The 112597-nt window shown below is 43.9% G+C and overlaps 4 protein-coding genes and 2 long non-coding RNA genes across 8 annotated transcripts; 1 reads left to right on the forward strand and 5 right to left on the reverse strand.

Moving 5' to 3' along the window:
- Window positions 1-9549: 9549 nt before the first annotated feature.
- Window positions 9550-24006, reverse strand: LOC115538212 (NLR family CARD domain-containing protein 3). Its single transcript, XM_030349876.1, has 7 exons — window positions 23867-24006; window positions 21685-23512; window positions 21111-21284; window positions 14534-14707; window positions 12580-12753; window positions 12357-12403; window positions 9550-10831 (listed from the first exon to the last, which is right to left on the reverse strand). The coding sequence occupies exons 1-7, from the start codon at window positions 23907-23909 to the stop codon at window positions 10275-10277; spliced, it is 2997 nt and encodes a 998-aa protein (XP_030205736.1). The 5' UTR covers window positions 23910-24006; the 3' UTR covers window positions 9550-10274.
- A 2677-nt stretch (window positions 24007-26683) lies between these two features.
- On the reverse strand, window positions 26684-27824 carry LOC115538205 (uncharacterized). Its single transcript, XM_030349867.1, has 5 exons — window positions 27575-27824; window positions 27344-27460; window positions 27156-27269; window positions 26965-27078; window positions 26684-26852 (listed from the first exon to the last, which is right to left on the reverse strand). Exons 1-5 carry the CDS (start codon window positions 27691-27693, stop codon window positions 26684-26686), a joined length of 633 nt encoding a protein of 210 aa, XP_030205727.1. The 5' UTR covers window positions 27694-27824.
- Window positions 27825-36941: 9117 nt separating this feature from the next.
- On the forward strand, window positions 36942-62126 carry LOC115538207 (CD276 antigen). 3 transcript variants are annotated; one of them, XM_030349870.1, is made up of 9 exons: window positions 36943-37184; window positions 51358-51502; window positions 51996-52245; window positions 54572-54907; window positions 55023-55289; window positions 55619-55918; window positions 61069-61368; window positions 61650-61749; window positions 61931-62126. In XM_030349870.1, exons 3-8 carry the CDS (start codon window positions 52176-52178, stop codon window positions 61745-61747), a joined length of 1371 nt encoding a protein of 456 aa, XP_030205730.1. In that variant the 5' UTR covers window positions 36943-37184; window positions 51358-51502; window positions 51996-52175; the 3' UTR covers window positions 61748-61749; window positions 61931-62126. The 3 variants fall into 3 exon arrangements, with proteins under 3 accessions (XP_030205731.1, XP_030205730.1, XP_030205729.1); XM_030349869.1 differs by having other exon boundaries at window positions 52094-52245; XM_030349871.1 differs by lacking the exons at window positions 61069-61368; window positions 61650-61749; window positions 61931-62126 and adding an exon at window positions 56205-56530 and having other exon boundaries at window positions 36942-37184; window positions 52094-52245.
- A 7387-nt stretch (window positions 62127-69513) lies between these two features.
- On the reverse strand, window positions 69514-70792 carry LOC115538215 (uncharacterized). Its single transcript, XR_003975166.1, has 3 exons — window positions 70599-70792; window positions 69711-69757; window positions 69514-69568 (listed from the first exon to the last, which is right to left on the reverse strand). It is a non-coding gene; the product is annotated as an uncharacterized LOC115538215 (long non-coding RNA).
- An 11735-nt stretch (window positions 70793-82527) lies between these two features.
- LOC115538213 (NACHT, LRR and PYD domains-containing protein 12) lies at window positions 82528-103782 on the reverse strand (the record flags this gene model as incomplete). The annotated part of the gene is made up of 8 exons (XM_030349877.1): window positions 82528-83175; window positions 83673-83719; window positions 83848-84021; window positions 93332-93505; window positions 93876-94049; window positions 97502-97675; window positions 98078-99914; window positions 103599-103782. Coding segments are annotated over 8 exons (3318 nt in total), but the record flags the coding sequence as incomplete, so codon positions are not given.
- A 2085-nt stretch (window positions 103783-105867) lies between these two features.
- LOC115538216 (uncharacterized) lies at window positions 105868-107103 on the reverse strand. The gene is made up of 3 exons (XR_003975167.1): window positions 107062-107103; window positions 106686-106987; window positions 105868-106513 (listed from the first exon to the last, which is right to left on the reverse strand). It is a non-coding gene; the product is annotated as an uncharacterized LOC115538216 (long non-coding RNA).
- Between the last annotated feature and the right edge of the window lie 5494 nt (window positions 107104-112597).

A 112597-nucleotide genomic window follows, 5' to 3' on the forward strand; every position in this document is an offset into this window, starting at 1 on the left:
TTAAGGTGAGGAGGATGATCCATAGAGCGGTCGCTCTTCAATGATATGCTGGGTCCAGGGGAGTCCGCCCTCTCCTTCTGGAATCTTATAGAAAAACAAGAACCAGGATTAAAGATTGTCTGATAGATATAGTTGTATAATATCTGATTTATCCTCACCTCTTCTCAATAGACTGATTTCCATCTCTAAAGTTAAGAGGATCATCCATAGACCAGTCACTCTTCAAGGAGACACAGCTGGGTCCAGGGGAGTCTGCTCTCTCCCACTGCGCTGGGCTTCAACACAACACACACACAGCTTTTACTTAGACTGATGATGGAGTCATGAGATATCAGTGCTGAGCTCTGAGAAGACAGTGAGAGACAGTGAGATCTAGGGCTGGGTGATATACCGGTTTTAAAATTATACCGGTATATTTTTGAAAGCGATATGTAGTTGAGACAATATCGCCATACCGGTATATTATATATCATTTTTTATGTTGCCTTGCGAGCGCTATTTTATAAAGCTGACCGCTATTCTCTGAGCCTACAAACCATGTTCAGCTGCTCAATTCCGCCCCTTATATGTACGTAGCGCTCTCCCACCCACGGACGTTTCGCATCACAACAAAAGTGTGTGTGTGTGTGTGTGTGTGTGTGTGTGTGTGTGTGTGTGTGTGTGTGTGTGTGTGTGTGTGTGTGTGTGTGTGTGTGTGTGTGTGTGTGTGTGTGTGTGTGTGTGTGTGCGCGCAGTGGACGAGCGAGCGGTAGCGTGCATGTAAGTTTAGTGAAGTAATGATCGAGTCCGGTTGTGTGTAAAAGAATAAAGCCACCCGGCAAGAATCGGTGGCCGCTTCATTCCAACCATATTCCGACCTATAAGCAGACCCACTGCCGGTCAAAGTGAAGGGTGTGTTGCCCCTGAGAGATGATCGGCCCTGGAGGGAACGTGTCTGGGAGCCGACAGCAGAAAGTTGTAACACTAACCATCTCGTAGTCAGAGGCAGAGCGCAAGAAAGTAGTACGTGCTCCAATAGTGCAAGATAAAAATAAAGCTCATTAATTTGAATGATTTTAGCTTGTGTGTGATTTATCACGGGCACGCACAAGCTAAAATCATTCATATTATAGAAGAGGCTGTCAAGGAAAACAGGATTTTTTGTCGCCAATGACGTCTTTGGTATCACTCCGCAAATAGTCCGGTAACTTGTCAACTCCAGCGTCTTCGGTTGCTATGCGACGTCAACGTCTTTGATGGACTCTTTCTCTGCTGATTAACACTACGAATGCTGGTTACAAATAAATTGTGAAAAGACACACCATGAAGTAATTTTTTCGTTTAGAAAAGTAGCCGTGTAATAAGCGGGATAATGTATAGAACGTCGTCGCTCATTATTGAAAATAAGTCCCTTCAGGTCGGTGTCCTGTTCGCCCTGTCGGGCTTATTTTCCCGATAATGACCGGTGTTCTTTACATTATCCTTTACATATCTGTTGTTAAAGCACAGCTGTGCTTCGCTGAGCAAAAAAAAAAGAAAACACTAAATAAATGGTTGATAGTGGCGCGGAGTTAAAACTACACACTTTACCTGTTTTGTTCAAAATATCGTTATAATATCGTATATCGCCATTCGAACAGAAAATATCGAGGTTATGAGTTTTGGTCCATATGGCCCAGCCCTAGTGAGATCCTCTTCTTACGCTACGGCCACACCAAACGCGTTACTCGCGTTGGATAACGCGATTAACGCTCCTAACCTCATCTCATCTCATTTTCGTCCGCTTATCCGGGGTCGGGTCGCGGGGGGAGCAGCTCAAGCAGGGGGCTCCAGACTTCCCTTTCCCGGGCCACATTGACCAACTCTGACGGGGGGATCCCGAGGCGTTCCCAGGCCAGTGTTGAGATATAATCTCTCCACCTAGTCCTGGGTCTTCCCCGAGGTCTCCTCCCCACTGGACGTGCCTGAAACACCTCCCATGGAAGGCGCCCAGTGGGCATCCTTACCAGATGCCCGAACCACCTCAGCTGACTCCTTTCTAAGTAAAGGAGCAGCGGCTCTAATCCGAGTTCCTCACGGATGGCTGAGCTTCTCACCCTATCCCTAAGGGAGACGCCAGCCACCCTTCTGAGAAAACTCATCTCGGCCGCTTGTACCCGCGATCTCGTCCTTTCGGTCATCACCCAGCCCTCATGACCATAGGTGAGGATAGGAACGAAGATCAACCGGTAGACCGAGAGCTTTGCCTTGCGGCTCAGCTCTCTTTTCGTTACCGCCTCCGATGCTCCGATTCTCCGGCCTATCTCACGCTCCATAGTACCCTCACTCGCGAACAAGACCCCGAGGTACTTGAACTCCTTCACTTTGGCTAAGGACTCATTTCCTACCCGGAGTAAGCAATCCATCCTCCTAACCTGACGCTTGATAATTGTGTGATGGTTCAACGCTTCCAACGCGCCAACGCAGCTAGATGAGTCCATGTCCATGCAAATGAACGGAGCGTTCCCTCTTCGTCATAACTATCAAACCAAACATCCTTCACATTCATCGAGCAAACATTATGAAAGTTAAATGCACATTTCTCGCAAAAAATGTTTCCATAAACGCATTTAATGGCGTAACTATGTTACTATTTCCAACCAGAATAAAGAAAGATGTCGGCCGTATGCTTCTGAGCAAGCGTCACTACTCTCTGCCAGTGACGTCGGGTCAAGCTCCACGCTGATTGGCTATCGCGGCTAAAGGTGCGAACACACCAAGCGCGTTACTCGCGTACGACGCGTATAAAATTGGCAATTTTTCCATAGGGAACCATTGGTTTACGCGCGTATGAGACGCGTACACGCGTAAAGCAACATTTTACTCGCGTTAGGGGCGTATGAGGCGCGTATATATACGCGCGTACATATACGCGCGTACATATACGCGCGTACATATACGCGCGTACATATACGCGCGTACATATACGCGCGTACATATACGCGCGTACATATACGCGCGTACATATACGCGCGTACATATACGCGCGTACATATACGCGCGTACGCGAGGAGTTCAAAAAATTGAACTTTTTACGCTCATACGCGCCGCAATAGCCAATCAGCGTTGAGCTTGACCCGACGTCACTGGCAGAGAGTAGTGAGCTTGGACAGAAGCATACGGCCGACATCTTTCTTTATTCTGTGTGGAAATAGTAACATAGTTACGCCATTAAATGCTTTTATGGAAACATTTTTAGCGAGAAATGTGCATTTTACTTTCATAATGTTCGCTCGGTGAATGTGAAGGATGTTTGGTTTGATAGTTATGATGAAGAGTGAACGCTCCGTTCACTTGCATGGACAGAGTCTCTGATTGCTAAGCAACCTCAACGTCTTGGCGGACTATATATCTGCTGATCAACACTACGAATGCTGGAAACACACCAGACACACCATGTGAAGTTATTTAACCAGATTATTGTTATTTATATCCGAGATTATTTAATCTAATCCGATCTAAACTCTATCACCCAAACGCGACGGCGTTTGGGTTTCCTACCTCGGACTCCAGCGCAGCCATGTCCATGGCAGCCACGGCCGGCAACTTTCTTTATTCTGGGTGGAAATAGTAACATAGTTACGCCATTAAATGCGTTTATGGAAACATTTCTAGCGAGAAATGTGCATTTTACTTTCATAATGTTCGCTCGGTGAATGTGAAGGATGTTTGGTTTGATAGTTATGACGAAGAGTGAACGCTCCGTTCACTTGCATGGACAGAGTCTCTGATTGCTAAGCAACCTCAACGTCTTGGCGGACTATTTCTCTGCTGATCAACACTACGAATGCTGGAAACACACCAGACACACCATGTGAAGTTATTTAACCCGATTATTGTTATTTATATCCGAGATTATTTAATCTAACCCGATCCAAGCTCTATCATCTACCCAAACACAGCGGCGTTTGGGTTTCCTTCCTCGGACTCCTAAATCCAGCGCAGCCACAGGCTGGGGGGGGGGGGGGGGGGTTTGGGCGGTCTCATCTACGCGCGTATGCGTACGCGCGTATCTGACCATTTTTGACACAAAATGGTCAAGCAACATTTTAGGTGCGTTACGCGCGTACATGGTACGCGAGGTACGCGCTTGGTGTGTTCGCACCATAAGAGTCACGCGTTGGAGCGTTGAAAGATACATTTTTTGAACTCCGGGCGTTCGGCGCGTTACTGCGTTTACGTGCGTAATTATGTGCGTCTGCCGCGTCTAAAGGCTGGTTTATGCTCGGTTACGTAAGCGTAAGCGCAAGCGCAAGAGGCCCTTGCGCGCCCTTGCGCCCCCCTTGCGCGACTTCTCACGTCTTGCGTGCGTCGGGTGATTTTTCTAGACTTGCGTCATTTTTTACGTAAGCTTTTACGCGAGCAGCCCAGCCTGCAAGGCTGTGATTGGTTTGCTGGTCTGGTTACTACTTCCTGTCTGGAGTATCACCCGGCAGGCTCATATACAAAAGCATTAACCTGAAGTGAAGTTAACTTTGCTGCCAACACATTATGTCGTTTTAAAATGTAGAGAGATATGCACATTTATACAACCCCAATGATCAACAACTTCATCACCCCTGTTCCTCTGTCTGTTGCCATCATTCACTGTGTATGGGGAGAACACGATCTGGCACATAAACAAACCAACGACTCCCATAGACAAAGACGTCATTCTCGAGGTCGTCTTCAACGAAAAACTTTCCTCCACATATTACTCCACCTACTGTTCTGGCGGTAAATTGCTTGGCAACACGCGCAACACGCGCAACCTAAAAGGGAGCATGAATTGCTTTGAGTAAATTTTGCGCAACAACGTAACACCAACGCTGAAGCATGCAGCCGCCTTAACGCCCCTAACGCGAAGCTTCAACGCGTGTAACGCGTCTACGCGCCTATACCAATGGTTCCCTATGCAAAAATGCCGATTTTCGACGCCCCTAACGCGAGTAACGCAGTTGGTGTGGCCGTACCTTTACCTCTTAGCTTTGCTCTGGTGGCCATGTTCCCCAGACAGAGTGGTTTTAGAGGTAGGAGCCCCCTCCTCTCTCTCCTCATCCATAGTATACTGGAGCCCTGGACACAAACACAATTACATATTGTTTCTCTGGATTCTCTTTAAGTACCAAACATGAAATGACTTCAGTGAAGACTTCCTATCCACCTCCTGTCTGACACACACACACTATCTGTCCCTCAGTCTAGAACTACACACTCTATCTCAACCTATGTCTAGATCACAAACTCTATCACTCACTCTGTCAGCTACACTCTAAATCACTCTCTATGATCTTAGATCTCACACACACACACACACACACACACACACACACACACACACACACACACACACACACACACACACACACACACACACACACACACACACACACACACACACTCTCTCTATCACTATGCTTCTAACACGTTCATTTAATTATGGACAATTATTTATTTCCCTTTAGATCCGACAGTCCCCAACCATCAATTATTAACTAATGCTACCAATGAAACTCTGACCGAACTGACCTCCCTGCAGTACAAAAGTCCACAATACAAACAAACTGTTCTGTCCCGTTCCCGTACCAGAGGATCCATATATAATCGCCCTCAACACGGTGAAACTAGTTACTGATGTTCTGACACATACTCCTTCATTAAACCTCTTTTACACCACAAACATTAATACAATGAGCTTGGACTGGAAACAGATTCATTTAGTAAGAATACATTTATATTGTAAGAATACATCTGGTAAGAAAACAGGAATTCAGGAAACGGTACCTTATCTTTTCCGTGACGAATCGTGTGCTGCCCGTGTTGAATCGAAATATAGAATAACAAATGCAAGGAAAGGAGGGAATAAAGAGATTTAGGTGTTCACCAAATAACAGAGAAGTGTTTAGAAGCGAGACAGATCATTAACAAATGTTCTGAGAGTAAAGATTGCGCTGCTGGGGTCCTCAGGGCAGACAGATCAGAAAGAGGAAAACTTTGACCACAGGCAGTGACGGACTGGACGGTCTGGCATTTGGGCAGATGCCAGAGGGGCCGCAGCCTCTGGTGGGCCGTTTGGGCCGGCCAATCACGGGGCGGCATGCTTGTCGGGTTCACGCGGCCGCTTCGTCGCAACGCGGCCCCACATTATCTCTTGGCACACTATCAAGCTAGCCTGGTTCTACCAGACTCTCATACTTCACTTCATCTGTACAGAGACTGTACTGGGCTGGCCCCTGGACGAGCTGCAGGACGCCAGCGCCACCTCCAGCCAGCTGCACCGCCTGGTGAGGGAGGCGGGCCGCACCGACCTGGTGCTGACCTGTGACCTGCTCAACTACCACCACGACCTCCTGGACTAGACCTAACTACCACCACGACCTCCTGGACTAGACCTAACTACCACCACGACCTCCTGGACTAGACCTAACTACCACCACGACCTCCTGGACAAGACCTAACTACCACCACGACCTCCTGGACTAGACCTAACTACCACCACGACCTCCTGGACTAGACCTAACTACCACCACGACCTCCTGGACTAGACCTAACTACCACCACGACCTCCTGGACTAGACCTAACTACCACCACGACCTCCTGGACTAGACCTAACTACCACCACGACCTCCTGGACTGGACCTAACTACCACCACGACCTCCTGGACTAGACCTAACTACCACCACGACCTCCTGGACTAGACCTAACTACCACCACGACCTCCTGGACAAGACCTAACTACCACCACGACCTCCTGGACTAGACCTAACTACCACCACGACCTAAGAGTCCCGGTTGGGTCATCTGTAGTACTCCGGCTGTGATTGGTCCAGCAGGAAGTAGCGCCTGGAGGGGGGCGTGGCGTCCAGCTGACCAATGGGGCAGGAGAGGGGGAGGAGGTTGAGGCGCGGCAGAGGGAAACTGAGGACCCGGGGGAAGCCAGTGAGGGAGGGACGGTTGAGGAGGGGGGGGTCCTAGGAGTGTGTGGGAGGGAGAGTAATTAGAGTCATCAATATGATCAGTATTGTTCTGATATTTTTGTGGATCACTCTATTCCCCTATAGAGCGCACTCTATAGGAAGGTACTGATTTGTGTCAATCTGACAACGTTGCTAAATCAAGTATTGCTTGATCAAAGAGTCCCGATTCTCCCATGAATGGATTCCTATTCCCCCAGCCCCTGCTTGCTCTGCCCTGAGTCGAACCCCTGCATCCAGACATCGTGGCTCTGTTGCTTTTCTTGCATTTCATCGACATTTGGCCTCTGGATGGAGTCTTCAGATAGTCGGTCTGAAATGTTGGTAATCCGTCATCGTATGACGTATGACGTAAGACTAACCTGAGAACCATGTGTGTGTTTATCAGAGGGTCTGATGAGCCGGGTGTTGAACGCGGAGGGGGCAGACAACGGTCTGGATGTGGTGGTCAGCCTGTTGACCTTTGGGCTCCTACCCCAACGGGTGCTTCTACATGGAGAAGTGGGGGATCCTGACCCCGGAATGAGGCGACGCCCTCATCCACAAGACCTCCGTCGACTGTCCTTCAGCAGCCAGGACATGACCTTCCCCTCGCCCTGCTTCGACTTCGGGGAGAAGGTCAGCAGATATTTGCGTTCTCAAAATGACAAAATATCTGTATTGTACATTAAAAAAGCTCCGTCCATCTTTGTTTTTAAGTCTAGGCTCAAAACTCACCTTTTCACTCTATCCTTCCCATCTTCCTAACCCTCCGGCTGTTGCTCCATCTGTAACTCTGTATATGTCTCTTGTTGTCATTGCCGTCTCTGTTCCTGTTGTCATTGTTTCTGTTGATCTGTCTGCCTACTGTTGCTCGTCTCATATTGTAATTATTTGTTTACTTATTTTTATTTTATTTTATTTTATTTATATCACTATTATGTACAGCACTTTGGTCAGTGAAAGCTGTGTGAAATGTGCTTTATAAATAAATTTTACTTACTTACTGTATATCAACAGAAAAAAAAAGATCAAAATTGAAGAGATTGATAATCTGGGAAACTACAAAAATCACAGCACCTTATCCCAAAATGTATCAAGAAAAATATGAAAATGGTTTGATTTTGATTGACAAGGTGTGTGTGTGTGTGTGTGTGTGCGGTACTACCTGGAGGACTGCATCCAGCTGACCCACTTCGTCCCGCCGTCCAATGACAGCAAGGATAAGGAGGGAGGAGATGAGGACGTAAGGAAACCTTTGCACCATGTAACGTGAAATACCATCTAAGGGCCTGATGCTTAACCACAGGCCTGCTGTCTCTGAACCAATCAGAGACAGCAGAGTTCACCAGATAGGCTAGGCTCGCCAGAGCCTAGCTGGTTAGCTCGCAAGATAGGCTCGCCACCTTTTTACTTACTTTTTGTTTTTGTATATGCGTGTGTGGTTAAAAAAGTCAGACTCCGCTGTTGTGTGTGTGGTAATATCCTCCCTCCACAGTGATGAAGGGGTGAATGGACACTCCACTGTTGTGTTGGAGTTAACGTCTCCAGAAGACTTGGAGGATTTCAACTGAACTAACGGGAAGAATCGTCTGAACACACGAGTACGTTCATTTGACGCACTGAGTAGTTTATTAACATTATGATTTATGAACAATTACAAATCATAAGGCATCTTTAATGACAACATGTTGACTTGTTCCCAACAGAACACAAAGAAACGATCTTCCGTTGAAAGTAATTTACAACATCGTTACCCTTTCCCATAGAACCCTTATCATCATTCATGATTATGTTGTTAAATCTGCTTTAAATCACGTTCCATGTCAGGCATGGCAAAATATAAACTGATTTTGGATTCCTTTAAAACGATGTTGAAAATATATAAAATATTGTAGTAAAATAACAATCAACATTTTAAACACATTTTACATCAGAAAGTAAATCTTTGTTCAACCTGTTTAACCCAAAGGAAGATCTTCCTTTCATGGTTTATGCTGAACCTTCCAGAAGCCCAATAAAATGCAGCATTTGGAGTTCAGCTGAGTATTTAAATCAATCACAAAGTGTTGTACTTCCACTGAACGGGTTGACCCCTCAGAGCACCAACAGCTGCTGCTCAACAACCCGATGCACTACAGGTACGTCCATGGGTCCACAGGTATTCAAACGTCCCCCTAACAGCTGGTCCTCAACAACGTCAGGACTGTGAGGACCCCCCAGACCCAAGCGGCCCCCTCTAATCTGACGCTCAGCAGCCCAGCTGAACACAGAGAGGGCTGAGAGATGAACCACGAGAGACACTGATGTTACCTGCTGCTTACCACCGGCACACAGAACTGCTGTGGGTTTAGATCCATGCAGGATGTGTGTGTGTGAGTGCATGTCTGTGTAAATAAGTCTGTGTACGTGTGTGTGTGTGTGTGTGTGTGTGTGTGTGTGTGTGTGTGTGTGTGTGTGTGTGTGTGTGTGTGTGTGTGTGTGTGTGACGGCTCCAGGATGTTAGCTTGCTACGTCTAGGGGGGGAGTAGGGGAACCATAACACATGTTACCGTTAGGCTGACTGGGAGAACAACAAAACAGGGCACAACAGCAAACTGGGTACATAAGTGTGTTTATTTAGCTAGCGATCCGCCAAGGGGAATAGGGAACTATAAGCGGAGCCAAATCAAAGAAAACAAAATAAAGTGACAACTAACTAGTGCACACATACAACCTAGCTAATACATACAGAGGGTGGCCCCGCTTCTAACCTGATGTGATAACAGAGTAAATCTACGTGATGGTAGTGTAAACCCAAGGGTATCTTACCTATTCACCTAAACCCCCATGGCATCTTACAAACAAAAGGCAACAGCACGACACAGCCAACACACAGGCAGACAATGGCTTCCCCCACGGAGACAAACAGGTGCAAGTGATCAAGGCCTGATGACACTGATTGGCCAACAGACAGCTCCCAGATTGAACAGGGGGTTGGACGATGGTGGAGGAACAGCCAATGGTGTGAGACCTACAGAGAACGAGAGCGGAGACACAGGAAAACAACCACACACGTAACAGTGTGTGTGTGTGTGTGAGTGTGAGTGTGTGTGTGGGATGAAGTCTGTATACGTTTGTGTGTGTGTGTTTATAGAGTGCGATATGTTTGTTTGTGTGTATGTGTGTGTGTTTATAGAGTCATGAACGATGTGTTTGTTTGTGTGTGCGTGTTAATTTCTATGTACATATGTGTTTGTTGGTTTGGGTGTGTTTATGACTGTCTACATGTGTGTGCTTTTCCATGGGTCTTTGTGTGTGCCTGTGTGTCTACAATGGACACTCACAGAGACACTGAGGAACCACTCTTGCGTAACCCAACCCCAGGGAGGAGGACCTCCTGGGTGAAGGAGGCCTGGAAGGTGTGGATGTGTGTCAGTGTGTCTGAGGACCCTCCTCCTCCTGGGGACACTCTGTAGAAGGACAGAGAGCCAGCAGGCCGGTCCAGATACACTCCTACTCTGTTAGAGCGAGGGGGGGGGGGACATATGACTGTTCTACTACCGTTGTGAAAGGCACGGTAGGCAGTAGCGTCATCGTCGTCATTACATTCAAGACTCCAGGACTTGTTGTTCATTCCAAGCACGCCGTCACTACTCATTCCTCTCCTTGCTATTCCTCTGTATGCCACTCCTATATAAACCCGTCTTCCCCACTCTGCCTCCCAGTAACAGCGGCCAGGCAGACCCTCTCTACACAACACCTGATCCCAGTAGTCAAACCTCTCTGGGTGATCCGGATACGACTGGTCCTCTTCACCCCACGTCACCTTCCTGCTGTCCTCAGACAGAGAGAGTCGTCTGAAGGCTGTGTTTGGGTCCAGTGTGAGTTCACAGGCATCTGACGGGAGAAACACGATTAGGCTGCTAAACCAATATTATTAATTATAATCATCATCATCATCATCGTCATCAATATTAAATAAACAGCATCACCAGCTCTAATTTAAATCTAAGGTGAAACACATGCATCATTCAAAACATGTTAATATGATTATTATGTGCCATAGCTAATGTAATGACAGGAATTAAAACAATATTATAATTATTATAATAATGACAAGATGATAGTTTAATTTAATAGTTTTTGAAGATAAAATAGACATGTAATTATGATTAACAGTATCCTGATTATTATTGTGTTATGTCCAATGTTGTAAAATCTTCACTCCTGATATAATCACATCAATTATGTTAATGTTTATATATGTAAGATTAGGGATGGGAATTTATAAGAATTTCACGATTCCGATTCCGATTCTGCTTATCGATCCGATTCCTTATCGATTCTCTTATCGATTCTCATTGGGTGAGAAAATAAGTATAAATGTGTTTGTTTGTATTAAATCTCTTTAATATCTGATCAGAAGTGCTTCTAGTATTAGGAAATTGTACATTTTCAAATCAATTGGTCTAGACGAAAAAATATATAAAAATATATGCCATCATTATGTGCCATACAACTAAAAACACAGACTGAAAACAGCCAAGTAAGAGCTTGTGCCTTTTGGAATGCTAACAGTGCTCATTTGCATTCAACTTGCAACAAAATTCAACTGACATAAACAAAATGAAGCATTGATTAGACAGAGATTTATTAGATAGGCCTACCTATTAAACCGTTGGAACACACAAGACCGGAAACCATAGCAATGCCGGTAAACAAATCCCGAGAAGCCCAATCCCTATGAGAGCTCCCCGCGCTACGGCCATCCGGAGGCGACAGAGCTGTTGGCCGTGATATTATATATACAATTATAATTTATTATATACTATTATATATAGAGCTCCGGGAGTCGCAAACTGCAACAATCACTTTCTCCTCCATGCCGCAGTCACCCCGGACTGCACTGAGTTTGACGGCTGAACGCTGATTGGCTGTTACGTTACACATGTCACTCAGTTATCACGCTGTTGAACGCTGATTGGCTGTCATCACGACAAAAACTTGTCGCCGGTTTTCTCCCGCGAAAATTTCGCCCTTATACGCGTCTCTACGTTCACTTTGTATGGGATCTTGTCGCCCCGTCGCGTTTGTTGTGAACGCACAATGCGATTCTTCCTCGGCGGCGCCATGTTTGCTGCGTTCTGAACCAAAACAAAAGCAGCGTGTGTGTGACGTCATGACGCATTTGCCGCGACCGGAACCGATAAGCGGAATCGTTAAGCAGGCTTGCTAATGATTCCAAGGAATCGGTTGACTCGGAACCGGTTCTCGATTCCCATCCCTATGTAAGATACATGATGTCAGTCATCAGCTTCATTCCCAGAAAGATCTGAATGAACAGACGTCACCTCCTGCTGTGTGGATGGACTTTCCCTCTCAATAGTCAGTGTGCGTTGTGATGAATCAAACAGACACTTACACTTCTCTAGAGCTGGTTTCAGCCTCCACACTCCACCGTGCTCCACACTGGGGGGGAAACAAAGTGAGAGCAGCATGTTGAAACATTCACCATCATCATCTGCCGTCTATTCACTTTCTACACAACATAAGTTACAGCTGCCTTTTCAAACCACTTCATCTAGCAGAGGGTTGAATCCTTGTAGGAGACATTTTCTCTGAATGATGAGCTGTCCTCTCCATACCTGAGAGTGTCCAGTCTCCAGCATGGATCCTCCCGTTCAGCAGAGAGCAGCGCAGCTCCTGAGTCTCCTGGGTGATTGTAGCTCAGGTCCAGCTCTATCAGATGGGAGGGGTTGGAGCTCAGAGCGGAGGCCAGAGAAGCACAGCCTTCCTGTGTGACCAGGCAGCCAGACAACCTACACACACACACACACACACACACACACACACACACACACACACACACACACACACACACACACACACACACACACACACACACACACACCTTTATTTATTCTATCTGGAAGAGAATATTTCTTACTGAAGTAAACAGATTAATAAAGTATTAATTCCATATGATGGACAACTTAAAGCTTTATGATTTAATTCAGATCACAGCCCGTCTAGAGCCTCCATCACCGAGCCTCATGTCTACACTAATGGCAACTCCTCAGAGTTAAAAAAACATATAACACATAACATCCATAACATACAGACAGCAACCCCTAACCCTAACCCTCACATGAGCTGGTCTGAGTTACATCACATATAACATACATAACATGCTAGCAGTTAACAGTATAGCAACCCCTCACCCTCACATCAGCTGGCCGGTGTTCTGTCAGCTAGAATAACCTGTTAACTCATAACACACTAGCAGCTAACAAGACAGCAAAAATAAACAACCCTTAAAAAATAAAAATGATGTTCCTAGAATCCTCGTCCTCTAAAGTTCTGTTCCTCCTCTGGCCTCTTGGCCACCCTCCTCCCATCTGTGCTCCACTGACATGTTGACCCCAGCCTACAAATGAATAATGATGCTGAATCTGGTGGGGATCTTAAGCCCAGTTCAGACCAAAGATTCACCTCGCAACGAGGCTGTTTTGGAACGTCGCAGGGGAAGAGTTGCAGCAGCGTGACCCTAACCCCAACTTCAGGTCAACATTGGGGGATCGTAATTATTTCCTTCAAATGTGTTCAACCAAAAAGTGGCCATTTCAGTATTATTTATCTGTAATTTATTTGATTAAATCCAAATTTTGTTTGTGATGATGCATGAAATAACCCATTCCATCAATTGACGACTGCATTTTACAAGTGTGTTATGAGTGGCATGGCATGCACTCATTTAACATGCCCTGGGAATGTATAAATATTCTTGAAACTTAAAACTGGACCATATATTCATTAGAGTTGGATTTCAACTCAATGCAGGACCACTATTGGAGTGGATTTGACGAACATTGGAATAAAATTAATTGTTTGGAGTGCTGCGGCAGAACGAATCGAGGAATGGGCGCAGTATCGGCCCAAAAGCAACAGGCCTACAATGCGCTTTACAAAGTAGGAAGGCGAGAATATAGCCTAGTCCCCCCCCATTTGCACACAAATTCTCGAAGGGGATCAATAAAAATAAACCAACAGTTTTTGCAAATAGAAATCTCTCTACAAAGTTAGAACTGCTCATGATGATATCGCTGCGTTGTCTCTGTGGAGACAGCGCAGCAACACCTCTGCCCAACCCCCCGCCCCCCCCCGGAACCGCGGAGCCGTCGCATTTACATCAGAATGAAACCCAATATACCGCCAATGTGTGTGTAGGGTCCGGGAGGCTAAATTGGGGTGCAAGCTCAAGCAACCTAATCGCAAACCTAAGTTAGGCTACTTTTTAGCGTGATGCTGATGCTGTTGCGGCTCTCAGCTGTGCCAGAGCGTTCACAGTTGCTAGGGAAACCACCTGACGTCGCCGCCCGGTGCAGCAGTTTGAACTGCCCCATTTTTAGAACGTCGCAGCCCGTCTCGTCGCAAGGAGTTGGAAGGAGTTGAGAGTTGCAAGTCGTTGCGAGTCTAATCTTTGGTCTGAACTGGGCTTTAGACACGTGTCATCTGTTCTTTTAGATCACAGCCCACCTAGTCCTGGATCATCCCTTACTATTAAACAAACCCAAAGACACATTTAACCCTAACCCTGACCTGAGAGTTTCCAGTGTACAGTGTGGACTCCCCAGTCCAGCAGAGAGCAGCTTCACTCCTGAATCCTGCATATCGTTGGTACTCAGGTCCAGCTCTTTCAGACTAGAGGAGTTGGAGCTGAGAACTGAGGCCAGAGCTTCACAGCATCTCTCTGACAGATGACAGCCAGTCAGCCTTCACACACAAAATAAAAGACCATGTTACTGTGTTTATGTCTTTAACATTTTCCATAATTGAAAGAGAAGTTACGCCAATGTTAATTTTTTTTATGTTTAAATTCTAATAATAAGCTTTAAAAAAAAAAGCCTGACTACATGTGGATAGGTAGAATAATAATAATAAAAAATAGTAAACTGTACATTCTACATTCAATGTCTTTATTGACGTTTTTTTGTTATTTTTTTTTATAAAGACTCTTGTGCTGTAAAGGTTTGCACATTGAGTAAAACTGACCTGAGAGTTTCCAGTGTACAGTGTGGACTCCCCAGTCCAGCAGAGAGCAGCTTCACTCCTGAATCCTGCAGATCATTGTAACTCAGGTCCAGCCCTCTCAGACTAGAGGAGTTGGAGCTGAGAACTGAGGCCAGAGCTTCACAGCATAGCTCTGACAGATGACAGCCAATCAGCCTGCACACACAATAAACAGAACATGTTAGGAACCCTGATTTAATGTTTTAGACGACTTTTCTGATAGTTAGCTATCAGAAACTTTTATTTTCTGATAGTTATATAAAAATGATGATACATTATTCTTCTGTTAATTATATTGTGGTGATCACGGCCGTGGTCACCGTGTCCGGGTGCCGCAAAGGATCCTGGGAGGCTCGGGGGAAGCGGCACCGCCACCAAGGGAGTCGTGTGTGTGAGTATGAGTGCGTGTGCGTGTGCGTGTGTGTGTAAAAAAAAAAGGCAACTCTCTGGGTCTTGCATTGTGTAACTGCTTTAAACCCGGGCCCCGTTTCACGATAACGATGGATCCAAGCTCGTACGATCATTCTCAAGAAGGATCTTGCGAACCTTCGTAAATTTCTTTGGAGGGTTTCCTGAAACTCCTCTTAACATGAACGCGCGTGCTCTGCTCTAACGACGTTTGTAGGCTTGTATCGGTCCACTGACACGGTGCTGAAATGGGCTCTGTAGGATGGGGAGACGCAGGAATGTCCCAGGCAAATAGGGTTAAAAAGGGTTCAAATATGTCCCCATCAAGGCATACAGCAGAGTATCCTACGAAAAGAATAGACTACAATAATACGTACACTGAAGATATTAAAACCCATTTGATTAGGCCTGGGCTGACATATGCTTTGTTAGTCCTAATCTTGAATGCGCTGTGTGTATATTTTTTTGAGGCATTTTCCCCCCTGAAACAATTCCATCTTACAAAAATCTAAAACAGCTTGTGTGACAACTACATTTATCATAATGTGCTAATTTCTTAGCACATAAAGAGCAGACTTTATCTGATTCCTTAAAAGGTTTCATGGATTGGCGCGCACTCTCTAGTCTAGAATCTTTGGTGTAAACATAAAAAATGCAACGTTCCATACATTCATTATCATTCAAAGGCAGAGGCTGGGCATTGACACACGGCTATTGGACGCGTTTTAATAAAACACATCCAATACCACTGAATGTCCAGCAGGTGACTCCACTGAGGCTATAGTAACGATGCTCTTAGCACCCTACGAGCACCCCTGGAGCCCTCGTTAGCGTGAGAGTTGAGATTGATGCAAATAATGTGACTAAATTTGTTCAAAGGTCCCATGACATGCTATTTTATGTATTCTTTAATATAGGTATTAACGAGACTGTCGTGGGGGTTATCTGAGCCATGGTTGAGAAGGAATTGGGGGAAAGGAACTTTGGTTTGACTCGCTGAAGTACATGAACTGCGACATGCCGCCGGTTGCCGCGAGGCACCATCGCCCGGCAGCGGGCAGCCGGCAGCAGGCAGCGCGCGGTTCAGTCGACTTCAGGTTGATGTGAAAGTGGAAGAACCAGAGACGTCGCAGAACCCGACAGTCGTTTGTGATTCATAATATCGTCTGGAGGCGCACACAATATGTTATATGATATAGATATCTATGTATTATATGATATTATTTAGATATAGAGCTCCAGGACTGTAACGCAAGTGTTGTACACTTCCTTGTTATTTGGATAACCGTTCTGCTGTTGGTGTGATGGCGCATAACACGTCGGACTCTAGTCTCTGGTATTTCTACAACGAGACTCGTATTGGGGGTTATCTCAGCCAAGGTTGAGAATGAATTGGGGGGAAGGAACTTTGGCTTTGACTCCCTCAAGAACATGAACCACGACATGGAGGAGAAAGGGATTGTTGGCGGCGAATGTCTCCCGCTTGAACCCCGCTGAGGGACCACCGCCGGAGGCGGAGGTGCATATAAGCGCTGCCCGGCAAAGATCCCTTTCTCCTCCTTGTCGTGGTTCATGTTCTTGAGGGAGTCAAAGCCAAAGTTCCTTCCCCCCAATTCATTCTCAACCTTGGCTGAGATAACCCCCAATACGAGTCTCGTTGTAGAAATACCAGAGACGAGAGTCCGACGTGTTATGCGCCATCACACCAACAGCAGAACGGTTATCCAAATAACAAGGAAGTGTACAACACTTGCGTTACAGTCCTGGAGCTCTATATCTAAATAATATCATATAATACATAGATATCTATATCATATAACATATTGTGTGCGCCTCCAGACGATATTATGAATCACAAACGACTTTGTCGGGTTCTGCGACGTCTCTGGTTCTTCCACTTTCACATCAACCTGAAGTCGACTGAACCGCACGCTGCCTGCTGCCGGCTGCCCGCTGCCCGGCGATGGTGCCTCGCGGCAACCGGTGGCATGTCGCAGTTCATGTACTTCAGCGAGTCAAACCAAAGTTCCTTTCCCCCAATTCCTTCTCAACCATGGCTCAGATAACCCCCACGACAGTCTCGTTGTGGAAATACAAGACACGTCAAAGAACCGACAAGAAACACTTGCGTTACAGTGTGTGTATTCACACACACACATGTGGCGCTCGCACGGTCGAGTCTCATTGGCGGGCCAACGTCTCTGGGCGGGCCAGGCAGAGTAAGGGGAGGAGCTGAGATTCCTGATGACGTCATGAGTACAGACATTCCAAATCAGCGCGCTTGAGCCTCCGTTTTTTCAAAGGCGAGCAGAACAGCTAGTGCTAGTTTTACACCAAACGCAAGTTTTAGCCACTGGGGGACCATAGGCAGGCTAGGGGAACTCATATTTATGTTAGAAAACCTCACAAAGTGAGATTTTCATGTCATGGGACCTTTAAAGGGGACATATTACACCACCAGGTGTGAGTGTGATTAGCCATAACAAGCCATTTGAAACTGTGCAGCTTCTGACATCACAGGTGGGCGTGTCCACCTAGATGTATGACGGATAGATGGCATAATATGTCCCCTTTAAACAAATGAAGTCACAGTATTTGCATCAATCAAAGGTTATAGGTCTACGTAGACTAATTATAATGTGGCGAGCAGCACAGGAATGACCCGACGGGAGACCAGATTTAAAGCAGTTACACAATACACCGCAAGCACGCACGCACGCACGCACGCACGCACGCACGCACGCACGCACGCACGCACGCACGCACGCACGCGCGTGTGCTGCTCGCCAAAATATAATTAGTCTACGTAGACCTATTACCTTTGATTGATGCAAATACTGTGACTTCATTCGTTTAACTCGCACTCTCCCATTAACAGGAGATTGTGGGAGGGAACTATTATTATACTTTGCGAATATAATTGAAAAGATGCAATGGCAACTCTTGGATAACTTTTCAACTTTTCATTTTCCCACATGAACAACAAGGTGTAATATGTCCAATGGCACCACCCTGATAAACGTGGTCAGCAAAGGTACTGAGTTATTCGATTATATATTTAGACGGCATTTAGGATGATCCTCAAACCAGGGGCAAGTAGTCGTTTTATAATAATCTCCTGATATGGAACTGTTTACACGTTAAGTAAAACTGACCTGAGAGTTTCCAGTGTACAGTGTGGACTCCCCAGTCCAGCAGAGAGCAGCTCCACTCCTGAATCCTGCAGACGATTGGAACTCAGGTCCAGCTCTCTCAGACTAGAGGAGTTGGAGCGGAGAGCTGAGGCCAGAGCTTCACAGCATCCCTTTGACAGATCACAGAAATTTAGCCTGCACACACAATCAAAAGAACATGTTAGGAAGTGAGATTAAAAGTGCTTAAAGGATCCAACTAGCTCACAGGATAAACATGGTATAGCTAACGAACAGCACAGGGCCGCCATGGGGCCACACTGGAGGGGAGTACGTCCAGTGATGCTAGCGCCTCCGCTCTCCTCGCTGCTATCAGGGATCAGGGAAGTGAGCTCAAGGAGATGAATGTGGACATTCAAACTTCCTTCAGCAGTCCCCTGATGGCCGTAGGGATCCTGAACTCTGTGTGAACAGAGTCAGACCTAACGAAGCAGAGGGCTGCGGAGCAAAGGAGGGCCTTCATCAGTCCTAATGCTTACTTCTGTAAGACTATTGATTCATTAATTCAACCTTTTATTTTGATAAACCATCATAAATGTGCTTAAGCTCATTTACAAAAACCTAAAACACTAAGGGCACTTGCCCTCCCTGACTTCAGACACTTTTACCGGGCTCCAAAACAAGGACGACTATGAAACCCCTCTGGGGCTTTGCTTCTCTACATATTCAAACGTTTGATGTTATTCTGTATTCCTACATATTCAATAGATTCATATTGTTCTGTATTTCTACATATTCAATCGTTTTATGTTGCTCTGTAATTCTACATATTCAATCTTTTTATGTTCATGCATTCCTACATATTCAATCTTTTTATGTTTATGTTTTCCTACATATTCAATCGTTTTATGATGCTTTGTATATATACATTTTCAATTATGCTGTTCTGTATTTCTACATAGTCAATAGTTTTATGTTGCTTTGTATTCCTACATATTCAATCGTTTTATGTTCTGTATTTCAACATATTAATACATATTCAATTATGTTGCTTTGTATTTCTACATATTCAATCGTTTTATTTTGTTCTATTTTTACATATTCAATCCTATTATGTTGCTCTATATTTTTACACAATCAATAGTTTTATGTTGTTCTGTATTTATTCATATTCAATTGTTTTATGTTGCTCTGTATTTCTACATATATTGTTCTGTATTTCTACATCTTAAATTGTTTGACCTTGTTCGGTTTTTTATGTCTTCTATTGAAGTTCTGAAGATAAAATATATATAAAGCATATCTGTAGAAAAATTATGACATAACAAAGACCTTATAAAGTCATGGCAACAAAAAATAGAAATAGTTGAGTTTTTCCTATGGAAATTATACATTTCTGAACTTGAAATGAACTATACATTCATATAGCGCTTTTCAAGTCCCCTTCCATTGACTTCATATAGGGCTTTACAGTGAAGGGGGGACCTCACTAACCGCCACGAATGTGTGATGCACGGCAAACAATCGGCGCCAGAACGCTCACCACACATGAATCGTGAATGTGTGATTAGAATGTCATATTTTACTTTGTTGACCCCATTGTCATGTACATTATCTTTACCACACAAACTTACATACACCTATATGCTTGCACCACCAAGGGACCACAATGGAAATAAGCTCATGGGCTTTTATGTGTTATCCTTTTGACCTGTTCATTTGTATGCTTATGTTTGTGCATGTGTCAATAAAGAATTTCAATAATTTCAATCAATCAATTACACACCAGCTTGAGGTGGAGAGTGAGGGGATTAAAGAATCATCCATTTAAACAGGGGGATAAATAGGGGGCCAGATGAATGAGCCTGGTTGGTCAGCTTTAGCCGGGACCCGGGGAATCCCCTACTCTTTTTGAGATAAGCGTCCTGGGATCTTTAATAACCTCAGTGAGTCAGGACCTCGGTTTTACGTCTCCTCTGAAGGACGGCACCTTCCACAGCCCAGTGTCCCCGTCACTGCACCGGGGCATCAGGATTTATGCTTTGGCCAGAGGGAAGAGTGCCCCCTACTGGCCACCCACCGACACCACTTCCAGCAGCAGCTCAGTGTTCCCAGTTGGTCTCCCATCCAGTACTAACCAAGCCCACCTGCTTAGCTTCAGAGGTTCAGCTAAGGCAGGGTCTACATTGGTCTGGCTGCTGGTTTAAGTAGACCGATAAACTTTAATGGATGCAAATACTGTGACTTCATTTGTTTAACTACCACTGACCCGTTAACAGGGGATTGTGGGAACGCACTTTTATTATATTTTGTTTTTATAATTGAAAAGTTGCAATGGTAACATTGGGATTACTTTTTCATCTTTTCATTTTCGCATCCCACATAAACAACAAGGTGTAATATGTCCAATGGCACCACTCTGATACATGTGGTCATCAAAGGTACTGAGTTATTATCTGATATAGTTTGACGTCATTTAGGTGTGATTCTCAAACCAGGGGGCAGTAGTTAAAAGTCTTCTGAAACCGAACCTTGTGGTGTAACTGTTTGCACTTAGTAAAACTGACCTGAGAGTTTCCAGTGCACAGTGTGGACTCCCCAGTCCAGCAGAGAGCAGCTTCACTCCTGAATCCTGCAGACGATTGGTACTCAGGTCGAGCTCTCTCAGACTAGAGGAGTTGGAGCTGAGAGCTGAGGCCAGAGCTTTACAGCATCTCTCTGACAGTTTACAGCTGTTCAGCCTTCACACAAAAAAACAGAACATGTTGAGAACCGTGATTAAATGTTTGATAAGACTTTTCTGATAGTTTAACAAATGATTATACATTAGATCTTTGAATGGTAGTTACATATTAGGTGTACAATGTTGATACTAACAAAAATGCTATAACAGAAAACGGTATCATAATATTACTTTTATAGAATTATGTATATAGTGTGTATCGTAAAACACGTGATAAGAATGTATATATTGTATGTTATTGTAACTTTTGTATTCTAGTATTATATATATTGTATTGTGCGCATTGCAATACATGTTCTGAGTGCACCGTCAGAGATGTTTTTAAATTTACTATAACTTTTATATTGTAGTATTATGTATAGTGCTGTATTGTTGATACATGTTAAGAGTGAACCTACAGAGATGTTTTGGAGGCTTTGACCAATGGCAGCAGCCCCAGAAGACCCTCGTCAGAAGCAGAGTATTTCTTCAGGTAAAACACGTCCAGCTGCTCTTCTGATGTCAGTACGATGAAGACCAGAGCTGACCACTGAGCAGAGGTGAGAGATTCTGTGGAGATACTTCCTGATGACAGGTACTGTTGGATGTCCTCCACTAGAGAAGTGTCATTCAGCTCATTCAGACAGTGGAACAGATTGATGCTTCTCTCTTGAGAGAGATCTCCACCTATCTTCTCCTTGATGTAATGGACTATTTGGGTATTGATTTGTGACCTCCTTCCTGTCTGCTCCGATGGAACGTTTTTTGTTAGATTGTCCAGTAATTTACTTCCTCTTGGTCCCAGCAGACCTTGTAGGAGCATCTGATTGGTCTCTAGAGAGAGGCCCAGGAAGAAGCGGAGGAACAAGTCCAGGTGTCCGTTCTCACTCTGTAAGGCCTTGTCCACCGCACTCTGGTAGAGGAGGAGTTCAGCATCCCTGGAGGTTGGATGTTCTTCTGTGAGCAGGTTGACACCAGTGTTGATGTAGGACAGAAAGACATGCAGGGCAGCCAGAAACTCCTGGATGCTCAGATGGACGAAGCAGAACATCCTGTCCTGGTGCAGTCCACACTCCTCTTTAAAGATCTGGGTGAACACTCCTGAGTACACTGAGGCTGCTCTGATATCGATGTCACACTCTGCCAAGTCTGCCTCGTAGAAGATCAGCTGACCTTTCTCCAGCTGGTTAAAAGCCAGTTTCCCCAGAGAAACAATGATCTCCCTGCTCTCCGAACTCCAGTGTGGATCCGTTTCAGCTCTCTCACGATACTTCCTGTCCCCCTGTATGGACTGAACCCTCAGGAAGTGGCTGTACATCTGAGTCACGGTCTTGGGCACCTCTTCTCCTCTCTGGGATGTTTTGAAGAAGTCCACTAGAACTGTAGCAGTGATCCAACAGAAGACTGGGATGTGACACATGATGTGGAGGCTTCGAGATTTCTTGACGTGAGAGATGATTGTGGTGGCCATTGTCCCCTCTCTGAATCTCTTCCTGAAGTACTCCTCCTTCTGTGGGTCGGTGAACCCTCTCACCTCTGTCACCATGTCAACACACTCAGCAGGGATCTGATTGGCTGCGGCAGGGCGTGTGGTTATCCAGATGCGCGCAGAGGGAAGCAGGACTCCCCTGATGATGTTTGTCAGCAGCACGTCCACTGAGGTCGGTTCGGTGACATCAGTCCAGATCGGGTTGTTCTGGAAGTCCAGAGGAAGTCGACACTCATCCAGACCATCCAAGATGAAGACTACTTGGTCATTGTCGTATCTGTAGTTTCCTGATTCTTTGGTTTCAACAGAAAACTGATGAAGAAGTTCCAGTAAGCTAAACTCTTTCCCTTTCAGTAAATTCAGCTCTCTGAAAGTGAGGAGAAATGCGAAGTCTATGTCTTGGTTGGCTTTGCCTTCTGCCCAGTCCAGAGTGAACTTGTGTGTTAAGAGAGTTTTACCAATGCCGGCCACTCCGGTTGTCATTATTGTTCTGATTGGTTTATCTTGTCCAGGTTTAAAGATGTCTTCACATCTGATTGGTGTTTCCTCATTGGCTGTTTTCCTGGATGCCTTTTCAATCAGTCTGACCTCATGTTCCATGTTGACCTCTCCACTGCCTCTCTCTGTGATGAAGAGCTCTGTGTAGATCTCATTCAGAGGTCTCTGCTCTCCGGCTCTAGCGAGTCCCTCAAACACACAGTAGAACTTCTTCTTCAGATGAGCCTTGAGTTCATGTTGCCACTGGAACGCAACAGCTCCTAAATCCCAAACCAGAAGAAACATACCATTCATATTTCCAAGCAATATTACTGGTGTAAAGAAAAAAGTATTATACAATTCTACTTTAAATGGATCTTATAACTTTATTAGTAGTGCTGTCGTTGTTGAGTATCAGTGGTATCAGTGACTTGTTAACCTGACATAACAAGATAGTGGTGCATCTCTTCCACTGAGTTATTCTGCTGTTGATCTGCAGTTTAATGTTTAAAATTCTTTAAGCTTATACCCCCACAATAACCCTACATATCTGGATCAAACCATTCAACCTGATACCCCCACAATGACCCTACATATCTGGATCAAACCATTTAACCTATATATGAGTATCTTACCACTCCCCAGCTTGTCAGCCAGTTCCTCCTGGTTCATCTCCATCAGGCAGAGCTTTGTGATGTCTACCACTCCCTCTATGGCACGCCTCCTCTGCTCCTCGTTCTTACCATCCTCCTCCTCCTTCTCCCTCTGACTCTCTGAGCATTGTGGGTAATCTGAGAAGAGATCCCTCCAGAGCTTCTTCAGCTCCTTGTCTATAAAAGCGTGTGCGTTCTCCTCAGCCCTCTGGAACAGAACAAACATCAAGGAGAACTTTACTTTGAACTAACTGAGGACCTCAGAAGCATCTGTCCTAGATGAAGGTCTCCCTGGTCTAAAGAGGGAAAACTGGAGACTATTAGCTCCACAAGAGATGCTTTTATAGCCCATGTAGAGCCAGGGGTACTGCTAGAGATTGTGGGCCTTATCAAAGAATATATTGGGCCTCCAACCTAGACCACCCACCAGCCTAGAAAATCCATTTGACCACCCATAGATTGATAGACTGGTAGCTCTAGTGTAGCCTAGTGTTAATTACCCAATACTTGGGGCTGGGCGATATACCGGTAGTAACATTTATACTGGTATATTTTTTAAAGAGATATGCAGTTAGGACAATATCGCCATACCGGTATACTATTTTGATGTTGCCTTGCGAGCACTATTTTATAAGGCCGACCGCCGCTCTTTGAGCCTACAAGCCATGTTCAGCTGCTCAATCCCGCTCCTTACATGTACGTAGTGTTCTCCCACCCATATTTCGCATCACAACAAACTTTTAACAAAAACATGGCGGACACGGTGGTAGGGAGTATGGAACCCGTAAAGGGACATGGGGTGAAAACATTGTTTTTTATGTTTCTCGTGAGCACGAGAAAGTATCTGCTGCGCATATCACTGGCAGTGTGTGTGTGTGTGTGTGTGTGTGTGTGTGTGTGTGTGTGTGTGTGTGTGTGTGTGTGTGTGTGTGTGTGTGTGTGTGTGTGTGTGTGTGTGTGTGTGTGTGTGTGTGTGTGTGTGTGTGACGACAGCGTGTGAGTGGACAAGCGAGGAGACCGAGCGGCAGCGTGCATGTCGGTTTAGTGAAGTAATGATCGAGTCCGGTTGTGTGTATGAATAAAGTACCCGTCAAGAATCGGTGGCCGCTTCATTCCGACCATATTCCGACCTATAAGCAGACCCACTGCCGGTCAAAGTGAAGGGTGTTGACCCTGAGAGATCATCGGCCCTGGAGGGAACGTCTCCCCTGTGCTCCTCGGTCTGGGAGCCGACAGCAGGAAAGGTGTAACACTAACCATTTCGTAGTCAGATGCAAGAGAGTATACGTGCTTAGTGCAAGATAAAAATAAAGCACATTAATTTGAATGATTTTAGCTTTTGTGTGATTTATCACGGGCACACACAAGCTAAAATCATTCAAATTAAAGAAGAGGCTGTCAAGGAAAACAACGTTTTTTTTGTCTCTAATGATGTCTTTGGTAGTACTCCGTATGTAGTCCGGTAACATGTCAACCCAAGCGTCTTCGGTTGCTTAGCGACGTCAACGTCTTTGACTATTACTCTGCTGATCAAGACTACGAATGCTTGTTACCAATAAATTGTAAAAAGACAGACTATGAAGTTATTTTTTCATTTAGGCAAGTAGCCGTGTAATAAGCGGGATGATGTACAGATCGTCGCCGGTGATTATCGAAGATAAGCCCCTTCAGGGCGAAGCAAGACACCTCCGCTACGCGTCGGTGTCCTGTTCGCCCTGTCGGGGCTTATTTTCCCGATAATGATCGGCGTTCTATACATTATCCCTTACATATCTGTTGTTAAAGCACCGCTGTGCTTCGTTGAGCAAAAAAAAACAAAAACTAAATAAATGGTTGATGGTGAATACACGTGGCGTGGAGTTAAAACGACATACTTTTTCCATTTAGTTCAAAATATTGTTAGAATATCGTATATCGCCATTCAAACAAAAAATATTGAGATATGAGTTTATTTTATCAATTGACCATTGATGTATGAATGTCAGAGGTACATTAGTGACATCTCTCTTTACTGTTGCTGTTCTGGCAAAAGGCTTTCCTCTTGAGGAATTCATGAAATTCAGTGGTGTTTTACATTTTGGTCAATACGTTCCCAACGTTTGTCAGATGCCAGTAATGTTACACTGGCTCTAACCACCTTATTACAATGGGACAGAAAAGACACACACTGCCTTCATACTCTGCTATTACTTTTCGCCACTAGGGGTCAGTATTCACAGACCAACCCATAGTTGATAAGTAGAAGAAAATTAGTGAAGGCCTCAGTAAACAGACTTTCTGGTTCATCCACCTGTCTCCCTCATTTATTGATTAATATTCATGAATTTCATGTTTGATGAAGAACTATTTGATTGATATAAGATTCTATGATTCCCTAGGTAGCTCTGTGATAATGGGCACCACAGGAAGGGGAATAAATAAAAACCTTTCTTTTCATAAACTTCGTGACCAACTGTTGGCCCTTTTCCTCCCCCTCAGCTTTCTGTTTCGGATACCCTGACAGTCTGTTCTCCGTCTGTTCTGCTTGTAAGCGCTACGAGTGGAAGACTCTGTGCTGAAAACTGGATCCACGGAGGACTGAACCATGCATTAAAGAGAGAGAGGTGGAATATGTAGACTATACTACTAACACCCCCCCCCATTAGGTCACCCCTGTCTAGAGCTGAAGTTAAATGTAGTTTTTCATTCACATTTTAAAGAGAGAGGTGAAATATAAAGACTATACTGAACATTTAACCAAACATGGAGGAACAAACCCCTTGTTTTTTTTAAATTGCTACGTTTTAATAGATAACATTTTCACTCGAAATATATTAACTTGATTATGATGAATTCCCCCCCCCCTTTACGGCGCCCCTGTTTAGAGCTGAAGTCAAATGTCTGGTTTAATTTACACACCTTGATCAGCTCTGCTTGATTCTGCTGTACAGACTGAGCACTGGTAACCTTTGACCTCTCCTGTGGTCGCCTGTGGAGACAGCGTGCACGCACACACACACACACAGTATCTTTTTAATACAAATATTTCCTGAATTGTAAATATCAGTCAGTAAAACTACTAGTTTGTTGGAAACTCCTACCTCTCCTCTCTGGAGGGGCGTCCATCTTTAAGTCCAGGAGGATGACCCATAGACCAGTTGCTCTTCAAGGAGACACAGCTGGGTCCAGGGGAGTCCGCTCTCTCCTTCTGGACTCTTATAGAAAAACAAGAACCAGGATTTATGGGTGTTTGATAGATGCTGTAGTTTTATAATCTTTGACAAATCCTTACTCTTCCTCTCTGGAGGGTCGTCCATCTTTAAGTCTAGGAGGATGATCCATAGACCAGTCGCTCTTCAAGGAGACACAGCTGGGTCCAGGGGAGTCTGCTCTCCCCTTCTGGAATCTTATAGAAAAACAAGAACCAGGATTAAAGGATGTCTGATAGATATAGTTGTAGAATATCTGATAAATCCTAACCTCTTCTTAATAGACCGAATTCCATCTCTAAAGTCATGCGGATAATCCATAGACCAGTCACTCTTCATGGAGACACAGCTGGGTTCAGGGGAGTCTGCTCTCTCCCGCTGCTCTGGGCTTCAACACAACACACACACACAGCTTTTATTAAGACTGATGATGGAGTCATGAGATATCAGTGCTGAGCTCTGAGAAGGACAACAGTCAAAGACAGTGAGATCCTCTTCTTACCTCTTAGCTTTGCTCTGGCGGCCATGTTCCCCAGACAGAGTGGTTTTAGAGGTAGGAGCCCCCTCCTCTCTCTCCTCATCCATAGTAGACTGGAGACCTGGACACAAACACAATGCCATATTGTTTCTCTGGATTCTCTTTAAGTACCAAACATGAAATGACTTCAGTGAAGACTTCCTATCCTCCTCCTGTCTGACATACACACACTATCTGTCCCACAGTCTAGAACTACACACTATCTCAACCTATGTCTAGATCACAAACTCTATCACTCTCTCTGTCTAGAGCTACATTCTAATCATTCTCTATGTCTTCGCGCACACACACACACACACACACACACACACACACACACACACACACACACACACACACACACACACACACACAGACACACACACACACACTGCTTCTAACACGTTCATTTAATTATGGACTTATTTATTTACCTTTAGATCCGACACTTCCAAACCATCAATTCTTAACTGTTACCAATGAAACTGACCTCCCTACAGAATAAAGGTCCACAATACAAGGAAGGATCCGTATATAATCGCCCTCAACACGGTAAAACTAGTTACTGATGTCCTGGCGCATACTCCTTCATTAAACCTATTTTACACCACAAACATGGATACAATGAGCTTGGACTGGAAACAGATTAATTTAGTAAGAATAAATTAATATAGTTAGAATACATCTGGTAAGAAAACAGGAATTCAGGAAACGGTACCTTGTGACGAAACGTGTGCTGCCCGTGTTGAATGGAAATATAGAATAACAAATGCAAGGAAAGGAGGGAATAAAGAGGTTTAGGTGTTCACCAAATAACAGAGAAGTGTTTAGAAGCGAGACAGCACATTAACAAAGGTTCTGAAAGTAAAGATTGAGCTGCTTGGGTCCTTATGGCAGACAGATCAGAAAGAGGAAGAGCTTTGAATCACAGCTAACTGCGTCACATCGTTTATGTGAAATTCTAGTGAAACCAGAGAATGTCTAATATGAGACGGGCTCTGGCGAAACTAAAGTAATGGCGCGTTCACACCAAAAGCGAAGGGGCGGCGCAACTTCCATACAAAGTCAACGTATAGACGCGTTCCAGGCAACGGGCGCGTTCGACTCCATACAAAGTCAACGTATCGTATAGTAATGCTGTAGCCTACTTTATATCGTCTGTGGGGAAATCCTGGGACTCTCAGAGTATCAAACTACAACTGGAAAAAAAGAAAAGCTTAGGAAACACTTTTATTTTGAAAACTTCTGAGTTAAGGGACATAAAAGACAACAACCCCAAAAACACGCTGTCGGAAACACCTCGGATGAAACCAGGGACAGGACAGACCCGGAAGTAAGTTATTACCTCTGAGGCTAATTCAAGGCTGCTATTCAACTCGCATGTTGCATGGTAAGAACTTGGCTGGTAGTACCTGGGTTTTGAAAAATAGCGGGGGAGTTGTGCTGAGTGTGGCGCTGCGCCCCCAGGAGTAACAATACTCTGATTCCCTACATCTGCCTCACCATCCTGAACAGAGGTCAATCAGTCAGTCGGTTTGAAGCAGCCCCTCTGCTGTGAGGGAGGGCCCCCCAGGACTAAAGAGAAGGCTCAGCGTTTAGGAGCCCTCTGCTGTGAGGGAGAGCCCTCCAGGACTAAAGAGAAGGCCCAGCGTTTAGGAGCCCTCTGCTGTGAGGGAGAGCCCCCCAGGACTAAAGAGAAGGCTCAGCGTTTAGGACCCTCTGCTGTGAGGGAGAGCCCCCCAGGACTAAAGAGAAGGCCCAGCGTTTAGGACCCTCTCAGGGGGTGAGGATCAGGGGAGCGGTGAGAATGAGGGCGCGGCCCGCTGCTCTGGGCTATCGTCTATCTACTGGACATGACTGCAGTGTGGAGGTCCGGCCAGCAGGGGCAGCACTGAGGAGGCCTCAGTCCTTTGTTTGTTCTGGAAGAATGGCAGAACGTCTCACTGGTGTCTCACTGGTGTCTCACTGGTGTCTTACTGGTGTTGAATCAATCCTCACTGATGGTTCGCCCTCGCATAACTTGAACTACGAATGATGATTTCGATAAGTTAAACTCATGTGCTGAAACACGTTGGAGGGTTAGCGGTAGAAGCTTCTCACTAACTCTGATGACAGATATATTATCTATGTTTCATGAAGGAAGGAACTTCAGCGATTTCTAGATTAAATAAATAAACATAATTGTAACTCGCTAATGTGCGCATGTTTATGTGTTTATTCTTTTTTTTAACCTTTATTTTTCCAGAGAAAACATTAAGAACAGTTTCTTATTTACAATATTGATCTATTGTATGTGTGTATGTGAGTGTGTGTTTGTATATTTTTCCCCAGATTACTTATAGTTTTTTTGTATGTGTGTGTGGTTAAAAAAGTCGGACTTCACTGTTGTGTGTGTGGTTATATCCTTTCCAAACACTGATGAAGGGGTGAATGGAGATTGGAGACTCCATTGTTGTTTGTGGGGTAATATCCTCCCTCCCCACTGATGAAGGGGTGAATGGAGACTCCATTGTTGTTTGTGTGGTAATATCCTCCCTCCCCACTGATGAAGGGGTGAATGGAGACATACGAGAACGTTCAGTTGATACACTGAGTTGTTTATTAACATTATGCTAGGAGGGAAGACGTGCAGTAAAGGACCACGGGGAGGAATCGAACTGCGCAGATGTCTATTGTTGTCCCCATTAAGTCAATGGCGACCACATCACATTAAAGGGGTGATATAATGCCACCAGGTGTGAGTGTGATTAGCCATGACAAGCCCTTTGCCTCTTCCTGTTTTTTAGTGACATCAAAAGTGGGAGTGTTCACCCGTCCTAGATGTATGATGGATAGTTAACCAACATTTGCTACAGTCCGCTGGGTAGGCTGGTAGACTGATCTATCCAGCGTACATAGGTGGATACACCCACTTGGGATCATGTCACTAAAACACATGAAAAGGCAGATTTTCAAAAGGCTTGTAGTAGCTAATCACACTCACACCGGGTGGCGAAATATCACTGCTTTAAATAAATATATTTTGCTTGTAATCTCAAAGCTCACTGCAGTTTTTGTGTTATTTCCTTCTGAGCAAAAATCCCTTTCAATTAAATTAATTAAACTGTATCAATCTACAATAGAAAATTGCTGTGAAATATAAGATAACATTTTCCCTCATTGTTTGAATCCCAATTAAATTTATTGTACGCTTAAAATATCTCTGACCCCACAACCAATTGAAACATATCACCGAAATTATTTGTTTGAATGTAATATAACAAACCACTTACTGCTTTTACATGATCACTTTATTTTGATCAAATTGTATTTTTCATAAATATTGCCATTTAGTTATATACCTAACCTCATTTTAATAACTAAGAGATCCATAACTCGTATTCTTAATCCCAAGCCAATAAAAAGTCATAAATGTCAGCCAGGAGGTCTAATAAGTCCAGGTAAAGGTTGGTGTTTCCTGATCCTGTCAGCAGTCCAACAACAGGTACAGCTGAGAGAGGACGACACAGACAATGACAGCGCTGGGCAGTGTTGTGATTCAGACGGTCGTGTTACTGACCGGGCTGGTCGTCGTTCAGGGAGGTAAGCTGGACCGAATGTAAACCGTCTCTGGCAGACCTAATGTCCAGAGTTCGTCTGTTTTTGGTTTGTTATGCTTGATATTTGGACTAGCACCAGAACACAAACGGACTAATCTTTTTTGTTCAAATATAACCTTTAGGTTTCACTTATAATGATGAAAATAATAATATAAAATACAACTGCTTGATTCTGCTTGTAATATTTTTTACTTCATTTCGAGCTTTTCTCATACAGAAACCAAAGCTGTCTCTAAAGACGAACCCAGGTTCTCAGAATGGTCAGGTGATGTGAGAGAAGGTGAGAGACGAAAGCACACCGGGAAAGATAAAGACATTATGAAAAATGTGTGTTACTGAAGAAAAAATAAACTGAAAAAGGCTCAGACAACCTAAGTCTGTCGTCTGGATAAGTTTAGATTACTTAGCCCCTATTTTAACGGTCTGAAACGCAAGTGAGATGCGCCAAATGCAAGTAGCTTTGTAGGCGGTTTTATGGCGATGTTGCTATTTTACCGGCGCAAAAATGACTCTTGCGCCCGGCGCAAATCTCAAAAGGCTTGGTCTGAAGTAGCCTTATTACCCGTAGATGTGGTTTGGGCGTAACGTGCAATAAACCATTGAGAGTGCCACCTCCCATCCTCTTTAAGAGCCATGAGCGCATTTGAATCTGAAGGGTTGATGTTTTGAAAACGCGTTTGCTGTCTCCGATGACACACATGCATGACCACATGAATTTTAAACTTCAAATGGCTCAGTTTATGGCCAAATAGTATGGCCTAATTCACACATGGAATAGCGTTTTCTTCCACAGAAATACTGAGTCCTCAAATAAATTTCGGCCAAGAAAACATATGATATGCGGTAACTGGTTCTATTTAATGATATACGCAATACAATAACAAAGAAACCACGTACCAGTATTGTATGCATTATCGTTATCGACTTGTGTTCCTAATATGCATGTGTCCCCCCGTTAATATACAGTGCCATGGACTGCATTATGCGTTACGTGTTTAGTTTGCGTGTGTTTAAACGCGCCCGCATTCATTAATTATTTTACACATACACACATGCGCGCCCGCATTCATTCATTATTTTTTAAAACTCACTCGCGGTAAAACAATGTTTTCTCACGATCAAATACTCCTCAATCCTAAAAGTTATGGGCTTGTACACGATGTCTCTGTCAAGAAAATATGTTTGCTGTACGGTGTTTGCAGATGCATTGATTTAAAAGTACAACTTATTACCTGTATCATCTGTTCTTTCCCAAATAATATATCAAGAATGTGTGGCTAGTTGATGAGAGAGGCAAAGTGTATGCATGAGGTGCACAAGCAACATTATGCATGCGCCCTTAAAATAGCATCTGAACAACACGCCACTGACTTTAAACCAGGTATTTCCTGGTTTGTGGCGGAATTGTTTCCTGAAACTGCAAAATAGCACCGGGGAACGTTTGCGCCAGAACACGCACACGATCATTCCCTAATTTACCGATGTGTGGCGGTGGAGGGAAAAGAACGCTCTGCGCCAGTTGCAAACTAGCAGTGACACATGCGTCAGGGTAGAAAGTCAATTGCGCAAGATAGGGCCCTTAGTCTTCTTTCACTCTCTCAGATTGCAGAGGTCTAAAGGTCATATTTTACGAGCAATTCAAGATCATTTATAAACATTTGTAGTATTACTTATGGACATGCACCATTTGCAAGTACCAAGTACTGGTACTTTATAATTTACAAATTACACTTAACACTTTATAATTTATTAATTATATTGTTTATACCGTTTGTTCTTTTTGTCTTTACTTTAGCATTTACTTTAGCGTCTTTTTGTTCTCATTAGTACTTTGTATTTTTATTGTATTGTATCTTATCCTGTGTTTTCCACTGCTGCTGGGCTGTTGAAACAAAGGAATTTCCCCTCCGGGGGATTAATAAAGTTGTTATCTTGTTTTAATAAAGTTAATGAAGAGTATGCCTCCAACACCCCCCTGTTCTCTGATCTCCAGACACCCAGGTGGGCTGTGTGTTTGGGGGGAGCTGTGTGCTGCCTTGCCGCTTCCATCCAAACAGTGATACCATCCTCCACTGGAACAAGATAAGTGGGAAGGATGTTCAGGTCCACTCCTACTACTATGAACTGGACCAACTGGGACACCAGGACCCTCTCTACGAGGGAAGGACCTCCCTGTTCCATGATCAGATCTCAGGGGGCAACGCATCCCTTGGTCTGGCCAGGGTGAACCTCCAGGACCAGGGCAGGTACCTGTGTTACGCCAGCACTTGACTGAACAACCAGGAGACCTTCGTCAGCCTGACAGTGAGAGGTGAGCTCAAGTCCTAGGTTACCCTTAACCCTAACCCTAACCCCAACTCTGAATTTCTTGTTTTAATACGGTACAATATTATCTAGGTCATCGTTAATGTGAAGTTATTTGGTTCTGTCTTGCTGTCATTGTTATTATCCTCATTCTTATTAAAGAAAGAATAATCCACATTTTCTTTTTCTGTTTCAGCGGGATCATTTAGCACACCTTGGTTACAAATAGGATTCTATTTTTATGGTATACTTTTAATCATCATCAGCATCATCCTCATCTGTTTACGTATAAAGAGAAGGGTTTCTTTTGAATTTTTTGTATCATTTTCTTTAATATTTGTTCTTGTAAATTACTTCACATTATATTTTATTTCGTTCTTTGCTTCATTTTCTCTTTTATTTTTAATTAATTAATTGAAAACGTTTGTGTGGTTATTTCTGGGTCATTCATTAGTGATGTGATGGGTCGTTTTATCTGTATTATAATGTAATAATCAACCACTTTTATATATTTTAGTTTACTATATATTCATGTTAATGATGTATTTTGGTTTGTCTTTGTCTTCACTGCCACTGTGGGAGGTCTAAAATGAGCGTGCTTCACCTCAAACACACGATGCCTCTGGTGCTGCACAGATGTGTTATGTTGTACCCATTAAGTTAAAGGTGACCATGTCAAATTAAATAAATGAATATATTTTAATCATCTGTTGCTTGTCATTTCAAATCTCAGTTTTGTGTTATGATCTTCTGAGCAGAGACACTGTGGCGAGCAGCACGGGAAGAACCAGACGATCCCAGGTCAGAGAGTTAGCTACTCTCTTACAGATAGTTCCCTAAAATATGTAAAAGTGGCTGATTATCACATTATTAAACAATTAAAATCGACAATGATTATACATGATCATAGGAGCAACCTTTTACTTTAACACCATTAAATTGCAGCTCAAGTTGCTATTCCATCTGATCAACAGGCAGACTATAAAAGACCACGTAGGACATGTATAAAATAAACAGCGAGCAATGTCTGTTTGATGAAGCAGAACGACATCTGAGAACTCCTTCAACTCTGTTCATCCAGATACACGTGTCTGCACCCCTGGAAGGGTGCTCTTTGGACGTCCCTGCTGTGGGGCTGAAGCTGTATTGCTGAAGTTGCCTCCCTGTCAACTGTCCTCATCCCTGAAGCTGGTCAGCCCCTCTAACAAGGCTCCCCTAAATGACATGTGACCGTTGAATCCTGGCCTAAGAGTAAAAACAGAGTTATATTAATAATAGCGTCATGCTAATTATATTTACAAAACTCTAAAGTCTGACATAACTCATGAATTGTTTTACCTTGATATTCCTGCGCACAACGATGGCGACGATTAAACTAATGATTGAAACCATGACTACGGATCCGATCCAAGGTGGGCTATATGATCTCTCTGGGAACAGAAGAAATAAATGTTGATTATTCTTTCTATAATTAGAATGAGAATAATAAATAAAGCCGCAAGCGGTGATTAACGGGGTCAGAGCAAAATGAAAAGTCAAGAACACACTAACGGAAGTTATATAAATATTACATCTAATTATTAAAGGTTGGGTACGCGATTTGCGAAACGCCAGCAGATTTTGAAAATACACAACTCAAATGGTCCTACCCCCTCTCCTTCAACGCTGACTCTGACTCCACCCATTCCAAGTACCTGGACGCGCAATCATGCACGAGCGCGAACAGAGATGCGCGAGAGCGAGCCAGGCTAGCGTAGGTTTTCGTTAAACAACATGGCACTACATTCAGCTGTAAATTGCACCCAGTACCGCGGGAAGTAGGGGTTTTGGGGGTGCTGCAACACCCCCTGTCCGAGGCCCTGTCTTATCACAGAAAACGATCATTTCTAAAAACCAAAGTGGAGATTTCTGAAAACGCCGGTTATGTGTTGTCGTATCAACGGGGAGAAACGGGATTTTAGGTTCTGAAGCGTCACATTATGCACCGGGAAATGCTTAACGTCATGTGAGCGTCCGCTGTACCGTATTGGTCCGAATATAAACACAAACCCCATTGTAATACGACCTATATTTGGAAAAAAGATTTGAAGACCAGATCTTGATTTCATGAATAAATAAATTGTATTAATTGAAATAATATACGAAAATAAAAAGGCATAGAATTAAACACTGCATTGCCACTAAACAGTAGTGCAAATAGGCCGTACTGATGTGTACACCGAAGACTTCCTGACACTCCTCTGCCCCGCTGTGTTCGTTCTGGCTGTGGTCGCTCCGCACTGTTTCGGCCCGTGGCAAAGCGAGTCATCCTCGCTGCTGTCCAAGGCATGTTGAGACGCAGCATTTATTTAATGCTCATATGTCCTAGTGCTGAAAAAAGGTTATATGAAAAAGTGTGAGGGTAGCGGTGGTGCGCTAAACTTGTTCTGTGAGCAGCTGGATGTGAACCATGGTGTGAAGGAAGTGAACACAACGATCGATTTTCAACTGTGCGCGCATGCACTGGTGTAATTGAGCTGCGCTGCTATATATCTTTTTTTATCAATGTGACGAGTTGCGAGTCTAGTGCAGGCCGGGGTTTTTTTTCCAGCACCCCCTGCTGAGAATACGTTCTCGCGGCTATGGTTGCACCAGATGTTATAAACATTAAACGGTCACATAAATCAATACTATTTTTAGAAAATGTATGTTTGTTTCATATAATTGTATTGGAAGTCCTGGTTTTCACTAGGGTTGCCGCGGTGTGGACATTTTCACACCGAGTAATACACTCGTCTCAACACCGGTATTACCGAGTATAAACGGTATAAACTTTGAAACTAGGTCAACCGCCACACAAGCATCGGTTTTTAGACCCTTCTCGTCCTTCAGTTGCCGCCAACGTTCAAAAGCAGCGCCTAGGATTATTCTTGATTTCAGTTTTTCTCTTTCAGCGTTTTTATTATCAATTACTCTCTGAAAAAGAGTTTTCCTTCTCTTTGCTGGTGGTGGTGGTGGTGGTGGTGGTGGTGGGGATTGTGGCGTCTTGTCTGCCATGGAAATTGTCTTCTACTGCTAGGTCCAAATGTGGATTAACTAGTTCCAGTAGATACCGCAGGATAACAACAAACAGGAGCTTGCTCTGGGTCACGAGCTCTGGGTCACGAGTACTGCACGAAGGGGTCGCGCTAGTCTTTATCAGAAAATCCACGATTTCCAGCTGTGTTATGCCATGACTTGGTAATAATACAAATAATTGTAAAACCTTGACATAATCTGTCAGATGTATTCAAAGACAGTTGAGCACAAGGCGATTCTATCTATGCCTCTTCTTGAATTGCCTCATGTTTTAGTCGGCAGAGCCTTGTAATGCTGCGTAGCATGATAAGCATGATAAGGAGCAAGGAGCAGAAAAAGTTGACATGGGGGCTAATTTTCAGTTGAAAAAAAACGCTGGCATTAGTTTATCAGCTGAGGGCGTATTCATTGCCATAACAACGTGAGCTAATCAACAAGTACCACATGTTCTAATACTAGAGCATTAGAACATGTTAGACTCAGGCAAACGCCCTGAAATGTTCTGTCTCGCTTCTAAACACTTCTCTGTTATTTGGTGAACACCTAAATCTCTTTATTCCCTCCTTTCCTTGCATTTCTGCATCTATATTTCCATTCAACACGGGCAGCACACGATTCGTCACGGAAAAGATAAGGTACCGTTTCCTGAATTCCTGTTTTCTTACGAGATGTATTCTTACTATATTAATTTATTCTTACTAAATTAATCTGTTTCCAGTCCAAGCTCAGTGTTGCCATGTTTGTGGTGTAAAAGAGGTTTAATGAAGGAGTATGCGTCAGAACATCAGTAACTAGTTTCACCGTGTTGAGGGCGATTATATACGGATCCTCTGGTACGGGAACGGGACAGAACAGTTTGTTTGTATTGTGGGCTTTTATTCTGTAGGGAGGTCAGTTCGGTCAGAGTTTCATCGGTAACATTCGTTAATAAATGATGGTTTGGAACTGTCGGATCTATAGGGAAATAAATAATTGTCGATAATTAAATGAACGTGTTAGAAGCATAGTGTGTGTGTGTGTGTGTGTGTGTGTGTGTGTGTGTGTGTGTGTGTGTGTGTGTGTGTGTGTGCGTGTGCGTGTGCGTGTGTGCGTGGGTGTGTGATCTAGATACCGTGAACCACCTAGAGGCCGTTAGAGGAACTACATACTACTCCCTACAGCAAACCACCTAGAGGCCGTTAGAGGAACTACATGCTAGTCTCTAACATGAACCCCCTATTCTAGAAGACACTATGGCTGCATCCGAATACCTAGTACATACTATTTCTGTCTAGTGTCTACTACTTGACCATACTACACTTGACTGTGTAGTACGGTCTACAGACATGCGTAGAACGCCTCCGAACGCCGCCGAAACTCCACCGGATGTTTGGAGATGACGTATCTCCCCCCAGATGGCGGCAAAATTTACCTGTTTTCCGTCTTGTTATCGTTGCTATTAAATAAAAAAATGTCTCTTTCTACGCGAATGTCTCTTGAAATGGATATCTCTGCTAGAAGGCGTTGTCGTCGGTCATCTCGTAGAGCGACTTACAGGCAGGTTATGTTGTATATATGTGGAAATTTGGTAAGTCATTTTTTTGGAATAATAATAATACATTTACAGTTATTTGTTACTCCGTGAAAAAGACGATTGAAGTTAATTTTTCCTTTTTTATTGAACACACACACACACACGAATAAAAAGCCGCTGTTGGTGGTGTCGGGTCAGCCATCTCTTCTTCGTTTGTTACCAGACTCCGGTTGCATTGTGGGATAGCGTAGTGTGGTCCGTGGTTCACTTTGGCGGTAGTATGCATTCGGAAATGACTTCCGTACTACAGAATGCATACTACAGTATTCGGACGCGCTAGATTTTTCGCATACTACAAAATGCATACTATATAGTATGCAAGTACGAGTATTCGGATGCAGCCTATAGAGAATGATTAGAATGTAGCTCTAGACAGAGAGAGTGATAGAGTTTGTGATCTAGACATAAGTTGAGATTGACTGTGTAGTTCTAGACTGAGGGACAGATAGTGTGTGTGTGTCAGACAGGAGGTGGATAGGAAGTCTTCACTGAAGTAATTTCATGTTTGGTACTTAAAGGTTGGGTAGGTGATTAGCGAAACGCCAGCAGATTTTGAAAATACACAACTCAAATGGTCCTACCCCCTCTCCTTCAACGCTGACTGACTCCACCCATTCCAAGTACCTGGACGCGCAATCATGCACGAGCGCGAACAGAGATGCGCGAGAGCGAGCCAGGCTAGCGTAGGTTTTCGTTTAACAACATGGCACTACATTCAGCTGTAAGTTGCACCCAGTACCGCGGGAAGTAGGGGTGCTGGGGGTGCTGCCCCCAGGGGCAGTTGTCGTGTCAACGGGGAGAAACGGGATTTTAGGTTCTGAAGCGTCACATTATGCACCAGGAAATGCTTAACGTCATGTGAGCGCCCGCTGTACCGTATTGGTCCAAATATAAACCCAAACCCCATTGATAAGACGACCTATATTTGGGAAAAAGATTTGAAGACCAGATCCGGTTTTTATGAATAAATAAATTGTATTCATTGAAATAATATACGAAAATAAAAAGGCATCGAATAAAACACTGCATTGCCACTAAACAGTAGTGCAAATAGGCCGTACTGATGTGTACACCAAAGACTATTCCTGACACTCCTCTGCCCCGCTGTGTTCGCTCTGGCTGTGGTCGCTCCGAACTGTTTCGGCCCGTGGCAAAGCGAGTCATACTCGCTGCTGTTCAAGGCATTTTGAGACGCAGCATTTATTTAATGCTCATATGACCTAGTGCTGAAAAAAGGTTATATGAAAAAGTGTGAGGGTAGCGGTGGTGCGCTAAACTTGTTCTGTGAGCAGCTGGATGTGAACTATCGATTTTCAACTGTGCGCGCATGCACTGGTGTAATTGAGCTGCGCTGCTATATATCTTTTTTATCAATGTGACGAGTTGCGAGTCTAGTGCAGGCCGGGGTTTTTTTTCCAGCACCCCCTGCTGAGAATACGTTCTCGCGGCTATGGTTGCACCAGATGTTATAAACATTAAACGGTCACATAAATCATTACTATTTTTGGAAAATGTATGTTTGTTTCATATAATTGTATTGGAAGTCCTGGTTTTCACTAGGGTTGCCGCGGTGTGGACATTTTCACACCGAGTAATACACTCGTCTCAACACCGGTATTACCGAGTATAAACGGTATAAACTTTGAAACTAGGTCAACCGCCACACAAGCTTCGGTTTTTAGACCCTTCTCGTCCTTCAGTTGCCGCCAACGTTCAAAAGCAGCGCCTAGGATTATTCTTGATTTCAGTTTTTCTCTTTCAGCGTTTTTATTATCAATTACTCTCTGAAAAAGAGTTTTCCTTCTCTTTGCTGGTGGTGGTGGTGGTGGTGGGGGGGATTGTGGCGTCTTGTCTGCCATGGAAATGGTCTTCTACTGCTAGGTCCAAATGTGGATTAACTAGTTCCAGTAGATACCGCAGGATAACAACAAACAGGAGCTTGCTCTGGGTCACGAGCTCTGGGTCACGACGAGTACTGCACGAAGGGGTCGCGCGCGGGGCGCGGGGGAGGGGGAGTGCAGTACGACCGTTTGATTGACGTACTTACTGTCCAATGAAACTCGGTGGCAATGGAAATGATTGGCTGGAGTTTTTCGAGCCCTGCCCGTTCCACAGATGATTGACAAGTTTAATTTTCATGTCAGTACTTCTAACTCAGTGGCTGTAAGCGGGTTATGATAAGGATTTCAAGTAATTTTGCAAAAATGGCCAAAAAAGCGAATCACCTACGCAACCTTTAAGGAAAGATGTTGATGTTCCCCTTCATGCCATACTGTGCCTCGTCTTTCAGGTGACTGGGCTGCAATGCAATGGCCGAATGTCATGTTCAGCAGTATTGTCTAACCAGGATTCGAACTCTCAAACTAATGATCACCAGTCGAGGCATTATCCCATTGGGCCACTGACAAACCTGAAATGTATCCTCATTCACATGGTGAAAATATATATTGATAAGCACACAACATCCAGAAAATACCTGTAAAATCTTTGAAATTCTGGGGAAATTCAACATCTGTTGTCAAGAACACTGACGGTTAACGAAGAAGTTCCCCTTAATGCCATACTGTATCTTGGCAGTCCGATTCTTGGAAACTAATGAGCCAGAATGTTGATTGCATAATGAATTTCAGGTGCTGTTCAATGTTGTGTTTCTTAAATGAGTGGCAATGACAGAATGTCATGTTCAGCTTGTTCATAATGCTGTAATCGGGATTTGAACAGTCAACCTAAGGATCACCAGCACATGGAATTATCCCATTGAACCACTGACATTCCTGAACTGCATGAAGCCTCATTCGCAACCTGAAGATGTCTAATGATAAGGACACAACATCAAGAAAACTCCAAGCACACATTTCACAAGATAATTAAGGGCCTTCTTAAAAGAGTACAGATCTGAAAATGTGCACTGTATCCACCTTATGATAGCCGTATGGTAGTTATACAATAACAAAATGATCAGATAGGCAAAATGGGTTGAGACTGTGGACGTTTGGCTTTTCTATGAAATTGTGGGAAAGGTAAACATTTTAGAACAGAAGACCAGGGTGAAAAAGATGCATCTGATTCTAGAGATTGTTAGGTTGAAAGAATTTTGATTCAAGATCAATCTCGTAATGAGAATTAAGGCTAGTTCATAAGTTCGCCACCTTTGGGTGCAGAAAAACAATTTGGGTTTATTAGTAGTGGGGGGCATTGGTATCAACCTAATAATAGTCTTATGTTTTTTTTTATACAATAACAAAATGGTCATGTAAGAAAAATGGGCTAACTGCTCCAACTTTATTGGCCAATATTTCTCAAATGGAACTAAGTAAAACAAATTCTGTTCGATGATTTTTGTGAGGCTTAGTCTAAAGATTTGATGTGGCGATTTTTTGATCTTTTTATCATGTTTAGCTTTAATATGAAATTGTGGGAAAAGTATACACAGGGTTTTATCCAGTCCAGGTCAATCTGGTGAGGAGAAATAAGCCTAATTCATGATTTTTTAACAAAAGCGCCACCTTTGGGTGCAGTACCACAAATTTGGGTTTATGGGTAGAGGGGGTTATTGGTAACTATACCTGAACATTTCAAGAGCTGTCCACTTACGGTTTAGGCTGTAGTATGACTTTTACCGAATTTGAGGGGAAAAAAAGTTACAGAAACAATGATAGCAAGACGCATCCTAACACATTTACATTAAACAAGACCTAGATAACAATGTTTTAAACCCAATGCCTAAGGTGGCTTATCAGCTAAGTGTTGACAACACAATGTCGCTTTTTCACACCACGGATGTTTTAGCATCACACAGATCGCTTTTGTATTTTCACCAAGAGCCTACCTGCCATAAGGTCCTCCAGTATCTTCAGTTCAATGTGGGTTATGTCTTCTCCGTCTGCGTACCTGAGAGTACACCTGTACGTCCCTTCACTCTGGGCTGATGAGGTCACATACAGCAGGAGGCTGCCTGATTCAGACAGGTCTCTTACATGCTGCTGCCACTCTGTTTCCACCACCTCCTCTTGTCCTGCTTGTCTTCTGAGGATGGTCTGGTTGTGGTTGAAGGTCCAGGTGATGTCATCGAGCCCCGAGGCGTAACACGGGAGTAACACCTCACTCTTCGGAACACTTTGCATTAGAGCTGATGAAGATAGACACACAAGTGGACACACAGACAGACGGACAGACAATAGATTGTTATGAAATCTTAATTGGACCATGACGACATTTAGTAGATGTTGCAGACCAAAATATGTTTACAAGACACATTTGAAGCAGCACTCTCTTATGTTAGCAATAAGCGAGCGTGACATATCCCTTTAAGTTGCCACCATTGAACATTGAATTGCACCAGTTCTAATCTACGCTTTACTTCTGACTGTTGCCATTCTGATATTAAAAGACTTACGGTGTAACCTAATCGTGGCTTTCCTTGTACTGTGTTCATTGTGGACTGAGCAGCTGTAGGCCGAGACTGTCACTGTAAACAGTCCTTAAGGAGCCGCTGATGTCATAGAGTCCCCGGTCATCTTCATGGACCTCGGTTGTGTTCTGGAGGACAGTAGACGGGCGAGGACTGATGGACCAGGTGAGCTGTGGTCTTGGCTAGATTCCTCCAGACTTACAGGTGACAGTGTTGTTCACTAGCACAATGTCCACTTTAGTAACAGGAGCTGCAACAACATGGTACCGCGTTAAAACAAGAAACTCAAACAGCTAACGTTTGCTCAATATAACATATATATATTTATTTATAGGATGGAATCCTATACAAATATAAATTGAGCTCACCTCTCACTGTCAGGGTGACGCCGGTCATCCGGTCGTCCTCTGAAGTGCTGGCTAAACACAAGTACCTGCCCTGGTCCTGGAGGTTCACCCTGGCCAGACGAAGGGATGCGTCGCTCCCTGAGATCAGGGAGGTCCTTCCCTCGTAGAGAGGGTCCTGGTATACCAGTTGGTCCTGGTCCCGGTACCAGGAGTGGACCCGAACATCCTCCCCATCCCACTGCTTGACCCAGTGGAGGATCGTACCACTGTTTGGCTGGAAGCGGCAAGGCAGCACACAGCTGCCCCCAAACACACAGCCCACCTGGGTGTCTGGAGATTGAACAGCACCTGGTCAACACCTGTATAGTTTTCCATTGCTACATTGTTAAATGAATAATATGCAATTAATTCAAGCAACATAAGAATCGTAATTATTTTTTCCATTTTGGAACCAAGGACAATAATACAATCTATAAAACAAATTAAAATATTCCCATATATCTCATCCTCCGAATGGCCTACGGTCTGAGTAGTCTGACATGTAGCATTCTCCTTTCAGAGCCGCTGCCATAGCATATTGTCATACTGATAGATATTTAGAAGTTAAACCCTTAGTGTAAACCATGTGATGCATAGACCAAACGTCCACCGACAAGCAACCCTAACCCTAACCTCTTTTACTCCTATCTCACAACAGTACACACCTGTAGGTAAACCTTAATAAACCAATACTTAGAATGACTGACTGCAAGACACAGTATTCAGGCGTGTTTATCCTCAGGTGGAATTTTTCAACGGTGTCTCTATTATTTGTATCTAGTAGCAGGCCTACTATATTGTGATATGTTATAATCAGTGTCTGAGAAGATCACTCTCTGTGACACGGACATCAAAAAATCCACAGGATATTACGCGTGTTTTCTCTAAATTACAGAATTGTTTAATAAGCAATGGTGACAAAATGGCATAATTACAATGTCAACGATATTGTGAGACATATCCCCATGTGTAGATTTACCTTTACCTTTTCACCTTTAGATCTCCAAATAATCCCCAAAAAATTATAAATAAGGTAATGTCTCCATATTAGTCAAGCTTACCTCCCTGAACGAGGACCTCCACGATGAGGAACACGGCTGTTCGGACCAGAACACCGCTGAGTTCTGCCATCTTATTCTTCCTTCGTGCCTCTTGGGTCTCTCAGTCTGCAGCTTGACGACTCAACTTCACTTCATTGGAACAATAACATGATCTGGGGAGGAAGAAAGGTGTTGTGGTTCCTGTTGCAGGGCCACTCCTCCTCTCCTGTAGTTTTGTTTGGTTTGGTTTTTTCATTCACCCTTTTGGGTGTGCCATGTCAAACCGGATTTACTTTTTGGAAACTGAATGAGGTCGCAAAACCAACCTGAGTTTGCTTGCAAATAACTCATTTTTGGATCAGATTATAATGTAAAAATGTGTGTATTCCCTCTACATGTACTAAACAATCACAAGACCCTTTGCCCCAGGGACTATAAACAATCATTGTCATGATCTTTCTTTGTCCTTGTGTTGTTTTGGGTTTGTTCCCCCCTTGTCCACCAGATGTCACCAGACTGTTCACTCACCTCCCGTCTCCAGCCTGCATTCACGGCCTTCCCCTCACCTGTGTGTTCTTGTCCGTCTTCCCACCTGCAACTCATTCCCCGATCGCTCTCTCCCAAATTATACTGGTTCACCTCCTTTGTTAACTTCCTCGTGTTTTGTCATGTTCCTCGTGGTAGCGTAGTGTTATTTCTGCCTGTTCACAGAGCAGAGATAGTTAGTGGCTTTATTAGAGCCCTTTTTGTTTTATCCTGAGTCGTCTGTGTTTGGATCTATCTCTCTTTGTTCCTGCTGCCCCGCCAGCCCCCTACCCTGACAATCATCCTCCTTTTCTGAGTTCTCCGTAGATAACATTATAAAGAATTGACCACTAAAACAATAGAAGAATGAACGGGCTCCTTTCACGGGGCTGTCGAGAGGTATCCTGAGTGCCACATAGGTTCCTTCTGGTCCTTCACAGACTTTTTCCACACTTTTTTTATTCATATACCGTGTAGTCAAGATAACACCATTACATGCAAAAGAGGACATAGTCGTATCACAGTTTCAGATTGCAGAGGTCTAAAGGTCAGATTTTATGAGCAATTCAAGATAATTTATAAACGAGTGATAACTTTTTTTCAGTTATCACCATCAAAGTATTAATTATGGACATGCTAATAAAGTTAGTGAAGAGCATGCCTCCAACCAGTGGCGTTTTCTCCCGGAGGCCAAGGGAAGCCAGGCTTCCCTGTTTTTTTTTAGGCTGTACCCAGATAGCAAAATTCAGTTTAATCAATGTTTAAATATGGTTTGGCAGAAATGTTGAAACTACGTTGAAGCCTGACATTGAAACGATGTTGAAAGTGTCCCCTCTACTTTTCGTTGAATCAACATTGGATCTTCAACCATATTGATATTGAATCAATGGTGATTCAACCATCATCTAAATGAGAATCAACGTTTAAATTTCAGTGGATTTAATGTTGAAATAATGTCACTTAATCAATAGTGAATCAACCATCATCTAAATGAGAATCTAAATTAAAATTTCAGTTGATTTTATGTTGAAATAATGTTACTTAATCAATGGTGAATCAACCATCATCTAAATGAGAATCTACATTTCAATTTCAGTTGATTTTATGTTGAAATAATGTTACTGAATCAATATTGGTTCAACCATTATCTAAAATGTATACTAAATATTAATTTATATGAATGAATGAGTATAATACATATATGACTATTAAAATGAGTGATGGCCATTTTAGCTTGCAGAACAATCAACATCAACCTCCATTGAAATACACTCTATTTAGCAGTAAGACTATGCCGCCAACAATAGGACTAACTGTATAATAACAACAGACACATTTTGGATTCATTTAGATTTTAGTGATAAAAACATTTATTAGGAAAAACAAATTAAATAATCAAATTGTTGAAGGTACTGAAAGAATCTTTTGCTTGCCTTCACCACAAAAGATACCAACAAGAAAAGGCGAATTAGTGTAATCACATGTGTAATCACAGACCAACAAGGGCCATAGCCCATATGAAGAGGACACTGTGGGAGAGAAGCAGAGACAACATGTCAGCACTCATGATGAAAAGCTTTGCAGAGCAACTTATGCAACAGCTTTTTAGGAATTTTAGGAATATTAGGAATATCAAATTCACCTACATCTACTTTTTCTTGATGCCTCCTGCACGCCAAGGGGCGTAACGTAGCCAATGTTTCACAATGTCGCTGAAGGCCTGCTGTGTGAGTTTGCGGTCACACTGCCGAGAAGCAACTGAAAGACATGAATACAAAATGGTTGTTTAACGAATGAGTAGATACTCATTGCATAAGTTGGGTTTAAATAAGTTGTTGCCAGCTGAAAGATAATGTTCCATGCAGTAATGGCCCAATACCTTTTGCTCAGGTGGTGACTTTCTTTTGGCCGGGCAGTGTAAAAATAATAACCCAAAGTGCAATAGTGCTAATGCAGTTGAAATGTCAACAGTCCAGTTACACTTACGATGTGTAGAGAGACCGAAAATGCTTTTGTTTGGCCTTAAATGCAGATTACTGTTACTGTGTCAAAACAGCACAAGTAATATTTAGATAAACTCACCAAACATGCAGTCTTGCAGGGCTGTGTCTTTGAAGGGCTGCTTGGCATCCCTTTGTGTGCAGGTTTTTCCTGCCCAATTGAACTTGCAGGCCAGGCCGTTGGTCAAAACCGTTGCAAGCATCCTCCTTACCATACATGTGGAGCTAGTGCCTCCCACTAATGCCAAGCGGGCAATCTATTGAGATGAGAGGAAAAATGGATTTAAATACAATGCCAGTTTGCCTGTTGATGTGACTCAACTGGAACACCGGTGTTACATTTTTATCCATTTTATCCATGCGGAACATGGATAAAAAATTTTAACAGTGAAAATGTTGGGTTGCACTACATGTTTCATTGGAATACATTGGAAATGCATTGGAAATGCATTACAGGAACATGACTCTCCATGAGCTAGGGGCAGGTGTGACATCTGTCTTTGCATGTTTAATAACATCTAGACGACACAAGCTTTCAGAAAATGTATGGTTTGAGAGGTATATTGGCTTTCCCTAAATAGTAGAGACCAAAATGTAAAGTCTTTCTACTTGATTCACAAGGCAAATCCCGATAATGACTGGCGTTCTTTACATTATCCCTTACTTACCATTCTGATCAATGTTCAGCATGGTCAGACCTTTCAAAAAAAGTTGTTTTTGTTGGATTAAGGGGGGGGAGGTGGGGTGCGCGGTAAGGCCCAGTAAAGCCTGGTAAGGCCCCACCCAATATGCAGAATGTCTCATTATGCAGCTCAGTTTATCAAACAAATTACCATCTTTTGTCGGACTGGCTCAGTTCCCAACAACGTTTCGGCCTCATTGAAGTCATCTTCGTTGGTGATCGGCAGCTGGATGGGGAACATCTCTTGGCTTGTGGCTGGCCCTGGTCCACAAGATGGGGTCATTCTAGCCTCTGCCAATTCACCCTTGATGAACTGCCCATCCCTTGACAGTTCATTGACAACCACCAGCACTTCGGCAAGCATTTTTGTCATCTTTTGGAGGGCAAAAACAAATTGTCAAACAAATTGTCATGAGATAAAAACGTGCAAAATACTTCTGTGGTTACATAGCACAACATTTTCTAATAGACTTGCCTTTCAAAAGCTGCCCGTTGTCACCTTGCATGGTCACATCTATAAATACAAGTAATTTACAGTATGTTAATTTAATGCATTTCTGTACTATAAAGACCTACACAGAAATCCTTTCCGGTGGTATTACAACAAAACCAAATAACCATTGCCGTTTTGTGCATATTGTGGGGCACGAAATGGGGTGTGCACGGAACCATATGGTGATATACTGGTACCTGCAAAAACAAAGATATTAATTTATATATTTGGAAGCATTAAAAAAACTTTGAGAGGGGGAGGTCATAACAAAAAAATGAATTTTATGTCATGCTAATGTGTCAGTTTCATTGTGGAGTTCTGTGTCCACGGCTGTACTAAAAGTGTTGCTGGAAGTATGGCATCATACCCTCTCTCTGTGGGACCTGCAGCTGGTGGTATGGCCCAGCGCAGTGGCGGATGCTGCCATCGTTTCTGAATCACATAATAAGAAATGTAAAAGTCAGTGAATGAAATTATTTTACAAAAGACATACAGAGGCTTATGTGACTACTGACCATTATTTGAGAGCTTACCATGGTGAAATTGCTCACGTGCTGTTTGTTTTGCTGCACTGGCACCTGCAAACATATCTGCAAAAGGGGCATACAATTCATGTGACTTACCATTTCTTGCCAGTTGTGAGGACCATGCTGCTGGAACTCTCACATCAGGCGGGCGTGAAAGACGTGGTTTCTTCGGTTCACCAGATGGCTCATCAGAGTCCGAGTCCATATACAGTGGATTTTGCCTGAATAAAAATAAACAGTAAAAAAAATCAGTCCATTTTATATCAAGCCAAAGTCAAGATAAAATAATACTGCGGTGACCTCCTTATTATTAATTATAATAAATAATAATAGATAACTAGTTAAATTATGAGGGGACAGAAGTAACTTCACAAAAGTAAATAAAAGTAAAACCACACACGAGCGCGCAATTCAACCACTTGCTTCACACTCGCACTCTGGGGAAGAGCCTGCTAGTTTACGCACACCCCTTGCGCATTTGTTTTCTCCACCACACGTGAGCCCGTCCCCGACCCTTGCTGTCTGCTGGTGTAGCTGTCAATCAAAGTACACATGCCCCGTTTTGATAGTGATCGCCTCATTGGCTTGTAATGCTTGTAAACAAGGAAGTATTGGTCTTACAGACATGTGTGAGGGCTCTATGTCACCGTGAGACCCTGGCGAACATAGTGGATTCCATGAATCAGACGACAATAGCAGAATTCAAACCCTGAATCGCAGTTTTCTACAAAAAAACATTGCAGCGTTTCGGTTTTCTATTTTTCGGCTGCTTTGTATAAGATGGCTTGTGCATATACACAATGTAATTAGACTAAAATAATATTGATATTCGATTTCGGCGGACTCTTATGAACTTTCAAGACCCAACATGAAGTATCAACGCATTGCTAAGGATATCCACAACGACGATAAAGTTAGAATGCACCAAGGGAGGAGGAGGTTGAGGGGTGCTATTTTGACCAAAGACACTAGGATATTTTTGATCTATATTCGCTAAACATATTTATTCCACCTCATGGTTGACATTGGATGACATTCCGGAGATTCTAAGCTTTCAAACGGTGTATGACATGACTAGAACACTCAACTGTATGTTGCCGAAAATTGACCAAGCATGTTGGGGGGAAGGGCTGGTGTAACAAAAACTTGCCCGCCGGCGGGATTTCATGATGTGAATTGCGAATTTTGAAACGATACGGAACGTTCCCCTCCTCGCGAGTTTCACACTCTGCTGGCACTTTTGCAACAATATCGTTGACTTGTTGTCACTACAGCAACTGTTTAAATAGTAGCTAGCGTTAGCTGCTAACTAGCTATATTCACATAAACCAATCATGGTCATTCCATTACTGAGTGTTAACGTTTCCATTTAACGACAAAGTGCCCAAACAAACAGCATGTTTTTTTTTAATAATTCAATTAAAACTTACCTCGAGCAGGAGTTGGTATGAGGAAAGCATTCACTCAAAATGGCACTGGAGTTCTTCTGTAACGTAACGGTAACGGTAGCAGCTAGAAACTGATATGGACTGTTCCAGATATGTTTTTGGTTTCTTATTTTTATTTGTTCTCTTAAAGGTTACACACATAACCTAAGATACATGTTAAAAAAAACATCACAATCAATTTTCCACAGCATTGTGTTTAATAAAAAAATATATAATAATAAAGATATAATAATTTAAAATATATGAAACCCCTCATCTTAATGGTCTCACCTAGCAGTTCCCGCCACTCCTCCTGCGTCCCGCCTCATCGGTTTGACAACATTGATTAAACATTGATCTAATGTTTGCAATTCAACCATTAAATCCCACCATAATACAATGTTGATTCAATGACATTTTTTCAACTTTCAATTCTTCAGTGATTGATTTACCATCACATTTTCAACCATAACCATAAATCAACCATTTCAAAATTCCACGTTGAAATAACATCTTCTGCTATCTGGGTAGTTATCCATAAAAACATTTATATTAACAGTTTCGGTAATTATTTTGTGCTGTGTTGCTGTCATTTCTTCCCCATTTTTCTCCTCTCATTGACAATTTCACAATGCGCGATACTGCGCCCCTTTTATATACTGAAGGCGCGGGGAAACACGACACTGCACACTGCGAGGAAGCCAGCCCGAGCTGGCATCCCTTGGTAAAAAAAAAGAAAGAATTGACCAATCAGGTGAGGCTACCGTCATGACACTGCCCTCCTCTGATTGGTCGGGAGGGTGTCAGGAGGGTGCCAAGGGAAGCCACTCGGCCCTTGGCTTCACACCAATCAAATCAAAGCATCATTATCAACGTCACCGAAAAATCAACAAAACAAATAGTGCGAAATTAGCATGTTTGAATTGTTCTCATTTTTGAGTAGCCTACTTATCAAGTGCAGTTATGGAGGGTGGAGATTTAGATTATTTACTTAAAAATAATTTTACCAAACTACCACAACAGCAGCGAATCAAAATAAAATCCGATGGCAGGCCAACACCGAAGCTGAAACTGCGCGTGGAGAGAAGGCAAGGCTTCTTTCGGACGTTCAATGAAGAAAACTATACACGAACGGAGTGGCTAGCTTGCAGCAGCAAACCTCAGCGACTATTTTGCTGGCCGTGTCTTCTTTTTGACAAGGATTCGTGCTCCCTCAACAACCCCTGGGTCACTACAGGATTCGTGGACCTTGCCAATTTGTCCCGGGCAATCGCGAGGCACGGTAAATCAAAAAGCCACATGTTATTTATCATATCAAATACTGTGATTGTGTGAGTCGTGTTACACGTGAACATGAAACTTGAAATAGCCGACAGCCGCGCTGTCGATTCTTTGACTATTAGCGGCTTGTGCATTTCGGTCGGGGAGGGGTTGCATTTATAATAAAATGTATAATTGAATGAGATGTTTAGGAGTAGGCCTACTGTGTGTGTGTGTGTGTGTGTGTGTGTGTGTGTGTGTGTGTGTGTGTGTGTGTGTGTGTGTGTGTGTGTGTGTGTCAGATTACAGGCATGTGTAAATCCTGGTAAATGACCAGGCGCTCAAAAAGCTCTTATAGTTGCATTAAATACATCCAAGCTGCAACGTACTATTTTCTCTAAAGGTTGGCCTCACTTGGCTTCCTCAAAAAAAATCCCCACGCCACGCCACTGCCTCCAACACCACCCTGTTCTCTGATCTCCAGACCTCCCTGTTCAATGACCAGATCTCAGGGGGCAACACATCCCTTCGTCTGGCCAGGGTGAACCTCCAGGACCAGGGCAGGTACCTGTGTTACGCCAGCACTTTGAAGAACAACCAGGAGACCTTCGTCACCCTAACAGTGAGAGGTGAGCTCAAGTCCTGCTTTTACAGGACAAATCTGAGTTTCTTGTTTTAATGCGGTACAATATTATCTAGGTCATCTTTAATGTGAAGTCATTGTTGTCATTGTTATTGTTCTCATTCTTATTAAAGAAAGAGCTGTTTCAGAGGGATAATATAGCACACCTTGGTTCGAATTAGGATTATATTTTTATGTTATCCTTTTAATCATCTGTTTACGTATGAAGAGAAAGGTTTCTTTTGATTTTTTTGCATCATTTTCTATAATATGTGTTATTGTAAATTACTTCACATTGTATTATCTATAATTTTTTGTATAATTTTCTCTTTTGTTTTTAATTTGTAGAAAGCATTGGTGTGGTCATTTCTGGGTCATTTATTAGTGATGTGATTGGTAGTTTTATCTGTATTATAATATAGGTGATTGTTTGTAGGCCCCGGGGCTAGGGGCTACTTGCAGCGGTTTCCTTTCTCGACCTTTCCGAAATGTAAATACAGTTTGACAGGGCACACCCAAAAGGGCGAATGGAAAAACGTATGCCAAACTACAGGAGAGGAGGAGTGGCCCTGCAACAGGATCCTTTCTTCCTCCCCAGATCATGTTATCGTTCCAATGAAGTGAAGTTGAGTCGTCAAGCTGCAGACTGAGAGACCCAAGAGGCACGAAGGAAGAATAAGATGGCAGAACTCAGCGGTGTTCTGGTCCGAACAGCCGTGTTCCTCATGGTGGAGGTCCTCGTTCAGGGAGGTAAGCTTGACTAAAATGGAGACATTTCCTTATTTATTTATTTTTTTGTGATTATTTGGAGATCTAAAGGTCAAAAGGTAAAGGTAAATCTACACGTGGGGATATTTCTCACATGATCGTTGACATTGTTGACCTTGCGTGTCTTGAAAGGCGCCTCTAAATTAAATGTATTATTATTATTATTATTATTGTAATCTAGGCCATTTTGTCACCATTACTTACTAATAGAACATCCTGTTTTTCCGCTCTGTCACATTGTGAACGATCCTCTCTGCTCTGAATGTGTGGCGTTCTGTTCTGAGCAGCGGTTGATTCTGATGTCTGTGTCACAGAGAGGGTTCTTCTCAGACACTTAGTTATTATTATAACACTATTATAACTATTATATCGCTCATTATAACGCTCATGCACAACAACGGTAGACTACAAAGTGCTCCCTGACTCGTAACCATGGGGAGGACACGCCCCTCCTTTGCTTTGCAAATTAGTTAGCAGAGACACGCAAAAACAAACAAATAATTTCAATCCTGTTTTCTCTAAATTATGGTCTTAATTCAGTGGCAGTGACCAAATTGCATATATGACTATGTAATTATATAATATAAAACATGTTTAAAACCACATAAATAATGAAAGATGATGATTTTTGGTACCAATAACGCATATTAGGCATATAATATAATGTATTATATATGTTTGACACTATATATTAGGCCTACTAATAGATACTAGCGGGGTTAGGGTAGGACAATTGTTAATTTTTGAACTGTAGTCATACAGAAACCATTGGAAAATTCCACCTGAGGATAAACCTGCCTGAATACATTGGCTTTCAGTCAGTCAATCTAACTATTGGTTTATTAATGTTGACAGGTGTGCACTGTTGTGGGATAAAAGAGGTTAGGGTTAGTTGTCAGTGGACGTTTGGTCTATGCATCACATTGTTTACAGGGTTTGACTTCTAAATATCTATCACTATGACAATATGCTATGGCAACGGCCAGTGGCGCAAAAAGTGGGTATGCACTATATGCGGCGCATAGGGGCGCCGCACCAGAGGTGGCGCCAAAGCGATGGAAGTAAAAATATTTGAGTCGGGATTTTCTGTTTTTAACAGCGTTTGTGTACATGATATGATGATCAATAACAGAGAAACGTCACTGATAAGGCCCTCTTCCGCACACGGCGCTCCAGTGGGCGCCTCCTCGACCACGCCCTGGAGGCGAGCGCCAGAGTGTCTTCATTTGAACCGCATTGTCATCTGATGACACGTACCTCAATATGGAGGGGCAGAGAAGAAAGCCCTCGGGGTCACAACATAGAAAAAGAAAGATTGGGAAGGAGAAAGGGTGCGCAGGGATGAAAGAAAGCTTTTCAAAGTGGTTGAAAGTCGTTTTTATGTCAGTGTATGAAGAGGAGGCTTGTAAATATTCAGGTTAGCTAAATCTACTAGTAAAACAACAGGTTACTGTTGTCTTGCAACTGTGTACTGATCAGAATGGAGCCTACAATATAACGGATCATAACAAGAAAAATAAAGGAACTTGTTTGTGGTTATTTTGTTTTAGTTCAACCTCTATGCAACTCTTTGTTTTATGTCAATAGAACCAGTAAAAGCGGTTTGGTGAAGCTAGAGTTAATGACACTCGCCTTGTGGTGGGCTATAATAACTGGCAGTGTCTTTCAAAGATACTGAAGCACCATGAAACAAGTGGTTACCACATAAATGCTTATCTGATGTGGAAAGAATTGGCATCCCGCTTATGCCTAGGTAAAACTATTGATAGCGAATTGCAGAGACCCTGTTGACTCGAGTGATCGACTGCATACTCTTCCTTGCAGAAAGAAACCTGCCACTGAGGGGGACAAAATGCAATGTTAGGAAATCCTAGAAGTGGACATTTTCTGATCTCTTATAGCACGGTATGATGTTACTCTGGCAGAGCATCTTAGAAAGGCTGCCTCTAAAAAAAAACACTGGAAATCTTCCCTGGTGCACTCAAAATTAATTTTTTGATTCAATATCAGAGTCTGTTTTAGGTCAAATTTGTGCCCAGATAAAAGCGCCTGCTATGTGTCTGCATACCCCCCAGAAAGTAGGCAGTTGCGCCCCTGGCAACGGCTCTGAAAGGAGAATGCTACATGTCAGACACCTCAGACCGTAGGCCATTCGGAGGATGAGATAGATGGGAATACTTTCATTTGTTCTTTATATTGTATTTTTGTACTTGGTTCCCAAATGGAAAGCTGGGAGATTTCCCCACTTCAAACACGGTAGTTTATCCCTTAAAATGGATCAAATGTGTTTTAAAATGGTATTGGCCAGGTGCTGTTCAATCTCCGGACACCCAGGTGGGCTGTGTGTTTGGGGGGAGCTGCGTGCTGCCTTGCCGCTTCCAGCCAAACGGTGATACCATCCTCCACTGGGTCAAGAGGAATGGGAAGAACGTTCAGGTCCACTCCTACTACGATGACCAGGACCAACTGGGATACCAGGACCCTCTCTACAAGGGAAGGACCTCCCTGTTCCATGACCAGATCTCAGGGGGCAACGCATCCCTTGGTCTGGCCAGGGTGAACCTCCAGGACCAGGGCAGGTACCTGTGTTACACCAGCACTTCACAGAACAACCAGGAGGCCTTCGTCACCCTGACAGTGAGAGGTGAGCTCAATTTCTATTTGTATAGGATTCCATCCTATAAATAAATATAAACGCTGTATTGAGCAAACGTTAGCTCATTAGTTTTGTGTTTTAATGCGATACCATGTCGTTGCAGCTCCTGTTACTAAAGTGGACATTGTGCTAGGGAACAACAATGTCACCTGTCAGTCTGGAGGAATCTACCCAAGACCACAGCTCACCTGGTCCGTCAGTCCTCGCCCGTCTACTGTCCTCCAGAACACAACCGAGGTCCATGAAGATGACCGGGGACTCTATGACATCAGCGGCTCCTTAAGGACTGTTTACAATGACACAGAATCAACCTACAGCTGCTCAGTCCAAAATGAACACAGTGCAAAGAAAGCCATGATGAGGCCACTCCGTAAGTCTTTGAATATTAGAATGGCAACAGTCAGAAGTAAATTGTAGATTAGATAGTGCAATCCAATTTGTAATGGCCGCTAATTGGAAACATAGGAGAGTACTGCTTCGTACCTTGTTGTGAAAATATTTAAGTTTGCAACATCAAGTCCATTTCCGCATAAAAAATTTAGTTTGGGACCATTGATTTTTTTGTTTGGTCTGGGATTTGCGTTCTCCATTGGTCTGGAAAGGAAAAATGGTGACATTGGTCTAATTTCTCCACAGATTTCGTAAAAATACCTTGTATATCTCTGACTGTCCGTCCACTTGTCTGTCTATCTTCATCAGCTCCAATGCAAAGTGCTCCCAACAGTGAGGTGTTACTCCCTTGTGACGCCTCGGGGCTCGATGACATCACCTGGACCTTCAACCACAACCAGACCATCCTCAGAAGACAAGCAGGACAAGAGAAGGTGGTGGAAACAGAGTGGCAGCAGCATGTAAGAGACCTGTCTGAATCAGGCAGCCTCCTGCTGTATGTGACCTCATCAGCCCAGAGTGAAGGGACGTACAGGTGTACTCTCAGGTATGCAGACGAAGAAGACGTAACCCACATTGAACTGAAGATACTGGAGGACCCTGTTGCAGGTAGGCCCTTCGTGAAAATATAATATATATAAATATAAAAGCAATCTGTGAGATGCTAAACCACCCGTGGTGCAAAAAAGCAACATTGTTTCAAGGGGGCAAGGGTGTCCACTGTCCATTGTCTTCTTTAATGAACTATGTTCACTGGGCCAGGAACTGATAAGCCACCTGAGACATTGGGTTTAAAACATTGTTATCCAGTTCATGTTTCATTTGAAGGTATTAGGATGTTATTTGTTTTTTTTCTCATAGAAAGATTAATCAATATTTTCTTTTTCTGTTTCAGAGGGTTCTCATCTCACACTTCCGATGTTACAAATAATTGTTTTCCTTACAATCTCCGCTCTCATCCTCTGGTTATGTATGGTCAAGCAACCACGTTTACCTTTTTTTACAACTGGATATCTATTCCAATTTTTTTTTTTTGGTTTCATTTTTATTGTTTTTTTGTTATTTTGTTGTTGTAATGCACAACTTATTGCTTCTCTTATTTAGAGTAATTGGTTTAAGAACGTTGTGTGGTTATTTCTGGGTCATTTATGAGTGATGTCGGACTGTGTCGTTTTATAAATATGATTGGTATGAAGCTAATATTAAAGGTTGCATCAGCGATGTTGGGTGACGTCACTTTTGTTTGGATTTGAAGCGAGAACCCAAACAAACAGAGCCGTGTTTTGTGCGTCCAGTAAAAACTATCATGAACGCAGCGAAAAAAAAAACACAACACACACCCCTTGTCGATGATTGGTTGGAATACTATTTATTTGGGTTTTGAGTGGTCGGTAGTACCATTTTTGTTTTGTATACGATCTCGGAGCATATGGTGTGATCCATCCAGATGCCACCACCCTACCGAGTTGCACTTGTGACGTCCTTTCCGTGGGGTCTTCCACGAACTGAGCTTTAACAAACACTGTGAGCGTTAACACTGTTGACGCTGAACTCTAGGTTGGTTGACCCTGTGCCGACTAACCCAGAGTTTTCGGTTCCACAGCAGCGGTTATGCATTAGTTCAATCAACTCGGGGTTGGTTAACACAGGGTTGTGCGCGTCCACGCCAAACCTAAAAAGTAACCCGGAGAACCAAAGCCTGGCAGCGGATCGCTGACCGCGTAAATGCGTTAGTTACACGTCAAAAGCATGATCCTTAATATTTGAGCCATGAATCTATAAATATCCCAGATAAGCATTCTTAACGTTCCTACCACATAACCCTTTTCTTCTTAAAAAAATATGTAGCCTACTTCGATGGCTCCCAAGCGGTCAGCTGATCAAGTAAAAATAAAGCATAAAAACATAGGCCTACAAACTGGTAAGCTTTTCCCACCATCGTATTGGTATACATTTAAATAAGCCATTTTCTTTAAGCCAATCGTGAAAAGGCAGACTGGATCTGCCCCTCAAATTGTCTTGACCCCGGTGGAGGAGCTGTTAATAAACATAAATTCAGGGTGTCCTGGCATGGGGGTACCTGGAGGTACCTCCTCAGAGAGTCAGGGGCCATGTGAGGGTACCCCACTGGTTGAATGTAGGTTTTTGTGTTTTCTTGTATTTTAGCTTTTGTTTGCCTTCAAAGTAACACATGCAAACCGTGTGTGTGCCACAGCGCATATGTTCCAAATGTTGTTGTTTTTTGGTAATTGGGTAAACCTAAAAGTGACAATTCATCAACCAAACAGATCAAGATGGATCAGTGCTTGTAATGAAGCCGCCGGCTACGATCAAACATTCTCCAGTGGATGTAAGTCCGTTAGGACTATTTTATACTCTATGTTGTAAGCGCCTCTCGGCATAGTACTCAGCCAATATTGCTCTTTGTATGATAGGAGGCCGATAAAAATCTTGGATGGGTCATCTGAAAGGACTGAGATGTGCTCAGCATCTCCAACATTACAGATAAAACTAGGCTACCATTTGCAAAAAACGGAGGGCTATGCAAATAGTGAACTGAGGCCAGGTCCTCGATTGGTAGTGTTGGCTATGTAAGGCTGGAGAAGGCATCTAGAGAAATTCGGTGAGCTCAGCAGGTGCTGCTGGATGTACCTAGGTGCAGACAAAAAACAAAAGGCTACAGAGCCTTCGCTGTGGCCGCTCCTAATATTTGGAACAGTCTCCCCCTGAGTCTAAGATCTGCCCAGTCTATAGACCAGTTCAAAACGCAACTAAAGACTCACTTTTTTACATTGGCTTTTAATACAGATTAAGATTTTATTTTATGTTATTCATTGTTGTTGCTAATATGCAATTTTAAGCCTTCTTGTTCTTTGTTTTGTTTTTTATATTGTATTTGTGTACAGCACTTTGGTCAACTACTGTTGTTTTAAAATGTGCTATATAAATAAACTTGACTTGACTTATTAAAACTAAAGATTTGCGCAATAATCTATATCTCTCCAGCAAAAAGTCATCCGATATGCCAAGATGTCGAGCCGTGGTCTTATTAATCGCTCCTGGTGGATTGCACATATATTGCGCTCCGATATCAGCAGGCCTCTGATCAAAAGGGCATGCCATTGTGAACACATGAAATCTGCGGTGAACGCCGTTTTGAATACCCAAACCCGGGTTATGTTTCAAACTTAACCTGCGCAAAACCTGCTCTGACCAGGTTTGATTCAGAGCATATGTTTCTATAGTAACTAACATACCGTGTTCATTTTGGAACGGAAAACCTAGGGTTACCGCAAACCCTGGGTTAACTTACCCGGTTATGTGATAAAACCGGCTTTGTGGAATACCCCACTGGTCTCGAAGCACTTATAGCGTTCCCGTTTGTCTTTGTGATTGCGTCATGAAATTGGCTAGACGTTGTTTATTGTCAGCTACATTAGCCTCTTCAGCAAACCAGCTCGAAAACAAACAACACAACTTTACATTGTATTGAACGCACAGCAAGACCGTGCAATGCATAAATTGGTGACTGGAATAAAGTAGCAATGTCATACATTTTGTAAGAGCATTGAAAATCAACATTAAAATGACCAACGTGGTACAAATACAAAGAAAATAAATCTCTACACGGGCACAGCCATTTTTGTTGAGTGTCATAACTGCACTCGGGACCTGTACTACGAACCTCGATTAGAGGGTTAGCAAGGTATGTTGAGCTCAAAGCCTGGGTTAGCCAATATCATCCCACCGCAGACACAAATGGGCGTTCTCGTGTGGTGGGGGTTCCCGTTTATGCAGACTGGAACGCCCCCTTCTTATTCTTCGTCGCCTTTCTCGCTGAACTGTATTAAAATGTCGAAGTGTACTTCTCCGAAACTATGTAAATAGTGTTGTAAATAAACTTCAAAAGCTTTTCAAATCTTATTTGGAAAATAACTTCACATGGTGTGTCTTTTTACAATTTATTCGTTACCAGCATCGTAGTGTTGATCAGCAGTGAAATAGTCCGCCAAAGACGTTGACGTCGCTTAGCAACCCAAGACGCTGGGGTTGACAAGTTACCGGACTACTTCCCATGCAAGTGAACAGAGTATTCCACGACATTAAGAAGACCCATGTAATAAAGGCCTATACTATTTCTGTATATGGCATCGATTACTCCTCAGACTAGGCCTATAAAGCAATGATAACAAAAACCAAAAAAACACAAACGCTCGATCAAAGTCCCGGCCCTACCCGGCTCAAGGATAGTGATGGGAAATATCTGAGAACTCTGCTATAAACCGGCCTAACTTTCACCGTCAACACCGAACCCCTTCTTCTTCGCACGGCTGTCAACATCCAGAACATTCGCTAGTTAGATTTTCTCAAACAGAAGTTTCAAAATAAGATCTAGTAGTAAGTACTTGTAGCATAGAACTAACTGTTAAATGTAGTACTATTGTACGCCCTTACTCATCGTGTCCATTAGAGGGCAGTGTTGACTTTACCTCTGTGTTACCTGACACTTCCTGTTCCGGTGTCCGAGTTGTTACATGTGACGATGTCGAGGAGAGTTGCAGTTCAGTCGCGTTACTCTAAGTCAAGAGCAAGGTAACAGAAGTAAGAAGAACTGTTAGCCTTGAGAAGCTACTAGACGAGCCTGGATAAAGATGGCGCAGAGAGACCCCCGTGAAAATTGAGGACTCTACAAGCCACAGCCTGAGCAACGTCTTGGAGATTGCGAACTATAAAAAGAATAAAGGTGAAAATGGCCGGAGCAGGAACGCTACATCAGCAGATCGTCTTTGATGGAACAGAAGATAAGTACGGTCTATGGGAAACACGATTCCTTAGCCGTGTACACATTCTGAAGTTGAAAGACACCATTTTGAGAGAGCCCGCTGGCGAGGCTGCCGTAGCTGCAGATCCAGTGAAGAATGCAGATTGTTATGCTCAACTAGTGAATGCACTAGATGATAAGAGCCTATCATTGACATCAAGACATGACGCCGCCGATGATGGAAGGAAAGCCTTGAAATTATTAAGAGAACATTATTCTGGAAAAAGCAAGCCCAGGATTCTAAACCTGCAGGAAACCAAATGAGGCATGGTTACAATTAGTTTCTTGTTTTAATGTGGTGTCATGTCGTTGTAGCTCCTGTTACTAGAGTGGACATTGGGCTAGTGAACAACACCGTCACCTGTAAGTCTGGAGGAATCTACCCAAGAACAAAGCTCACCTGGTCCGTCAGTCCTCGCCCAGCTACTGTCCTCCAGAACACAACCGAGGTCCATGAAGATGACCAGGGACTCTATGACATCAGTGGCTCCTTAAGGACTGTTTACAATGACACAGAATCAATATACAGCTGCTTAGTCCAAAATGAACACAGTGCAAGGAAAGCCACGATGAGGTTGCACCGTAAGTCTTTGACTATCAGAGAAACAGTCAGTCAGTAGCAAAGCATTGATTAGAAATGTTGTGATCCAATTTCGAGTGGTTGCATTTTAAGGGGAAACCGTCACACTCAGGAATAGCTAACATAAGAGAGTACTGCTTCATATTTTTATCGTGAAAATATTTTGGTCTGCAACTTCTACTCCACTTCCGCTGAGAATTGGCAGAAGGTTGGACCATTGACATCATTGGTCTGGGATTTCGGTTCTCCTTTGGTCAAAATAGGGTAAATGGTGTCATGGTTCAAAATCTCTGCAGATTTCATAACAATATCTTATATGTCTTATTGATTATCCACTCGTGTGTCCATCTAATTCAGCTCCAATGGAAAATCTTTCCAAGAGTGAGGTGTTACTTCCTTGTAATGCCTCGGGGTTCGATGACATCACCTGGACCTTCAACCACAACCAGACCATCCTCAGAAGAAAAGCAGGACAAGAGAAGGTGGTGGAAACAGAGTGGCAGCAGCATGTAAGAGACCTGTCTGAATCAGGCAGCCTCCTACTGTATGTGACCTCATCAGCCCAGAGTGAAGGGGCGTACAGGTGTACTCTCAGGTACGCAGACGAAGAAGACATAACCCACATTGAACTGAAGATACTGGAGGACCCTATTGAAGGTAGGCTCTTGGTGTAAATACAAAAGCAATCTGTGTGATGCTAAAACACCTGTGGTGGGAAAAAGCGACATTCTGTTTACAACACATGGGGGGGTAAGGCAAAGGTCTCCATTGTCTTCTTTACTGAGCCAGGTTAACTGGACCAGTAACTGATACGCCACCTTAGACAATGTGATTGAAACATGTTTAATGTGAACGTATTAGGATGTGTATTGCAGTCATTGTTATGAGTGTTATTATTATTATTGAAAGAATAAGCAACATTCTCTTTTTCTGTTCAGAGGGATCTTCTAGCACAGTTGGGATCATTTTAGGAGTCGTGGATCCCGTTATCATTTTAATCATCGCCATCAACAGTTTATATATCATAAACCGATAAAGGTAAAACCACTACTTTCAGCATTCATTAATAACATGTTTACTACACATTTTTATTTTTATAGAATTCCTTGAGAAAGGTGGGGAGGTTACTTCTGGGTTATTTATGAGTGATGTGGGACTGTGTAGTTTTACAAATAGGATTATGAAGCTATTATTAATATAACATTTTTGTTACTCTTAGGCCAAAGAAGGACGAGGAAGGAGCTCAAACAACCAAAGTACTGAACCCTCTCCTCAGGAAGTCGTTCCTCTGTGAGATAACGGGTTCAACCTCCTGACCTTATTACCGCACCATCAGACACAGCAGGGTAAGACCGTGGTCGCAGGAGCCAGGATCCTTGTTTACGTTGTAATTTAGGGGTGTAACAATAGAATGGGGGGGGGGGGGGGGGGTGCTTTGTAGGAGGGACTGACCAGCTTGAGGAGTGAGGCGGAGATGTGTAAAAGGTGAGTAGGTGTGGTCTGTAGGGGCTGATTCTGACCTCTGAGTCCTCTGCTGGGATTAGAGTCTGCCGCTATGTTGCCCGGTGTCTTCATCCGAGATGGACTGGGAGGATATTTTTATTCTGCAACAGAGAAAGACTTTGAAAAGGTCAAACAGACAATGTGATGGGTACAACCGAGGCAACTTCAGCACCACAACAACAACATGGACGACCTTGGTGACCCACCACAGAGCACACGTCCAAGAGCAAAGAAACATGTATCTGGATTAATGTGAATGAAACGTTTGACTAAACACACGATTTCTGTTTGGTCTCTTGAAAAGCGTTGACATTTCTGTCATCCTTATGATCCCGCTATTTTCTTTTACGAAACTTAAATTCATCTTTAAGGCAATGAATGGATGAGTTGTAACATGCGTCCATTATCTTACTGTACCGTCAGTGGAATTGTCTTCTACACAGATTTAAAAGAAAACCATCTCCAACGGATTACACCAATTGTTATGGATTAATATTGATCATTTTATTTGTATTAGGCCTATAAAGTTGTAATCATCCATTTTCAAAGACTTTTTGAAAAACGATGTACTGTATATTCTGGCAACCCGCCTTCTCCAGTGAACCGCCTCCTCCCCAAACCGGACACAACTTTACTGGGCAAAAAGGCCTGTTTAATCCAAAAAGTCTCATACTGAAAATAACACGAGAAACCTGGGAGGAATTCACGGTCCTATCCCACGAGAACCTGTCTCTCCTTGCCTGAGCCACATGGCTGAGAGCGCCCTGATTGAGTGGAGAAGCAGGCTATTCAAGCCCTGCTTCTCCACCTGTTCCTCAGGTGCTCTGCATTTAGTTAATTGGCCCCCGCTCCAACGCCCTCAATGGCGCCATCTGGGGGTAGACTGCTTCCAGGGGTGCTGGGCCGGATCCGGGTTGCCACACTCCTCTACCCTTTGATGAAGCTTCGGGGCCTCGTGTTGGAGCGGCGGTCCTGCCTGAAGCGGAGCTGCTCCCGCTGCCGGCGTCGCCCGCTGCGTCGTCTCCGGCTGCCTCGTCTCCGGCTGTGTCGAGGCTGCTTTGGAGGCTGGCGTTCACTCAAAAAAATGGTCCGTAGCTTGGTCGAGTCCTCGGTCGATTCTCCACTATATGTGGCGACCCGGCCCCAGGAATGTCTCTACCACTCAGGGAATCAACATTTGCGTTGTAGTAGCAGAGAATGGCCTGCGGGGCAGTATGTACATTGTTAAATACATTAATAGGCTTGGATTTAGTAGTAATATGGAGGTTTCATATTTTTACAAAATGGATTATGTGAACATTGCTGAATAACAATCATGTATATTAAATGTATTGCAGGAGTTTAGCTTGACACTAACCAAGTGAAAGGACAATTAAATGAACCGCACCAAACATGTAGAAGTCAATGTGGGATTTTAATATATAAACAAAAACACTTGACAGAAATGTAATACAATTTTATAAAGGAAAGCAGAGGAAAACATTTTCCAAATTCATCTTTTCGAAATGTCACCACCATTCCGAAAGCAAGTGAAGAGGTTTGTGTAAAAGCAGTCCTCCCTGACCAGCTCTGTCCCTGACTCTAAACCCTGACTCTCAACCCTAACGCTAAACCCTCTGAGGGCAGGAAGATGCGCCTTCAGTGTAAAGATTTGAACCAGAGAGAAGGAAGAAAAGAGGAAGCAGTAGAGAGTAGTGAAGTAGTGAGGTTAGTGACAGACGTGAGGGAAAGGCGTGTGGAAGCACACGGTTACATGTGGGGTCAAGAAGATCACTCCCACTGGAGGTTATTGATCCATCAGCCTCAGACTGCTGAGCTGAGCAGGTCTTCTGGAGGACAAGGCTCTGATGAACTGAGGAGACGGGACCAGCACGATGTCAGGATCAGGGCGGGTTTAGCTCAGGTGTGTCTGCCTGGACCAAACAAGGACATTGATTAGGTTCAATATTCAAAAGATGCAACATTATCTGAACCAAAGATAGGTCATTAAGGAGCAGGCAGGCTTTAGGGCGCCTTGCTCAAGGACACATCACTGTATTCTGAGGACTTGAACCCAGCACCATTGGTTTGAGAGTTGAACCCCCAACCCCCTACCTAGTCCACTATGTCCAGATAATGCAAACTTACGAGGAATCCTTGATGGTAGAGTCCTGGTGATCCTCAGGATTTGCTTTCCAGATGTACGGCTTCTCCATCAGTCCTCCAGATTCCTGGTCTGGTTACAAACTTCATTGGTCTCTAATGTAATGTAACAAACACAGCAGAAGTTGGGCTCTAATGTAATGTAACAAACACAGGAGTAGTTGGGCTCTAATATCAGGTAACAAACACAGTAGTAGTTGGGCTCTAATTCAAGGTAACAAACACAGTAGTAGTTTGTCTCTAATGTAAGGTAACAAACACAGGAGTAGTTGGGCTCTAATATCAGGTAACAAACACCGTAGTAGTTTGTCTCTAATGTAAGGTCACAAACACAGGAGTAGTTGGGCTCTAATGGCGCGTAACAAAGTAGCAGCTGTAGTTTGTCTGGTAAACAACAACAATAGTATGCCGTAACTTGTACTGGACAAACTAATCCTGCATTACAACAAGTCTACTGTTATTTTAGGCAAATTTACGAGGATCCTGGTTGGTGGAGCGATGTCGTCCTCCAGAGTCTTGGCTCCTCCATCAGCTCTCCTCAGCCAGAGTCGTGGTCTGGAACAAACAGAGCGAGACTGGCCCCAAAGTCTGGTAACGAACATGTAGTTGGTCTTATTTTTAAGCCCTTTATTCCCGGTTTGTTTGGTTAATACAAACTTACAATCCTTGTTGGTAGAGTGATGTTCATCCTCCAGATTCACGGCTCCCCTACCAGCTCGCCTCCGCTCCAGGAACACGTTCTAGTAAGAAAACACAGCGGTAGTTGGTTAACGCATAACAGCTGTATTTTGCCCTTTAAGTCAACCATGTAACTAAAAACAAACTTACGAGGAATCCTTGTTGGTCGATTCCTAGTCGTCCTCCAGCGTCTCAGCTCCTCCAGCAGCTCTCCTCAGACAGAGTCCTAGTCTGGAAAAAACAGCGGAAGTCTTGCTTCAACATGTGGTAAAACAGATGTAGTCATCTGGTATATATGGTACAAACGCCGGTAGTTTGTGGTAGCAGTGAGTGTGATGATCACTTCCGAGTCAAGCTCCATCTACCCCATGACAGACGTCCTTCACCAGGCAGGTCCTTCACCAGGCAGGGCCTCCACAAGGCAGGGCCTTCAGCACGACTCCTCCAACAGCTCCATCAGCTCGGCTCCTCCATCAGCTCCTTCAGCACGGCTCCTCCAGACATGGATTCCTGGTCTGGTTACAAACCCAGTTCATCTCAGCAGTACATCACCTGGGGACGCAACACACCCCACCTCCTGCATCTGAGGTTCACTTGTAAAATGGAATACAAATTTAAACACTTAAATTAGACAATGTCTGCAGATTGTCGCATTCAGCAATTCATCCACTACGGTCGTAGGAGCACTAGTAACATTAATGGCTCATATGACTACTACATAACCCCTGTATGAATTAACTAAAATCACAGCTTGGCACAGATTTAAAGTCATAAGATGATCAAAACCAGACCTAAACTACCGTGGATTTTAGTGTTTCAGATGAGCTTGGTGATGGTTACCCTCTGGTCCGGTGCTGTGGGCCCCTGGTCTCCAGCCTCAGTCTCCGGTCCACCCTGGCACCACAAGCCTCTGGTCCCCAGCCTCTCAGCCTCGCCGTTCAGCTACAGCAGCAGGTTTATGTCAGCATTTGCCCAACAATAAACTTAATTGACTCATCCGAAACAGTGTTGCACAATTAATTGAACTATTATTTTATAACTCAAGGCTAGAAAAGACTTTACACCAGACATGAGCATCCCGTTTTTGGGAATGAAGACAGAGCTGTCCACAAGTTTAAAGAAGTGGTTCAGGCCATGCATTGAAACTGACCCGAGAAGACTACTCACACAGAGCACTGACTTGTTCTGGAGGACTTCTGACTGGAGGTGGAGGTCTGGCTCTGGGTGAGGAGGTGGAGGTCTTGCTCTGGGTGAGAAGGCAGACACCTTGGGACAAACTACATGTTACCTTTTTAACCTTGTACAGTTCTAGAGTATCTTCTATTGTAACATGTGGGAATGACTGCCATTATTTTAGCTTTGATATTATGAAGTTGGTAACTCTGAACCAAAGTCGTTGTTTAACGTCATTCCATTGGGTAGGGTTTAACTTCTGTGGCAATTAATGACAGCAGATATTTAGAACGTACAAAAGCTGAAGTAACAAAGAACTCGAAGCAGTATCGATATTAAATCAAATATACTCAGCCATATTCAGGTGCTGGGTTCCGTTGAAGAAACGTCAAATTATCTTCCACCTTGAAATGATTTTCGGCCTTCCCTGATGTCAAAAAATTGGCCCGCAAGTAGAACGCCGTTTTGTACGCATTGAGAGTCCCGTCACGTCATCGTGGTTAAAAGTACGTCGCAACCATCGGAATTTATCAACATATTGTACGACGTACGTGTCAGTATGTATTTAACATCAGACTTAAGTTGTTTAAGATAGAGGCAACAATTCCCAATCGAAACCGACTGAAATAGAATAGGAAACGGCTCGAGGTTACGCAAATACAATCCAGAACGTTCCGCCAGATTCCCTCAGGGGACTCCAGTCCAACAATCTGCCAGGTGGTTTCTTATGGTTGTCAAGACTACAACGTTCTATGCTAACCATTGAGACTAAATCAAGTGACCGCACTCAGAACCTTCCACGGCGGGAAGCACAAACCGTCCGACTGGAATCCGAACATTCCGGCCGGAACCAACCAAAGAAAAAACAGAACCAGCGCCTCACCTTGAGCTGAACGGAGGAAGATCCTGAAGTCCAGCGATGGTCTTCATTAAAACACAGCCAACAGACTTACCTTGAGGAGATCTGTTTGTTGCTGTTGGTTATTACTATTCAGTGTACCTTTACATTATTATGCACCCAGTGTGTACAAGTTATATCACTCAAAACCATACAAAGAACCAAACTACCATGTACGTCCCACAACAACTTTAAAAACTAAAATCATTCAATACAAAACCGTGTATACATTTTACAATTATCTAGATTATTCCGGGTATAAACCATACAGAGCAAATCTAAACGTTGAGCAGAGAGCCGACCATAGCCCTGCAACGTCACCCTGACCGCCTCATCACCAACAGCAAATCATGGGCATCATCGTGGGCATCTGAGTGAAAGGACTGCCCATGATAAAAAGAAGCCCAATTCCTGAACTATCCAACCATCTTCATGGTTTAAAGATTTACAGACTGGACATTCCATTGTGTTCTAATCACCTTAGTCTGCTCCCTCGTTACTTATAAAACTCTACATCTCCATCACTAGAGTGTTGCATCCTACTCATGGGGGTGTGGTCTGAGTGAGCAGAGATACATGCTAGGATACAGTGCTGTCTGAAGTCTTCAGTTCTATAGACACGCCCCTCAGGAGAAACCAAGTGTTTAAGAAACTGTCGTGACATCAGTTACATGAGCTGGAATATCCTTCAAGATGGCACCAGGATTCTCAGAGGAGAACGGTCAAGAGAAAGATGTGTGGGTTCTTCCCCTCAGCCAGCGGAACACAACAACGGTCTTCATCAGAGTACCATGGAAACATTCTCCTCTTTATACCTTGAAGCCCCAGTGAAGGTTTCCACAGGGCTCTCCATCAATCCAGCCAGGTAGGAAGAGCCGTCTCATTACAGGTCTGAAGGTCATCTTGAAAATCAATTTAGGTCCCTTTCCAACGTCAGACTCTCCTTGTGGAATTCCTTTTGGTGTCAATCCTCCATTGATCCTGATTGGTGTAGTCCTAATTTGAAGTCACTGATCTGAACACGCCGCTTGCATCCTTTTACACTTGAGTTGGATACTCTCCTTCCTGCCCAGCGTGTTGGATCCCACTCCGGAGCGTCGCTCAGGGCTCTTCATGCCTACTGGAGGCCCTTAAGTTAACGTGTGGTCATCCATCAGGTATGATTTAGTTGACCATTCCAATATCCCAAGCCAATCACACAGACCCCCGTATGAACATTATCACGGTCAAAGCAAGCCGGACACACACATAGAACCCAGGACAGGCACGTAGAACCCCATGCCAGGTGTGAGTGGGAGACACACACACAGTAGAACCCTCAAAAAACTTCCATCTCAACACACACACACACACACACACACACACACACACACACACACACACACACACACACACACACCTGAGCCATAAAAGGCCAAACAATCATGCAGGGTAAAAACCTCATGCCAAATAACATTCCATCATTCCCCCCCCCCTCCCCAGGCCTCCTGCCAGGGCACCCATAACAGAACAACCAATTTCTCCAGAGATGTAAATTATGCACAACATTCTTCAGTGGCGTCGGATTGGTGATGGATTATGCTTTGCGCCTCCAAAATATGTCCCAGGTTGATTCAACGTCTCTGAAGTCATGTCTTTGTAGTCAAGTGGTTTCCTGAATGAGGGGCCTTCACAGACGCAAACGGTGCAGCTTTAGTCAGCCTGAGGACAGGATGGAGGTCATCTGTTCAGAAGACCACCCAGTGGAGGGGGGTGGCTCTTGAGGAGCAGGATCCATATGGGGATGGCCCCAAATAAGACCTTGGAAATGAAACCTTCCTGAGGAGTCATGATGCCTGGAGGGGACTGTTGAATGTGTTCCATGGTTCTCTGTGTCAGACTGAAGTTGTGTTTTAGCCGTTGAGATGAGGAGCCCCCTCATCTCCCCCTGGTGTTTCTCCTTCTGAATCCCTGTCTCCATCTTTAAGAACATTCCAGTCCATGTAACTGACGTCACGACAGATTCTCAAACACTCTGTTTCCCCTGAGGGGGCGTGTCTACAGACCTGTAGACTTCAGACAGCTCTGTATCCCAGTATGCACCTCTGCTCACTCAGACCTCACCCTCATCAGTAAAGCAACACTCATGTGATGAAGATGCAGAGCTCAGGAGAGTAGAATGAAAGAGGACTGCAGATGTCAGAACCCAACCCATTGCTCCAGCTTACAACAATAACTTGGAGCCTGTAACCATTTTAACAAATCATTAAAACCAACATAAACCAAACACCTAAGTAACCCATGAACCAATGAAACATCTTTACTACGCAGGTCATCCTTCAGGTAACAGGTTAACTCACCAGGAAGCCAAAATACATCAATGTGCCCAAGAGTAATGAGATATTAATGACTTACAGTTTGCAGTTCATCTTCATGGTCAAGTTGGGATACTCACAGAACTGCAGTTAAATATCCATGATAGACCTTTGAAGGAAGGAACAGTTTACTCATGGTCCAAATGAGAGTTAAACCACCACAATCCCCGATTCCCCTTCACACATTATCAGTGATTTATATTCAACATACAAGTCACGTCAGTTGTGCTTTGCAACACAATTCTACTCACATCAGGTTCAGATGAGATGCTCCTCTTTACCTCAAAAAGTCTCTAACCTGTGAAACAGGAAGAGATGTTAAATAAGTCACAACAGACCTCAACAAAACAGTAGGCTACACACACACACACACACACGTTCTGGTTTCTGTGAACACAACAACATACGTTTGGGAGACGCTACACTGCCAAACAGTGGAAGACACCACTGTACTGTCCGGTTCCCTCTTAAGTGAAACACACCAGATGCAACCAATTAACTAATTAAGAAAACCACTTAGCAGGCGAGCTGCAGCAGCTAATTAGTAAAACTCAATGCAGGTTCCGTGCCCTGTGGTCTTTTTGGTAACAGTGAGAGGCTATTTCAGCTCTGTGTTTGATCTTAAATGACCTCCCTCATTTTAATTAAAGGGATGAGTCGGATTTAGATTCATGTTTCAAAACGGAAAAAAATCTTCATTCAATTCACCTTACTGTGCGACACACACACACACACACACACACACACACACACACACACACACACACACGTGAAGGTAATGTAACCTTCATACACCGGACTTTCAAACCCAAAGGATGGCATGGCACACAGTTGCAAATAGGTTTTTAACAACATTCATTCCCCCAGTGTCAGATAAGTGCCAAGTATACAGAGGAGGCCATCCCCCAAATATCTGAAAATAGTAAAATAAAAACATTCAAAACCAATTCCAAAAACAAATAATTCAATCAAAATCAATTATTAAATATTCTCTATAACAAATATAGCATATTCAAAATCAAAAACCGGTACTTCAAATAATGTCAATAAATCACATAATCCATTAGCAAAATAAATTCAAATTAAACTCAATCACTGAGTATATTTAACCATAATTTACAACATAATGGAATAATCACCTCAGTAGATATTTAGCATCTCGTGGAGAGCTGAGCACCCTGCTCAACACAGACAACCTCTTCTGGCAACAGCATACAGCAGACTGTCAGAAGGACAGCAGCTCACCCATTTTATACCCCATGGCCCCTCCCACTAGACAGGCTCAATCAACAGGGGGATTATAATACTGTGGCGTATTGCAGGTCAACCATGAATAAACTCATCAAATATACAGCATGCATGTTAAAGTTCATTTCAACTCTTAGATCAGTGATTTTCACTAGTGCATTTAGGCTTGTCGCTCATTAATGTCCAATGTCAATGTTCAGTGTCCTCCTTTGACACAAGGAAAAATGGTTTGGCCCAAATTGGGCCAATCAGTGGCAGCAGGTGTTTCCTGACACCATATTTAAACACCTCAGCCCCACCCCGACTCTTTTAGTCTGCAGTACGGAGCCATGGTGAGAGGGAGATTGTTTGTGGCTTGAATAAAGAGCTTGTATGTATATTGTATGCTTGAAGGTTTGCTGTTCATGCACTATCCATCAATGCGCGCTATTGATGGGCAGTTAACCAGACAGTGGTCAAACTGTCACACACGCACACACCACAGATACACACATATAGATTCACACACAATATTGATACACACAACATATAGATACAAACCATATGCACACACAAACGACAGATACAAACCATAGGTATACACCACAGAGATACACACACACACACCATAGTTACACACCATATAGATACACACCAAATAGACACTCACCAAAGATGAACTTAATATAGATACAAACTATATAGATACCCCCCAGACACACACACACACACACATACATTCTGGTCACTATATACTACTTCTCTCTTCTCCTTCTCCCCTCTAATCTTTTTCTCCTCTCCTTCCGTCTCTCTTCCACGCATATCGCATTTTTATTGCCTCTACTCAAGAGAATAGATTTGGGTGGAGATTTCTAGGATTCATAAACATCCGGGGCTAAGCCCAGAGTGAAAATGAAAATGCTGCGCGCCAATAATGCTTTTTCATAATGCTTTATCTAAATAAACGAAATACGCGGTTTATTATAGCTTTAAAGAGCTACCTGACTGCTATGCTGCTTATCCCCAAATGTCTAAAGTTCCATTCAAGTTAGTTAAGCAAATTAATACAAGTGAGGCAGACACACACACACACACACACACACACACACACACACACACACACACACACACACACACACACACACACACACACACACACACAGATCTGACTGGGGATAGGATAGGTTAATACACTTGAGGTGGTAAACAGGTTGTTGTTTATTCTCTTGCCAGAAGGACTATGTCTATCTAGACTAGGCTACTTATAAATGTTTATGAATATTTGTATTTTATCTTTTTAATTTTTTTCCCAAAGATCATATTCGGGGCTAATTAAATAACATCCGAGGCTTTAGCCCCAAATAAAACAGCATAGGGACGCCACTGCCTTAAGCTAACCTATTTATCCACGATAGCAGACACTTAAATAATAGTTATAATTGCATGCAACTTATTTATCTCAACGAAATTTCAAATAGTATACTAGATACATACAAATATATATAAAGGACAATATACGAAAATGAAATGGCTAAAGTTAATGCAAAATTATGATGTAGTCGAGTACAAACAGTCTACTCTCATTGCAGTCTCTGGAAGTTAATTCTGACTGATATACTGTTATCTTCCACAGCATGACGTAACACATCTCAGGAAGTGGTGGTGCTCCACTTTGTTGGAGAATCTCCATACTGAAGGGTATAGTTCTTCTGAAGCAGATGTGCTGTGAATTCCAATATTAACACAACCGTAACAATGACCTACAACAACTATTTGTGTGTGTGTGTGTGTGTGTGTGTGTGTGTGTGTGTGTGTGTGTGTGTGTGTGTGTGTGTGTGTGTGTGTGTGTGTGTGTGTGTGTGTGTGTGTGTGTGTGTGTGTGTGTGTGTAGTCATTGCTGACGGTTTGCTCATTTCACGGAGGAGGGCAGAGACATGGCAAGAGGAACTCTACCACCTATCTTTGGTATCCCGAGGAAGCACTAAGTGTCCGAAATGGAGGAGACATAATATTTGTCTTTTCTTTGTTTCTTTATTTTTTTATTGGTTTGTTTGAAGAGAAGAGCAGAAAATAAAATTGATAATAATGGATACCAATTCCAAGAAAAACATTATTTGAAACGAAATGAAATCATATATTGATGGTTATTAAGCACACAATATACACTGCAAGAAAAAAAAAATGCAGACGTTTTTTGCAAAGCAAACAATTTCTGTTCCCTCTTTCTTCATTTGTCACGTGAAGTTGTTCCCCATTTTGTTATACTTTTCCATCATTGCCAGTACGTTTTTTTTTTTTTATTAGATCAATATTAATTTAAACAAAAATAAATAAATATAAAGAGAAAAGTCGACTCTCTCTAACTTTCAATTCAATCTAAGTATTACAAAAAACATTTTAATGACTCGTATTTTAAATGACCAAAGTCAATCAAACATCCGTGGTGTAAAATGCAACATTGTGTTTTTACACTTGGGGGAGTAAGGAAAGGGTGTCCGTTGTCTTCTTTACTAAACCATGTTCATTGGGCCAGTAACTGATAAGCCATCTTCAAAAAAATGTAGGTCATGTTTATTGTGAAGGAATTAGGATGTCCTGTTTGTGATATACATGGACAGGATATCGAGGCGTAGTCGTGGTGGGGAGGGGTTGCAGTTCGGTGGTCTGAGGATCTCGTCACTGCTTTTTGCAGATGATGTGGTCCTCATTGGATCATCGGCCTGTGACCTTCAGCACTCACTGGATCGGCTGGCGGCCGAGTGTGAAGCGGCTGGGATGAGGATCAGCACCGCTAAATCTGAGGCCATGACTCTTAGCAGGAAACCGGTGGATTGCTTACTCCGGGTAGGAAATGAGTCCTTAGCCCAAGTGAAGGAGTTCAAGTACCTCGGGGTCTTGTTCGCGAGTGAGGGTACTATGGAGCGTGAGATTGGCCGGAGAATCGGAGCAGCGGGGGCGGTATTGCGTTCGCTTTACCGCACCGTTGTAACGAAAAGAGAGCTGAGCCGCAAGGCAAAGCTCTCGATCTACCGGTCGATCTTCGTTCCTATCCTCACCTATGGTCATGAGGGCTGGGTGATGACCGAAAGGACGAGATCGCGGGTACAAGCGGCCGAGATGAGTTTTCTCAGAAGGGTGGCTGGCGTCTCCCTTAGGGATAGGGTGAGAAGCTCAGCCATCCGTGAGGAACTCGGATTAGAGCCGCTGCTCCTTTACTTAGAAAGGAGTCAGCTGAGGTGGTTCGGGCATCTGGTAAGGATGCCCACTGGGCGCCTTCCTTGGGAGGTGTTTCAGGCACGTCCAGTGGGGAGGAGACCTCGGGGAAGACCCAGGACTAGGTGGAGAGATTATATCTCAACACTGGCCTGGGAACGCCTCGGGATCCCCCCGTCAGAGCTGCTCAATGTGGCCCGGGAAAGGGAAGTCTGGGGCCCCCTGCTTGAGCTGCTCCCCCCGCGACCCGACCCCGGATAAGCGGATGACGATGAGGATGATGATGAGGATGAATTAGGATGTGTCTTGCTGTCATTGTTATTATTCTCATCCTTATTAGAGAAAGAATAATAATTATTTTCTCTTTCTGTTCCAGAGAGATTATCTTCTAGCCCACTTTGGAGCGTTTGGAGTCCTAGGGGTTCTAATTATCATTTTAATCATCACCATGTTACTTTTTTAAACCTCCTGACTGTATGACCGGTACCATCAGACACAGCAGGGTCAGACTGGGTCGTCGGGGCCAGGATTCAACGTTCACGTGTCATTCATGTTTCTTTATTAGGCCGGGCTATTTCCTCTATTATCTCTTTGTTAAATCATTAATCTTGTTGGGTTGGATTCTTCTCTTGTTTTTTCCTTCCTCATACTGTTTCACCTTTTACCGGAAGGTGTTCAGAAAGGTACCAAAGCAAGGTGGTGCACACCCACACCCACACCCACACACACACTTTGTGTCTCCTTCGCGTTATTCTTGTTGGCCAGAAGGTGAACTACATCGAGGTGGATTCACTGCCCCCTAGTGGCTCCACATGCAATAAGTAACAACACATGGCTTGATTAACAGACAGATGCGCATTATTTCAACACCACTTATAGTGAATACTGATATGAGATCAAGGAGCAGGTAAGGGATAGACAGTGAGTACTGATATATGTGATTAAGGAGCAGGTAGGGGATAGACAGTGAGTACTGATATAAGGAGCAGGTAGGGGATAGACAGTGAGTACTGATATATGTGATTAAGGAGCAGGTAGGGGATAGACAGTGAGTACTGATATAAGGAGCAGGTAAGGGATAGACAGTGAGTACTGATATAAGGAGCAGGTAGGGGATAGACAGTGAGTACTGATATATGTGATTAAGGAGCAGGTAGGGGATAGACAGTGAGTACTGATATAAGGAGCAGGTAGGGGATAGACAGTGAGTACTGATATATGTGATTAAGGAGCAGGTAGGGGATAGACAGTGAGTACTGATATAAGGAGCAGGTAAGGGATAGACAGTGAGTACTGATATAAGGAGCAGGTAGGGGATAGACAGTGAGTACTGATATATGTGATTAAGGAGCAGGTAGGGGATAGACAGTGAGTACTGATATATGTGATTAAGGAGCAGGTAGGGGATAGACAGTGAGTACTGATATATGTGATTAAGGAGCAGGTAGGGGATAGACAGTGAGTACTGATATAAGGAGCAGGTAGGGGATAGACAGTGAGTACTGATATAAGGAGCAGGTAGGGGATAGACATTGAATACTGATATATGTGATTAAGGAGCAGGTAGGGGATAGACAGTGAGTACTGATGTGATTAAGGAGCAGGTAGGGGATAGACAGTGAATACTGACATATGCGATCTGTATACATGTGATACAGAAAAATTTGGATCCATCGAGATGGATTGTAACTTTATGGTTTATTAACAAATACAAATCATAAACAGGTGCACATATCTTTAATAACTTGACGCAGAGATGAGCAACGTTTGCTACAGTCCACTGGGTAGGCTGGTAGACTGATCTATCCAGCACACATCTAGGTGGACACGCCCACCTGTGATGTCATAAGGGGCCGATTTCCAAAACGGCTTGTAACGGCTAATCACACCACACCTGGTGGCATGTCATGGGACCTTTAACTCTCCGCGTTGTCCTCGCCCCAGGATCACCAACCCCGTAGCTGCCTGCCATCCACCCTGTGTGCTCCTCTGCCTGCCCAGCTGCCTGGAATCCACCCTTGCCTGTCCATCTCCTGTTGTTGTTCCCTGACTCCTGCAGGTCGTCCTGTCCACCAACATCGCAGAGACCAGCATCACCCTCAACGACGCGTGTACGTCATCCACTCCTGCAAGTAAGAAACCCGGTCATGATGTTTCCCTAATGTGTCTTTGTATTGACGGTGTATAATCTGAACACAGGCCACCTATATAAGGTGGCCTGTGTTCTATTATATGCCTTTGGTTGCACCATGTACAGCACTTTGGCCAATGAAAACAGTTTTTAAATGTGCCTTATGAATTGATTTTACTTACTTACTTACTGTGGGGATTGTTGATGTTTCCTTGGGGTTGGTCGACCAGGGGCCGTATTCACAAAGGATTTTAGGGCTAAAAGTAGGTCCTAACTGGCGAATTTAGGAGTAACTCCTAAAAATAATGGGCGTGTCACTCTTAAATTTAGGACTCCTAACTTTTTTCACTAAGAGCAATTCACAAAGTATTGTAGGCCTAAAAGTAGCACCTAAGTCTAGGAGAGCTTAAAAGTCCTCAAGAGGACTCCTAACTCACTAAGACCTATTCACAAAGAATCGTAAATGCCTGCGAGACGAAATGTTCGGGTATTAAACTTGTTGTGGAGTTAATCGCAATGCAATAACATCCCCGACTAACAGGAATAATCCGATTAGTCCCGAAATAAAATGTTTGACCACACTACGTTATTTAGCAACAGGGGAAATGCAACTTTATTGGCTATATATATCGCAACCATCAGTCAGCCGTGCCATAAACTTTCCTTTGGACATTCAACAATTACACAGGATCAAAGCCAACTTCATGGCAATTGCAGGTATGCCCGGTGTGGTCGGTGCTATTGACGGGACGCACATAAAAATAATTGCGCCATCAAAAGACGAGGACGTGTTCGTCAATAGGAAGAAAGTGCATTCCATCAACATGCAGGTTGTTTTTGATGCAAATTTTAACATAGCCTCCTGGATGTTGTTGCAAAGTGGCCTGGATCTTCTGCTACCCATGATTCGCGCATTTTAATGGAGAGCGGTCTGAGGCAGCTTTTTGAGATGTACCAGTTGGTTGTCACTTGCTGGGAGACAGTGACTATCCATGCAAGACGTGGCTCTAGACACCCTACCTCAATCCACAACCGGGAGCACAGTTAAAGTATAACATGTAAGTGATTACGCATATTACGCTTAGTCCTACGTGTAAAACACATCGTATTGGCTCTTTGACGCCTTTTATTTGTTGAATCCATATTTATTATTGTTTACTGATTTCTTCCATATATGCTCGAGCACACAAACATACACGAAATGTTGTGGAGAGAGGAATTGGGCAGATGAAACGTCGGTTCATGCACAGTCGTTACTGTATGTGCCATTCTACACAACCTCCGCAAGCGGAGGAACATTCCACAGCCAGACGATGATGATGATGATGATGATGATGGCGATCAACATGACAATGAATTTGGCCGTGTGGAACCGAGTGGACTGGCATTTAGGGATCACTTTAAAAACACATTTTAGGTGAACACCTTGGCACAAATCAGTCAACACTTGAGTAGTTCATAACATTTATTTTACGTATTTTCATTGTTTGCTTTCTCTCTCTCTTGAACGTGCAGGCTACAACGTCATTATCGTGGTCTGCACAAAATTGTCGTCATGCGTGTATTCTGCTAACTGCACTATAACTACTTAATAGGAATTAATTTCTAGCCTAGGCTATTTCCTTGTTTTTCGGTGATTCAGTGGGCTCGTCTGAACAACCAATCACCGAACTGACTGCTTCTAAACTCGTGCACGAGAATTGACGTAATCCAGAGCAACGGCGCGTCACTCTTAGTTCACTCTTTGTGATTTATCCTTAGTAAGAGTAGGTCTCAGCGGCTTTGTGAATAACTTTTAAGAAAAAACTCCTACGTAAAATGTTTTAGCGCGAGTTAGGAGCACTCCTAGCGGTAAGATAAAATGCTTTGTGAATACGGCCCCAGAAGTGGACGCTGTGGACGCCCCGTGGCCCACCGTGGAGCCCCGCCTGGGCGAGATGATGGTCATGGGAGGGATCTTCAAGGGAGCGTCCTGCTCCCACCATAACCGCTCGTTTACATATCATAGAGGAGGGGGAGGGGAAGAGGAGGAGGGGGACAAGGAGGTGAAGAAGGAGGAGGAGGCGGTGGAGGTGGTGGTGGAGGAGGAAGAGGGGGAGGAGGGAGGGGATGATGATCATGGGAGGCCTCTTCAAGTGAGCGTCCTGTTCCCCACCACCAACGCTCATTCCCGTCTATTCTGTATCTATGTTTGAACACTGCGTCCAGAAGCCAAACCCATTTGAGTTACTAGTGCTTATATTGAAGTTACTCGTCGCTTTTCCAACAGTTACTATTTTAATTAGTGACTTTATATTGTTGATCCTTGCTTCGTTAGATGAGCCTTGTCCCATTCCTCTCCCCTTAACGAGAACACTTCCCTCCACAGTAAAGAGTGAAGTGATAGTGAAGATCGTTCCCTATGAAATGTGACACCACTATAATTAATATTATGCAAATTAGCGTAGTGATCGTGCTCCCCTACGTCACGCGCAGCACCGACGTGTCCACACTACAGGAAGGAGCCTACTACTATTTTCGTTTGAAAATGTCACCCTTGTGTCGAAAATAAGACAACCTACACATTCAGATCGTACAGTTAAATCCAGTCTACGGATAAATAATTTAACATAATGTATAACTGTTTGAGAAACATGGAAAACCAGCCGCTTGCTGAGTTCTCAACGTGACCTGGGTCATACGTGATACTCCCTTGGCTGTAAGTGAGGTACCGAGCTGGCGAGCTGCCAAGGGACTTTAAGGGGAAATAGGCCCTCTCTCTTGCTCCCTAAGTATTGGATCACCCTACCCCTCCGAGGGAAGGCACAACTTCTAGGGCTAGGGCTCAAATCTAGGGCTAGGGGGAATAATAGGATGGGGCCCTAGTTACTATTGCAGCCCTTCGAGGCGCTATAAATGTTATACAATGTGGTTTGAATTAAACAACACATGAACCAGCAGTTTTAGAAATCAACTCCATTCTAGTCTTCACTTCTGGTGTGTGTGTGCGTGTGTGCGTGTGTGCGTGCGTGCGTGCGTGCGTGCGTGCGTGCGTGCGTGCGTGCGTGCGTGCGTGCGTGCGTGCGTGCGTGCGTGCGTGCGTGCGTGCGTGCGTGCGTGCGTGCGTGCGTGCGTGCGTGCGTGCGTGCGTGCGTGCGTGCGTGTAACGGTAAGGAACTTCTGTGAGCAGAAGCGCCTCAACACGTCCACCCTGAGGATGACCCTGGAGGCCAGGGTCCAGCTGGAGGACATCCGCACCATCTCTGGCTTGAAGGTGATTGGTTCACATCCCCCCTTGCCCCGCCCACCGCAGTCTCTTCTAGGGTCTGGAATCAGCCGGGACGATGCGATATGAAAAGCCGTCGTGTGAATACTGAGATTCTGTAAATATTGTGGTACGGTATTTCGATCTTTTTGGAAGGTTTACGTTGTGGTTTCTGTTTTACAGGTCCTCAATGTAAATGGACGATTGTCGAGTACGCATAACATTAAGCGATACTCTATTGAGCAATGTTGTCAGAGAGACACAAATCAGTACTTTCCTATAGAGCGCACTCTATAGGAAAGTATTGATTTGTGTCAATCTGACAACGTTGCTGATTCAAGTATCGCTTAATCAAAGAGTCCCGATTCTCCCATGAATGGATTCCTATTCCCCCAGCCCCTGCTTGCTCTGCCCTGAGTCAAACCCCTGCATCCACAGACATCATGGCTCTGTTGCTTTTCTTGCATTTCATCGACATTTGGCCTGCGGATGGAGTTTTAGTCTTCAGGTAGTCGGTCTGAAATGTTGGTAATCGGTCATCGTATGACGTGTGTCTAACCTGAGAACCATGAGTGTGTTTATCAGAGGGTCTATTGAGCCGGGTGTTGAACGCGGAGGGGGCAGACAACGGTCTGGATGTGGTGGTCAGCCTGTTGACCTTTGGGCTCCTACCCCAACGGGTGCTTCCACATGGAGAAGCGGAGGATCCTGACCCCGGAATGATGCCACGCCCTCATCCACAAGACCTCCGTCGACTGTCCTTCAGCAGCCAGGACATGACCTTCCCCTCGCCCTGCTTCGACTTCGGGGAGAAGGTCAGCAGATATATGCGTTCTCAAAATGACAAAATATATGTATTGTATATGAACAGAAAAAAAATTATCAAAATTGAAGAGATTGATAATCTGGGAAAAAAATCACAGCACCTTATCGGTCCCAAAATGTATCAATAAAAATATGAAAATGGTTTGATTTTGATTGACAAGGTGTGTGTGTGTGTGTGGTACTACCTGGAGGACTGCATCCAGCTGACCCACTTCGTCCCACCGTCAGCAAGGATGACAGCAAGGATAAGGAGGGAGGAGATGAGGACGTAAGGAAACCTCTGTACCATGTAACGTGAACTACCATCTAAGGGCCTGATGCTTAACCACAGGCCTGCTGTCTCTGAACCAATCAGAGGGGAGCGTGTCTATGTTCCCCGGGTCCTATGTTCCCCGAGCGGGGAACATAGGGATGACCCCAATCAGAGACAGCAGAGATCGCCAGATAGGCTAGGCTCTGCCTAGCTGGGTAGCTCGCCAGATAGGCTCGCCACCTTTTTACTTACTTTTTGTTTTTGTATACGAGTGTGTGGTGAAAAAAGTCAGACTCCACTGTTGTGTGTGTGGTAATATCCTCCCTATAGACACTGATGAAAGGGTGAATGGAGACTCCACTGTTGTGTGTGTGGTAATATCCTCCCTCCACACTGATGAAGGGGTGAATGGAGACCCCACTGCTGTGTTGGAGGTAACGTCTCCAGAAGACTTGGAGGATTTCAACTGAACTAACGGGAAGAATCCTCTGAACACACGAGAACATTCAGTTGATCGAATGAGTTGTTTATTAACATTATGCTTTATGAACAATTACAAATCCTAAACAGGTATCTTTAATCATTGAACATGTTGACTTGTTGTTCCCAACAGAACACAAAGAAACTATCTTCCGTTTAAAGTAATATACAACATCGTTACCCTTTCCCATGGAACCCTTATCATCATTCATGATTATGTTGTTAAATATGCTTTAAATCACGTTCCATGTCAGTCACACTTCAAAAACGAGCCATAAGAATAATCAATAAAGCTGGATATTATGATCACACCAACCTCCTGTTTTTACATTCCCGTATCATAAAGTTCAATGACCTGGTTGAATATCAAGTTGCACAAATCATGTTCAAAGCTAGAAATAAACTGCTACCAGGTAACATTCAAAAACTTTTTTTTGACAGAGAGGGGGGTTACAATTTGAGGGAACAGTTAAACTTTAAAACACTGGCTGTACGCATGACTTTAAAATGTCATTGCATCTCAATTGGGGGTGTGAAACTGTGGAATGGGATGAACAAGGAGCTAAAGCAATGTCCAAACATGATCCAGTTTAAAAAAAGGTTCAAAGCAATGATTTTCAAAAGGTACAGGGATGAGGGACAGAAGTAAAGAAAATATAAAAAAATAAATACTAATAATAATATTAATATATATGAAATAATATATCAAATATAGTATAAAGAGAGATTATGAGGAATACAGGAAGTATATATTAAATACATATTAATTATTGAACTGTGGAAAAGGGGTAGGATTAAATAAGTGTTACACTTCTTCCTACTCCTTTTCAGACATATCAATTGAATGTATGTAATTTTTTCTTTTGTGAAATAATTGGCACATCGCTTTTGTTTATTGTAGTGTCATGCTTTTTATTTTGTTTGGTGTTATTTGCGATGTTTGATTTGTATTTTGATACGTCTGAAATAAATGAAATCAATCAATCAATCAGGCATGGCAAAATATAAACTGATTTTGTATTCCTTTAAAACAATGTTGAAAATACATAAAATATTGAAGTAAAATAAAGTACCATCAATCAACAATTAAAACACATTTCACATCAGAAAGTAAATCTTTGTACAACCTGCTTAACCCAAAGGAAGATCTTCCTTTCATGGTTTATGCTGAACCTTTCAGAAGCCCAATAAAATGCAGCATTTGGAGTTCAGTGGAGTATTTAAATCAAACACAAAGTGTTGTCCTTCCACTGAACGGGTTGACCCCTCAGAGCACCAACAGCTGCTGCTCAACAACCCGATGCACTACAGGTACAGGTGGGTGGTCCTCTCCAACGTCAGGACTGTGAGGACCCCCCAGACCCAAGCGGCCCCCTCTAATCTGACGCTCAGCAGCCCAGCTGAACAGAGAGAGGGCTGAGAGATGAACCACGAGAGACACTGATGTTACCTGCTGCTTACCACCGGCACACAGACCTGATGTGGGTTTAGATCCATGAAGGATGTGTTTGTGTGAGTGCATGTCCGTGTAAATAAGTCTGTGTACGTGTGTGTGTGTGTGTGTGTGTGTGTGTGTGTGTGTGTGTGTGTGTGTGTGTGTGTGTGTGTGTGTGTGAATAAGTCTGTATACGTTTGTGTGTGTGTGTTTATAGAGTGCGATGTGTTTGTTTGTGTGCGTGTGTGTTCATTTCTATGTACTTTTGTGTTGGTTTGGGTGTGTTTATGACTGTCTAAATGTGTGTGCTTTTCCATGGGTCTTTGTGTGTGTTTGTGTATCTACAATGGACACTCACAGAGACACTGAGGAACCACTCCTATGTAACCCAACCCCAGGGAGGAGGACCTCCTGGCTGAAGGAGGCCTGGAAGGTGTGGATGTGTGTCAGTGTGTCTGAGGACCTCCCTCCACCTGGGGACACTCTGTAGAAGGACAGAGAGCCAGCAGGCTGGTCCAGATACACTCCTACTCTGTTAGAGCGAGGGGGGGGGAGATGTATGGCTGTCATACTACCGTTGTGATCGGCAGTGTAGACATCATCATTGTCGACATCACAAATAAGACTCCAGGACTTGTTGTTCCATCCAAGCTGGCTGTCATTAGCCACTCCTCTCCTTGTCATTCCTCTGTATGCCACTCCTATATCAACCCATCCTCCATACTCTACCTCCCAGTAGCAGCGGCCAGTCAGACCCTCTCTACACAACACCTGCCCCCAGGCGTTAAACCTCTCTGGGTGATCCGGATACGACTGGTCCTTTCCAACCCGCGTCACCTTCCTGCTGTCCTCAGACAGAGAGAGTCGTCCGTTGGCTGTGTTGGGGTCCAGTGTGAGTTCACAGGCATCTGACGGGAGGAACATGATTAGGCTGCTAAACCAATATTATTAATTATAATTATCATCATCATCTTCATCATTATTAAATAAACAGCATCACCAGCTCTAATTGAAATCTAAGATGAAACACATGCATCATTCAAAACATGTTAACATGATTATTATGTGGTATAGCTAATTTAATGAACGGAATTAAAACAAAATGATAATTATTATAATAGTGACAAGATGATAGTATAATTTAATAGTTTTTGAATATAAAATAGACATGTAATTATGATTTACAGTATCCTGATTATTATGGTGTTATGTCTAATGTTGTAAAATCATCACTCATGATATAATCACAGCAATTATGTTAATGTTTATATATGTAAGATACATGATGTCAGTCATCAGCTTCATTCCCAGATTTCTGAATGAACAGACGTCACCTCCTGCTGTGTGGATGGACTTTCCCTCTCAATCGTTAGTGTGCATTGTGATGAATCAAACAGACACTTACACTTCTTTAGAGCTGGTTTCAGTCTCCACACTCCACTGTGCTCCACACTGGGGGGGAAACAAAGTGAGAGCAGCATGAAACATTCACCTTCATCATCTGCTGTCTCATCACTTTTCAGAGGGTTGAATCCTTGTAGGAGACATTGTCTCTGAATGGTGAGCTGTCCTCTCCATACCTGAGAGTGTCCAGTCTCCAGGGTGGATCCTCCAGTCCAGCAGAGAGCAGGGCAGCACCTGAGTCTCCTGGGTGATTGTAGCTCAGGTCAAGCTCTCTCAGATGGGAGGGGTTGGAGCTCAGAGCTGAAGCCAGAGAAGCAAAGCCTTCCTGTGTGACCAGGCAGCCAGACAACCTACACACACACACACACACACACACACACACACACACACACACACACACACACACACACACACACACACACACACACACACACACACACACACACACACACACACACACACACACACACCATGCTAGCAGTTAACAGGACAGCAACCCCTCACCCTCACATCAGCTGGCCAGTGTTCTGTCAGCTACAATAACCTGTTAACTCATAACACACTAGCAGCTAAAAAAGACAGCAAAGATAAACAACCCTTCAAACTAACATATATTTTTTTATGTTCCTGAAATCCTCGTCCTCTAAAGTTCTGTTCCTCCTCTGGCCTCTCATTCTCCCATCTGTGGTCCACTGGCATGTTGAACCCAGCCTACAAATGAATAATGATGCTCAATCTGTCGGGGATCTTTAGCCCAGCTCAGACCAAAGATTCGCCTCGCAACGACTTGTAACAAGGCTGTTTTGGAACTTAATGATTATATTCTATGGTAAACCATGAATAATATTAGGCCTATATATCTAATGGTAGAAAACATTTAAAGCCTCTCTGGATTCTGATCCAGGGCCTGACACGGTGCCACAGAGTCTGGGGTCAGGGCGCATGTTGGAAGGAACCCACCAGAGGAGCAGGAAGCAACGGGGTTAATGCGTGCTGACCGCAGCCTGGTGTCCTAAATTATTTTGTTGACAATTTGGTTCGACGAATTTATGATTGATTGCGGGCGGAAACCTCAAACAAAGAAACTGTTTTGTGTGTGTGAATAAAGAGGAAGCCGCGATCCGTTGACCGCCAGTGCTTTGCAAACCATAAGCCTTTGTTGATGCTTATTTGTGGGTAGCAATAAAGTCTCTGTCAATACTTGCTCCGGACCACTCGATTTATTAGTCGAGTGGCCAGCGGTCGAAATTAGTCTTAAGTGTTTTGTGTCAAATCGCCAGGTCAAGTTTTAGAACACAACGACGTACCGATTTCTCTTCAGCCAATAAGGACACACCACAGAACAACTTGTACATCACGGCCTTACTCTGTCCCGGTCCCGTACTGTCCACAGTACATGTTAGCTATAAACGTTGTTATGGTTACATGCGGCCATTCCCACATGCCCCCATTCAGACACCTTTTAGTAGGCCTACTGCCATTCCGACATTCTACCAATCAGTGGTGTCACGACCCGGCTCATGGTCGGACAAATAAAAGGAACTGCGTAGGTAAAAGTAACAAAAGGATAATTTATTTCCCTAACACAAGGGACCAAAATGACGGCAAAGCAAACAAAGAGAACACAATAGAAAACGAGGGGCTGCGGCGGAGCGGCACACCGCTCTCCCTCCGGAGCCAGGCGATGTCAGGAAGAGACTGAGGCAGGAGGAAGGACCAGCTTAACACAGGTTTGGGAATTGGCCACACCCACCAGCTCATCACCTGCAGCTTGACAAAGCAGAGGCCACCATACACGCATACACACATCCACAGGCAGGAGGCCGTCACACCCCCCTCCCTGAAAAACGGGGCCCAACCCCGAACTCGACAATGGTTCCCTCATTATTAAACCTCATTATTTTTTTATTTTTTTTTTTTTTATTTTTTTGCCAATATATAGGCTACACATTCTACCTACTATAAAGTTTGTTTTCTTCACAAATATATACATTCTACTTACTTTAAAGATTTTTTTTTTTTTTTTACACGTATAGAGTTTACGATGTTTAAGGCACACACACAAGGGCACACACATCCGAGGACAGGAACACCAGCTGCTGTTGAGAACCACACAGCTCACTACGCGCATCTTCCACACCCCCACCTCAGCAACCTGGTACCAGTGGGAAGCAATTTAAGAGGGAAGGATGACAGAAGAGGGAACAGGAGCGCAACAGGACAACATCGTAACAGCAATAAAGTCTTAGCTCAAACCTCAATCTTGAGGAACGCGAGACAGTGCGTCGGCTACGACGTTTTCCGCACCCTTTATGTGTCTAATATCAAGCCAATGTGACTGTAGAAATAACGACCAACGTATCAGACGCTGGTTAGGACATTGCAGCGAGTTCAAAAACAGAAGTGGGTTGTGGTCAGTGTACACCACTACGGGTACCGCTCCAGAGCCCAAGTACACTTCAAAGTTTCTCAGAGCCCAAACTAAGGCCAGTGCCTCCTTTTCAATCGTTGAATAGTTCAATTGATATGAGTTAAATTTCTTGGAAAAGAAACAGACTGGTTTTTCCAAACCCAACTCATTGGCTTGCAACAAAACGCCACCTACTCCGATGTGACTAGCGTCGACTTGAAGCACAAAAGGTCGGTCAAACCTCGGAGCGGCCAGGACCGGTGCTTCACACAGCAGAGACTTTATCCTCTCAAACGCCTGCTGACAGAGAGGAGACCACACAAATGGGACACGCATTTTAAGTAGATCAGTTAATGGTGCAACGACTTCTGAGAAATTACGGCCAAACCCCCTGTAATACCCCACCAAACCCAGGAACCTCATCAGTTCCTTCTTAGTAGTGGGCAGAGGATAGAACTGGACAGCTCTTATTTTCTCTGCAACGGGACGGACTTTACCCTGACCCACAACCCGGCCCAGGTACGTCACCGTGGCCCGTGCAAATTCGCACTTGGCGAGGTTGATGGTCAGGCGCGCCTCAGCCAAGCGCAGGAACAACGCACGGACACGCTCCACATGAGACGGCCACGAGTCTGAAACCACCACCACGTCGTCCAAATACACAGTGCACCCCTCCAAGTCCCCCAAGACTCTGGTCATGAGCCTCTGGAACGTGGCAGGAGCGTTTCTTAAACCAAAAGGCATAACATTATACGAGAAGAGACCATTTGGTGTAATAAATGCAGACAGGTCACGTGCACGCTCGGACAGCGGAACCTGCCAATATCCTTTCAACAGGTCAAATTTACTCACAAATGCGGCGTGGCCCACTTGGTCAACGCAATCCTCCATACGAGGCAGCGGGAAAGAATCTGGTTTCGTTACAGCATTTAGCTTGCGAAAATCAGTGCAGAACCTGAATGTTTTGTCTGGCTTCGGCACTAAAATGCAGGGAGATGCCCAACTGGAAAAGGAGGGAACAGCAATACAATTATCCAACATATACTTCACTTCCGCATCAAGGGACACACGTTTTTCAGGACTAACGCGGTAAAACCTTTGGCGAATTGGGAGTGCATCACCTACATCTATATCATGTTCAATTACATTTGTTTGAGTAGGAGTGTCACCAAACAGAGATGGGAAGGAACTTATCACTTCAACTAGGTCGGCTTGTTGTGACTCAGACAGATGGCCCAACAGAAGATGTAATTTGTTCAAGGACTCAGAGTTTTTTAAACGACCTTGCTGCACCCCAGCATCAGCGTCGGGCAGACCATCCTCCACCCCGGCAGGCACCGACTGTGGAGGGTAAACCACAGACACTCTACTCACAGAACACACAGGCCGCGCAGGCAGAGAGGAGGCGGAGACAGCTTCACCTGGAGGGACACGTTCATAGTAAGGTTTCAATAAGTTGACATGACACATCTGGACACTCCGTCTACGATCAGGCGTAGCAATGATGTAGTTATGTTCAGACGTTTTTTTCTTTATTTCATAGGGACCTCCATACTTCGCCTGAAATGGAGAAGTAATGATGGGAAGTAACGCCAAGACCCGGTCCCCCTCACTGAACACACGCTTCTCAGCCCTCCGGTCATACAGTGTCTTCATCTTACTCTGTGCAGTACCCAAGTTTTTCTTTGCCAATACCCCTGCAGCATACAACCTATGACGGAACCCATTTACATAATCAAGTACATTTTCTGGTGGAGCAGCATCCTTCCATTGCTCGCACAAAAGATCCAGAGGGCCGCGCACATTGTGCCCAAACACCAAATCGTTGGGACTGAACCCTGTGCTCTCTTGGGACACCTCCCTCGCCGCTAACAGTAACCAGGGCAACCCCTCCTCCCAGTCTCCGTCCAGTTTCACACAATATGTACGTAACAACGACTTCAGAGACTGGTGAAAACGCTCCAGGGCCCCCTGACTCTGAGCGTGATATGCCGATGCTTTATTGTGTTTAACCCCCAACTGTTTCAAAACTTGTGAAAACAGGTGAGAGGTGAAGTTTGATCCGCGGTCAGTTTGAATCACCTTCGGGATACCGAATATAGCAATGAACTGTGTCAGGGCGCGCACCACAGAACGCGCTGTGATCGTGCGTAAAGGATACGCTGCCGGATAACGGGTGGTTTGACACATGACAGTAAGCAAATAAACAGCACCCGACTTGGAACGTGGCAACGGACCCACACAGTCTATAATAAGGTGTTCAAATGGCTGACCCACAGCCGGAATCGGAAACAGAGGAGCTGGTTTAATCACCTGATTTGGCTTCCCCGCAAGTTGACAGGTATGACAGGTTTTCACATACTCAGACACATCCCTCTTTAATTTAGGCCAAAAAAAATGTTTCAGCACTCGGTTGTATGTTTTTCTCACCCCCCAGTGACCCGAGTCATCATGGGCCCGGCGAAGCACCGTCTCCCGGAGCTTCGAAGGCAGGACAATCTGGAGGACGGGATCCCCTACAAAATCGTCCCCGTGAGGCACCCATTTTCTCATGAGCAATCCCTTCAACAGAAAGTAACAGTGAGAGTCGTTCTTTACCTCCGACGCAGGCAACACCATGTCAAACAGTCCCTTCAGGGACGCGTCGGCTCGCTGCTCACTCTCCAACTCTTCCTGCGTAACTGAAAGGGAAGCATCAGACAGGGAGAAACACAACCCATCTACTGCCTCACCATCACCCACGCCACACTCAGGCGGCTCTGGTGGAGAATGTTGGGACATAGACCGCGTCACCGCACACGCTGTGAACACTTCGGGGAAACTTATTTCATCCTCATCAGGCTGCTTCCTCACCAGGGGAACTGAGGAAACCACTGGAGACGGGGCCACATCACCCCACACACGCTCACCTGCAGCACCGTTACCTAGGATCAGAGTGACCCCCTCAACAGGCAGCGCCGGCCTCACACCCACAGCTATCTCGCCTTGGAAGAGATCAGAGTGTAATGTGATTTTGTGCAGAGGGACTTGCAAAACATTCATTTCCATACCTACAACAGGCACCCAACAACCTGTGTGAGTCTCAGCGGAAAAAGGCAACACAGAAGCCTGAATGAAGGAATCAAAGGCCGCTGTGTCGCGCAGTATATTAACTGGCACCTTCAACCTGCCCCCCACCAGAGAAACATGGCCACCAGAAATGAACGGCAGAAAAGATGCCAACCCCACAGACACGGATTCACCCCGAGCTGGCACACCCACCTCACTCACCGCTGGTGCGCGAGGCAACGAGACAGCGCAGCAAGCACCTTTTGGCTGCGCCATGGGACCCCCCTGGGGAACCCTGGGTTTAAGTGCGTAACAATCAGCTCTGAAATGACCTCTTTTAAGACAATAACTGCAGGTTTTTTCAAAACCCCTCGAGTTACGTTCCGTGGCGTCGGATTTACCTGAATGACCAACATAACTCCCCAGAGCTGCCTCAGCACGCTCTGCAAACGGTCCACCACGGCTGCCACTATGCGCGCGCCACTCACCAAAAGAGCGTTTATGCGTCAACACATAGTCATCTGCCACTGAAGCAGCTTCAGACACACGTCTTACCTTGAGATCGTTAATGTGTTGTGCAATGTTCTCAGGTATGGAATTTTTGAACTGCTCCAACACAATTAACTCGGACAAATCCTCAAACGTCTCCACTTTTAACGCGGCACACCAACGCGAAAAATGACCCGTCAGGTCACGAGCAAACTCGAGGTGCGTCTGCTTCTCCACTCTCTTCCATGAACGAAAGCGCTGACGATAAGCCTCCGGCACGAGCTCGTACACTTTCAATACGGCAGACTTTACACACTCATAATCTTGGCCATCAGCCACCGACAGAGCAGAATACGCCTCCTGCGCACGGCCAGTCAGTGCACACTGGAGCATCACCGTGCGGGCTGACTCAGGCCACTTCCGTGACTCAGCCACACGTTCAAACAAAGAAAAAAACGACTCTGGATCCCGCTCATTAAACTTCGGAAGTAACCGCAGATTGCCAAGCACATCAAAACACTCACCTCCGCCCCCGGGACGAACGGAGGAACTCTCCTGCGCTCCCGAGGCGGCTCCACCCGAAAATCCAGCCCTCAGCAACTCCAGCCGAGACTGCTCTACCGACAGCTTCGCTTGCTCCGTCTGGTAGCGGAGTCTTTCCACTGCAATCTGCTTCTCTATTTCAACTGACTTCAACGTCTTAGCATGCTCCAACTGCAACAACAGTAACTCTTTCTGCTGCTCAAACGTGAGGTCACTCGCGCTCGCAGCCAGTGGAGCCAAACTCTCCACCCTGGCCTGAGGAGGACGCGCAGCACCCGACAATATACCCAACTCGCATAATGCAGCAAACAAAACATTCTGAATTGTCGCGTCTTTCACTCTTCTATCTGGGATATCGATACGATAATGCTCCGCTATTTTAAACAATTGTTCCCGCGTGCACTTATCCAGCAACTCCTCCGACGGAGCCTGAACAAAAAACGCCACATCCGCCATACTCTACACACAGTAATACAAAACTCCAGGACACTTACTTTTGCTGCTACTTACCAGGTAACTCCCAAACAAGGAGCTACGAAAAAACACAAGCCGAGACACCCCAACCCCTAACTACCTACCACAATACTTACAAAACCTCACCTAGTCTTCGTCGGCTTGCCGAGCTCGAAGTGACACCAACCGCAGGAAATTACATCTGACCGAGACTGGCCAGCTGCAACAACCCAAAGCCAGCGCACTCCCTCCTCAGGGTTACCGACAAAAACAAAAAAGGCAAAATAATAAAGTGGCGAGATCTGCTCACCCGGCGGCTAACTGATCAGGATGCCCGGACAAAACAATTATCTTCAAGCAGCAACAAAAGCCAAGTGACCCAGAGAAACAACACAACCATGGCCCAAAATTTACCTTCGCAGTTCACAGCTAAACCGTGGCGTACAAACCACACACACAAGCCCTTGCGACTTCCGGGTTCCCACGCCACTCAATAGTAACGCCGCCAAAACGGTTCCATTCACAAACTCCCGCGAGTTCATTCACAACTCTGGCTTACTAGCGCACACGGACAACGAGACGAGCCCCCACATTTGTCACGACCCGGCTCATGGTCGGACAAATAAAAGGAACTGCGTAGGTAAAAGTAACAAAAGGATAATTTATTTCCCTAACACAAGGGACCAAAATGACGGCAAAGCAAACAAAGAGAACACAATAGAAAACGAGGGGCTGCGGCGGAGCGGCACACCGCTCTCCCTCCGGAGCCAGGCGATGTCAGGAAGAGACTGAGGCAGGAGGAAGGACCAGCTTAACACAGGTTTGGGAATTGGCCACACCCACCAGCTCATCACCTGCAGCTTGACAAAGCAGAGGCCACCATACACGCATACACACATCCACAGGCAGGAGGCCGTCACAGTGGCGCCATCTTCAGGTCAATATTGGGGGATCGTAATTATTTAGTTCAAATGTGTTCAACCAAAAAGTGGCCATTTCAGTATTATTTATCTGTAATTTATTTGATTAATTACAAATTTTGTTCGTGATGATGTATGAAATAACCCATTCCATCAATTGACGACTGCATTTTACAAGTGTGTTATGAGTGGCATGGCATGCACTCATTTAACATGCCCTGGGAATGTATAAATATTCTTGAAATTTAAAACTGGACCATATATTCATCAGAGTTGGATTAAACTCAATGCAGGACAACTATTGGAGTAGATTGGACGAACATTGGAACGAAATTAATTGTTTGGAGTGCTGCGGCAGAACGAATCAAGGAATGGGCGCAGTATCGGCCCAAAAGCAACAGGCCTGCAATGCCCTTTACAAAGTAGGAAGGCGAGAATATAGCCTAGTCCCCCCCCCCCTTAAAACACAAATTCTCGAAGGGGATCAATAAAAATAAACCAACAGTTTTTGCAAATAGAAATCTCGTTACAAAGAATGGTGTAGGCACCCTGTTTATGCTGCTGAATAGGCCTGAAGTAGGCCTGATTAGGCTTCAAATTCTCGGCTTTCTAACTCGCCGTCCTCTCCTTATCAGGCTTTTTTACACTAACAAGCCGGTACGGTCACAGCTTGGTACACCCGGCGATTTCACCGTCTTATCTCAAGTTTCCCGTGTAAAACCGATGGGGTCAAATCCCCCTACCATGGGTCACTGGAGAAGGCGGGATGGGATGTGCACGGGGTCTAGACCTCTTAAGAATCATTTGCATACTCCTGAATGTTTTGATTTTTTTATGAAGGAAGACACCCGCATGCAAGAATGAGTTCACGTAGAGTGTAGGCTGCAAACGCGATTAACTATTTAGTGCAAAAACACCAACATATTTCCCGACAAAAGTCTCCAAGGACAGTTCCTCTGCGTCTCTCTTGTAGAACGAACCATCTTTCAACTTCTTTGTTCAATGCGCTTACGTGATCAGCAGCTCGCGGTGTCACTTATTCTCCAGTTAGAACTGCTCATGATGATATCGCTGGGTTGTCTCTGTGGAGACAGCGCAGCAACACCTCTACCCAAGCCCCCCACCCCGGAACCGCTGACCCGTCGCATTTACATCAGAATGAAACCCAATAAACCTCCCGGACCCTAAATGTGTGTGCAGGGTCCAGCAGGGTAAATTGGGGTGCTAGCTCAAGTAGACCCCGAAGCCGCCGCCAGGCGCGTCCATTTGCGCCTCCATTTGCGCCATTTGGAATTTCAGCCGCCGCCATACAATAATTGTATAAGCCAAAATAAGCCGCCATCTGATAAACTTTGGCTGAGCCAGCTAGAATTATTTGCATCAAGTAATAATTCTATCACATAGTAAGGCTTTGACTCTGAATGTGAATGAAGTATTGATCAGACAGCGATTTATTACAAACCTTATAAACCGTTGGCCACAGCCACAAACGAACTTCGAATTTGATTTTTTGAAAAAAGAATTCAGCCATTTGTAGCCATGAAAAAATTGGCGGCTGCAGCAGCCATTTCGATTTTTTGCAGCAGTTTGAACTGTCCCACTTTTAGAACGTCGCAGCCCGTCTCGTCGCAAGGAGTTGGAAGGAGTTGCGAGTTGCAAGTCGTTGCGAGGCTAATCTTTGGTCTGAACTGGGCTTTAGACACGTGTCGTCTGTTCTTTTAGATCACAGCCCACCTAGTCCTGGATCATCCCTTACTATTAAACAAACCCAAAGACACATTTAACCCTAACCCTGACCTGAGAGTTTCCAGTGTACAGTGTGGACTCCCCAGTCCAGCAGAGAGCAGCTTCACTCCTGAATCCTGCAGATCGTTGGTACTCAGGTCCAGCTCTTTCAGACTAGAGGAGTTGGAGCTGAGAACTGAGGCCAGAGCTTCACAGCATCTCTCTGACAGATGACAGACATTCAGCCTTCACACACAAAATAAAAAGATCACGTTACCGTGTTTATGTCTTTAACATTTTCCGTAATTGAAAGACAAGTTATGCCAATTTTTTTAGATTTAAACGCTAATAATAGGCTTAAAAAAAAAGCCTGACTACATGTGAATGGCAGAATAAGAATAATAAAAAAAAGTCAACTGTACTTATATAACACACAACTTATACTGTCATGGCAACAACGATATAAATATGTTGAGTTATTCTTGTAATTATTTAGGGTTGTGAATTTTTACTTTATGGCCTTAAATCTGTACATTAAATGTCTTTATTGTAGTTTTTTTTGTACTCTAATATAGATCCTTGTGCTTTGAAGGTTTGAACATTGAGTAAAACTGACCTGAGAGTTTCCAGTGTACAGTGTGGACTCCCCAGTCCAGCAGAGAGCCCCTTCACTCCTGAATCCTGCAGATCATTGTTACTCAGGTCCAGCACTCTCAGACGAGAAGAGTTGGAGTTGAGAACTGAGGCCAGAGCTTCACAGCATCTCTCTGACAGATCACAGCCAATCAGCCTGCACACACAATAAACAGAACATGTTAGGAACCCTGATTTAATGTTTTAGACGACTTTTCTGATAGTTAGCTATCAGAAACTTTTCTTTTCTGATAGTCATATAAAAATGATGATACATTATTCTTCTGTAAATTATACTGTTGTGATCACGGCCTTGGTCACCGTGTCCGGGTGCCGCAAAGGATCCTGGGAGGCTCGGGGGGAAGCGACACTGTCACGTTAAAATTGTAACAGGGGCGAAAATTGTACCGACCTACGTCATCAGTTGTTTACATCTTGACAACCTGCCTGGCAACAGACGACGCGATCGTCTGTTGCCAGGCAGGTTGCAAAAAGCATTTGTTTTCAAAGAAGCCGGCGAATGCGTGGAGCCATGTCCGAAGTAGATGTTCATAAAGTGTAGGCAAGGTTATACATTTTTAAAAGGGTGCATTTGTATTGCAATAAACATAAATCCATCCTTTTTTATAGTTGACGGGGAGAATTCATATCCTAGATTATAATTGTTTTATTTTAGGTTGAACAGAACAATCAGTGTAAGAGGTTTGGCCAACATAATAATCTAAATAAACAAGAACCTGGATTCGGGGATTCACTCTGTATCTGGGGGACGAGACAGACGAACAGCAAAACACCCATGGAAACAAAGGTGTTTATATGGTTGCAACCAAGCAAGCTAGAAACATACAGGGCTCACAACAAAACGGTCGAGAAAACAATTTTTACAGGGCTCACAACTAAATGGTTGAGCAAACACATTTGTATAGAGACTATCAACATCAAGAATACCACGAAGACAAAGGCAAACCAAGGGTACTTTCAATTTCAAAAGCAACACGATCGAGTCGGCGTCTGATTTGTAAACAACGTTTACTCGTGTCTGGCCTCTCTGCCGGTCAGTCTCCCTTTTCTCTTCTTCTGTTCCTCCGACATTGGGTTTCTCTCTCTCTTTTTAGTCGGCTGATCTATGATGAATATAACAATCCCTAGTGACTTGTGTTTATATCGAGCCGGTTCCGTGTATTGGGGTTTGTGCAGTAAAGCAATTCGTTACTTCGCGAGACCCGAGACTCCTGCGAGAGTGGGCGGCGGGTCGCCGGCAGAAACATATTCCTTTTCTCCGCCAAGATGCGCAAGGATGAGTCGAAACAACGAACAATCGAACAAAAATGTATAATAGAACCATCGCAATGACTCTTAGCCTGTTATATTAAGGTAAATCAAGCCAAAAAAGTTGCATAGTTCCCCTTTCCCTCGTGTCTGATCTCTTTTCTGGTTCATTCTTCTGTTGTTCCACCGACGGTCGCCTCTTGGGTCCCTTATCAGTCGATTGATCCATGATGAATGCAACAATTGCCTCGCAACTGGCTGTTTATATCTAGCCGGTTTAATGTTTGGGTGTGTGTCTGTGCCGTAAAGCATTTTCGAAACTACAATCTGACTACATTTTCGAGGATACTTCCGCTGCGTCACATCCGGAATGTCCCGGTCCGAGCAGAACAAGTTGCATATGCGCTTTTTCACTGGAGAGGCGACATGGGTAAATGACACACCCACCAATCGACGCAGAAATGGATGCAGAATCATCAGCATAACTCTCAATCTGCATACTTAATGTAATTTTGGCTAAAAAAGTTGCATAGTGGGCCTTTAACATGGACGCGCGTGTTATGCTCTAACAACGTTTGTAGGCTTGAAACTGTCCACTGACACGGTGCTGAAATGGGCTCTATCGGATGGGGAGACGCAGGAATTTCACAGGAAATTAGGTTCAAATATGACTCCAACAAGGCTAACAACAGAGTATCCTACGAAAAGAATAGACTGCAATAATATGAATGCCGAAGATATTGCAACACAATTGATTAGGCCTGGGCTGACATATGCTTTGTCAGTCCTAATCTTGAATGCACTGTGCGTATATTTTTTCGAGGCATTTTCCCCCCTGAAACAATTCCATGTTACAAAAATCTAAAACAGCTTGTGTGACAACTACATTTATCTTAATGTGCTGATTTCTGAAACATGCTTTGCTCAGCAAAGAGAGCAGACTTTATCTGATTCCTTATTAGGTTTCATTGATTGGCGGGCACTCTCTAGTCTAGAATCTTTGGAGTAAACATTAAAAATGCAACGTTCCATACATTCATTATCAGTCAAAGGCAGAGGCTGGGCATTGACACACGGCTATTGCTGACCCGATTAGAACAGCTTGGTCTAGATCCTGCCCATATTGTTGGGCAGGATGATGTATAGGCCTTTTTACGCTGCCAAGCCGGTTCAGTCGCAGCTTGGCATGCCCGGCGACTTCAGCGTCTTACCTCAAGTTTCCTGTGTAAAACCGAGGGGGTCAAATCCCCCGTCCGTCACAGCTTTCTTTGTTCACTGGAGAAGGCGGGGCTGCGCACAGAGTTTAGACCTCTTTAGAATAATTTGCATACTCCCGAATGTTTTATTTTTTTTATGAATGAAGTCACCCGCATGCAAAAATGAGTTCACGTCAGTGTAGGCTGCAAACGCGATTAGCTATTTACAAGTGCAAAAACGCCAACATATTCTTTATTTTGCTGACGAAATTAACTCAATTGGGGTGCTAGCTCAAGCAGGCAATTTACCTTGGGTAGTGTTAACGCGTGGATCGTGCCGTGAAAAAGGCGTGCATAAGATGGCATATTTGGCAGTGTAAAAACGCCTTATGATGGTGCTGGTAATGTAAGCGGGAAAGCACGCAGGGTTCAGGCACACATCACAGCAGTATCCCGCAGCAGTCTACGTTCACTGCAGAAACCACACTCTCCATTGTGCACTCCACTAAGGTCAGGGATGTTCGTTACTGTCTAGACACGGTCCAATTAATAATGAACTTCATCACAGCCTCACCGAAGCGCCTACAGTGCTTTATGGCAAACAATCGCAATAAAAAACGCATGCAGAAATTCTCCGACACCCGCTTGTCTCAGCATGATTCGTTTACAGTATGTCTTCTGTCATTAATCAATACGAGGACCAACCACGATTGTTCAATTAAAATCAGAGGGAGATATTAAGTGCTGCTCGAAAGCGACCTCCCACACAAGACCAATGGAATAATTTGATTTAATTATATGCCTTGTGAGAGGGTTGCCTTGGGACGTGTCATTTGATCGGTACATTTCGGCTGCACATTTATTTTTGGAATTTTAAATTGCTGCCATAAATTATGTTGTTGTTGACTCTGTCAACTCTCTGGCAACTCTTGGATAACTTTTCAACTTTCATTTCCCCACATAAACAACAAGGTGTAATATGTCCAATGGCACCACTCTAATACATGTGGTCATCAAAGGTACTGAGTTATTATCTGATATAGTTTGACGTCATTTAGGTGTGATTCTCAAACCAGGGGGCAGTAGTTAAAAGTCTTCTGAAACTGAACCTTGTGGTGTAACTGTTGCATTTAGTAAAATTGACCTGAGAGTTTCCAGTGTACAGTGTGGACTCCCCAGTCCAGCAGAGAGCAGCTTCACTCCTGAATCCAGCAGACGATTGGAACTCAGGTCCAGCTCACTCAGAGTAGAGGAGTTGGAGCTGAGAACTGAGGCCAAAGCTTTGCAGCATCTCTCTGACAGCTTACAGCTGTTCAGCCTTCACACAAAAAAACAGAACATGTTGAAAACCGTGATTAAAAGTTTTATAAGACTTTTCTGATAGTTGAACAAATGATTATACATTAGATCTTTAAATGGTAGTTACATATTAGGTGTACAATGTTGGTACTAACAAAAATGCTATAACAGAAAACTATCATAATATTACTTTTATAGAATTATGTATATAGTGTGTATCGTAAAACATGTTATAAGTATGCCTACAGATATATGTTGCATGTTATTATAACTTTTGTATTCTAGTATTATGTATATTCTATTGCATTGCAATACATCTGCTTAGTGCACCGTCAGAGATGTTTTTAAATTTACTACAACTTTTATATTCTAGTATTATGTATAGTGCTGTATTGTTAATGCATCTTATGAGTGAACCTACAGAGATGTTTTGGAGGCTTTGATCAGTGGCAGCAGCCCCAGAAGACCCTCGTCAGAAGCCGAGTATTTCTTCAGGTAAAACACGTCCAGCTGCTCTTCTGATGTCAGTACGATGAAGACCAGAGCTGACCACTGAGCAGAGGAGAGAGATACTGTGGAGAGTCTTCCTGATGACAGGTACTGTTGGATCTCCTCCACTAGAGAACTGTCATTCAGCTCATTCAGACAGTGGAACAAATTGATGCTTCTCTCTTGAGAGAGATCTCCACCTATCTTCTCCTTGATGTAATGGACTATTTGGGTATTGATTTGTGACCTCCTTCCTGTCTGCCCCGGTGAAACATATTTTGTTAGATTGCTCAGTAATTTACTTCCTCTTGGTCCCAGCAGACCTTGTAGGAGCATCTGATTGGTCTCTAGAGAGAGGCCCAGGAGGAAGCGGAGGAACAAGTCCAGGTGTCCGTTTTCACTCTGCAAGGCCTTGTCCACCGCACTCTGGTAGAGGAGGAGGAGTTCAGCTTCCCCGGAGGTTGGATGTTCTTCTAAGAGCAGGTTGACACCAGTGTTGATGTAGGACAGAAAGACATAAAGGGCAGCCAGAAACTCCTGGATGCTCAGATGGACGAAGCAGAACATCCTGTCCTGGTACAGCACATACTCCTTTTTAAAGATCTGGGTGAATACTCCTGAGTACACTGAGGCTGCTCTGATATCGATGTCACACTCTGCCAAGTCTGCCTCGTAGAAGATCAGCTGGCCTTTCTCCAGCTGGTTAAAAGCCAGTTTCCCCAGAGAAACAATGATCTCCCTGCTCTCTGAACTCCAGTGTGGATCTGTTTCAGCTCCCCCATGATACTTCCTGTCCCCCTGTATAGACTGAACCCTCAGGAAGTGGCTGTACATCTGAGTCACGGTCTTGGGCACCTCTTCTCCTCTCTGGGATGTTTTGAAGAAGTCCTCTAGAACTGTAGCAGTGATCCAACAGAAGACTGGGATGTGACACATGATGTGGAGGCTTCGAGATTTCTTGACGTGAGAGATGATTGTGCTGGCCAGTGTCCCCTCTCTGAATCTCTTTCTGAAGTACTCCTCCTTCTGTGGGTCGGTGAACCCTCTCACCTCGGTCACCATGTCAACACACTGAGCAGGGATCTGATTGGCTGCGGCAGGGCGTGTGGTTATCCAGATGCGGGCAGAGGGAAGCAGGACTCCCCTGATGATGTTTGTCAGCAGCACGTCCACTGAGGTCGGCTCGGTGACATCCGTCCAGATCGGGTTGTTCTGGAAGTCCAGAGGAAGTCGACACTCATCCAGACCATCCAAGATGAAGACTACTTGGTCAAGGTCGTATCTGTAGATTCCTGATTCTTTGGTTACAACAGAAAACTGATGAAGAAGTTCCAGTAAGCTAAACTCTTTACCTTTCAGTAAATTCAGCTCTCTGAAAGTGAGGAGAAATGCGAAGTCTATGTCTTGGTTGGCTTTGCCTTCTGCCCAGTCCAGGGTGAACTTGTGTGTTAAGACAGTTTTACCAATGCCGGCCACTCCGGTTGTCATTATTGTTCTGATTGGTTTATCTTGTCCAGGTAAAGGTTTAAAGATGTCTTCACATCTGATTGGTACTTCCTCATTGGCTGTTTTCCTGGATGCCTTTTCAATCAGTCTGACCTCATGTTCCTTGTTGACCTCACCACTGCCTCTCTCTGTGATGAATAGCTCTGTGTAGATCTCATTCAGAGGTCTCTGCTCTCCTGCTCTACCGATTCCCTCAAACACACAGTGGAACTTCTTCTTCAGATGAGCCTTGAGTTCATGTTTCCACTGGACCGCAACAGCTCCTAAATCCCAAACCAGAAGAAACATACCATTCATATTTCCAAGCAATATTACTGGTGTGAAGAATAAAGTATTATGCAACTCTACTTTATATGGATCTTATAACTTCATTGGTGGTGCTGTTGTTGTTGAGTATCAGTGGTATCAGTGACTTGCTAACCTGATATGACAAGATAGTGGTGCAACTCTTCCACTGAGTTATTCTGCTGTTCATCTGCAGTATAATGTTTAAAATTCTTCAAGCTGATACCCCAACAATAACCCTACATATTTGGATCAAACCATTCAACCTGATACCCCAACAATGACCCTACATATCTGGATCAAACCATTTAACCTAAAACCCCCACAATAACACTAGCCTGGCTCCGCCCGCCTAAGTACTTCCGCTCAATTTCAATTTCCCTTCAGTAATACGTCTGCGGTATGTTAGTGGGTTTTCTCCGTCCAAGTTTTGTGCGTCCAATCAGCGAACAGAGGGAGTGGCTGAGAACAATGACGTGAAAGTCAGCTCTCGTTGACGGACATCTTCACGCACAGTGTTGTTGGGTTGTTTACAGCCTGCGCGCAACGTAATTCCCGGCCAAACGTTAGCGATTGGTTATGGCAAATCCAGAGTGGCACTTGGCAGATCCAATAGTTTTAAACTTCAACAGACACCCGCCTTCAAGTGAGTTAACGTTTGTCAATTGAGTAGGTCCAGACTCTCAGTGCAAATGAAATGAAGTACAGTGTTTCCCCTAGGATGGAGTTGCAGCAGCGGAGGTGAAATGTTATGTTTTTCGCGCGCAATTTTTTTTGTGTGCTCGCAAAGCGCACCCTGCCGGGAGGTTTCTATGTGTCTACTGGCAACATACATACAGTACATTTGTGCACATTAATGAGCAGGGGAAATAAGGAGAGATTGAACATATTACAAGTAAAACATTATTTACATTTATTTAACAAAAAAAAATCAACAACCACCCTATACTTTAAAATCCCATAACCCAAATACTACAACAATCGAAAAGATCTGTGCCTCAAACCAATGCATCTTCCCAATCCCTCCCCTCTCCCCATCACAAAGGTTGTAGTAGGAGCGTAAATAGGCCATGCCTCTATTGAACAAGTTTTTGGGCTCTGGAGTCAATACTGGCGACGCTACTGAAAATGTTGCTAAAAACAATGTATATTGACATTTTTGCTAAAAAGAAATTTCTTAGAAATAAGTAGAGATATATTTTTCAAAACATACGGTTGCAGTAAGACCATAAAGAGCCCATGCATATGGAAAACGTTTTAGGGATCTAGAGTCAATAATGGCAACCAGGGGCGAGTCTAGGTTCTGACTTTTGGGGGGGCTCAACCCCAAGCAGCCACAGGGGTTAGATTTTTTTTTTTTCCCACAACCTTTATTTTCTTAGTTACAATGCTGTTGTATGTATAAGCCGATAGCTGGCAGTGTCAGCTAAATAATGCAGTTCTGAACCACTTAAGTGATGAAATGAAAAAATACTGTTTGGATGAAGGAATAATCAATGGTTCTGAACTCGATTAACAAAATTGAGGTATATTTAATTTCTTTTGTGTAAGTTTCACTCAAGAATGACCATATTTTCCTGTATATGTTACTGAAACAACATGATGTCGCCTCACTTTCATGGACCCATACAATTTATAAATTGTATCAACATACATTTTTATAAAACTTTTTTTATAAAAATCGACAAGTGCAACATGTACTAGTCGAATACTATGAGAAACAGACCACTATTTCGGGAGCACTAAACTATGTTGTCTCACCTTCAGGGACCCATACATATTTATAAAACTTCTGATGCCAAAAAATCTTGTTGTTCTGAAGAAAAAAAAAGGGTGCTAATTTTCAGTTTAAAAATAACTGCTGGCATTATTTTATCAGCTGAGAGCGTTTTCATTGCCATAACAACGTGAGCTAATCAACAAGTACAACATGTTCTAGACCAGTGGTTCTCAATCATTTTTCTTTCATTCCCCCCCTAGGAAACAGACATTTTATCACGCCCTCCCTGAATTTAAATAGCCTACTATTGAGAACCTGCTAATATTTATTTATTTAGATTAATAAAATTAACGGAGATAACATCTGCAACAACTTAAAACTATTTCCAACTTCAGTTTATTAACTCAAATTGTAACATTTAAACAAGACTGCTAAGTCTGTGTGAATCTCAAAACAGAGAAACAAGAGCAAATGATTCACTGGGGTTTGCATTTAATTATAATATTTTTAAAAAGTAAACATTGGTCACTGGTCAGCTTCATCAGCTTATTCCCTTTCAAAAAAAAAAAAATATGTTCATCTTTCAAGCATGAATAAAGACACCAAGTCCCTCTGTCATGACTTTGTGAGATCAAAATTCTTGTAAAACTTCTGACCCTTGGTCTTATGTTTATTTAAAATAAAATAAGTAACCTATTAAAATAAATAAATAAATACATAAGACACCAAGTCCCCTCTGCCGCTCACGCCCCCCCCTGACACTTTTAATCAGCTGAGGGCGTTTGCCTGAGTCTCATAGTATTAGAACATGTGGTACTTGTTGATAAACTCACGTTGTTATGGCAATGAATACGCCCTCAGCTGATAAACTAATGCCAGCATTTATTTTCAACAGAAAATTAGCACCCATATCAACATATATTTGATATTTCTCTGCTCCTTGCACCTAATCATGCTTATCATGCTACGCAGCATTACAAGGCTCTGCCGACTAAAACATAAAGCAATTCAAGAAGAAGCATAGATAGAATCGTCTTGTGGTCAACTGTCACATAATCTAACAGATTATGTCAAGGTTTTAAAATTATAGTATTATTATTACCAGGTCATGTTATAACACAGCTGGAAATCGTGGATTTTCTGATAAAGACTAGCTAAACTCTTTGACGGTCAAAACAGCAGAAACTATGTTAGGTGCGCTCGTGCTGCATTTTTGGTTTTGTCAAACAGGAGACGCCCACCCACTAATCCGAGGTTAGAGATTCCTGAAGGATGGTTGCGCTCGATTTCACTAGCACATTTGAGCCGGTTCATTAGTGTACAGCATCCATCCTCTCATTGCTTGTGTAAAAAAAAACGGTAGAATATTAGATTTGAGGACGAAACGATAGGGTGGGCTAAGGCAAGTTTTTTTTCAAAAAGGTCTAGCTTCGCCACTGATGGCAACGCTATTGAAATTGTTCCTAAATAAAAAATCTTAAAAAATAAGAGATATATTTTTCAAAAATTAAAGGTTGTAGTAGGACCATGAAGAGGCCATGCCTCTATGGAACAAGTTTTGGGGCTCTAGAGTCAATAATGGCGACGCTATTGAAATTTTACCATTGTGGTCGTTTTCAGTTTTGCACTTTTGCACTTTGCAGACGGTCCCTATGCTCGCGGATGAAAGCCGACTGCTCGTAGAAGACAATGCAATTCAGTTTTGCACTTTGCAGACGGTCCCTAAGCTCGCGGCTGAAAGCCAACTGCTCGTAGAAGCCAATGCAATTCACCGTTCGCTAAAGACGGCTCGTTTGGATCAAACGAGCACCTAGCAGCGGCGAACCGCCGCTGCTAGGTGCATATAGGGGAAACACTGAAGTACGAGAGTCTGGTAGGACCAGGCTAACAAAAACCCTACATATCTGGATGAAACCATTTAACCTATATATGAGTATCTTACCACTCCCCAGCTTATCGGCCAGTTCCTCCTGGTTCATCTCCATCAGGCAGAGCTTTGTGATGTCTACCACTCCCGCTATGGCGCGCCTCCTCCGCTCCTCGTTCTTACCATCCTCCTCCTCCTTCTCCCTCTGACTCTCTGAGCATTGTGGGTAATCTGAGAAGAGATCCCTCCAGAGCTTCTTCAGCTCCTTGTCTAGAAAAGCGTGTGCGTTCTCCTCAGCCCTCTGAAACAGAACTAACATCAAGGAGAACTTTACTTTAACTAACTGAGGACATCAGAATCATCTGTCCTAGATTAACGTCTCCCTGGTCTAAAGAGGGAAAACTGGAGACTATAAGCTCCACAAGAGATGCTTTTATTTCCCATGTAGAGCCAGGGGCACCACTAGAGATTGTGGGCCTTTTCAAATAATAGATTGGGCCTCCAACCTAGACCACCCACAATCCTAGAAAATCCATTTGACCACCCAAGATTGATATACTTAGGGTGCACTCACACAAGGCCATCTGGCCGTGGCCGTTGGCCGTTTTCACACCTAACCATGCTCAAATGGCCCCATTGTTCTCTGGCCTGCACTCACACTAGGCCATCTGGCCGTGGCCGTTGGCCGTCGCAACTGTGGCCTGGCCACGGTAGGCTCTTGTAAATACGTCATCACGTCGTAAGTAACACGTCATCACCAAGCGTCCGCTGCATGGACCATAATAAAGTCTGCCGTCAGTCAGACTTTAGTTCTAACAACAATGGACAACAACACAGAGAACACAGTTCGCACTTTGCTGAGTCTGTTGCTTATTTGGATATATGTTTACCGATTAATGGGAAAGAAGGCTCGTCGCCTTTATTATGTCCGTGGTCGTCGCATGGACTATACGTCATCCAGCTCAGGTTGCGTAGCCGTGCGTGTGCGCGTGTCGGCTCATTAGCATCTGTACCGTAGCGGCCCGTACCGTAGCAGCACACCTCTTCCAAGTGGCCAAATTGGCCTGGCCTGGCCAGACTGGCCACACTCACACTGGCAGATTTGAGCATGGTTAGGTGTGAAAACGGCCACGGCCACGGCCAGATGGCCTAGTGTGAGTGCACCCTAATTCTAGTGTAGCCTATAGCTAATTACCCAATACTTAGCCTGCTGTCATTGACCATTGATGCATGAATGTCAGAGGTACATGAGTGGCATCGCTCATTACTGTTGCTGTTCTGGCAAAAGGCTTTCCTCATGAGAAATTCATGAAATTCAGTGGTGTTTTACATTTTGGTCAATTTGTTCCCAAAGCCAGTAATGTCAGAACAGGACAGAAAAGACACAGAGTGTCTTCAAACTCTGCTATTACTTTTCACCACTAGGGGTCAGTATTCACTAGGGCTGTAACGATACACAAACTCACGATTCGGTTCGTATCACAATTTTTGACCCACGGTTCGATACATCCCATGATTTTTTGAAATTTAAAAAGCATTTTATTTAAACAACACTTATATACCAATTAACTTAATGTAAAATTTAATAACAAATAATTTGGAACACTGAACAGATTTGAACAGAAAGAATACTATTAAAGTATAGCTAAATTAATAAATAAATAACCAAAGATTGCAGTTGGAGGATGCTTTTTGCTGGTAGGCAAAAACCCTCAACTGTTTGGTTGGTTTAGTCAAATATCCTTATTAGCGCTTCTTATTAGGCTATGTAGCTTAAATAATGACATAATCAGGTTTGATAGCCTATCTTTCAATAGATGGGGAAAAACATGAACGTCTAACATGAACGACGCAAAACGAGGCATAGTGTTACGAGTAGCGTACGTGTGTGCGCGAGAATGGCAGTGTGCGTATGCGTGTGTGAGTGACGTCAGCGAGTGAGTGGACGAGCGAGGAGAGCGAGCGGTAGCGCGTCTGTCTAGTGAAGAAGCGAACGAGTCCGGTAGAATAAAGTACCCATCCTGTCAATAATCGGTGGTCGCTTCATTCCGACCTATAAGCAGACAAACTGCCGGTCAAATCACATAAAACAATAGAGAAAGGGATCACACAGACAATTTTTTTCGCGCTTGGCCCACTCTGGATAAATGTCGTTCATATCGCATATGAGGACTTCGACGGCTGTGGAGAAATGCAATCCTCCGTAGCCACGGAGAGCTGTCATCACAGAGAGGGCATCTCATCGCATACTTACGGCATCGATAGGAGGGGGCGCTGTCAGCAGACTATTATTTAGACAAATTATTAGCAAATTTCAATCTGACAATTTGACCGGAGAGTTAGAAAGGGCATATCGCGCTTCTGCCTTCTCACACCGCGAGACAGGTTCGTGGCTTTGAGTGTCGCGATTTCGGTTTCGATAAGCGTATCGTTACAGCCCTAGCATTCACAAACATACCCTGGCTGTATAGTTGATAAGTAGAAGAAATTTTGTGTAGACCCGGTTCATCCACCTGTCTACCTCTTTCATTGATTCATATTCATGAATTTCATGTTTGATGAAGAACAATTTGATTAATATAAGATTCTATGATTCACTAGGTAGCTCAGTGATAATGGGCACCACAGGAAGGTGAATAAATAAAAACCTTTATTTGTACAAACTGGGTGACCTTTTCCTCCCCCTCAGGTTTCTGTTTCTGATACCCGACTTCTACCTCAACGACGACGTGTCAAACTACTGACAGTCTGTTCTGCTTGTAAGCGCAACGAGTGGAAGACTCTGTGCTGAAAACTGGATCCACGCAAGACTGAACCATGCAATAAAGAGAGAGAGGTGAAATATGTAGACTATACTACCCCCCCCCTTAGGTCACCCCTGTCTAGAGCTGAAGTCAAAGGTAGTTTTTCATTTACACACCTTGATCAGCTCTGTTTGATTCTGCTGTACAGACTGAGCACTGGTAACCTTTGACCTCTTCTGGGGACGCCTGTGGAGAGAACACACACACACACACACACACACACACACACACACACACACACACACACACACACACACACACACACACACACACACACACACACTATCTTTTTAATAAAAATATTTCCTGAATTGTAAATATCAGTTAGTAAAACTACTAGTATGTTGGAAACTCCTACCTCTCCTCTCTTGAAGGGCGTCCATCTTTAAGGTCAGGAGGACGATCCAGAGACCGGCCTCTCTTCAAGGAGACACAGCTGGGTCCAGGGGAGTCTGCTCTCTCCTTCTGGACTCTTATAGAAAAACAAGAACCAGGATTAAAGGATGTCTGATAGATATAGTTGTATAATATCTGATAAATCCTCACCTCTTCTTAATAGACTGATTTCCATCTCTAAAGTTAGGAGGATGATCCATAGAGCGGTCGCTCTTCAAGGAGACACAGCTGGGTCCAGGGGAGTCTGCTCTCTCCTTCTGGACTCTTATAGAAAAACAAGAACCAGGATTAAAGGATGTCTGATAGATATAGTTGTATAATATCTGATAAATCCTCACCTCTTCTTAATAGACTGATTTCCATCTCTAAAGTTAAGAGGATCATCCATAGACCAGTCACTCTTCAAGGAGACACAGCTGGGTCCAGGGGAGTCTGCTCTCTCCCGCTGCTCTGGGCTTCAACACAACACACACACAGCTTTTACTAAGACTGATGATGGAGTCATGAGATATCAGTGCTGAGCTCTGAGAAGGACAACAGTCACAGAGAGAGAGATCCTCTTCTTACCTCTTAGCTTTGCTCTGGCGGCCATGTTCCCCAGACAGAGTGGTTTTAGAGGTAGGAGCCCCCTCCTCTCTCTCCTCATCCATAGTAGACTAGAGACCTGGACACAAACACAATTACATATTGTTTCTCTGGATTCTCTTTAAGTACCAAACATGAAATGACTTCAGTGAAGACTTCCTATCCTCCTCCTGTCTGTCATACACACACTACCAGTCCCTCTGTCTAGAACTACACACTCTATCACAACCTACGTCTAGATCACAAACTCTATCACTCACTCTGTCTAGAGCTACACTCTAAATCACTCTCTATGATCTTCTAGATCACACACACACACACACACACACACACACACACACACACACACACACACACACACACACACACACACACACACACACACACACACACACACACACACACACACACACACACACACACGGACGTCCTTAGGGGGGGGTAAATTAGGACGATTCCAGGGGCGCAGCACTGACGGGGGCGCCCCAGAGGACACTGGTGGTATTATTAAAAGTATATGCAAAAAAAAAAAATAGTTATATTTTTCGGATTAAATCATCAAATTAAGGTGGTTTGTTTCCTTGTTTTGTTGTGGTTTGTTTCTCCATTTTTACAAAATCATTAGAAAGTCTTCACCCTATTATCACCCCTCTCATTTGTCATTATTTGGTACAGCCCAACGCTACTGCAGAGCAAAGTAGCAGCCAGGCAGATCGTTGTGAAGCAAGTGCAGACTGCTAGTGTCTTAAACCAGCAGTCTAAAGTCAGTTTGTGTGTATCCTGGTCGGTGAAATTAAGAAGTCAGCTTGTCAGGGGAGGAAAGAGAGAGAGGAAAGAGCTCAAAGCGGTCAACAGTTCGTCACCCAGTTTTTTACCAAGAAAGGTATATTCCTTCCTCTACACTTTCCCAGCAACCTGATAAAAAGCCTAGCCTAGCAGCTAGCGCTACTGTAGCTGAAAATAATTACAGCCTGCACTGATGATAAAACTGAAAAGATTGTTTGCATTACCATTCACATGATATAATCCAATAGCCTACCTATCTACAAAAAGCCTACATTATTTTTACAAATCGAGCAGACTATTAATATCTCCCGTATGCAGGCGTTGCCAAGCAACGTGGCCATAGCGTCTTCATAGGGTCAACGTCTTTCCAAGGTGTAAATTAACACTTTTTAACCTACACCCTCCAGCCAATCAGAATCGAGTATTCACCCAGACCATGGTATAAATGGAGATAATGCAATGCTTAACATTCCATACTGCTTGCCAGCATGATAATAACATTTATGTAAACAGATTTTGAATATTTTGATTGGCTGCATTACACTATTAGCAGACATTAAACTAAGGATACTTACATTTTAGCTGACTTTTACATTTTAAGTCAGCTAAAATTACAAGTAGTCTACCCTTAGATTAATAGCTGCTATTTATTGTAGGCTAATGCAGCAAATGAAAACATACAAATACATATTTAGTCATGCCCAGCTCAATCCAATCAAATAGACTGTTGACAACATTGTTTAATATGTTCAGATAATTATGAGACATATTCTGAATTATACGATGTATCTTAGAGTCAGGGCCCTCTTCAAGCCATGATGATCCCACAAAAGAAACCAGTGAGGTTGAAATAGAAGAAGGGGAGAAGGAGGACAGTCTAAGTAGAAGCAGCACTGTCTCAGTCTATTAGCCTATTTCTGTCTATAGTAACTACAACCCAGGTAAATGTGTAACTAAATACTAACTAAAAAACTAACTATCTAGTGTACAAAGTAGCCTAGGTAAGTAGGTAGGTTTATCATGTTGTTATACACAACTGATGAGGGTGCGCAAGCATGACCACATCTCCCCCATCCTGAAATCACTGCACTGGCTCCCTGTCTCACTCAGAATTGAGTACAAGGTCTCCCTCCTCACCCACCAGTGCCTTCACGGACTTGCCCCCCTCTACCTTCAGGAACTCCTCACCCCCCCGACAAACTCACGTACACTCCGTTCAGGATCCACTCACACCCTCCAAACCCGACATACGAAGCTGTGCACCATGGGTGATCGGGCCTTTTCTGCTGCTGCCCCTAGACTATGGAACGCCCTCCCTGACCACCTGAGGGCTCCACAGACTACAGCTCTTTTTAAACGGAACCTCAAAACCCATCTCTTTAAAAGAGCATTTAGCTAAACTTTCTTTGAGGTTCCCCCTTTTTAATAGTTTTTTGGTATTTTTTTCTCTGAAGCACTTTGAGATTCTTGAATATAAAGTGCATTATAAATAAAATTTATTATTATTATTATTATTATTATTATACAGTTGTTATTCATTTTTGACTACCCAACTTTGACCCAGTCTAACCCAATATTTAATGATTATAAAATGTGAGGGGGGGGGGGCAACTGAATTCTGTCAGGGGGGCCAGAATTCCTAGGGACGTCCCTGCACACACAAACACTCTCTCTATCACTATGCCCTTAAGATCCGACAGTTCCAAGCCATCAATTATAAACTAATGTTACCGATGAAACTCTGACCGAACTGACCTCCCTGCAGAATAAAAGTCCACAATACAAACAAACTGTTCTGTCCCGTTCCCGTACCAGAGGATCCGTATATAATCGCCCTCAACACGGTGAAACTAGTTACTGATGTTCTGACGCATACTCCTTCATTAAACCTCTTTTACACCACAAACATGGAAACAATGAGCTTGGACTGGAAACAGATTAATTTAGTAAGAATAAATTAATATAGTAAGAATACATCTCGTAAGAAAACAAGAATTCAGGAAACGGTACCTTATCTTTTCCGTGACGAATCGTGTGCTGCCCGTGTTGAATGGAAATATAGAAGCACAAATGCAAGGAAAGGAGGGAATAAAGAGATTTAGGTGTTCACCAAATAACAGAGAAGTGTTTAGAAGCGAGACAGAACATTTCAGGGCGTTTGCCTGAGTCTAACATGTTCTAATGCTCTAGTATTAGAAAATGTGGTACTTGCTGATTAGCTCACGTTGTTATGGCAATGAATACGCCCTCAGCTGATAAACTAATGCCAGCGTTTTTTTTCAACTGAAAATTAGCCCCCATGTCAACTTTTTCTGCTCCTTGCTCCTTATCATGCTTATCATGCTACGCAGCATTACAAGGCTCTGCCGACTAAAACATGAAGCAATTCAAGAAGAGGCATAGATAGAATCGCCTTGTGCTCTACTGTCTTTTAATACATCTGACAGATTATGTCAAGGTTTTAAAATTATTAGTATTATTATTACCAGGTCATGTTATAACACAGCTGGAAATCGTGGATTTTCAGATAAAGACTAGCTAGCCTCTTTGACAGACAAAACAGCAGAAACTATGTTAGGTGCGCTCGTGCTGTATTTTTGGTTTTGTCAAACAGGAGACGCCCACCCACCAATCAGAGGTTAGAGATTCCTGCAGGAAGGTTGCGCTCGATTTCACTGGCCCATTTGAGCCTGTTCATTACAGCATCCATCCTGTCATTGCTTGTGTAAATGAGGAAACGATAGGGTGGGCTAAGGCAAGTTTTGGGTGGGCTTGAGCACACCCAAAAAAGGTCTAGCTTCGCCACTGCCGACTGTGTCATGCCTACACCCAATCAACTTCTCATTCAGTGTAAATGAAGACACTAGAAACACTGCCCTCTAGTGGTCGTACTTGGTTATAGCACAAACAACCTTTTATTGATTACATCAAATACAGAACGGAACTTTGACAAGTTTAATCGAGGAGAATAATCAAACAAACCAAACAAAAGCAGAATCAACAGTATCCATTAGGAGCCCAGTTAGGGGCCCTTGAAGGAGCAGTGAAGGGGGGGGGGGGGGCTCACCATCCTGAACAGAGGTCAGTCAGCCCCCGGGGTTTTGAGCAGCTCCTCTACTGTGAGGGAGGGCCCCCCAGGACTAAAGAGAAGGCCCAGCGTTTAGGACCCTCTGCTGTGAGGGAGAGACCCCGAGGACTAAAGATAAGGCTCAGCGTTTAGGACCCTCTGCTGTGAGGGAGAGCCCCCCAGGACTAAAGAGAAGGCCCAGCGTTTAGGACCCTCTCAGGGGGTGAGGATCAGGGGAGCGGTGAGAATGAGGGCTCGGCCCGCTGCTCCGGGCTATCGTCTATCTACTGGACATGACTGCAGTGTGGAGGTCCGGCCAGCAGGGGCAGCACTGAGGAGGCCTCAGTCCTTTATTCTGGAAGAATGGCAGAACGTCTCACTGGTGTCTCACTGGTGTCCCACTGCTGTCTCACTGGTGTCCCACTGGTGCCTCACTGGTGTCCCACTGCTGTCTCACTGGTGTCCCACTGGTGCCTCACTGGTGTCTCACTGGTGTCTTACTGGTGTCCCATTGGTGTCTCACTGGTGTCCCCCTGGTGTCTCACTGCATGGTGTCCCACTGGTGTCTTACTGGTGTCCCACTGGTTTCTTACTGGTGTCTCACTGGTGTCCCACTGGTGCCCACCCAGTGTCTGAACACAGGCCACCTATATAAGGTGGCCTGTGTTCTATTATGTGCCTTTGGTTGCACCATGTACAGCACTTTGGCCAATGAAAACAGTTTTTAAATGTGCCTTATGAATGGATTTTACTTACTTACTTACTGTGGGGATTGTTGATGTTTCCTTGGGGTTGGTCGACCAGAAGTGGACGCTGTGGACAGCAACGACGAGCTGCCCTCTCTGGGACGCCCCGTGGCCCACCGGGGAGCCCCGCCTGGGCGAGATGATGGTCATGGGAGGCATCTTCAAGGGAGCGTCCTGCTCCCACCATAACCGCTCGTTTACATATCATAGAGGAGGGGGAGGGGAAGAGGAGGAGGGGGACAAGGAGGTGAAGAAGGAGGAGGAGGCGGTGGAGGTGGTGGTGGAGGAGGAAGAGGGGGAGGGGGAGGGGATGATGATCATGGGAGGCATCTTCAAGTGAGCGTCCTGTTCCCCACCACCAGCGCTCATTTCCATCTATTCTGTATCTCTGTTTGAACACTGCGTCCAGAAGCCAAACTCATTTGAGTTACTAGTGCTTGTATTGAAGTTACTTGTCTCTTTTCCAACAGTTACCTGTTACTATTTTAATCAGTGACTTTATATTGTTGATCCTTGCTTCGTTAGATGAGTACTAGGCCCTGTCCCATTCCTCTCCCCTTAACGAGAACACTTCCCTCCACAGTAAAGAGTGAAGTGATAGTGAAGATCGTTCCCAATGAAATGTGACACCACTATAATTAATATTATGCAAATTAGCGTAGTGATCGTGCTCCCCTATGTCACGCGCAG

Source organism: Gadus morhua, unplaced genomic scaffold (assembly GCF_902167405.1).
Source record: "Gadus morhua unplaced genomic scaffold, gadMor3.0, whole genome shotgun sequence".
Classification (NCBI taxonomy): Eukaryota; Metazoa; Chordata; class Actinopteri; order Gadiformes; family Gadidae; genus Gadus; species Gadus morhua.

Coding starts and splice junctions, on each gene's coding strand:
- LOC115538207 (XM_030349870.1), top strand. CDS start 52,176: ATGGCAGAACTCAGCGGTGTTCTGGTCCGAACAGCCGTGTTCCTCATG. Junction 55,290..55,618: donor AGCCATGATGAGGCCACTCC/GTAAGTCTTTGA, acceptor TATCTTCATCAG/CTCCAATGCAAAGTGCTCCC. Junction 61,369..61,649: donor ACTGGAGGACCCTATTGAAG/GTAGGCTCTTGG, acceptor TTTTCTGTTCAG/AGGGATCTTCTAGCACAGTT.
- LOC115538205 (XM_030349867.1), bottom strand. CDS start 27,693: ATGGCATTGTGTTTGTGTCCAGGTCTCCAGTCTACTATGGATGAGGAG. Junction 27,461..27,574: donor CGCCAGAGCAAAGCTAAGAG/GTAAGAAGAGGA, acceptor GTTGTGTTGAAG/CCCAGAGCAGCGGGAGAGAG. Junction 27,079..27,155: donor CGACCCTCCAGAGAGGAAGA/GTAAGGATTTGT, acceptor TTTTTCTATAAG/AGTCCAGAAGGAGAGAGCGG.
- LOC115538212 (XM_030349876.1), bottom strand. CDS start 23,909: ATGGAGATGAACCAGGAGGAACTGGCTGACAAGCTGGGGAGTG. Junction 12,754..14,533: donor TGTACACTGGAAACTCTCAG/GTCAGGGTTAGG, acceptor GTGTGTGTGTAG/GTTGTCTGGCTGCCTGGTCA. Junction 10,832..12,356: donor GAAACCAGCTCTAGAGAAGT/GTAAGTGTCTGT, acceptor TTCTCCCGTCAG/ATGCCTGTGAACTCACACTG.